This window comes from Cupressus sempervirens, chromosome 4 (assembly GCF_028749045.1).
Source record: "Cupressus sempervirens isolate cs-2001-9-10 chromosome 4, ASM2874904v1, whole genome shotgun sequence".
Taxonomy (NCBI): domain Eukaryota; kingdom Viridiplantae; phylum Streptophyta; class Pinopsida; order Cupressales; family Cupressaceae; genus Cupressus; species Cupressus sempervirens.
In genome coordinates, this window is record NC_143121.1 from 386,958,533 (window position 1) to 387,102,711 (window position 144,179).

At 32.6% G+C, this 144,179-nt stretch overlaps 1 pseudogene; it reads right to left on the reverse strand.

The window, feature by feature from the left end:
- Positions 1-88,666: 88,666 nt before the first annotated feature.
- On the reverse strand, positions 88,667-90,273 carry LOC149561679 (protein trichome birefringence-like 36; annotated as a pseudogene).
- Positions 90,274-144,179: the final 53,906 nt, after the last annotated feature.

Genomic DNA, 144,179 nt, shown 5'->3' on the forward strand with positions numbered 1-144,179 from the left:
TCGTTTGCTCACATGATTATACATAGAATCAGGCAATAAATCAGTTGTTCAGGTTGATATTAAAAATTCATCTGAATTTAATTAATTAGTGAAATCTGGTCGAACAAAATTCCAGTAGTCTTTCCTCAATAGGCTCAATGTATTTGCTAGGTATCTAACTATGATTGTGAGCTAATTAATCTTCTTATGGGCATAAATAAAAATATAGTAGGTACTAATAAATATAAATCGACTTAAGCTTTTTTCAAAGCATCTGGCCTACGCTGGACAACGTTGACATGACAAATGCATAACAAAAATAATGCATGTGATCGACAAAAACAAAAAACAAAAGTCTTGTCAATCAGGAAAGAAAAATTTGGTAAGAACAAATGTTACGATTTACAAGAATAAACAGAAGCATGTGGGCACTGACTTGACTTTGAGCTAATTTTCTCATTTTCTTATAAGAAATACAAGAAAGGGCATTCATTGTTCATCCTTCGCATCATCCGCTTGTCCCTTCATTTCAAGCCCTCACTTCATTCGTGTTCCACACGCACATAACATTTTCAGCTCTCACTTCATTCGTGACTTGTGGGGAAAACTATACCTAGTTCAAACGAAAAACATTTCAAATTGCATCCCCACTTTATAGAAATTGCTACTCCTTTCAGATAGTTCACTTATCGTTTCTACCCTTCTTTGAATGGAAGCTCAATAATTATGCATCAAGATTCCGCTTCCACCACTTGTCAAACTTGTCCACTTGTCAAACTTGTCCTCCAAACAAAGTCATGTTGTGCAGGTCATCTTCAGTCTTCACATCATTCATCACCCCTTGATGAAAAATTAAAATGAATCTCTATCTTAGATCACACATATGTGTCATTTGGGGTTATTCTGCAAAGAAAGGTATGAATGAAGATGAATACGATGATGTTGTCTCCTCTTCTATTTGTTGTGTGGTTTTCACACCATCACCCTATTGTAAATGAGGACCTCTTATTTTTTCTTGGTCTTGTCCTTTGGCTATAGTTCTTGGTAGTCTTGGGATTGGTCTTCTAAGGTTCCCTCTTTTGGATGAGAACTTGTAAAATTGGCCAAGTCTCGAAAGTTAAATAATTGAGTGATCTGATCCGAGACATTCAAAGTTAAATAATCAAAGTTCAAATTCAAAAATATAAGAACATGGTGATGGAACTTCAATATGAAGAATTATAAAGAGACATAATCATCAACAAGGGATTCCAATCCATTTCATGGGGATAAATTTCCAAGCAAGTACATGGAAGACGAGAATGCTTGAGGAGAGCTTTTTAGAAAAGTAAGTCAAAGTTGTATCTTAGTTGTAAAATGACCTAGTTGGAAAAGACTCAACCTTACATGGCCTCCATCATTATTTCATGGAAGCCAATTATATTTGATGAAGAATTAAAGTCTCCAAGTCAAACTTCTATGCATTTAGAGAATGGAATCAAAAATGACTTATCCAAGGAAGACTGAGCATTTATCAAGTAATGGACATGCATAGTGGATATTTATTGTACTCCACTCTCTTCCTAAACAAACATGCATAGTGGGAATTGATTACCCAATATGGTAGTGGATTTCTTATTATATTAATATAGATTCATTTTCTTTTCCCTAACCCTAATAGGGTTGATGTGGCATGATCTAGGTGATTGGTTATTGTGATCATCTAGGCCATCTGTTGTAATCAACGACATATATAAAGGCCTCACTCCTCATTTGTAAAAAGATGATTTTCTAAGATTGTTGCTCTGACCTACTGAGATGATAAAGTTTTCATTGAAACTTGGTGAATATGTGATATGCCTTAATGCTTGCTTGTTCTCTCAAATTCCCTCAATTAGATTAATTTTAGATTCGTTAAAGTGTTGTGATTGTAATGGAGAATATGATGGTGTATTGATGAATTCCTTTAGTTCATACTTCTAACATTTAGTGATTCTAAATCATTGTGAAAAGTTAGCATGTACTCCTTTCATACATATTTTTCACTTCTATCTTTCATAGACATTTTTCTTTCTGATGGTGTATGTGGTGGTATGAAAATCTTTTGCATAACCCTTGAAGATTGCACTAGTTCATGTGTAGTTGTAGTATAACTTGGTAAAGTGGAGCTCAGTAAATTAAGGAATTTTTCCACTAGAGTACTATTTATTTTCATCACTACCCTTAGGATTAGATTAGAATATCTAAAGCCTATCCTATTTCATTTCTACATATTTTGTGAAAACCCAAAACAGTACTTCATTGCAAAACCTTCCAATATCTTCCACATCCAAATGACTTGAAATGAGTTTAAATAAAAAAATGTAAGGCCCCTTGTGATCATCAAAAAATCACATCAACCACTCAAGTTATCCACAATCATGACCTAAAATTGAAGGAACCTTGGAGTCATCATATGATCTTATAGAAATATTTGCATACATGCGACTTTGTTCAAGAGAGGATAAGATATTTTTGTATTTTGTTCTACTATTTGGTGGGTCATAAAATATTTCAAATTGCATCCCTGCATTATAAAAATTGCTACTCCTTTTAGATCATTCACTTATCTTGTCTACCCTTCTTTGAATGAGAGCTCAATAATTATGCATCAAGATTCCATTTCCATCATTTAGTCAAAGAAATTCATCATTCAATTATTTTGTGTATGTCTAAAATGTGAGCACACTTCTATGAGTCATTATATCTAAGATTGTTCAAGAATGATGTCTTGAATGGCAGCTCATAGCTCTCTATTCATGGAGTGCAAGTGTTTGTAATAGCGGCCCTCAATTTGACCTAGTTTGTGCCCATGCAAGTACACCATAAAATGAGAGATTCAAAGATCAAAATATGAATGCAAATGAAGATGCAAACTAATCTAAATGATAATAATGCAAAGAAATGCAATAAAGGAAATCTAATCTATGGAAGGAAATAACAATTCAATATTAATCTATAAAAGCAAATATGACTCTAAGATAATATGCAACTGCAAGGATAAAACCTCATGATGGAAGCCATCGATGCAAGAGAGAATAAGACAAGAAGAGAGAAGTTGCAATGAAGCTCCAATGTCCAAACCCTAAGGCTTAATCTCTTTCTCCAAAATCACTCTCTAAACCTGTAGCATAACAATACTATAGGAATGAGCTATTTTCTCTATATCTCTCTCTATATTTCTCTATGTATTTCTCTATAAATTTCTCTATATCTCTCTCTCTATATATCTCTCCATGTATATTTCTCTATATTCCATATATGACAATAAGAACGAGAGGGCTCCTTATAAAGAAAAATGTGGTGGTGAGAGGCTTCTCACAACCAATATGGGATAATAGAGTTTGATCCATGTGAGAAAAAATTTCACCAATGAGAAAAGAGGATTGTTTGAGAAGAAAGTAGAAAGAGGAAAAAAAGGAATCTCACTTAGAGATATGTGCATTTAAGTGTAGAGAAAAAATATTTATTTATTTATTTTTATTTAATTATTTTATTTTTTTAATCTTTTGTATTGCATATAAAGAAAATAAAAATCCAACTACATCAAGAGTATCAAAATACAACTATTACAACTAAACCAAAGCAGTCAAGAGTAACAAGATACCGAGAGAGTCCAACCAAAAATACAATTGATTACATATGATTCATAACTAATTGACTTAGCCAAAAAAGAGATTTATAAGACTATGATTAACTTTGTTCATCACTAGAATCTAAAGTGGTACATCTCATAGGTGAAGACATGGAGCTGAAAGACTTCCTTTCATGCTGTAGGACCCAACATCCTTCCACATAAACCCTTTTCTGCATCTAAGATAAAGGAAAACTAAAGATATACTCTTGTCGATCAAGTTCTTTGCCACTCATGATCATAAACCCATAATGAAGATCCTTCTTGGTGAAGGTACTGTGTCCATCTTTGAGGAATTTGTTGAATTGCTCTTCCTTAAGCTTGAATATGGTTGTAACCTACATGATAACATCCACAAGGGTGAGTCTCAATCGAGACCCAGTAAGAACGGTTCCAACTCCTTGAAATATACAATTATTCCTAAATTTCCAAATTTTCCAAAAAATACATGATGATAGGATAGAGCAAAACAGATTGAGAAATTTGCTACTACCACAAAGTTTACCATAAAAGACATTACCAATAGTGAAATTGACACCAAAAGGGAATGCAAACATATTCCAAATTCTAACAGCAAAGGGACAATAAAAGAAAACATGCATGCTAGACTTAGTTTGGCTACACATAGAGCACTTATTATGATCTCCACTAGGTTTTGAAAAAGAAAGCTTGTTCAACAAGAATCTTAAGAGGAAGCATGTAATTTTGGGTTCAATAGGTCTTCTCCACAAATTGGTAAGATTTTTTGTGCACTGTACATGGGGAAGGGTGAGATTCCAACAACAGTTAAGATGATCAAGGATAAAAGAGTTAGCGGTGAGCATGGAATAGATATATTTAGCTTTTACCAAATGGAAGGGAGAGGAGTTTGGCTAGTAGATATTGAAAGTACAAACATTAGAGAAGCACTTCTCACCTAATCCATCCCTATTCAATACTTTAGATATAAGAAAATAGGTTCTCTTCTGAGAGTCCTCCAATGAGAACCAATGTTTCAACATAGTCCAGTCAGCAAGCTTGACATTGACCAGAACATCATTGAGAGTTCTAACACCCAAACCTTCCCACCTTTTAGCTGAACACCCTCAAAGAAGAGCCAGGGTTTTAATATTACATCTAAGGTTCCACCAGATAGAATAGTTGCCACACCAAATATTACTCTTCTCCTCTCTCAAGACTTCCCCCAACCAAGGCCTAACATACTTCTAACATTTCCATAAGGCTTTCAAGACATTAGACTCAAGAACATTTGTTTTATAGTCTAGAGAAAGAAAATCCAAGATGTTCCAACTACTCCAAGATCTGGCACCACATGGATAGCCACTACACAAGTTATGCCTAATGAGCACTTTCCATGGTTTCTCCCCAATAGTGGCTTTAACAATCCATTAAGTTACCAAAGCAATGCCTTGAATCCTTAGATCCTTCAGCCCAAGCCCTCCCCTAGCCTTCTCCTTAATACGCCACTCCTAGTATACAACATCGATCTTATGAATGCCTTTCCCATCAAACCACAAGAAATCTCTTATAATTTTTTGAATATAAGAAAACTAATTAACATTAAATAGCTAGGCTAAAAAAAAAATGTGGTATATGAGAACAAGATCTTTTGACAGATTTGAACCCTCCTTGCCATGGATAAATACATATTGTTTGATTTATAAAGTTTCACCTTGATACTATCTTTTAGCCAACTCCACATGTCATTGATATTAGGATTAATAGAAAAAGGAATACTAAGGTACCTCACTACATGGTCAGGGCCTCCCCAGCTGATGCCAAACTTACCTCACCAAGTAGGAGGAGAGGGATCCTAGCCTAAAAGAATAGATTTAGGCAATAAAATTATTCTACCAAAAGCTTTGTAGAAGATTTCCAATTTGACCCTTAGACAACACATGTTATCCTCCTCCAAAATGAATAAAATAGCAGTATCATTTGCAAACTAGATGTTAGAAATTTCTTGCCCATTGGGAAGGAGAGGCCTATGGATTTTATGAGATAAGGAATTATCACGGAGAAGGTAGTAGAGGGCTTCAACTGTAATAACAAAGAGAGTAGGAGATAGGGGACAACCTTGCCTGATGGACCTGGAGAGCTCAAAGCCATGAGACCTATGCCCATTAACATCCACAACAGCATTAGCATCCTTCATGAAAACCTTGACCATAGAGAGGAAAGGACTTGGAAACCCCATAGCATCCAACATCATGTAAATAAATTCCCATTCAATCTTGTCATAAGCCTTCTCATCATCAAATAAAAACATTCCAACTTCTTGACTAGAAGATCTTGCCCACTCCATCATTTCCCAGTAGGTGATTAAATTTTCTAGAATATACCTACCTTTCACAAATCTGGCTTGAGTGGGGCTAATAATTTTTGGTAGGATAGAAGGGAACCTGAAAGATAGGATTTTTTCCAAAATTTTATAAGAGACATTTAGTAAGGTGAATGGTCTCCAATTTTTTACTAGGGTTTTATCACCTCCCTTGTACAACAACTTGATAACTCCAGAATTGATACTAGAGCCCAAGGTACCATTCATCAATGCATAGTGGTAGAGGTCAAGGAGTAGGGGACTAATCCATTCAGCATTGACTTTGAAGAATTCAACCATAATGCCATCGAGGCAAGGGGCCTTTGCTTTGCCCATTGTAGAAATAGCCCCTTTAATCTCACATAGAGAAATAGGAGCCTCCAGCCTTAAAGAGTCAGCACCCTCCACTTTGCTCAAAATAATAGCTTTGGTCCTTTCCCTAGCGACCTTTATGTCATCCCCATAGTCCTCAGAGGTAAATAGATTTTTGTAGAACTAGGAAAAGGCATCTAGTATACCTTTAGGATCAGCGACCCATGTCCCCTCATCACAAATATTGGTAATTTTTTCCTTAGCCTCCTTGAATTTTAAGGCTTTGAAAAAAAGCTTAGAACCTCTATCTCCTAGGTTCATCCACTTCAATCTAGACCTACTCCTAGCACCTTCAATCATCCTAGTTTGGAGCTTTCTCATTTCATGTTTAACAACAACAACATCTTCACAGAACTGCGGATTATATAGTTGACTTTGCAAAGTCACCTTAGTAGAATGGAGAGAGTTAACAAGAGAAATTTAATGGGCCCTAGCATATTTAGATTTCTTTTTTTCTACAGTCTTAAACAACTTTTTCCAAGTAACAATAGTTTGGTTCCACTGGTCAATAGAATTAACATGATTATAGATATAGGAATTGTACCAAAACACAATTTTAAATGCTGCAAGGAGGTCCTAATCACTGAGGATTGAAGAATTAAGAGAAAAAGTAGGCGAGGAAGAAGACTTGGGAAGAGAGGACCCAATCCTTTGAGTAATAGAAATAATGGGGTAACGATCCGAACGAGAGTAGGGAAAGACTTGAACATGATTATCATTATTGGGATTAACACAGCTAACAAAATCTTTGTCATAGTACAATCTATCTAGCCTTGAATGAATCCTCTTAGTACCTTTCTGTGAATTGGACCAGGTAAACTAGACACCAAGGAATTAGAGCTAGAGACTAGCTAAGGGGTCAATAAGGTTCAATTTGTGCACCATCCTTGACCAATGAAAATGCTCCTCTTTTTTCCACTCAAGCTTACTACCTCCAACTTTATCTTGAGCCCTTTCAATGATATTGAAGTCACTAGCTAAAATCCAAGGGATGTTTGGGATGTCAACCAACCACTGCCATAAACTCACTCTCTCTTGAACTTCATTAGGAGCATAAATAGAATAAACTCAAAATTCAAACTTTTCAAATTTAAAGGAAACCCAAGAGGCCCTCTTACAAGGGGAATTTCCCTTGCTACAGATCCTTTTCCTCCACTTAGGCCTAATGAGAATAGTAGCACTGCCTCTACCCTTAGGGTGACTGGTGGCCAAGGCCTCAACATCCTTCCAAATGCACTTAAGAGAAATATCCAATGAGAAGCCAATAGTCTTAACCTCTTGGAGTAACAAAATATCAATGCCTTTTACCATCCTTAAAAACCTCTTGACAACATATTGTCTATTCATAGATTCCAAACCCCTCACATTCTAGGAAGCAATCTTAATCAAATCCATAATCATCATTGATTGTTACTATCCATTGGGGACTGGAACCCCCTAAAACAATTAGACATCTTTTTCCTATATTTTCTAAAGACTTTAGGGTTTCCACTAGATAGGGGAGGCCTACATCTCTTTCTCTTGGTAAACTCGCTAGGACTAGTAGGGCTCAATCCTTTGGTACAATTCAAATTCTCAACTTTAGACATAAATGGCTCCCCCTCCCCAGAACACTCCTTATTGCTAACCTCTCCAGCTCCAGGCTCAAGACCACCACAAGGCTAATCCTCCTTATTATTATACGTCATATCCATCTAAAAAACACACTGGTCATTGCCATCATAGACTAGATTATTAGCCAAAGAAAAACTCCTAGCCTTGGAAGGTTTGTCAGCATGAGCCAAAATAACAATTAGAGAGAAATTATGAAGTCTATCATTTTCATCTAGATAGCCCTCCTCACAGGCCTTAGAGATGTCATTTGGCAAGGAATCTGACATCTTAATATAGCCAAGGTCAAAGGAACCACCAAAGCTACCCCCCTTGTCACAGCCTAAAGTCTAAAGTGGGGAGAGTTTAACAGTATGTGAGGGTTTGGAGGGAGGGGCCTTTTTGGCCTTCTCCTTCAAGGAATAGAGAGCGAGTTGCTGACCAATGAGAGGTTTATTGAATTTCTTTAGTGTACCAGAGTCAAGACCTAGACAAAGTTCCAAATTTATAGGTTGATGAAACATCTCCAAAGTAGAAGAACCAAGAGGGGGAGAAACATTATCAGGCAATGGTAGGGAGAGTTTATGCTTCAAACTATCCAAGGATTTGAGAATAGATTCCAAGTCTTGAAGCCAATGAGAAGCCTCAGGATCCAACAAGATTTGAGGCAAATAATTTGGTATAGGAGAAACAATGGACTTCAATTTAGGTAGAGGCGGAGGTGAAGGAGGAGTAGGCAAATCCTCATGCAATGGCTTATGCCCAACTCTACCTATAAGAAAAGTTTAATGTTTCCTTCTATGACCTTCCCTTTTACACAAAAAATAGGCATTCATACCCCCCATGTACAAAATAGGACAAACCACTAAAGAAATGCCAAGCTCCAAAGAAATCTTGTTAGGGGCTTCCACACCCAAAAGAAAGGAAAAAGGAAGAAAAATGTCCAAACTAGGAATTAGGGCATTGGATTTATCCATTTTTAGAACTTTACCAAAGTGTTCAAGGATTTCTAGGATGAAATTCTAGAGATATGGTGGAAAATTACTCATTGTAATCCACCTAGGGCTAGCCAAAGCCAAGATTTTGTCATTCACTGACTCCAACGACCAAGGAAGAGCTCTAAAATTTGCATTACCGACTCTCCAAAATTGCCTCCCAACAATGGCTTGCTATGAATTAGGGTTACTAAATATAATAATAAACAAGAAATGCAGACCCATTTTGATGCCCCAAATAGGACAAAACCATTCATTTGAGAAATTCTTAGAAGGAACATTGCTAGGGTCTAATGCAGTGAAAAAAATAGCAGTATTTCTCAACTTGTTAACCTCCCTATCTATCCCCTGGATCATAAGGGAATTAGGTTTAAGAGTATAACAAGGAGGAACATTCTTACCTCCATGCTCAATGGGGGGTTCTTTGGCATGTGATGGTTCTCTAACAAATCTGGCATCAGTGTGGATAGATGGTAGTCCTTGCAAGGCCTATTTGAAGGAAGCCCTTGGTCCTCCTTCTCCATTCCTGGCCTGTCTGTGCATTTTTGTTCCATTAGCTAAAGTTTTTCCCACTGAGATTTCCATAGCCAAGGGTATAGGAACCACACTAGCATCAGCCAAAAGCAAAGAATGGTTGATAACAACCATCACTGAAGGAAAATACTACTTGCCTCATCTATCGCCAGGCAAGGATGACACCATTACTAGCTAGGGTATGCACTATCAATGCAGGAAGGTAGCTAATCTTCCTTTTATATGTGACTTTCAAAAATTTTTTATTTAATTTATTTCCTTTTTTCAAGTGGGATTTTATTTAATTAAAAGGGAGAAATTTGTTTGAATTAAACAAGAAATATTTAATTAAATTAAAAAAGGGGGTTTTTCTTAATTAAATGTGAATTAATTATTTAATTAAAACAGAGGTTTTCTTTTAATTAAATAAGACTTAAGATAAAATGATCAACCCTTAGGAAATGTTGAAATAATTGAAAATTAATTACAATTTGATCAAAGAAATTGATTTGAATTGATTTAATAAAATATTGGAAACCAGTGATTCAGAAAATTTGATAAATTGAATAATGGGGGCCCATAGTCTAGGTGACCATTTTAGGGTGCATACATTTTCCTCTCTTTGACTAATATGTGATTGATTTGGCAACACATGTAGTCAAAGAAAGAAATTAAAGTGTGAGATCGATTTGGGATCACAAAGCAACCCAGATGTGTGGTTGATTTGCCCGAAGACATCAGGACAAAGAACACAAATAAATTTTGACTTAAAAAAGTTGAGGATAAAATTGATAAAACTGAATCAAGGATTGAAGTTGATAGGTACTACACCCACATGATCAAAATTTAAATGAGATTGAGGAGAAACAACAAATTGATAAATTTGATCAAATCAAATAAAAGATAAAGTTCTTGATGTAAGATAAAAGATATAAGAATCACAAAACCAAGGTAGATCATTGAGCATTAAATATTATTCACCAAAGGTGAATTAGAAGAAAAGAAGTGGGGTGAAAGTGAATGGAAGGTAGAAATTTGGAAGATATGGAAAGAAATAGAAAGAACAAAAGATTTTTTTTTGTAAGAAATAGAATGCCCCAAAATCAATCAACTATTTAAGATAGAAATTTCAATTGAGATCATGAAAGAGGATAAGGAAATGAAGATCAAAACATGACCACATTTTATTAAAAGTCCACAAGAAAGATGAAGGGAAAAAACCTCTAAAACTCATAATGCAGCCTAAAAAGAAAACTAACATGAAGTCTAATAATGCAAGCCACATGAAAATGAAAAGGTGTACTTGCAATAGAGCAACTGTAACATAGGATTTTTTGTTTACCATTCATTAGAGAATGTAAAAGAAGTTATTTTAATCATTGGGCCATTATTAATGGACATCAAAAAATCACATAATCATCACTAATTACAAGTGCAAGTATGAAGATATGAATGTGATATATATCAGATTTGAATGTGGAAAGCTTCTAACATAAGCATCAAAGGCATAAAGGTCAAGATGACTTCGATGTTATCTTACCCAATTTAACGTAGCAAAATCATGCTCACATCAAGGCATAGATGCCAAGATGACCATAAGAATGGTTGTGCAAAAGTAGTCAAGGATGATGCCTCAAATCTCCTAAGTATTTCAAGGGGTCAACAAGAGACACTCTATAGTTTCAAGAGCACAACCAAAATTAGAAAACAAATAAAAACATGCCCCATGCCCCAAGTCCACTAGCTATGCATCCTGGAGAGACTTATCAGACAAGGACACTCAATGGAAATCAATAATAATCAGCACACAAACAAAAGATCATGGCATAGGCCAAGCACTAAATGTCATATTTAAAAATTTAAGTGTGTGGTGGTACTCAATATGGACCCAGTATTTAAAGTTTTAGTTTTAGATCTTGGACCACTTTGAACCAAGTCCAAAGTAGTTTTAAGTGGTTCAACTTGTTCAAATAGGTTGAAATGGTCCTACAGAGTCAGAGGATTGTTATTAGAATGTGTTAGGTTATGGTTTAAATCTTAGAAATGAAGTGTAGTTCAAGGTCACTCTTGATGATTCAACACACCTTCAATGATGTGAATAGATCCAATAGTTCAGGTCCAATAGGAATTTTTTGAATACATGTTACAATGTTACGTGTTTGACATCATCCCTCATGAATGTAACATCAATCTCTATAGGTCACAAGATCTAACTCATGATGATGTTGATAAATTTGGTGATCACATTTGTCCTATAAATATATAGCGGTCTGTTTGTTTTCTTCATCTTTGTCTCATTAACATAGGAAGGTTGGTTGTACAAAGGCTCATTTTTCTCCATAATCTTTCCAAGGAACGCTCACCATTCATAAATTAGTGGATTTTACTAGTTCATAAGATGCCCCATGTATTTGAGTAGCATAGATCTGACATATGATCTAAAATCCAATAGTGACTAAAACATCAAAGGTAGAAGTCATGCACATGTAAGTGACAACATGATTATTATGAATTGCAAGATGCCCATGCTTGGATATAATAGGCTAATTAACAAAACAATCATACTATTGGAGGCGCATGTGTCAAGATTGTCTTTACATCTGCGTATTTCAAATTGGAGCCTATGCCAAATTAGGCAACATGACAAATCACTTTGTAAAATGTCAAAGAGGAAAAGTAACAAAGAGATTCCTGAGCCATAAGTTGTTTAGGTGCCACATAAGGTGTATCTAGAAACGTCAAACCACATTAATTTGGTTTTGAGCCAAAGCAATGAATCCAAACAGGATGGATAATCACCAAGAGTTGAGTGGTTCATCATTTTTCATTACCATGTTTGAATTCAAACATAAGCCATTCAAATTCCTATAAATTATCAATCAGAATGCCACCCAAATCAGAGAATTCATCTGAAAAATTAGTAATAAAGTCACACATCACAAGCTCCAACATTATCAAATTCTTGTTAAATATAAATATCAGTGAATGTTAAAGATTCAAATAGTTTCCTATAGGCTCCACATGAGGATTCTAGAGCATAATAGAAAAGGGATGAATTGGCTCATTCTCATTACCAAGGCTTACTCATAATGGAAGCGCATAGCTATGAATACTAATCATTAACAAGGAGAATCAACTCTTAGTGAACAAGTGAAGTTTTGAGATGTCAACCCTACATCATTTCAAATTTTTATGAACATTATGTATATGGGAATTGACATTTTTTGTGACCAGATGAAAAAGAAAAAGTATGCTAACATGACATCAATTTGGAACTAAATGTAGACATGATGGCAAGGGAGAGGTCACATTTGGTTGGCACCATAAACAACATCATCAGTACATACTAAGAGATGGAAATATACCTACATCATGCCTTGCATCAAATTGATGCTTCATAATTTTCCACGATTATACACAGAGTGTTTGGAAAATTGCCAATGTGGTGATCACCTCCATGATTCAAATTTAGAAGTGTCAAAATTGATATTTTAATGATACCCAATTTCCAAGTAGAGACTATTTTAAATACATTCACACTTGAGAATGCAGAGTCATTGGAACATGACGTGAAGTGATCTAGCATCATAAGTTCATGTTGTCAATGACATTAAAAGGGATGATTTAAACTTTTAGAAATGTAGAGGATTCAGTTATTTGATAGTTAGGAGGGAGACCGCCCATGTGTGAGTGAAGAATAATTATTGTGGAAAGATAATGGGCCTAAGGTATAAATTTGAAATCTCATGGGAAATTTAGTTTCTTTGAAATAGGGAAAGACTCGATTTGAGTTATACACAGTGACAGATGAAGTAAAAGAGATGTGGAAAGATCACTAATTGACATCTATCAATTAATTCAATATATTTGTCGAGATTAGATGCAACCACATAGAGATATTGAAACATTGGTTAATAAACCTTGGAGATTTTCTCACATATGAAGATATTATAAAGTTGAGGGTTCATCTAAATAATTTTTAAAAAATTATTGATAAACATAAACTTGTAATAAATTTTATCTCATAAAGATAAACTTATGGAGGAAGAAGGAGAAACTTCTTGGGAATGTGTAAAGAACCAACATTCAAGAAATAGTTTTAGAAATTAGTTGTATAACTTGTAACCATCATCGAGAGAGAAATAAAGAGGCTAGAAAAAGACAAAAAAGGGGGTTCCGATTTTTGGGCTTGGAGGTGCAAACTTTGTGTTGTAGGGAAGAGCTAGAGATAGTAGAAAGATAGGGAAGAGTTTTTTGAGTTTTTCCAGTCCTTTTGAGGGAAAGAGAGTAGACTTTGGGGTTGTAGAAGAGCAGAGTTTTATATTTGTTTCTAAACTTTGTGATAGTAAAAAGGGGGAATTTTGATTTTGGAATGTAATGCAAGTGAGGGAAACTTTGTTTTCTTCCAGATGGCGATTTTGATGCAAACATGTAATCAGGTCTATGTTATCTTTTACATTTTAGAGCAGGGAGACTTGAAAGATAATTGCACACCAAAACTTTGAGTTTGTGTAGTTTTCTTTCCACTGATTTTTGTCTTTGTGTAACTCTCAATTTTCTCTAAACACATTTAGTATTGTTGTTTTTTTAGTATGCTTTGATATCAAGATACCTTCCAAGCTTTGATTCTTCACTCTCTTAGGGGGATGGAAGATTCATTCCTTGTTTTCATTCCTTTGTAATGAAGCATTTGGGTAAATGAACTTTGGGTCATTTTTTGTTTATTTACTTTTAGTTAGTTAGATCCTTTACATCTATATCGTGTTTACAAATAGATGTTTGTAAACCTTTCTTGCATTTAGGTTAAAAGCATTATCAATAATAGTGTGGTTAATTCAGTACATATCTTATGTAGGGAGCTATACATGATAAAATTTAGAGGAAGGTTATCAATCCAATGATAAACTATCCAACAGTCAGTGCTAATTTAGCCTTCTTATTTGGGCATTTAGAGTTAATCTGTATGTATTTTCTTGGAAGTCAATTTGTTCACTAATAATGTGTAAATTGATACTAAGTTCTGAGGATAAGGATCGAATGCTTTCAAGTAGGTAAGATCATATGACAAAACTTGGTAAGACCAAACCTATAAGTGTTGAAAAACACTCGATGTTAGGGGTTGTATTGAAAAATATAGTTTCCATGGTGTTGAAAAACACCATTTGCAAAGTTTCCTAAAGACTAACATAGCCAAGATACCAAAGCTAACACAATTATGCCCCCTAGACAAAGAGAAATACCAATTCCATACTTAGGAAACAAGGACAAGGCATGATGGAGAAAGGTTAAGTGTCGAAGACATGTGCTAAGAGATAGGGGTGCAAAGGCCTCAAGTAGCACCCATTTCTAGGTTTTCACCACTTGGATTAGTTTTTTCTTTTCCTTTTTGTTTTTTTTTTCTTTTTTGTTGGAATATGTAAATTTTTTTGAGATACATCAAAGTGCTTATTACTAAGATGATCATTTTTTTAGGACATTTTCCAATTTATAGAATTTTGACGATCTATCATTTTTTTGTTATTTTGTAATATATCATTTTTTAATATTTTTTTAATATATCATTTTTTTGTACTTTTTTAGAATCAATAAATATGTACAATGATGCCTCTAGAAAAAATGGGCATCATGGATATAACTTCTTCAAGTGCAAGACTTTGATAGGATCAAGGAGCTACTCTCCCTTCGCTATAGACAGTAAATAGGAACTAAACCCAAAAGTTGTTGTAATAATGTAAGGTCCAAGCCAATTAGGTTCAAATTTACCCTTTTGATCTCTATTCTATTGATTCATAGGATTTTCACATAGGACAAGATCTCCCACCTGGAATTCTCTAGGGTGAACCTTTTTGTTGAATGCTTTCGACATGTGCTTTTGATAGACCCTTATATGGTCAAATGATGCTTTGTATTTCTTATCGATAAGTTATAATTCTTGAAGTCTCATGGCATGATAGTCTTCATCTATAACTAGACCTTTTAGGGAAACTCTAAGTGAAGGAATCTCAACCTCTAAAGGTAAGACTACTTCAACACCATATTAAAGGGAAAAAGGAGTAGCCCCAGTGGAAGTATGAATACTCATTCTATAGGCCCACAAAGATAGATTTATCTATAAGTGCCAAACCATACCATTCTTATGAATTGTTCTATGTAAGATTTTGAGAAAGCTTTTATTTGATGCTTCTACTTGACCATTTCCTTGTGGGAAGTAAATTGAGGACCAATGTTATTTTATCTTGAATTTCTTAAAAAATTGTTTAAGGTCCTTATTTTCAAACTAGCCTTTTTTGTTAGTGATAATATTGGAAGGAACTCCATATCTATAGATAATATGATTTGGAATAAATAGAGAAACTATCTTTCCTAAGGCAACAAAAAGTGGGATAGCTTCTACCCATTTAGTGAAGTAATTAGTAGCAGTGATAATAAACTTGTGTCCACATGATGAGTTGGGATAAATCTACCCAAAAAGATCAAAGGCCCAATGCTGAAATGACCAATGAGAGATAAAAGGAATGAGTTCCCTGCCTAGAGCATCTATCAGGTTACCATGTTTTTGACACTTTTCACATGACTTTACAAAAGCTACTGCATCAATCTACATCGTGGGCCAATAGTACCCTACCCTAAGAAACCTTCAAGCCATGGAAAGACCATTGAAATTTCCCCCATAGATGCCCTCATGGATGTCAACTAACAGTTGATCAGATTCTTCCTTTTCTTAGCTTCTAAATAATGATCCATCTAGACCCCTCCTATAAAAATCTCCAAAGATAAGGGAATGGCAAGAGGCATTTCAAATAAGGTTTCTAAATTTAGATTAGTTAAAGGTTTTAGGTATAATGCCATCATGAAGGTATGAATAAATGACACTGTAGTTGAATGAATCATGACCAAAAAGGGTACAAATAACATGACATTCTTGGGAATCATGGATAGGGTGATGTAGCTCTTCCACCAGGAATTCAAATCTGGATTCATATTGCTCTGATTGAACATGTGAAGAAAGTGTAGCCATAGCATCAACTACTTTGTTTTCTACTCTAGGGATTTGCTAAAATGAGACAAATTTAAGTAGCATCTCAAGGAATCAACCATTTTTTTGTAAGATACGAATTTCTCATTTTTTGTTAAATAATAGTCATTGACTTGGTTGATTATTAGTTGTGAATCCCCGTAGATGTGTAACTCTATAATTATCCATTCAATAGCCATCTTAAGTCCATTCATTAAAGCCTCATACTCAGCAATGTTATTTGTACATGGAAATAATAACTTGTAAGATTTTGGAATCGTGTACCCATGAGGAGAAACAAACAACACACTAGCTCTAGAGTCATTTTGCATAAAGGATCCATCAAAGAACATCTTCCATGTTATTTTAGTCATATGCATGAGGTTCTTGTCTAGGAAATCAACTTGAATAGGTGCATCATCTTGTAGTGGGAAATTAGCCAATTGATCTACTATGGCTTGCCCTTTGATTTCTTAACGCTCAATGTACTCTATGTCAAATTGTGAAAGGATCATCATCCATTTAGCAAGTCTACCCATGAGGGCAGCCTTACCTATTAAATACTTATGTGGATCAATTTTTTCTATGAGGTGTATAGTGTGTGCAAGCATATAATGTCACAAATGTTGTGAAGCAAACACAACTATGAGGCAATCTTTTTCAATACTGGTGTAATTAACCTCATATGAAACAAGAGTCTGACTAATGTAGTATATTGCTCTTTTTTTCCCATGTTCATCTAGTTGAGCTAATAATGCCCTCAAGGAAGACTTTATCACTAAAATGTATAGAATAAGTTGTTTCCTTAGGATAGGAGGCATTAAAATAGGAGGATTTTCCAAGTATTTCTTGATTTAATCTATGTTCTTTTGACACTCTTCATTCCATACACATTTGACTCCTTTATGTAAGTTCTTGTTGAAAGGTTGAGCTCTATCTACCAACTGTGAAATAAACCTCCTTATAGATTGAAGATTCCCCATTTGACTAATGTTTTTACGAGGTGGCAAATCCATGATTGCTTGAAATTTTTTAGGGTCCACCTCTATTCCTTTTTCTGAAATAATGAATCCTAGTAATTTTCTAGAGGTGACTACAAATGCACACTTTTTAGGATTTAACCTTAGTTGAAATTGTTCCACAACATCTAGAATGACTTCTAAATCATTTAAGTGTGTATCCCTTTTCTTAGAATTAGCCAAGGTATCATCTACATAATCTTCCATGTTTTTATGCATCATATCATGAAAAATGGTTGTCACAACTCATTGATAGGTGGCTCCTACATATTTTAATCCAAACGGCATAACATTCAAACAATAGGTATTCCATACCCAAGTGAATGTAGTCTTTTCTTGATCTTCAAGAGCTATCTTAATCTGATTATATCTGGAAGGCCCATCCAATAAGGAATAAATCTCATAACCCACAGTCATATCCATGATCATGTCAATATTAGGAAGTGGAAAATCATCCTTTGGGTATGCTCTATTGACATATCTAAAATCTATGCAAATTTCAATGGTTTTTTCATGTTTTGAAACTGGTATAATGTTTGATATTCATTCAACATAGTCAATAGCTCTTATGAATTTTTCACCAAGGATTTTCTCTAATTCTGCCTTGACTAGGAGAGCTATGTGAGGATGCATCTTTGTCAATTTTTGCTTAACTGGTTTAACACTTGGACCTGTGGATAAGTGATGCATAATAATATTAGTGTCCAACCCTCACATATCTAAATAATTCCATGCAAAATTGATCTTCTTTTCTCATAAGAACTTGATATAGGCTATTTTTTCTTGTGATGACAAAGACTCAACCAAATGTACCATTTGTGGAGCTTCATCTGTACCCAAAATGGTTGTTTGTGTTGGTTAAAAAAGCACTAAAGATCTATCTTAAAAATAACTAGGGAGATGATAAGGTACCTCATCCTTAGGCACCTCAGAGAGGTTTTCACCCTTGGATATGTCCTTTCTTTTTATTGTTTTTGGTTTTGACACTACCACATAGTGGTTTTTTCCATCAGAACTCCTATTCTTTTTATTTTATTTTCTTTTTATTTTGTGACAAAGGTACTTGATGTTTGGCTCTTTCATTTTGGTAGCTAGTTCACTGGTGGAAGAGACTATGGGTTCAATGGCATTCAAATAGTAGGCTATCTCATAATCATTTTGAAACATTAAAAGCTCAGGTTCATGATTGCATTGGAATCAGTCAATCAAATCAGGATGAACAAGGGGTAGATCAATGACTAGTTCAAGGTTATTAATATGAATGATATCTCTAGTGACCAAAGAGTTAGAGTATGTCAAGTAACTTCCTAAACTACACAAATCGAGATTCATCCTAACAAGAAAAGAATTGTCCACTAAGGTAACATGTGAGTTCAAATCACTTAATCCTATACATGAATCATCGACTAACTTGGGTTGAGAACTATATGTATGAATAACATCAATATCCATATCAACTATAGAAGGCTGCAAAAGGGATTCCATTCATAATCATTGGAATATATTTTTGAATCTTGACTAGGATGCTTGCACCATGAAGGCTTGGGGTGCTTGGATGTGGAAGCCTCAATATCATCAAGGGTCACACTTTCTTGTTCTACATTTACAATTGTCTCATGAGATATTGTAATATATGAATCTCCCCAAAGGAGATTAGTAGAATGGACCCAATCTTCACACATATCTTATTATTTTCCAAATTAGGTATGTACTCTTGTTCTTCTTCACTATCTTACTTATCAAGGATAGAAGCAACATTCTTATTGTGATTAACATATCCTAGGCCAACCAACTTCTTAGACTTGCATCTAAAAAGACCATGATCAAGGGGTTTGACTCTAGCATCCAATCTATTACTAAGAGGTCCATGTCTAGGATAGCCTATCTTCTTGACAAAAGTATACCCTCTTCCATAAGATTTAGGAGAGAGAGTGAAATTATCATTGTGCATATACTTCTCTTCTCTATAAATCCAATCTCTAACAGCCACATCTTCTTTCTCATCTTGAATAGGTATTGACAACTGTACAAATGTCTCAAATAATGTCATAGCTAAAGATAAAGGTTTCATCTCTTGTGAATGTTTCCCATAAGACCTAGGAAAAATTGGTAATGCTGTGAGGGAGTTGATTTGGTATCCCCCCATGCAAAGGTCTATTGATTTGAACTTTTCTTTACATTCAACTAAAGTTGCATTAATATCATTTACTTCTCTATTGAGGGGAACATGAGTACATGCTAAAATTGAGTTAATAGACAAAATATTATCCCTAGGTATACAAATCTATGTTCCATTGTAAGGGAACTTAACACACTGATGATAGATAGATGACACTACTTTCCTATCATGAATCCATGGTCTACCAAGTAAAATATTGTATGCAAGGGGTCCAACATCAACTATTTGGAATAAAATATCCTTTTCAACAGGATCAATCCTAATGGGAAGGATGGTCAACCCCTTGGAACTTCTCTCTACCTCATCACAAGCCTTGATAATAATCTTCCTTCTAGTATGAACAAATTGTTCAAAATAACATAATGTCTTTAAAAGACTCAAAGAACAAATATTAAGCCCAACACCCCCATCTATCAAAATGCACCTAACATGGGTCTATTGATCATGACTTCAATATGAAGGGAAAAATTGTGCAGATGGCTCAAAGATTTATCATCTTCCTCTAAAAAGGAAAGGTAATGAGGGCTAGTAATATGATTAACCATGTCCTAGAGTTGATCGTCATGTACAAAGCATCCTCAAGAACTTGTTTGTGTCTTAGAGACAACTCTAAAAGCTTAAATATTGAAATTAGAGTGGGGGTTCTTTCCAATTTATCAACAAGATTATAATTTGACATAGGATTAACCATTGGTTTTGAAATAACATACTCGTATTGTACTTGTTTTGGCTTACTTGATTGGTTTGAACTAGGTCCTTTGACACTTGCTTAGGTTTACTCGAGTGGTTTGAATCGGGTCCTATAATGACAAGGGGACCTTGAGATGATTCTCTAGAGTGAGAACCCCTTAGCACCAAAATAGGTTTTTCACCAAGGATAGGAGAACTCAAATTTAAATCATAATCACTAGGTTCTTATCTTCAATCATGTTAACACTTCCTTCTACAACCTCAAGCATATTAACAACATTTTCTACATTTGCATAACCATAATTGATTATAGCCTTGCCATTCTAAGGATGGGAAGCTTCCCCTTTCTCATACTTGGGAAAAGGTTCTTTGAATGCTATGTGATCAACATTGGTATTTAATTCATATATTTCAAGTTTTCCATTTGCAATAAGATCTTGAACAATATGCTTAAATCTCCTATAGTTTTCAATATTATGCCCAATGCCATTGTGAAGTTGGCAATAGGCCTTCTTATCCCCCCACCATGGCAAAGCTTTAGGTATGTGGAACTTTATGGTATCATCAGGGTGTACAAGATTATGAACAAGGAGGTTCATGAATATCTCTTCATATGACTCACCCAATTGTGTAAAGTTATGTTTTTCTCCTTTAGGCATTTTCTTGATATCTTGGCTTATTACTTTGTTGATTGGCAATAGCCAAATGGAAAATAACTTGGTCTTTTGGCTTAGAGGAATCCACAACTGCATCATTAACCACTCGTTTGTTCTTATTGCAATATCTGTTCTTTCCATTATCCTTGTTATTATTGCTATTATTCTAACCATTGTTGTTGTTGTTTCCATTTTTTTGTCAAAATATCTTATTCTCTCAAAACATCCTCAATTTTAAATGTGTCTTCAACCATGGTATCAAAGGACTAAAAAACAATCTTCTTAACTTCGTACTTCATCTCAAGAACCATGTTACTCATGAGAATTTCAATCTTTTCTTTCTCAGGAATAGTCCTAGAATGGTGAGAGCACTGTCATCTCCATCTTTTCAAGAAGGTAACAAATGATTTTCCTTGACTTTTCTTTGTGTGAAATAAGTCCAATAGTGAGATAGATCATGAAATATTGTATGCAAAGTGTTGAACAAATCTATGAATTAACTTAGGGAATGTCTTAATAGGAGGACTTATATTGGTAAACCATTCCATTGCTTGACCCTTAATACTCCTTGGAAATAATTTCATAAGGTATGAGTCCACATGATGAAACTCAAAACTTATAGTATAGAATTGATGCATATGATCATTTGGATCCCCATTTCCATCATATTTGTCATATTGGGGGATCTCAATTTTTCTAGGAAAATCTTTCATGTCAACACTCTTATCAAAAGGATTAAGACAAACTAAATTAAATGAAAAATAACTCTTGGGTGTTGATATTTTCTTCAATTGTTTCTATAATTGGTCAATTTCTTCTTTCATAGAGGGATCATGCTTTTGTATTTTTTTGTCTATGTCAAAGTTATAAGTGACCTTAGCACCCTTGTTGATTAAATGTTGAAAGCATGCATCTTTTTTTTTGTTCTATATATGCTTCCATATGTTGCTGAAAATTTGGGTTTTATTACATATCCATGAAATCATAAGAATCGTAGTCAAAGTTTGAGCTACTACCTCCATATTGTGAACCATGATGAGCTTTTTGTAAAGGTTATCTTGAAACTCTAGGAAGTGTTGGTCTCCTATAATCATCATGTCTTGACACTCTCCTTCCTCTAGGGCTAGGAGATCGTGAAGGTGTTCTTGAGTGTTCTCCAATTCATGGAGTCTTTAGGAGGGGTGGATGGAGGAGAGTTGTTTCCACCACCAATGTGCACATTGTTGAAGTTATTGTCAAGTTGTAGAGCCACAAGAAGGTCTTATGGTTCTTGATTGGCTTTCCTTTCTATCTCAATCATAACTTTCCTTTCTTTCCTTGGGCATCTCAATTGTTTTTCCTTCTTAGCTTGTTCTTGTAGAAGGGCATTTCTCTCATGCTCAAGTACTTTGAGTCTATCACTCACATAACCTAATGATGTCATGAGTGGTTTACATGGTCTTGACTATCTAAATTGGTTACTAGTAAATGTTACATTAACATAAGCACTAGAAGGCTCACTAATTTGATCATCATATTGTGATTTCTCTTCTTGATATGTGTAATACTTACCTTTCTTAGCCCTTTGGTGTGTGTCCTAATATCTATCCTCAATATGGGGTGAGGTTGGTCCATTTTCATGAGCAGGATCACCACTCAAAAGGTCAACATAGTATTCGCCACTATGATTCTTCTTTGGTGGAGCCATTATAAAATTCATATCCATATTTGAGTGAGGTGATGCTAAGGGTGTACTCAAATCAATAAGGTCACTACTAGGGTCAACCAAAGCTTCTAGATTCTCAGGCGATTAAACAAACATAGGTTCTTTTCCCCTATGTCTTTGATGACTTTGAACTAAAGGTAATTGTTTAAAGACAACTTGAGGTCTCTTCCCTTGATCTAATTTATATCTTGTTGTAACCAACATGAAAGAAGAGGTACTAGGTGATAGGATAACCGTAAGAAATGTTGGTACCAAACTAGGATAGTAAAAGAACTCACTTGTTCAAAAGACATGTGATAAGATAGAATTTTGCAATAGGCATAAACCAAAATTGCCACATAGGTGTTCAAAACTTTGGGTGAATACCCTAGCACATATGGACTAGGACGATGATTTTCCTAAATTATAAATAATTAAGATTAAATTTTTATGAAAGTGGACGGACATAAGATTAAATTTCCAAGCATAACATCAAAGAATCTAGAGGTATATCATTTTCAACAAGGATGGTCTCTAACTCACCAACTCCAAACAAGGTCACTTGTGATATCAAAGATCACTAATTAAAGGGGTCAAAGCACAATAACCCAAAGTGAAAATAAGCTTCTAACAATGGGGTAAGTAGCCTAATCTGAACCAAATCAACCTAGGGATAACAAGATAGCAAAGTAGTTTGATGATAAAGTCTTGACTTAGGAACTTGGATTTTATTTGTTTTAAATATCCAACTAGGTATGATAAATTTTGAATCATGAACTAGGCATGCAAGACAATAGTAAAGGATTTCAAGAAAAAATAATCAAACAATGAGCAAGGGACAAAGCGTCCATGCACATCAACAAGAATAATGTTGTAGTATCAGTCTAATCCCTAGAACCACCACTATGTATGTTCTCAAAATGTTTTCCAATCATGCACATAGTCCTAGAAAAGAAAATCTGGTAGCACTATAGTTCTTAATAATATTCAACTCTACAGCTTTTGCAATCTAGAGTGGGAGAAATATAATCACAACACACCACAGTTTTGACATATTCTAAGAATTTAATAAATCAGAGATATAAAGAAAATCTGAAAACCCAACAAAAGACTACACCCATGAGAATTTCCCCCATAGAAACATTTATATAGCGGTTTCTACTACCACATCAAAAAAGTTTATTATCACTTGAGGTTCCATCCATATGGTTGACCCAATAAAGGTAATGTCCAATATGTTTAACCCTCTATAATCAAGGAAGACTCACAAAGTTGTACCACATGGGGGCTTAGTTTGGATTCAACGGTTCCAAGTTTTTGATGTGCCCAAAAGTAAACAAAGCATAGGGTGATACCACAATAACGGGTTCAACTTTTGGACTAATTTTGACACTGAAATCAATATTTTTGAAACAAACCTCATGTTCAAGTGACTATATCTCTAAAACTATGAATAATTTCAAGATGACATAAACTAGTGATTTCTAGTACTCTGTTCTTACTTTATAACCATATTTTTTATTTTTTTGAAAAAATTATTAATGTCAATTTTTTCTTCTCCTCTGAAAAGTGTTACATATTAAAATTCAATATTTTTAAAGAGTGACAGTTTTCTTGACACACGTTACCTTTTTTCTAGAAAAGATAATGAGGTAATTCTTTCGGCATTGGATTTGTAACATCAATATCTAGAGGATGCATTTGGTTTGATTCAATTTGGCCAAATATTGTATTGTTTACGTTGTTTTGAAGTGACACCAATCATAATTCAGACATATGTTTGTTTTGACATAGATAACTTGAACTCAATTTATCATAAATCTAAATTATTATTTTTGAATAGAAAGCTATCTCAATAACCTATTTCCTAAATATTTTTGAAAAAAAAATTGACCTAATTTACTAATTTTTTGAAAGTGTCAAAGTCAGTTGATGTTCAATTGGTAATGAACCTATAATGAGTTAAACTCATATTTGAAAGTCTTAATGAATATAATATGTATTACAATTATAGTCATTGGAAAGCTTGCTCTAAGCAACACAAATTTGCTTTTTTAATTTTATAGTAGGAGATCATTCATTTTCAATTTTGTATGTCAAAAGAACCAATTTTATTTTTTTTAGAAAAGAGGGTCAAAAATTTGTAATTTCCCATGTTCTCATGAACATAGTGTTTGCATGAACATACAAAAGGTGTTCAAGCAAACATATGTTTGCCTGAACATACAGTCCTAAGTTTTTGGGCTCCCAAAAATTTAATTTGACATTTTTGCCTGAACATGTCAAATTATTTATGTTCATGCAAACATCCAAAAAATAAAAAGCATGCTGATGTCACTTGCAAATGGGTCAATTTTAATACTACGAAGCCATACTATGACATTTTTATATAGTTACTGCATGAAATTTATCTTGAGGCAAGGGGTAATTTTTTTTTTTTTTATGATTTTATAATGGGAAACAAGAAAGGAAGGCAAAAAAAATATGCAAGGAAGAGATTTGATGAAGCACAACAAAGAAATCTTTAGAAGACTAAGGTATGTTATCATCAAATTAAACAAGGTATATATATATATATATATATTTATTTATGGTCTTGAATTTAATTACGTTTCAATCTTCTTCTTTTTTTTATCTAATTTGATTTATTTATAAATTTGTTGTAGACAATCAACAAGGTGAAGGAAATGTTGAAGAAGGCTCAATAGAAGTAGAAGTGCATATGGGAGAAAGGTCAGGAACACTCCCTATGGAATTTCAAACAATGAATGTTGAAGAAGGTTCAAGATAATTCCCTAGAAAGGTTCAAATATTAGAAGTTGGAGAAGGGTCAGAATCTTTCCCTATAGAATCTCAAACAATGAATGTTGGAGAAGGCTCAAGATTGCTACCTATAGAAATTCCAGTAACAGAAGTCAGAGAAGGGTTGAGAACAAGTGTAGGAACTGGTATGGACAAACTCCTAAATATTTCCCAATCTATAAAGAATGGTATTTCTCATAAAAACTTAGAACATTTACTTAAAATGGATGTGAATAAATTGAGAAGACTTGCAGATACTATTCAACCCTTAAGTTTGTCTAAGAAAAGGTCAATGAATAAGAAGATAAGAGAAATTATGACTAAATTTGATAACACTAAAACACTTGAACAAGCTCAGTTTCTTCCAGTTTTTCTTACACGAAAGAAGTTGCAAGAGGCATTGAAATTGTTATGTGTAAACACAACATCAAAGAAGAGGAGATTTTCTAACATGCAAAGTGATGTGATTGAAAATGTTAAACAAGGTTTGAGAAACATAGGAAAACACTCTCAAACTAAAGATAAGTCTGTGGTGAGAAAAGTGATGTTGATGGTTGTTGTAAATAAGAATATGACCCAAAATAGACAAATATCATCAATTTTTTCTGAAATGGGTTTTAGTAGGAAAACAATGAGAGAATATGTTAAAACAAGATTAATTGTGGATGATAGTACTATGGAGGGCGATTGGGCACTCATGTGTAGATCACCTTGTTCTAATAGAATTGAAGAGGTATTAAAAAATTTAGTCATATCATTTTGGATTGATAAAACTCATCCTTCATCAAATAGTAGATATTTTATCAAGTATAGGTTTGCATCTGGTCAATATGAACATCATAAAAAACATTGGTTGGACACAACACAACATGAGTTATATGTGTCATTTTTTAGTGAACATCCTAATGTAAAAGTTGGGCAAACATTGTTTGAAGAATTGAAGCCATACTTTGTGAGGTCAAACAAAGTGTTTGAAACATGTTGTTGTCGTCATCATATTGAGTTTGATCTCCATTATCAGTTATTTCAAAAGTTTGTAGAAGATGCATATGGTTTTCATGTTGCTCCTTCTAGTAGGAGAAGTGAGTTTATATCATCCATTCTATGTGACAAAATAGATGATCCAACTGGTCAAATAAATTGCATCAAAGGATTATGTGAAATATGTGGTGAATTGACTCTATTTCTTTTGAAAATTGAAAATATTGATGTAAGAGAAAAATTGAATTGTAAAAGTTACAATTATGTGAAGAATGAAACAAAGTTGGGGAAAGAGACAAAAAGATTGGAATATGTTGAAGAGTAGTTACCTATTGTAAGATTTATGGACATATTTAAGAATTCGATTCAACCTTATATTTGTCACACATTTTTTGCAAAGTGGAAAGTACAACAATTTCAAACTTTGAGAGATAATTTCCCACTTGGAACAATTGTATCAGTTGTTGATTTTGTAGAGAACTATTCCTTAGTTCATCAAAAAGAAATTTAATTAGATTATTTCTTTTCTAAGTAGGTCACTATTATGGTACATGTTTTTCATACACATGCACAGTTAGATTTGGATGGTGTTCAAAGTATAGTTTAAGCATGAGTAATTAAAAAGGATATCATTTTTATATAAGTGATGATAAAGAACATGACATTCACTATGTAGAATATTTCTTCAATATGTTCTTTTCTTATTTGAAAGAAAGAGACATAAATGTTGATAAACATTATGTTTGGTCTAATAGATGTGCCACATAGTTCAAATCATCTAGATCATTTTATGCACTATGTAGGTATCATTGCAGTGAGAATATAAAACACATGAAATTTCTTCAAGAGTAGCCATGGAAAAGGTGAACATGATGGTGCTGGAGCTTGCATCAAATGTGCTTTGCAAAAGTATCAAATGAACTATCAGGGAGTTCGTGTAAATGATGCACATGATGTTGTTAAATGGGGTAAGACAAATTTTTCATTAGACGAGGTCAGGACATCATCAACAATGAGTCAATAGGTACCATATAGAGTCTTTTGGGAGATAATAGGTATGGATGTGTACATCTATTTAAATTTTATGCAATTAAGTTATAAAATTTTAGCGTTAAGTTTTATATTTAAATTTGTTGAAGTTTGAATTTAATTTTTCCATATTTTAAATTTAATGAACTTTCAAGTGTTAATATAAAAAACATGCATGGTTGCAAGAGGATAGAAAAGACACGTTCCTTACATTTAGTCACGAGCAAAGATAATTGCAATTGGACATTGAAGACAAGAGAATACTCATGTTTTTGTGACAGTTGCATTGATGAAGACTATAAAAAATGCATCGATCAAACATGTGGATATACAAGTACATGGATTTCAGTACCACTTGATGTTACTAGTACATTTGATAAAGATGATGAAAATTTTGATGATATTCCATTGATTTTTGATAATTATAATCATATCTTTGGATTGGTAAAAGTGGGTAACCATCATAAAAATTAATCTCAACTTGTTATTTAATTATCAAATTGAACTATCTTATATATACTATACACATGGATGTATACTTGTTATGTAGGAGATGTCTTTGCAGTGATTATTGAGCCTAGAAATCATGAAGGTGTCAATTATTATTTATTGTGATGTATTGCAGAGAGGAAAAAGTTATATGATCCTGAAGAAAGTGATGGAATGTTGTTCCCCATAGGTATTATACATACATGTGTGCACATATATATATATATATGAATAAATATATATATCTAGGTAACTTTATATCTATCAAATTTTAAAATATTTAAATTTGTGGTGCAGGTTTTGTTGCGATAAAAGGAACATATTTGAAGCAAGACAAAATAGTTCAACATGGAATACACTTTCTTGACTATCAACCCGACAACAAGGTTTTACAATACAACCACCTAGTCATTGCTACCAGGCTTTGTCTACATCCAGTCAAACTTAAGCATGTACATCACAAGTGGAGACTAGACAATGAAGATCATGAGAAGATATTAAATATTATAAGTGTACATCATGGTTGAACTAACCTTTGAGATTTATTTTATTTGAACTGACCTTTGACATGTTATAATATGTTAGAATTCTTAAATATCAACTTCTTTTCAAACAATTGAATTTCATCTTGAATTAAATGTGTTTTTAATTGTATGCTCATACTCTTAGTTATCATTAGTTTATTAAAAAACTATATAAATTAATAATATTAATTACCATGGATGAATTTAGTAATAACAACTTGATATAAATAGGCAATAAAAGTTAGTTGGAACATACACAATCATTAGCTAGATATGGATCATAGATAATTTAATACATATTAGAATTCTTAAATATCAACTTCTTTTCAAACTATTGAATTTCATCTTGAATTAAATGTGTTTTTAATTGTGCAATCATATTACTCTTAGTTAGCATTAGTTTATTAAAAAACTATATAAATTAATAATATTAATTACCATGGATGAATTTAATAATAACAACTTGATATAAATAGGCATTGATACTATAAGTTAGTTGGAATTTACACAATCATTAGATAGATATGTATCAAAGATAATTTAATACATGTTAGAATTCTTAAATATCAACTTCTTTTCAAACTATTGAATTTCATCTTGAATTAAATGTGTTTTTAATTGTATGATCATACTCTTACTTATCATTAGTTTATTAAAAAACTATATAAATTAATAATATTAATTACCATCAAGATGAATTTAATAATAACTTGATCTAAATAGACTGGATCTCTGTAAGTTAGTTGGAAATCACACAATTATTAGATAGATATGTATCAAAGATAATTTAATATGTTTTTAAAATTATTTTACCAACTTCTTTTCAAACTATTGAATTTCATCTTGAATTAAATGTGTTTTTAAAATTGTATGATCATAAGTTATTAGTTATCATTAGTTTATTAAAAAACTATATATTAATGTTAGTTTATTGTAGAGTCATACACTTAGTTTAAATTAGTTCCTTAATGTGTATCTAAATATTATATTTTGTAAAAGTTTATTAAAATAATGTATTGGCTTACCTAGTTAGCTTATTTTTATCCACATAAAACTAATATTTATCTTTGGCCCTACTAATTAATAATTTAACAAATTTGTATCTTTATTCCTACTAATTGATTTACCAAATATGTATTTGTAGTCCTACTAATTGTTTATTTCATAATGATTACAAATAAATATAATGTTTTAAATTTGTAATCTAAATCATTTGGGTTAATTTAGTAGTTTTAAGCACCTATATTAATTTAATTCAATCACCCTATAAATTTTTATTATTTTTCAAAAATATAAATTAGGTTCATAGATCAATTTGGAACTCCTTTGAATATTTAACTATTGAAGTAGGTAAAGAGAAGTTAATTTGATTATTTTATAATGATCACAATAAAATCTAAAGTATAAAATCTATAATCTAATTCATGAAGAATGTTCTACTATAATACGAAAAAAATACACATATACATGTACATGTCTGAAGAATGTTCTACTAGAATACAAAAAAATACACATACATGTACACATCTCAAGAATAAACATCTACATCTAATATATCTCTACTGAAATGCATACATATGAAAACTATAAGTCTCAAATAAACATGTATGTAGAAAAATATAAAAAGTCATATATACATGTGACGATCTAAGTACTCAAGTATTAAATAGTCAAATAAATAGTGAAACATACATGTCATCAAGGTACTAAAATATATGTATGTGTATGTAAGTCTCCAGAATATATACAAAGTCTCTAATATATAAATGCATCAAAAAATATATAAATCTACTACTACTAGAGGGACCCCTCAAGATGCATGCGAACAAAATGACCCTCTGATCAAGTCTCCTGTACAACCTGTGGCCAAGGCGCATGAACCTAGCCCTATAAACACACACACACACACACACACACACACACACACACACACACACACACACACACACACATTAGAACTATTTAAGCATATATATTCATGTCTATACATTCAAATTAAATACAAGTGCATATATCTAGTTTGAAACATAAATAACTTTAAAAACTATTTAAAACTTGTACATGAGCACTACTGGGTGCCTCAATAGAATCATCTCTTTGATGTATAGGCCCTAACCCAATACTAGATGTAATCATGTGCTCTGTGACCTATGCCTACATGATTTATTATAGTTCTTAAATTAAATATCTATCTGAACTAAATTTTTTAATTTCATATATTTAAATTTAAAAATAAATTTTATATGCATATATCTGTATGTATGTACCTAGGTCTTCAGAGTTGGAGGATGATCAACAGACTCCATCATATCATCTATCAATGCACCTCTACTATCTGAAACATCAGTGTGTCCTAATACTCTAGCATCATCTCCTAAAACTCTAACACCTACTAAACCACCCCTAGCACCACAATTTCTAGCTACTAGTAATCATGAGTGAAGTGGACTATGTAATTGGCTCATTAATGGTGTAGAATCAATGCTGCATCAGAATAACATGTCCATGTATGGTAAAATTCCCATGCTTAGAATAGTAGCAATCTCAGATTGCCCTCGTAATTGCTCACCAAAATCATCAAGGTCCTCAACTATGATCCTAACATCTCCAACTTGTATTCTCGAGTCATCTATAGAGTGTGTTGAGCCTGGTGTAGAACGCTATGAGCTATGCACAGGTGTATCGACTATCACTGGTGTGGTTTGTGCCTGTGGAACTATGGGGCTCTGAGGGTGTCTAATGGTGTCCATCACTAAGTGAATTGGCATCCCCTATGTATCAGAAATATAATTGATACTTTGCAACAAATCCTCCAAAAAATATAGTGCTAAATCCATATGTTTGTGTTGTCCTGAAAGAGCACGGACATTGCCTAGTACCGGTAGTCCAACAACTCTATATTCCACATCATAGGAGGTGCCTAAAGTGCTACTAGATGCCTCAGAAAATGGTCAACCTGGATGACTCTATTAGACTGTGAATATAATGACCAAGAGAATAAGATGTGATACTAGCAGCTATAGATGCAAAATGTCTAATACTATCAATTGCTCTCCTTTTGGAAGAAATGACAACTCTATCTAGAATTGGCGCTAGTGTTGGAGTCACTGGAGGTAGTCTCTATCCAAAAAACTATCTCACATCTGGAGGTGTTAGAAACTATGCACTGTGATACTAGTCACGATCTTCGATCCGACCATGCCCTTGTCCACAATAATCTAGAATGTCTTTAAGTAGTTGACATTGAGCCCTATGTGGAACTCAGTGTACAACTGTTGTGCAAAATAAATAGGTATCTGGTCATTATTAGGATAATGACCATGTGAATCTGAAAAATGAGGATAGATCATGCTAGCAATAATAGGATCTCTTCATCATGTGACTCGGTAGCCTCTCACCCTACCCTATGTACCCTCATATAATGGAAAGAGACCTTGTTTGATGATGTCTTTGGGGGCCACCCTCTTGATGTCATCAAAAGATGTATCTCCTGAAATCTTAGCCCTAAGCTCCTTAGATATGGAAACTAACATGTTAGGGTAAATGAATGGTGAGCTCTAAATCTAGTAGTCAAATCTTGTAAACTCCTAAATATAGTAGCACATATGTCTCTATATAGACCATTATTGGAGGAAAATATAGACTTCTCTAATCTAGCAACCTCATTCTCTAAAAATGAAAATAATGCACTGATATTGATGCATGGAGGTGGTGCAATAGGACCTCCAACAAGAGCTACAGGTGTAGGACCTCCAACAAGAGCTGCCTTAGGAGCTAGGCTAGGACCTACACCACCTGGAGTTGCACCAAGAGCCACACTATGAGCTACAACATGAGCCCCATGATGAGCCCTATGGCAAGGCACAACATGAGCCCCACCATGACAAACATGACAAGCTACACAAGGAGCCGCAATAGGAACTACATTAGGTGCCGCAATAGGAACCACATTAGGTTTCACAACAAGAGCTATAGCAGGAACTGTAACAAGAACTACATCAGTGCCCTCAAGATGATGAGAAATTTGATCATGTGAAATCATATCTTTTACAACATTTGATGGAGCTAATCTATATAAAATTTATAAATTGTATATAATACATACAAACACACACACACACACACACACACACACACACACACACACACACACACACACACACATATATGTAACATGTACACATGTCTCTCTAAGTCTAGTACACACAATTTTTTATTTAAATTAAAAGATATATGTAATCAAATACATCATATGTCTAGATAATCTATAATGTACATATCAATAAAATTTATATTTAGAGTTAGAGTTAAAGGGAACTTGAGTTTTCAAAACTTTAGGAATTAAATATTAGTACCTAGGCTTGACTTAAAGGGTTCAATGAGTCAGATTAGGGTTTGATTAGGATTCCATTTAGATTAAAAAGGGTTTGAGTTTTCAATTACCTGAAATCTTACATTAGAGTTTGAGTTAGATTAAAGGGTGTCATTCTAGATCTAAGGGTTTGAGTTTTTAGTTAGGATTTTAGCATTAGATCTAGTTTGAGAACTTAGATTATGTTTTGAGTTTGAAGTTAGGATATAATAAATTAGGGTTTGAAAATAATTTACACTAGGGTTTGAGTTCTAGATCATTAAAGGGTTTGGTTAGGGTTACAGTTGTATAAATTACTTAAGGTATGAGTTAGGGTTTGATTTAGATTAGGGTTTGGGTTAGATTACCTAGTTTGGTTAGGGTTTGATTTAGATCTAGGGAACTATGATTCTATAAATTAGGGTTTGATTTAAAGATTGCCTAGGTTTTTCTTGAACTTTATAAAAATTAGGATTTGAGTTTTCAATTAGGAGGTCTCTAAAATTATTTTTTAATAAAATATTTTTTATTTTTAGCTATTTTAGTTTTTTTCTTAGGTTTTCTTTTTATTGATCTTTAATATCCATTTGAAATACAAAATATGAACTTTGTAAGGCTATCCTCGCTTATTTATATAAAATACATGCCAGTAAGCATAGACTAGCCTACCTAAATGAAAAATAATTAGTGATTGATAATTTAGACAAATTTACTTACTACTTTGCAAATGAAAATTAAAGATGCTCAAATACTTATATAAATTTGTAATGGTACAAAATTCAAAATATATCAAAATAAAATAGACACATGTGATGCCAAAATGTCATTTTCCTTAGATTTTATACAACTCTATCAAAGGATGCAATCAAAGGTCTAGGAAACCATTTTGATAATAAACTAATTTTTTAAGCTTAGATTTAACCCCACACAAATTAAAATAATACTCTCTTATTCACATATTGTGCCTTTATATTTTTATTTTACTATTTCCTTTGAATAAGGTAAAATAGGCTTTGAAGGGGGCCCAACACCCTATACAAATAGATTTTGATTATGCTCACTACAACACACGATGAGGTAGTCTTGGTAGGCTTCACTTCCAAGGTGGTTACTCCTTAGTAATACAATAAGGCTCACAACTAAAAAAGTGTAGAACTGACATAAAGTAAAGTTATCAAAAGTATACAATTATAGTTTGTTGTTGTCTATACCTCCTCGAATATACTATTTGAATAGGTTGACACTTGCATCACATATACATGTCTTAAAAAAACATGGTACCATAATCATAAGAATAATAAGCATCTATGAAATCATTCACCACTACCATACTTTGGGTACAAACCATTTGTTTCTTTTCTTGTGGATTCTCCTTTTGATTTCTATATTCTCTTTCCTTATGACTGGCATTATGATGATTAAAGGACTGAGCATTGAAAATAAAATCATCTTGTATTTAGTTGTCTTGTGGCCAAAATTACTACATATTTAACAAAAACATCTCAAAGTGAAATAGTTTTGAGATATATCTAGGTTGTCTTGCTAGCATCTTGTAAAAAATGGTGTATCAGACTTTTAAACCTTATTTTATCAATGTAGCTAATTATTATGTTAGAGCGATAATATTTATGAAAACTTAGATACATTTATAGATGTACTACAAGAAGACATGTAACAATTTATCTTATATTTACCCTAAAAAATCTATATAAAGTCCAAATATAGAAAAAGTCCTCCTAATATGGTATATGAAAATTCATTACTATATTTAGATCACTAAATCTACATGTGTCGCTATTTATTACTAACATTTTCTATATGGGAGGAATTTGAATTATGCTAGGCTATTGAGAGTGCATATATTGAATGACATTAAATTGTAGCACGTAGCATCAAATTATAACTAATTTTTTTTGGTCAATTTAAGATATGAAGATAAGATGGACTAACTGGTTTAAATTAAAATTTAACTTTAATAATAGAGGGTATAAGTTAAAGATGATGGAGTCACTTGATAATATCACCTTTCTCCCAAGCTTATTTAAGTATTAGCAATGAATTACATATTATAATTAGGATAAATCACATGATGAAATGCTATTAAATATAGATGAATAATAAATGTAAAATAAATCATGTAATAATTTAGTGAGATTTAAAATTTATCAATAATTAATATATTTGATTAATTAACATAAATTAAACTAACATTCATCCTCATTATTTTCTAGTACATTGATGGTTTTCAATACTTATTTGAACTACAAAAATTGGAAAGGCCACTTTCACAATAGGAAGAATTTAGTGGCATTTTCCTTTAATATGGCCCACTTGGAGAGTCTATAAAAAAATATAGTTGATGTGTACCAGACACAAATTATAATAAGATAATAAATAATTATCATAAAATTCAAAAATTATTGAATATAAAGTTGACTCAAGAAGTTGTTCACCTCCAATGGTTGTTGGATTTATATGTTGGTGCCTCTTGTGCTAATGTACTATAATTTCATTAGCTCAACCTATAGTAGAGGTCTAATCTTCACTTGTTAACATAATAAAGGATTTAGCAAGTATACTCATGGTAATTACTTAGGTAAAAGGTTTGATTATATTTCAAATGGTCTAGATTAAAGGGTTTTCTAAAAGTTAAAGATTACCTCATGTGATTCTAGGGTTTGATAAATAGAGATCTATCTAAGGGTTAGGGTTTGAGTTAGGGTAACTTGAGTTAGATTAGGGTTTCAATTTGAGTTAGGGTTTGATTTAAAGGGAACTTTTGATTTAGATTATTAAAGGGTTTGAGTTAAAGATTATGGTTTGGTTAGTATTTGACTTTAAAAGGAAATTAGGATTTGAGTAAATATTAGGGTTTGAGTTTTTAGTTAGGAAATTAGATCTAAGGGTTTGATTACATGGTTTGATTTCTCTAGATTAGGGTTTGAGTTAAAGATTAGGGTATGTATACGTGTGATTAGGATTTGATTTAGATTAGGGTTTGGTTCTAAGGTTTGATTTATAGGATTACGATTAGATTCTAGGGTTTGTGTTAGATTAGGGTTTGATTCTAGGATTTCATTTAGATTGGGGTTTGAATTAGATTAGGGTTTGAGTTTTCATTTAGGATTAGATTGAAGGGTTTCAGTTTTCAGTTATGATTAGATTAGGACCTTTGAGTTAAGGTTTGGTTAGGGTTTGACTTCTAGGGTTACATTCTATATTAGGGTTTGAGTTAGATTCTAGTGTTTGATTTAGATATATAGGAAACCTTCATTTAAAGATTAAAGGGTTTGAGTTAGATTAGGTTTTGGTTATGGTTTGATTTCTAGACTTACAATCTTAGATTAGGGTTTTTAGTTAGATTAGGGTTCATTATTAGGGTTTGATTTAGATTAGGGTTTGAGTTAGAGATATAAGGGTTTTGGTTAAATTTAGTTTGGATTAGATAAGGGTTACAGTTCTACCTAGGGTTACATTAGGTCATTTTACTTACAGAACTCTAGGGTTAGATAAGGGTTAAAGTATTTTCAAGTTAGGGTTAGAGTTAGAGTTAGGGTTAGAAATTAGGGTTAGAGTTTGAGTTATGGTTTGGGTTATGATTAATGTTATTTTTTAGGGTTATAATTAGTTTTCGGGTTATGGAGATCTAGCTCATTCTAATATTTTTAAATTTTCTACAATAATTTTTTTTTTGGTTTTTTCTAATGTTTTTCTAATAATTCAAGTTTACTTTTTTTTCTAATATTTTGTAATTTTTTTTTGAAATATTTTATAATGTTTTTCTAATATAAACTATTTTTTTTCTAATATTTTCTAATGTTATATATACTAATTGATTTTCTTTAATGTTAAATACTAATATTTCCTAATGTTATAATACTAATTTATTTTTCTAATATTGTAGAAATTAACATTTTTTTAATATTTCACTTTGTAATGTTTTCCTAATAATTATACACTATTTTTTAAAAATATTTTTATAATGTTTTTCTATTTTTTCTAATTTTCAAGACTAATATTTTTAAAAGTAGTTTCTAATATTTTCTAATGTGTTTTCTAATATTTTCTAATGTTTTTCCTAATATTTTCTCATAGTTTTCTAATATTTTTCAAACTAATATTTTTAAATATATTTTCTAATGTTTTTCCTAATTTTTTTCTAATAAAACTAATATTTTTCTAAATTTGGTTTTTCTAGTGTTTTTATAATAAAACTAGTATTTTTCTAAAAAAATTGTTTCTAATTAAACTAATTTTTTTCCAACAAAACTAATATTTTAATAAATTTTATTTTCTAATATTCTGCACTATTGTTTTTTTAATATTTTATAATGTTTTTCTAATATTTTCTAATTTTCAAGACTAATGTTTTTAAAAATATTTTCGAATGTTTTTTCTAATATTTTTCTTATATTTTCTAATGCTTTTCCTAATATTTTCTCATAGTTTTCTAATATTTCCAAACTAATTTTTAAAAAATATATTTTCTAATGTTTTTCTAATAATTAAATCTAATTATACAAAAAAATATATAAACGTTAAATTAATAGAATTAAGTAACATAAATAAATAATAGAAATATTAAATTAACATAAAAATATGCTTTGAAAACATAAAAAAATTCAAATAATAACATATAAACATACCTAAAATAGTGCAATAATGAGAATCTAGAGGAGAATGATGAAAAATGATGTGGCAGACTAACTAATCAAGTACGTTCGGTCCAATGTCTAAGTCGAAATCAATCGCCATAAAAATGAATACTAAAATGGAAAAAATGGCGCTTTAAAAAGTGAAGTCACCATAAAATATGTTTAAGCAAACATATTAATGAGGTATGTTTCCTCGAACATACCTCATATATATGAAATATGTTCACTCGAACATATAGTGTAATTATATTTGCGCAAACATAATTAGTATGTTTCGATGAACATATGTTACATGTGATATGCAAATTTTGCAATTGTTTTTTATTTTCTTTGTCTCACAAAAGTGGAACCCATTATTGTGGGTTCACCCCATACTCCTCTATCCTCTTCACCTTATGCAAACATAGCAAACAAAATTCTTTCCCATGGTAATTTAAATTCACCTAATCCAATTTTTGGAAAAGTCAACAACAAACACCACCAATCTCAAAAGAGAAAGTACTAATGGATGTTGAGGACAAACCCAAATGGAATAGTGAGATAATAACAAATAACCTTCCCTACCTAAAAGGGGATCTATCATTGAGAAGAGCTTCACATGTAAGGAAAGTCAACAAAGCACATTCCCTTAAGAACTTCACAAATAGTGTTCATAGGGTCTAATTACTATGTGAAAAACATATGTGTGAAAGAAAATCTAGACTGAATTTTAGAGCACCAAATGAAGTGTGAATCTATGAAAGCATGTAAAAGCACTCAAGAAAAATACATGAGAGGGTTCATTTCATTTCCACATCAAAATCTTATAGAGATCTAAATATATATCTAGTAATCCTTGCAATGCATCTTTTCTTAGTTGTACCTTTCGTTTATGCTTGAACGCTTACTCGCAACGAACAAAGCAACAAACAAAACAATAAAAAATAAGATATGCAATATACATCAAACTTATGAAAAACTAGGGTTAGATCAAAAAATATGAAATTTAAGAGTGATAATAACTAGCAAATAACCCAATTAAACCTCACATCATGCATTGATGCATGTGAAAATTAAATGCAAGCTATTCATTAAATGCCCTTCTTTTAATATTGATTTTTAACCTAGTCAACAAGACTAGACCTATATGATATGAATTCAGATCCAAAACTCTAAATGCAGAAAAGAGACCCCAATTAAAAATTAGAGAGCTTTCCAAAAATGTCAAAATTTTGAAAAGATATTTTCTTTGGTGCCCTAGAGAGCCATTTTGTTAAAATAGACTAGTTTTTGCAAATCAAATTATTAAATCTTAATATGATCTCTAAAATCAAAATACAAAGAACCAACCCTATTTAGAATTTAGAGACCCTTCCAAAAATGTTGAATTTCCTAAAAAAATTGTGCCCAAAAATAATTTTTTCATGAAACATCAAGAAAAAATTATAGAAAATCAAAAATACGTTGGAAAAATCTTAGAGTTTCACTGAAGCTTCTCTAACATGTCACCAACTTGAAAAAAAACAATTTAGATCAAAACACCAAGTTGTTTGAGATATATGATCAAATCTTTATGATCTAGGGTCTTTTGTCTCCAAACAAATCTATATAAGGGGGTTAGCTCCAAAAATATCTAAAACTAGCAAGTAAAGGTGGGTTGCCCCATGGTGGGTGCCAAAAATGTATGCCTAAAAAATGAGCAAACTTCTATGAGTCATTATATCAAATATTTCTCAAGAATGAGGTCTTGAATTGCATCTCATAGCTCTCTATTCATGGAGTGCAAGGGTTTGTAATGGAAGCCCTCAGTTTCACCTAGTTTGTGCCCATGCAAGTACACCATAAAATGAGAGATTCAAAGATCAAAATATGAATGTAAATGAAGGTGCAAACTAATCTAAATGATAAAAATGGAAAGAAATGCAAGAAAGGAAATCTAATCTATGAAAGAAAATAACAATGCAATATTAATCTATAAAAACAAATATGAGTCTATGATAATATGAAAATGCAGGGATGAAACCTCATGATGGAAGCCATGGATGCAAGAGAGAATAAGACAAGAAGAGATGGCTCAAAATATTTCTCCAAAATCACTCTCTAAACTTGTAGCATAACAATACTATAGCAATGAGCTATTTTCTCTATATCTCTCATTATATATTTCTCAATGTACTTCTCTATACGATGGGGACACAACCCAACACAGAATGGACACAACAAGAAAGGGAAAATTTTATTAACTACGAAAATATGCTATTACATGCAATACAAAGAAAATAGACTTCTACACATGCCCTATGGGCTTACAATAGCACAAATTTGGAGATAAATTCTTCTCGTAGTACCTTCTCTCAAACTGCACTCCGAACTGCCTTTTACAATGCAAGAAATGTCCTTAAATAGACCCCAAGGGGTTAAGGATTAGGAATACATTCTAGAAAGTGCCAGTTGGCATCCACCAACCAAATAGAAGGTTCTAGAAGCTGCGTTAGAAGTCAGCACAAAATTAGAAGAATCCAGAAATGGTAACTAAACTTTTGAGAGGCATAGCTTTTGAACTGTAGCTCCGATTGACAAACCATTTACATTTTCAAAAAGCTCTCGAAGCACTCTATAGCCCTATGGAAAAGTTTTTCTTGTCCTCCATTTTTTGGCCCTGTATGAGGTCATTTAATGCCCTGAATCTAATTTAGAAGCACTCTTAGGAGTTCTCCAGAAATCAAAAAACTGCAATAGCTTTCAAATCGTGGTGACTTTTGACCTGATTCTTCTTCTGAAATGCTCTAAATTACAATTACAATCATCTAGCCAATTTACACCTCCTAGTTCACCAAAATGATGGCTCAATTATATACTCCTATTTTTTAGGCATTTTCACGTATCCTACAGTGCTCAAATACTCTAACCTACAACATTGATAGTGGAACTGTGAGAGTTGGAACCTTTATTTGACCCAAATGAGTATCCAAAAATGAAAACACATGAAACAAAAACTAAGTCTAAGTACATTTTTTTTGGGTGACATAGGATTTCCCTTATACCTCTAGATGCTCTTGCATCACTATATATTTCATTAAATTTCTCTCTATATCTTTCTATGTATATTTCTCTATATCCTATATATGAAAATGAGAAGGAGAGGGCTCCTTATAAAGAAAAATGTGGAGGTGAGGGCCTTCTCACAACCATTATGGGATAATAGAGTTTGATCCATGTGAGACAAAATTCCACCAATGAGAAAAGAGGAGTGTTTGAGAAGAAAGTGGAAAGAGGAAAAAGAGGAATCCCACTTTGAGACATGTGCATTCAAGTGCAGAGAAAAAGGATTTATTTAATAATTTTTAGTTAATTTATTTTCTTTTTTCAAGTGAGATTTTATTTAATTAAAAGGGAGCAAGTTATTTTAATTAAATAGGAAATATTTAGTTATAGTAAAATAGGGATTTTTCTCTTAATTAATTAAATGTGAATAAATTATTTAATTAAAATAAAGGTTTTCTTTTAATTAAATAAGACTTAGGATAAAATGATCAAATCTTAGGAAATGTTGAAATAATTGAATTAATTATAATTTGATCAAAGAAATTGATTTGAATTGATTTAATAAAATATTACAACCATTGATTTAGGAAATTTGATGAATTGAATAATGTAGGCCCATGGTCTAGGCAACCATTTTAGGGTGCATACAGATTCCACTTCCACCACTTGTCAAACTTGTCCTCCAAACAAAGCCATGTCATGCAACTGATGTTTCATCTTCACATCATTCATTAGCCCTCAAGAAAAATTTAAAATGAATCTCTATCTTAGACCACAAATATGTGTCTATTGGGGTTATTCTACAAAGCAAGCTACAAATGAAGATGAAAAAAATGATGTTGTGTCCTCTCCTACTCATTTTCTTTCTCTTTGGGCTGCCTATTCAAATGGACAAGCTTTCTAATTATTCTGATCAATAATCTCTCCTTTCATTTAGATCTGCTCCCCTTTTAGACCCATTTTATTCCTTATTTGATTGGTCTCCTAATTACACCTTCTACAATTGGACTGGTGTCACCTACTATTCTCATAGAAAACATGTAGTCTCATTGAATCTCATTGCTATGGAATTATATGGCCCCATCTCTACCTCTATGGGAAACCTTTCCTTCCTTAGAGTACTTGCTCTCAGAAATAGTAGCTTTGAGGGCCTTATTTTATAACAACTTAAAAGGCTACATATATTGAGAGTGCTTTGGTTGTCTCATAATAATTTGGAAGGTCAAATTCTATCCTCTTTAGGAGAACATCATGCTTTATAGTCTCTCATATTGTCATTTAATAGTTTAAGTGGAAGCATTTCCTTTGAGTTTAGTCTTCTTTCACATTTAGAAACCATAGCATTAGGAAGAAAAAAATTGAAAATCATTATCCCACATTGCTTAGGAAATTTGTCCTTTTAATTAGCCTTGACTTGGATGAAAATGGATTCCAAGCTAGTATTCCCACCAAGTTGGGTATGCTTAGTCAACTAAACATGATTGGTCTCATTTCAAATTGGCTAATAGAACCAATTCCTATGAACCTTTCAAATTGCACCTATCTTCAAAATTTGAACTATATAAGAACTACTTAAATGACCCAATTCCATAGGAGTTTGGAAGGCTTCCAGAGTTGCAAGCATTGTATTTGTGGGGAATCAACTCACTGGAGAAATACCTATCTCATTGGGTAATTGCACATAGTTACAAGTAGTGGATTTGTGCCAAAATCAATTGATTGACATGCTACCCTCACTATTTGGGGAAATCCAATAGTTGAGAATGTTATTGTGTGGAAAAATCATGTTTTCTAAGTGCAAGGAATGGTTTATTTATTCTAGCATTCTTCACTAATCGCTCTAGCCTATAGTATCTTAGTTTGGGATCTAATTATCTCACTAGCGTCATTCCACTTTTTTCAGCCTCTTTTCAAAATTGTTCATTATTTTAGGATTGAACTCAAATGAAATTGGGGTAAACATACCAAATGAGATTGGTAACCTCATAAACTTGACAAAAGTATACCTAGACACAAACCGATTGAATGACAACTTGCCATCTGCACTCACTAAACTTCCAAATCTAGAAAGATTATTTCGAGAAATGAATAATTCACTGGGAAGAATTCTTGAAAATATTGGGCAATCAAAAGGACTTGGATTTTTGTCACTTAGTGAGAACAAACTTTCAAGGAGAACATCAGATAGCCTTGGTGAGCTTCCACAATTAAGAGAACTTTATCTTGATCACAATCAGTTGCCATGGAAGATACCTACTAGTTTAGGGAGATGCAAGACTTTGGAAATCGTGGACTTGGCACACAAAACATTAATAGAAAATTATATACCAACCAAAGTTGCAGGTGTTCAAAATTTCCAATTCTATTTCAATGTTTTTGGAAATTTATGATAGGATTCTATTTTGGAAATGACCAAGATGGTTATGGTTTTAGCTATAGATGTTTCTCATAACATTTTTTATGGAAGCATTCCTAGAGCACTGGCAAGCTACAAGGGGATGGTATATCTAAATCTCTTTAGGAATGCATTTGAATGAAAAATCACACCATCACTAAGATTTTCAAAATCTATAATACATGGATCTTTCTTGCAATCTTTTATCTAGCAAGATCCCGGTGACTTTCAAAAAGATGAAAATATTCAAGGATCTCAATCTCTCTTCAAACAAGTTAATTGGAGAGGTGCCAAAAGGAGGAGCTTTAGCAACACTTGATGCCTCATAAGTTATGGGAAATCTTGGCCTATGTGGTTGATGGTTAAATATGCTACCATGATCTCAATCCAATAAAAAAAGTCCAATGATCTCCAAAAAGGTAATAATTCCTCTTATAGTTGGTACTATAGTTTTGATACTGTATCTTTTTCTGGTAGTATTTTCCTATAGATCATAGAGTCATTCAAATACTCCTAGTCTCAAATTATGGCCTCAAAAAATTAGATATAAAGAGCTTGTGGATGAAACAAATATGTTTAGTGATGAAAATATTTTAGGAAATGGTATTTTTGGGTCAGTTTATAAAGGGACTCAAAATATCGGTAAAAATATTGCTATTAAATTTCTCAAGCTACAAGATGAACATGCTCACCAAATATTTAGTAAAGAATGCAATGCATTAAAGAGAACTCAACATTGAAATGTAATTAAAATCATTTTAGCATGCTTTAACCTTGATTTTAAAGTCTTGCTTCTTCCATTCATGTTAGATGAAAGTTTAGAGAAATGCCTATACCCTCTTGAAAGGGATAGATATAGATTAAATTTGAGTGATCAAATAAGGATAACAATGGGGATAGAACAATGAATGTCATACCTTCACTATCATTTCTCTATTTAATTGATTTATTGTGAGATCAAACCTAGTAATGTTCTATTAGGAGATGACATGACTTCATATATAGCAGATTTTGGAATTTCCAATATTATTTTTTGAAATTCCATAGAATCTTTGACTTGTAGGAATGCACTTAAAGGATCTATCGGCTACATTGCACCAAGTACTTTTTATTTTTTTCTCAATTCATTGATTTTCTTTATTCATTAAATATAAATTGTTGCAAGCTTTAAATAAATTAGTATTAATTTATTCTTCATTGACTTTCATTATAGAGTAAAGAATAGGTGTAAACTTTTCTACAAAAGGAGATGTATATAGTTATGAAATTTTAGTTTTATAGCTATGACAAGAAGGAAGCCAATAGAAGATCTGTTTATAATTGGAGGAATAAATCTACAAAAATGGATAGAAATGCATTTTCCAAATATAATAAAAAATTTCGTTGATAATTTCTTCCTTATAGATTCTCAAGATTCAACGACACAAATGTTAATAGAATGACTTACTCAATTTATACAAATTGGATTGTTGTGCAGAAGAGTCACCTCAAGAGCGACCAAATATTGCTAATATAGCTAATAGATTAATTATGCATAGAATTGCATTTCTTGGTATCCCTAAATCTCCTCAATTACCAATAGATATCACACATTTTAGTAATAATGAAAGAAATACTACCAGGTCAACGAATATGAGAAGATCATCTACCTCTACATAATAGGCTCAAAAAACTATTATTTGTTTGTTTCATGTCAAATCCAATATGCATGATTCCCTAATGTATTATTTTAGATAGCGTAGTCTATTATGAGAAAATTAAAAAAAATATTACAACATTTCTCGCTTGTGCTACTTGTATAATATAATAGTGTAACATTATTTAATTCCTCATAAATTGAATTGTGAGTGGAAAGGAGAAGTGGAAGTGATGTATTTTAAATATATCATTCATCTAGACACATGGCTAAGTATATAACTTAATGGCAAAGAAAATCTTATAAAAGAGAGGTCACACATACTTTTTTATTAAATATGAATTATTTTGTACTGTTACTTCTATAGCATTATAATGATGAATATGTTTAAAAATATATTATATTTTATATTTTACCTTTTATTTTTTCCTTGTGCAAAGAGTTATTCAATGGGGCATTACATTTGGTATTGGAGCCCATGCTACAACAATGAGATATCTAGATAATATTCTTACCATATTGTTATTGTGAATTATGAATTATTTGGTACTTGCTAAATTAACTTGATCTATTTTCTTCTTTGTTGTTATATATAGTTCTTATGTGATATTATATTAAAAAGATATATGATTAACCATGTTTAAGAGTTTATATTTCATGTGTTATCCAAATGAATTAAATGAAGGCTTGTTTGATAAGGATTGTCATAAACCAAAAATAAATATCCCTTCTCTCTCTACTCTATGTTTGAAGTATGACTATATCAAAAGATGTTTGTTAAGGAAATACAAGTGTATGAATTAAATTATTAATTCTGAATTTATAAAATGTGGGATTGGAGAAATCCTTAGGTAAGGGCCCTAAGTCCCTAAAAATGATTTGTCATTTGGAGACATAAGGGTGATAAATGGGTAGTTCTACATAGGAGATGTTTCTTCAATGATTAAGTGAGTAGATTTTGTTTTTTGTAATTATTATTAATGCATTCTCTACAATCTCTCCATTTTTCTTCTTGTTGTGTGAAATCATTTCCTCTTAACTTGGTGAGAGTTAAAATATGTATTTTGAAAAAATGTAAATGTTATCGTAAATGTATCTAGCTGATTTATTATACTTGAAAGGATGATGCTTTATGTATCCTCCGCATCCTTCATTGTGAAAATCATTTGGATTTCCTTATTGTGATTAGATATGAATATTTTGTGTGACTAATGAATATGTGAAGTACAAATTTATTGTTTTTTCTCTTAATTAATACAAAATGTGTTGATTTAATGATAAAAGAGTTTTATAATGTATCATTATGTCTTATTTTAATCCACTTGAAGTCATCTTCTTGGAAGATTTTATTATCTCATGAGAAAAGATGAGATTGAAATGTGGATATTACATGTTTACATATGTTCATGAGAAAGTTAACTTGGAAATAAGGATGTCATTAGTATTTTGTGTTATGTGAAAATTATGAATTGATGAATGAGAAAATATGGATAATGTATCATGTACTCCCTTGTCCATGTGATCAAATTTGATGTAGGTGCATCCTTAAGTCATTACCAAACTTGCATTGTCCAAAAATATTTGCCTTTTAGTTTCTCTATTACAATTCATTTGGATAGTTTCCCATTGTTTTAGGTAGTGATCAATCCCATTGGCACATTTCCTTATGGGATCATTATGATGTATTCTAGGAATCATATTTATCCTTTCTCTAGGTTGCAGATGTTTGTGATGATTCTAGATGATGTTATCTCAATATTGGTCTGGTCCTATTTTGGCATATTCTCTTCTAATGGTTTGTTTGTTAAATCACCTACGATGGAAGATTCATTACATGTGAAGCTAACATCACATCATTCTATGTTTCTCTCTCATGTATCAACCCTCCTGAGCATCCACATTACTTATTATACTCATATGAAAGTGTTCTTATATTTTCTTATGATTTAGGCCATGACCTATATCTATTATAATATGTTTCCTTTATCTTGGAATTTAATAACCGAACAAGACAACTTGTAGCTGACAATCTTGTATAAAAGTAGATTGGTAATCTGTATTTAGCAAGAGTGTGGGCTAAAGAAAGGAAAGTGAAAAAGTGAAAGGCACAAGAAAGAGCAATGCTAATGGAATTCGAGAAAAATATGGTAGCATTTAGGGATCATTAGTGGAGAATCTAGAGAGTGAATTATGGAACTACAATTGATAACTGGCTCATATTGTGTTTGTTAGTAATTTAGAGTTCTAATTAGCTACAAGCATGTAAGCTTGATGATTTTTAGCATGTAAGCCTAAATCAACAAGGTCAGTTGATTTCTAAGATTGTTGTTGACTATCCTATCAATTTCCTCTTTGAAACAAAAGCCCAAGATATCAAATCTAATATTGGAAGATGCAAACCAAAGTTGAATAAGGAGTTCTTCCCATATTTGAACATTGAAATGCGTACTCTCAGATCTGCTATTCAACAAATAAAAGAAATGGATGACAAATTTGGTGAGCCATAGGGCTTCTTTAGCTTCCTAACAAAAGAATTTGATGCTTTATTTCCTCTTTTTCTTAAAAGTTTCTATTCAAAATTTTCTTCAAAAGAATTAAAGGCCTGCAATGGCATAAATGTACTAGAAATTCTAGGGAAGGAGCAATTCCAAATCCTATTGGGTGTGAATGTTGGCCGAGGAGATTAGGTAATACATTGAAATGATCACTATTGACCCTTGAAAATTCATTAAAATTAGATGTACTATTTATAATGGGACAGGCTAATCTCCATACAAAATGGACTAAAGATAAAACAATGTCAAACCATTTTTTTTTCAAGATTCACAAAAACATAATGTTTTTTTCCATTTTTTTTGTTGTTTTTGACTATAAACTATATAGATCATGAAGATCAAATGCTGAAATTTCAAATAAAATCCTTGCTATTTTCAATTTTGAAAGTTTTGTGAACTATATAGTTTGCAGGGAGGATAGCTGCATCCATTTATAATTAGTGAACAAACCTTTACAAAAATTATAACTACTTTAGACATGCTTCCCTTAAGTGGCACCTTCAAATCAAAATGAACAAAAAAGATGTTAAATAATTAATAGTATTAAAATACTTCACAATGGAATTGGCTAATCTCCAGACAAACTGTAATAAAAATTAAAAAAAGGCAAACCTTTTTTTTGAAATTTTCTCAAATTTTTTGTTATTTTCAATTACAAAATATGTAGATCATGAAGATCAAATGATCAAAATTTTTAAAAAAATCACAGTGTTTTCAATTTTTTAAAATTTGGTCAATAGTACATTTTGTAGGGAGGAAAGCTGCATCCCTTGACAATTTAGTGATATAATAGTTCACCATAAAACCTAGTGTAGCTTAGATAAACACCTTTATTTCAAAGTCTTTTCTTGACTCTATATTTTCAAGCCTCTACCAAAAAGGAAAGCCAAACTTCCTTTAAGATTCTTATAGGAAAAGAATATAAAATATTTTTCAAAATACTATCATTTAATTTTATTTAATTAGACAAATCATTAAAGGTGTACAAGTAGAATGAGCATAAATGAAATATTTTTGCAAAAAACATTAAAAAAATGTATTAAGTAATATTAACGTTGTAATTTTTAAAATGTAAAAAAAAAAACATTTTACTTAGAAAAGGCTTTGGTAGCTAAATTTACAACTACTAAAATATGATAATCAGATAAAATGTAATGGTGCTACCCATAGCTAAATCCAATTGATTTTCCAACCCACTCGCCAACCCCCATACATCCATCTATTTCATACATACAAAAATATGTAGTGTTTATGTTGAGATTTTGTCAGATAATTTGTAGAAAATTTAATGTTGTTAGTTGAATGATTTTAGTATATAGATACATTTTTTTGGTATAATGAAGTATTTTGGGCTGAAAAATGAGATTTGGTGGGAAAATTTTATACTTCACTATTTCTATTGGAAATCTCACATTAACTATCAATAAGTGTTTTTAATGGGTTTGTATAATATTCAATAAGCTAAGATGTAAGATGTAGTAGTTTTTCTTATATTTAAAAATATTCTATATTTGTTTTTGTTATTAATTTATCTCATTTATTTACACATTATTAAGTTGATAGGCTTATTCCTAGGAGGGTTGTGGTCAAAGTATTGTGACATGCTAGAATTGTCAAATACCAGAGAGAAGAAAGTCTGCCGCAAAATGTAAAAATCAGTTGGTGACATGTCCACTATTTGCATTAATGTTTCTCCCATAAATGATTAAAGGCCATTCAAAAATATAATTTAGCACCAAATGAATGTAATTTTCCCATGTAATTTTCGCACCATTAACAACATTTAAATGCTTCCATTCACTTGAAATTATTAAGATAAGAAGATGAATTTAGAGAAAAATAAATTTGAGGAAGCTAAGAGAAATAGAGACAAGGTCAGCATAGTAGAAGGTCATGTAAAAGCCATCTTCATCAGCACCCTGTGAGTAGAGGTGTTCCTCATCCTTGCTGCCATATTCTCTATCATCACCATCTCCATTTGAAGAGATGTACCAGTAATGACATGAACTAAATTTAAGCTACTCTGATACTTTATGTAAATATTTGGAATTGTGATTGTTTTATGTTATTGAAACCCTATAGCTACCAAAATAATCAATGAAAATGTTTAACATTATTGATGTAAACAATTAGAAATCCTCTAGACTTAGCTAAAACAAACAAATGAGCTAAAGAGAGTTAAGGAGGAAGAGAAAATGTTGTGCAAATTTATTCCATGGACAATATAAGCTTTGAAGCCAATTATTAAGGAAAAAATACCTATCCAAGCTTAACCTAAATTTTTTGAAGGATAAAATCCATCAAGATGTATGTTGTATAATTAATTTCAAAGAATTATAATTGATTTTTTAAAAGTTTAGTGTAATTAATTTTTTGACTTTCTATGGAAATTATCTCCTACTTATCAATTGATGAGCTTAAGGGGCTTTCTAATGAATGGTTCATAAGGCACAACACTTGTTGAAGGTTTTGCAAATGAGGTTGCAAGCTTTGCATTAAACCATGAAGGAAACTCCATAGTTAAGTGTGCTTAGGCTAGAGTAGTAGTAGGATGGGTGAACACCCAAGAAGTCTTAGTGCTTCACCCCTGTGAGCATCACCTAGATCCAATGAGTGTTAAGTGTTCCATTTATTCTCATGAGAGATGGATTCATGTTGAATCACTACTCATGAACAATGGGTCAATGAGCTTGACCCAAAAACACACAATTAAATCCTGGTAGCAGTATCACAATAAAAAATAAATCAAAATCTTATGAAAAATATAATAAATATGTATTTTAATGTATACATATATTTTATATCTTGAAAAATAATTAATTATGATTGATTTTGTATATATTATTTGGCTACACTTGTGATACTTTTTATAATCTATTTCATGGAAAATAAATATCTATTTAACCTATGATACTCTTTAATTTCTTATTTTAATCAATTGATTTTAAGGAATACTAATATAAAAATAAATATAAGTGAAGTATTAAAAACAATATTATTTAACTTGTTTGATAAATGTAGGAATAAATTCATGTGTCATTGATAAATATTTTCATTATTGTTAGATTTATTCTCTTACAAGGATCTGCTAAACAAGTTATTGTTATTTATGGAATCATTGAGGATAAGAAAGCCAAGTGCAAAGTGTTGTCAGTAATAATAAATAGTTCATGCTGATAAGAAAGAAGGGCGATATCAAAAGAGAAAAGGGTGAGACATATGTCAATCATGGAATTATATGACAAATGAATGTAGTTAGAAATAATTTTTAGGAGAGATTCCGAAGCATTATATTTTGAGAGTACTTTTGTGGTTGTGAAACAAAAAGAAGTATTGGTTTTGTCTATTTCCTTAAAACATCCATAAATATAGTTGATGCAATTTTCGTCAACACATCAAGTTGTTCATGGTAGTAAGAAGATACATTGCCTCATCAAGAAGTCGTATATCTTATCCTCTTCTTTACCATATTTCCATTAAGATTATCTCTTATTTCTCTCTATATTCAAATGGTTAAGCAAAGCATCAGTTGATATTGGAAGCTTGCATTAGCACCATCATTAGTTGGTCATTTTCTAAATGCATAATTTTTATGTCACCTGATTGTAACTAAAGCTAGCTTTGGATGTTATCATTGTAAAAGTTAGATAAACGTTAACTTGTATGTAAATGATTAGTTATTCTAAATAGTTTTTATTTTATTAATAATTAGTTACATTTAATTATAATTTATTATAATATGATGTAATTGAATCAAAATTGAATAGAATGGGATGCAATTCAAATAAGAATAATGCATTATCAATTTATATATCAACTATAATATAATTTGATATTTTTCAATTATAATATGTAATAGATACATGGGTATAATATTATGAATAATTGAATTATATTTTTAATAAATATTAATACTTTAAATTATTATCTTATTTTGGATTTCAATTTGTTGATAAATTCACAACTTCAAATATAATAAAATAATTTCTATCTTTGGTATTGGAACAATGCATTGTATACAATAGAATTGGCATGACATTGTTTGAAAGAAAAAAGATCTCTGAAAGGGCCATTCTCCTATTATAGAGATGTGAGATGATAAGGATGGTATTTTCACTTTTAAGCATTTGATATCTATCAAAATTTGAATTTATTAAATTTCTACATTAGCACACCTATCCTATAGCACATATAAATATCCTACTATACATTTTCATTTAATGAATTAAAGAACATTTGTTAGAAAGCTTGAATCATAGTTATGACATTAGAATAGAAGTGAAGAAATAAATGATACTAAGGTAGATTTATTTAAAATAATAGAATCTTCAAATCCAACTTATCAATTTGCTATGTGATCACAACTGTACACAAATCCCACAAGTTCATCGTACATCAAGAAATGGTAGATATTGGCGTATGTGAGAAACATGACTTAATTTTTAAAAGTATATCTAGAATAAATTCAATAGATGGGCTTTGTCTTTCACTTTCTCTCACTGGTGATAGATAGTTGAAACTAAAAAGTATTATATGTATAGCTATACAAAAAATATAGGAAAGTCACCTAATTCATTTTACACTTCAAAAAAAATATAATTATTCTAACCGTGTAAAGAAGTAAAAGTTGAAATACTCTATGAATTTTTTAACATGATTTTTTTTTAAAAATTATAACCGGAAACAATGTAATATATATTCAAGAAGATCATGAAAAATATACAAGACTATCTACTTACCCCTTGCACCCTTCAAAGGTGCAAGCACTAGTTATATCTAATTTTTAAAAAAATCAATAATTTTCCTTACAACATATTTGTCATACTAGTACAGGGGATTACCATTTTTTCAATAAATTTATTATATTCCATTCTTCTATTTTCTAAATAAAATCATTTTGATGTAGTCATATTTCTAATAAACTAATAATATAGATATTGCTCTCTAAATTTTATTTATAACACATTTTCTACAATTTTTTTCTTTAATTTTTTTACTATTTTTAAATCAAATTATATTTCAAAAAATTTCTCATACACATTTAATGCTACATGCAATATTTTTCCACATTATATATGTGTTATAAAAATTTGATAATCTTTTAAATATATTTTAAAATAAACTATAAGCTTATTTCACTAATCTTTTGAATTTATAAAAAAAAAAATTAAAATAATAATTCTTTTAATATATTATTTATTTAAAATATAAATTTCATATAGTTCAAATGTCTAAGATATCAATATAAATTAATATATCTAACTTTCAAAACTCCATTAATAAATTTTAATTATTTTAAATTATTTTCATTTGTAAATAAAAATAAATTATTATATATCTAAAATTGAAGTATATTTTATTAATAATTTATTTAACCTAAAATAAATCAGGTAGAAAATTTTCTTTTAATCTCTTTCTTATAACTTATTACTCAAAAAGTATTAAATTATTAAATATTGAAGATAAATATATCATAAGAATGAATACACAATTACTTTTAAATTTTTATTTTTCAAAATAAAAATATATTTATTTAAACATTATTGTGACTCTTGAAATTATTTTACATAATTCTATAATTTTATTTAGTTTCTTTTAAGTTAAATAAAAATAAAAATTCATATGTTGTTTTATTAAAAAACTACATATAACATTAAAAAATTAATATAATAACAATTCTATATAATTATTTTATAATATATATTTTTAATATATTATTATCCATTAATGATTTGATAAATGTTTACTAAAATCTAAAGTAAATTCATTTTAATTTTTTTCATTACAATTATAATTTTTTTAATTTGTCTTCTTAAACTTAGATGTGATCCATAACTTATTGAAAAGATTATTGGCAAGAAATATAAAAAATGTAATATTAAAATTGTTAGCAAGCCTCTATATCATTATATACATAGGAACAACTATATTTATTAATTATTTTATATCATTTTTCTAAATAAATAGAATCCCAGATATCAATAGAGAAAGGTTTGTTCACTATTTTGTTGCATGTAGATCTAAGAAATTTAGTTATGTCTATTCTTGCAGTCTATTAATGAATGATATAGTAGTGTGAACCTAAGATCTTAAGTAATAATAATTTTTTTATAAGCTAATATTTATAACTAATCACTATTAGAATTGGACTTTTCTTTTACAAAAATACGTCAAATATTTTACTCATGTTGGTCGAATGATCTACAAATTATTTTGTGATATCACTATCACAATTTAATTGTTTTTTTTTGAGTCAAACTCATTGACCCATGTTTCATGAGTAGTGATTCAACATTAATCTATCTCTCATGAGAATAAATGGAACACTTAGCACTCATTGGATCTAGGTGATGCTCATAGAGGTGAAGCACTGGGACTTCCCAATCACCCATCCTAGTACTACTCCATCCTGAGCGTACTTCACTATGAAGTTTCCTCCATGGTTAAACCCAAAGCTTGCAACCCCATTTGAAAAATCTTGACCAAGTTTTGTGCCATATGAACCATTCATTAGAAAGTCCCTTAATATCATCAATTGATAACTAGAAGATAATTTCCATAGCAAGTCAAATTTTGATATCGCTATCAGGATTTAATTGTGTGATTTTGAGTCAAACTCATTGACCCATGTCTTATGAGTAGTGATTCAACATGAATCCATCTCTCATGAGAATAAATGGAACACTTAGCACTCATTAGATCTAGGTGATGCTCATAGGGGTGAAGCATCGAGATTTCCTGGGAGGTCACCCTTAGTACTACTCCAGCCTAAGCACACTTAACTACAAATTTTCCTCCATGGTTAAACCCAAAGATTGAAACCCCATTTTCAAAACCTTCACCAAGTGTTGTGCCTTATGAACCCTTCATTAGAAAGCCCCTTAAACCCATCAATTGATAATTAGGAGATAAATTCCACAACAAGTCAAATTGTGATATCACTATCAGGATTTAACTATGTGATTTTTGAGTCAAACTCATTGACCCATATTTAATGACTAGTGCTTCAGCCCATCTCTCATGAGAATAAATGGAACACTTAGCACTCATTAGATTTAGGTGATGCTCACAGGGGTGAAGCATCAGGACTTCCTAGAAGGTCACCCATCCCAATACTACTATAGCTTGAGCGAGCTTAACTACGAAGTTTCCTCCATGGTTAAAACTAAAGGTTGTAACCCCATATGCAAAACCTTTACCAATTTTTGTGTGTTATGAACCATTTATGATTTTGCAAATGGGGTTGCAAGCATTTTGTTTATCCATGGAGGAAATGTTGTAGTTAAGCATGCTCAAGCTGGAGTAGTACTAAGATGGGTGACCTCTTAGGAAGTTCCAATGCTTCACCACTATGATCATCACCTAAATCAAGTGAGTGATAAGTGTTCCATTTATTTTCATGATAGTTGGACTCATGTTGAATCACTACTCATGAAACATAGGTCAATGAGTTTGACTCAAAAATCACACAGTTAATTCCTGATAGCGATATCAGAATTTGACTTGCTATAGAGATTATCCCCTACTTATAAACTAATGAGGTTAAGGGGAATTCTAATGAAGGGTTCATAAGGCACAACACTTGGTGAAGTTTTTGCAAATGGTGTTGAAAGCTTTGGGTTTAACCATGGAGGAAACTCTGTAGTTAACTGCGGTTAGGCTAGAGTAGTACTAGGATGGCTGACCTCTTGGGAAGTCTTGATGCTTCAACCTTGCTAGCATCACCTAGATCTAATAAGTGCTAAGAGTTCCATTTATTCTCATGAAAGATGGATTCATGTTGAATCACTACCATGAAACATTGGTCAATGAGTTTAACTCCAAAATCACATAGTTAAATCCTGAGAGCAATATCACAATTTGACTTACTATGGAAATCATCTCCGACTTGTCAATTGATGAGCTTAAGGGGATTTCTAATGAATGGTTCATAAGGAAAAAAACTTGGTGAAGGTTTTTCAAATGGGGTTTCAAGTTTTGGGTTTAACTATGGAGGAAACTTTGTAGTTAAGTGCACTCAAGATGGAGTAATACTAGGATGGGTAACCTTTCGAGAAGTCCCAATGCTTCACCCCTATGAGCATCACCTAGATCCAATGAGTGCTAAGTGTTCCATTTATTCTAATGAGAGATGGATTCATGTTGGATCACTACTCATGAAACATGGGTCAATGAGTTTTACACAAAAAATCACATAGTTAAATCCTGATAGTGATATCACAATTTGACTTGTGGAAATTATCTTCTACTTGTCTACAAATTGTTTTGTCACTATTTTCTCATAAAAACTTTGACTAAATCTTGGGAGCATCAAAATTGTGATCCTCAATCTGGTCAAAATTGGCCTCCCTTGTTAATAAGAATAGTGGTCAAAATTTTGACCAAACTTGGTCAAACTTTCAACCAAAGCTTTGACTAGGATGTCGAACCCATAATGAAATCCTAGTTGATGTGTTGATTGAAATTTTGTCCAAGTTTGGTCAAAATTTTGACCAATGCTGACCCTTGATCAACCAGGATGTCAAACCCATGATGAAATCCTTGCCAATCCATTAGTCAAAAGTTTGGGAAAACTTGGTCAAAAGTTTAACCAATGTTGGTAAGCATTGGGCCAAATTTTGACCAACTTGTTTAATTTAAAAAAAAATTACCCAAAGATAAATATCTAAAGTAATCATTGATGGCAGCCTAGTCAGTGATTAGCTTGAATATTTATCTTCAGGTCTTTGGTGGGATTAACACCACCTTGAGATGAGATTTGACAAATCTATATTGATGGAAATTATAGATAGATGAGATTCTAGTATACATTGTTTTATCTCCTAATTGGGAGATGTTTGGAGTTGGCTATAAAATTAGTAAACATCTATCATATCCTATACATTCTCATATGTGGAGAACAAGTTATGATAGATCAACCCTTGATTGCTGACATCTATGAGTCATGCATCTATAAGGTTATGGTAGGTTAGTGGATGATAAAGGACATCTCTACTTGTGATTTCTTGAGTAAGGATGGTGCTAGATTTTATTGACCTGGTAAATTTTGATGACCATGTTGGCACTAAAAGTGGCTACATATGGATGAGGTTCCCATCGATCAAGGTGTCTCATTCCCTACATCTAGACCATGAAGAGGGAGAAAATATATGTTGGGGTCATAGCATATTGGCCTACCTATACCATGAGTAGGCATGTGAGTTGATCTTATCTAATTTATGCTTAGCTCCCTCACAGCCACATATGTTCATAATAATAAAGACAAAAGGAACAACGGACTAGTTTTCCTTTAGGTCCTTATTCCAAGAACTTAGTAGTTTGTGCCATGTGTATATTAAAATTTCACATCACACTGTGATTCATCATCAAGAAGATAAGATAGTTTGAATTGAAACATTAATGCAAAAATGCATACACTATTTTATCTATACTTTCTTTGAATACCGTTGATGTATATTTACATATTTAGAATTAAGATTGGACATTGAATGAGTAGAATATGTCAAAGGTAAACAAGAAAAAACATGATTGAATCGACACACAAAATAAAGGGTACTTGCCACACTTGATATCTTATTCATAAAATGATTGAATCTCCTATGACACAAGGCCTCTACTAAATGATTAAATCATTAAGAACAAGCTAGGCCAATGGGTATGTGCAAGATCATGGTGTGCCAAAAAAGTGGTGATCTAAGAAATATGTAGTTCTAAAATTCCTTAAAGCATTTCAAAATCTATTCCAACTTTTTACCCACCAATCCTAATACTAAATGAAAAAAATAATTCCTTTCTAAGGCCTAGTAGATCTATCGATACCATCCCTATATGGTCAACTTAAAAAATGTCCCAAAATTGTGTTTTTGGCATGTTCTTGTGTGTTTTTTTACTTCAAACATATAGCTAACAAATTTTTTTCACCAAACTTTGATGAAATGAAAACAATTTCTTAAGAATGTTTTTAGCTTTCCATAAATGTAAGGTTTTTCAAATTATGAGTTCAATAAGTAATTGTTACTTATTTTCTAGTAAAGTTATGTTTAAAGTGTTGATTGATACACTACTTGAAAAATAACAATAACTTTCAAATGGTACAATATTTTTGAAATCTAAAAGATGCATCACATTCTATGCTTCTTCTACTATAAGGTTAAAAAAAATTAAAAAAAAAAAAATTTGTAGAGTTTTGAATTAGATTTTTTTTCTTTTTGGTGAAACATCATAACTAGTTCAAAATAGCTCTTGGAGAAAAGAACCAGAGAAGAAAAACTCCAGTCATTGCCTGATATAAAAAAGATGTAGAAGAAGAAATATTGCATTAAGAGAGAGTATATATCAACACTAATGAGTCTTGTCCTAGAGATTCACAAATGAAGAATATAGTGATTACAAAGAGCCCAAAACTCATATGAATACAATTCATTATTTGGTGCTAGAGACAAAACGAAGAGCCTGGCCAAAAATTGTCATAAAAATTACCATCATTGAGCTTCATCCAAAACACTAATTGAGACCATGATATTAGAAATCCATCTAATGCAAGTGCAATCCAAGACCCTGACCTACATAGGATATCTCAAAAGAACAAGTGAGATCCATAAAAAAAAAAAAAAATGTGAAAACATAGAGAAGTTCTCATTTACTATCAAATAAAATATGAGAAGGACTCGACCTTATTCTAAACATATTCTGTTGTCATAATATTAGCCAAGTTGGGGAGATCAAGGAGGTTAAGTGGGGAAATTAAAGAGTAAATATAAACCCCATCAGTACCCAAATTAGCCAACCAATTAGCTAAAATATTACCTTCTCTATAAGTATGGATGATGTAACATTCAAAGATCGAATCAAGAAGAGAACATACTTGATCTAATATTTACTGAATGGACCAATTATATACATGATGTTTAATACACACATTAATAATAATGGATGAATCCCCTTCAACATGTAACTTAGATATAGAAAGTTCTTTTGCAAGTTCCATACCAAAATCTAAGGCCAAGGCCTCAACTTTGTTATTAGTACATTGAGGGAGAGAAGATGATTTTATTGAAATCACATGACCATTAAATCTCTAATGACTATGCCATAGCTAGAGTTTCTTAGATTTCCTCTAGAGGCCCCATCAAAATAGAGTTTGAAATAACCCTTACTTGGAGGAATCCACTTGGTTTGTGCTCAGATAAGAGGAATATTTGATGGACACAATGGAGTAGGAAGATGAGGAAAAAGTAAACTCTTCCACTAATGAATAACATAGCCATCCCAAGGAGAAAAAATATGATTACCCTTATATTTACTTATTGAAGCATTAACGAGCTCAACAATTGATCTCTCTGAGTCTTCAAAAATTTGAGGGATTGGAGATGACATTTATCTAAAAATTCTCTTGTTTCTTTCCCACCAAATTTCCCATACCATAGATGTAGGGATGCACTTCCAAAGACATGAAAACATTGATTTAGTGTATAAGATTGGTCATGCTTGTCCAAAAAAAAATCCCATAGAGAATTAGGTAATGGCATATGGAAATTAAGCTTATTCATGACAAAATGCCGACAATCTTGGGCAAAAGGGTAGTTTAAGAGGAGGTGATCTATTGTTTCTATAACTTGTAGAAAGAGCACATAGTTAAAGGGATAAGAAATGTTCAATCTATGAACATAATCACTAGTTTAAATTTGAACTTTTAATGCAATCCATGCAAAGAATCTTTCTTTTTGCAGAATTGAGTTATTCCAATAGAATTTAAAATCACAATATGTGGTCTGGTTAAACTAGTTGTGTTAGAGAGCTAAGTATCCTACTTTAATATAGTATTTAGCATCTTTAGCTAGAATCCAAAAGAGGCAATCAGGTTGATTAGACATAAAAACATTCATTTCAGCTAGTACTTATTTGAATGAAGCATCCTAATTATGGGATATAGGAAGAATTGAAGGGTCTTGCCAAATGACTAGCCTTGTAAATCTATGAATAGCTGGGACATAATTAGAAAAAATGATCACGAGGAAAGCCAAGAAGATGGATTATTCTTTTAGTAACCAATTGGGATATATTAAAAGCATAAATTTTAGATTTAGTTGTATTGATACATTGACCTAAAACTTGTGTATATAGGTCAATGGCTTTCTTCATACTTTGTGCTTCTTGATATGTAGATGATCCAAAGATTAAAGTATTGTTAGCAAAAAGAGAATGGGTTATGGATAAAGATGTACCCACAATAATGATACCTTTCACAACCCTTTTGGATTTAAAGATTTAATAAGTCTGCTAAAGGCCTTTGCTATAATGATAAATGAGAATAGAGAAAGAGGGTCACCTTGATGAACTCCTTGGCAAGAGGCAAAGAAACCTGCTAGTGCACCATTAATGAGAATAGAAAAATGTGCACCTAAAATGCAAACTTTAAATAATTAAGGTTGTCAAGGTTTTAATTAGTTAAGGTTGTCATAAATGAGAATTTTTTATTCCAAGAATACTATAGTAAAAGAATTCATAATTAATTAATTATTTATAATAAAAATACCCAACTTATTTTTGTACTATTGCATTAAAATTCAAAACTTTGACCAATCAATTTTTCTTTTTTTCATATAAGGCCTTCTAGTTTAGAAACTAGGTTCAATTTATTAGAGATTATTTTTTCTCAACATTTTTATATAAATTATATAACAAGTAGAAAATTGCATGTCAAGTTGACATAACCCCGATTTGTTGATTTTTTATTGCCACATAAGAGCATAGTTTGGTTGACCATGATCCTGCAAATACCCTAGTGCATTCAAATAATTACAGATAGCTTCTAGGAAAAGTTGTTTTTAGTGTTAGCAAAAGTTCTAATTGATTCATTTTTTACATCATATGTTTTAGACGACAAGCAACCATTTTGTCCAGGACAATTTTCCAATGCCCTCACACTGAATAAAACCCAATAAGGATTTCATAGTGCAAAGACTACAAATAGAGTTTCATTAAACAATATTCCTCACTACTCTAAAAAAATAACACCCCTAATGACAAAAATGATTGAATCTGATGAAACCAGAATATGGTTTATTTTAACATTTTATTTTCAGTTAAATTTGCAAACTTTATAAAGACTTTGATGTCTAAGAACATGATTCTTATGACAATTTTAGATAGATGCGTGCACAATTACTTTTCAAGACTAAAATGAATATGCTATGAAATGATATGTCATTTGATTACAAATAGTGAGAATGATGCTTTTACTTCCTTAGTTAGGTTGGGTAGTTCTCCTGCAACAATGCGACATAGGGTAAACTAATTTAGATGAAATATTTTAAATTATTCTTGATGTATGTTATTACTTTGGAGGCACTAATATGTTATAGACTTAAAGGTCAAGTTAACTCAGCCAAGCAGGAGTCAAAGTAGTTGGTCACATTAATTGACAGGTTTGAGTGGAGGAAATCAAGGGGTTGTGAGCTCCTCAATTCCTATTCCACTTAGCACTAGAGTTAATTCATTTGTTGTAATAGTCAAAAACCATCATTTTTTTTGGTAGTTGATGGAGTCTTGAATCTAGGAATTATGTTCCTAGTTTGTGCTTAAATAACTAGAAGCCTGTGTTCTAGGAGAGCTTTTAGTTAGTTACTTTTAGTAGAATTAGTGGATTGTTCTTACAGCATAGGCAGTTGAAGTATTTCTTAGCTATATTTTCATGCTTTGTTAAAATAGATTTGATTCTTAGAATTAGCATAGATTTCATGTAGCATAAGCATTTGAATTTCTATAGAGTAGTTTATAAGTTGAGAGAAGTTTGAAGCATATACTTCACAAACACCATTTAAAGTTTACATCCCTATTTATAGATTAAATGAGTCCAAATGAGTTGGGTTAGAACCAATTAGGATGTCTAATCCTAAGTTAAGTAGTCCATTTCTATAGGATTTTAATCCCTTTCTCTGGCAAAGCATTTTTGGCATCGTTTTCAAGGATGGTGTTAATTTAAACCAGTCTTTGTAGTTGTATTTCTATTCCTTGTAGAATAAAGTTTACTGTTAAAGAATCATGTTATACATAGAAGAAGAGACCAACTTGGGAGATTCCTCCCTCATGATAATCAGGAAGAACCATTCAATGATTTTCAACCTAAACTAGATGAACCCCAAAGATAGAATGATGAAGATGAACCATTTGAAAATATATTTGCTGAAATTCAAGCTGAAATGTTTCCTTCATCTTTAGAAGAATAACTCCACTTGAATGAACTTTTTGCTAAGCTTGACTATCAAGATAATCAATTAGCCATTGTTATCTATCGGGAACCACCACTCTCTCCAAGAATGGGTATGCCTACCTTTCCTTTCCTTATTTCACCTCAGCAAGGGAATCAAAATTTGAAGAACATACCTATTGTTGCATTTCCAAAATTCTATGGCCTTATTAGAAAAGACCCTGAAACCTTTCTCTTTGAGTGTGATAGAGGTGTCCAAGAAGAAAACATGGAATCCCTAGACCTAATGGCTAGAGAAGATGTTACTCAATGAACTAGAAATGAAATCAAGGAGATATGTCATAACTATTTAAGAGCTACTATGAAGAAAGGTAGATGACTAAGGATCCTACTACATAAAACCAATGGTGGGTTACGAGTATCTAAGATGGAGTTGTCTATCCTACTATCTAAATTCAAGAAAGATATTATTAATGATGTCACTACTCAATTGGATACCATGCAAGCTTAAAGGAAAAAGGATGAAGCTAATGCTATGCTAACTAAATTCTACTCTTGTTGCAAAGAAAGGAAGAGGAACTGCACATGCAAGACCATTGCAATAGTGACTGCACAACCAATGCCCATTAAGTTGAAAGAAATTGATGAGGATATAGGAGAAGTGATTTATGTTGCTCAGAGATGACCATGGGCTTAGAGACAAGGTATGCCTTAGGACCCTCTGAATAATTGTGGTTATAATAATAGTTAGTGGCAAGGAAATATTCCCCCAAATTCTGCTCCTCAAGGATAGAATTAGAACAATAATTGCCCCAACTAGTAGCCATAGTATAACAAAGCCTATCAATAACTACCTCAATATCCCCAGCAAAATAATCAATGGCCTTAGCAAAATAACCAGTATCCTCAGTGGGGCCCTGACCATCAACCTTTGTATCAAGGGAATTGGTAGCAACCACCTCAATGGGGGGCTAGCCAATCATCTCAATAGCAAGCCCTCATGACTCTGCTGTCATGCCCAAACTACGAGGGCAAAAACACACTCCAAAATTTTTTGAATAATAATTAATAATTAAACATGCTCTAAGCTTGAAATGATTGATAAAAGTTTTAGTACAGGTTCTCTACATTACGTCTTAAGATTACAAACATGAGGATGATTACATTATTTAAGATTTGAAACTTTTGTAATAAGATTGATATCGATAAACTCATGTCCTTACATTAACTTTCAACAATAAGAAACAGTTATTTAAATGACAATGTAATGTATTTGAGTTTAGATTCATTGAAAGTATATAATCAAAAATCAACTATAAAACTCTTAGACAATTATTGATTTACAAATTTACCGATAATAAAAAAAATCACTTTAAGGAAAAACAGCTTAACTAGAATTAAAACTGAACTTATGTATATCAAATTTATTAACTTTAAACTTTACAACTATTTTAACATATTAATAAACCATCAAAATCTTACTAAATTTAAATTTAATGAAATAAAAACTAACTAAATATAAATCAATAATACATTTAAACTAGTTAAAATCATATCAATGTAGCACTAACGTTACACTTATTTAAATGATGGTAGAACCTATGATTAATATTAATTTAACATGTTACTTAATTCATAACCAAACTACACTTACCATTTTAATTTTAATACAATCGCAAATCCAATACCAAATTCAATTGACACAAAATTAAAATTATAATAACAACTAAACTATACTAAAAATATATATATTCGAAGACTAATTTTAATATTAATCTTAAAATTAACTAATCTTTTAACTAATCGAATTACAAACTTAACCAATTAACATTTAACTATATACCCGTTTAATTATTTAAACATTAATTAAAACTAAATAATAAAGAAAACCCTATTAAAAACCTACTTACAAAACTAGATTAAAATAATAACTAGCTTTAATAATTAATTTTAAAAAGAATATTACTAACATGAATATATATCAAAACTTGAACAATGACTATACATAAGTTATGACTTCACTTAAAACGATTAAAAAGAAACTCATTAACTTATATTAAACTAACTTAAAATTTTAATACTTTAAACTAACATCAACTATATTTACAAAACTTACAAAAAGAAAAGCTAAAAAGAAACTCATTAACTTATATTAAACTAACTTAAAATTTTAATACTTTAAACTAACATCAACTATATTTACAAAACTTACAAAAAGAAAAGCTAAAACAACTTTAATAAACTAAACTAGAATATACATATATCTACGAATACCAACTAATTAAAATCTAAACTATATTACATTAAAACAATATAACAGTAAGCTAACTTAATTTTCTACTAACTTTAAAATAGCACAACATCTAACCTAAACTAACACAACTTATTACTTAACAAGTTAAGATTACATTTTAAACTAACTATTAGAAAATATTTATAAGGAAACTAAAATTAAATAAATAAATAACTAACTAAATCTAAAACTAATCTTAAAATTTAAAACTAACTAACTTTTAACTTAAAAGCTAAACTAAACACTATAACTTAATCTAACTAAAACTTAACTAAAATTAATTAAATTAAACAATATAATACATAAAAACTAAACTAACCTAGCTACTAACTACTCTAACCACTAACCCTCAACCCTACTAACCTTACCAAACCCCCTACCCCCTCTACCCAAGGCCTGCGCTCTTTCCAACAATTGGGAGCGCTACCCAAGCTCACTAACTCTACGTTAGTGGTACCCCATCCCATCCACGGAAGGATGAGCCTACAAGGTAGGTGATAAACATGGGGGTTAAAAAGAATAAGTTTAAAACTAATGCATTCCCAAGCAAAAGGGACGTGAAATTAGCGTTTTCCCAGGACGCTTGGCCCAAGGTGAGATGAGGGGACGGGGGGGTGACGTCATCATTTATGATGACTTAGACTTGCATAAAAACTTAAACATTAATTTATTCCTCCCTCCATACTGACGTCCAAGAAGGAGATAAGGCATTAATGTAATAAAGTTTTATGGGTACAAAATTAGATATTTAGGATATAAAAGACCATTATAAGTTACTTTAGTTATTCATAATTAATTTATTGATTATTAATTTTGAAATTTAAATACCAAAAATAAAGAATCACAGAGAATATTCTTTGTTCCATAAAATTTTAAATTTCAAGCCCATACAAAAGGCAGAGAGTTTTCTTACTCTCTTGGGCCACTTTTTTTTTTTTTTTGAAAATTTTCTAAGTGTAGAGTTAAAGTCATGTATTTTTTTTAAAGTATATAATTGGAATAGAATTAAAACATAGATTTAGCCATTAACACAATAATGCAAGTTTGATTAATATCCAATAATCATAAAAACTAAATCTACATGAATGAACATAAATTTCCATTTTCAACATATATGAACAACTTGTTATATTGTCAAACTAAACATCATCAATTCCATCCAAATTTTTAAAATTCATCCATCTAAAATTAAAGTTTACAACTAAATCACATGACAAGCAATTATACCCAACACCAATTTTATTGGTCAACCTGATTCCAAAGCTTAGCCGGGAAAGAATCAGGAAGAAAACCAGGCTTCGTTGTCAATTACAACAAGGTTTAAAATACAATTTACAATAGGATCTCAATCTCAAATTTCAACAATTTATTCAAATTTTCTTCATGACCCTAATCAAGGGATTTATAATGTTTCCTGCAACTCATTTCTAGAACCATGGAGGAAACAAATATCTGATCAGGTGACAACCAAGCATAACCAAGAGACAATCAAACATGCATAATCATACATGGTTTACACAATAGGATTCACAATGAATAAAAACTAGGGAAAGGTGGATTCTTCCAACCAGGAGAAGTCAAGCACAACACCAAACAGATGTCCAATCGGGGCTATATACCAAGAACTTTCGTTCTTCCATTTCAACATACCAAAATCATACAAGATTTGTGCTGACGGGTAGGGGCCCATAACACCCTACCCTTTCTCCCTCTTCTCATCCTAAGAAGAGAGTCTACACTGGATGGAGTCTGACTAAATAGACCTTTTCCAAAATTGGTCACTTCTTCCCTCTCCAAGGGTGAGTAATACCAAAACACCCATGCAAGAAAAAAAATATCAAAAAAAAAATGCAACATAAACATGAAAGAAAATCAACCAAAAATAACTAGGTTTCCAAAGCTTCCCAACATACCCACAAACATACAAACATTGAAACAACAGCAAGGTAGCATAAGCATGAAACAAGAATGAAATTAGAACAAGGGAGATGAGGATTCCAACCTTCACAAGGAGGTAATGGAAATGAACAAGTTTGAGTAGAGTTTCCTTCTCCTTCCTTCAATCTTCAAGAACTCCTCTCTAAATGTAGAGATTGGGTAACCACCTCAACTAGTCCAATGAAGGCCTCTAAATAAGCCTCCAACTCAACCACCCAAAAGGAGCAATAACTACTCCCACCCACATGCAATTCTAGAAACTCCTAACTCAACCCACACCATGGTTAAACCCTGAGTGGAGATGAGGTGAGGTAACTCAAGATAACCATGGTCAATTTTCGCACAAAGGCAAAAAGAGACCTTTTGAGTGACCTCAAAAGTCAATAAAAGGGGCTTAGGGGTTGGAAAAGACCCCTAACCCATACCCATACCCCTTGGGTATAATTATTTCATGTTTTGAAGCCTTAGGAAAAGGTTTAGAGCTAAACAAAAGTTAGGAAATAATAAGGACCAACTAACAACTCCAAAAAGCAAATTAAGCTCTAAATCGGATTAAGGATGACTAAACTCGATTAAAAACCTAAATTAGCAACTGATACTAACTTAAACCAACTAAGGTCTAAAGGGTACACAACTAACCCTAATCAGCATGCTGAAGAGCACAAACAATTCACGAGTGTCAAGCGACATTGAAAGAACATAGTTACGAACATTAACATTTACTGAACGCAAAGAGATACATACATAAATCTCACAAAATAATACTTCAATTACAAACAACAAGGTTTCCAAAATTAACACATAGAGATCAGTTCTGTTCCTCTGTCGGTTTTCTTGGCTAAAATATCTGCACACTCATTGCACACATCAGTAGTCCCGAAAATCACATGTACATATATACGTGTTAGAAATTCACATAAATTGAAACATACATCTACAAATTAGTCAGGTTTTCTCTCAAATCTTAACCATTAAAATATCTTAATCCAAGTGTTACTTCTACATTCTACTTAATTCATCAACATACATAAACATAAAACATTAAATGATGGAAATCAAATATCTAAAAATATCATCACACAGCATGAAATAATATAATATGTTCAAGTATCTGATAATATCTCAACATCTCGAGTCATGAGTATCAAAATGATAAAATAACAACTAGGGCTACAGAGGGTCAGGGCGAGGCCTCACATCTGGCCCCTATAGGAAATGCTAGCCCACAGAAGCAACCACAACTTCCTACTAAACCAACACCAAATCCTAACAATAAGTAGCATGCTTATTCTTTGTAGATAAATGATATTCATCTAAGGTTTTGAACTAAGTTGCTAGCACCTAAAGGACCTATAATAACTAAGATCGCTAATACTAAAAATGTTCTAGCAAGTCAACTAGTTGATATTCTAATTCCCCCATCTGTACAAGTACCTACTCCTCTGTATCTACAAAGGTTAGTTCTTGTAGCTTCATCTAAACCAAATCCTATAGCAATTGATCTCCTAGACTAGCTTAAGAAAATGACTATCTAGATTCCCTTATTGGATGTGCTTAAGGAGATTCCCCTTTACAATAAAGCTTTAAAGGAAGCATGTGTCAAGTAGTCTAGTAGAAAGAAGAAGGATCCTCCTATTGTCCATGTGTTGGGACAAATTTCTGATTTAATGTTGAGCAAAGCCTTGACACCTAAGTATTCTAATCCAAGAAGTCATGTGGTTACCATACATATAAATGGCATCCAAATTCAAAATGTTTTGATTGATTTGGGAGCATCAATTAATGTCATGCTAGAGAAGTCTTGTTAAGACATAGCATTATTGGATTAAGGGACACTCCTACAATACTTTATATTGCAGAAAACTCAACTATTAAATTTTATGTTATGATAGAAGATATCATTGTAACCTTGCATTCCCTAGATTTTCCTTCGAACTTTTTTGTGTTGTCATCTAGAGGCACCCTTGGAGGGTATGCATTAATCTTAGGAAGACCTTGGTTTTCCACTATAGATTCTTGCATTGCATGTCAATCAGGAAAAATGACAATATCAAATGGTGCCAACACTAAAAAGTTAACTGTGTACTCTCCTACACAACCCAACTAAATCTTGACCTAATTTCTTTGCCAAACCTTGGCGATGATTCTTTAGAAGTTAATCATGTTCAATAGCTCATGATGCTTGAGAGAAAACCATTTGTTGTATCCTAGGAAGAAGATGACATACTGAAAGCAATCCTTACTAATCAGTATGATTTTGGGGAGTCTACTTTAGAAAATCTTACCAGATCCTTGCAAACTATATTGCCTAAATGTGATGCACCTCAATCTCCTAATGCACCTGATTACCTCCATAAATTTTTACCCCATGAAATTAAATCTCCATCAATATCAAAGGTGTTAAAGATGGACAAAGAAAAGAGAGCTAAGACTACTATAGGAAAAGAGTTGAATATCAATAATGACCTTACTGTATCTTAGATGAGAAGTATCATTAAACTATTGCAAGATAATCAGCAAGCCTTTGCATGGGACTATACTGAAATGAATGATTTAGATCCTATTCATTGTACACATAGGATATTTATTAACTCAGAATGTAGACTAGTGAGACAACTCCAAAGGAGAGTAAACTCAACATTAAAAGATATAGTCAAAATAGAGTTACAAAAACTTCTTAGTGATGGATTTATCTATCCTATTTTTGATAGCCAGTCAGTGTCAGCTCTAGTTATTGTTCCAAAGAAGGGTAGAAAATAAAGAGTATGTGTAGACTATAGGGAGCTTGATAAAGCCACTAAAAAGGATCACTTTTCTCTACCATTTATTGATCAAGTACTGGATAACTTAGTAGGAAAAGGATATTTTTCATTTCTAGATGTTTTTAGTCGATATAATCAAATCTAGATCTCTCCAAAAGATCAAGTAAAGACAATGTTCACCTATCCATGGGAAATTTTTTCTTACTCTTTCTTACCATTTGGATTATGTAATGCACTTGCAACTTTTCAATGAGTGATACTTAGCATATTTTCTGACATGGCTACTGATTATGTTGAGACCTATATGGATGATTTCACTACTTATGGTGATACATTTGAATAAACTCATGCCAAGTTGGAGAAGGTACTAAAAGGCTATCAAGAATACAACCTTTCTCTTAATAGTGAGAAGTATTATTTTATGATGGAAGAAGGAGTTCTTCTTGGCCACTACCTCTCCTCCTTCGAAATTCAAGTAGACCCTACAAAGATTAATTACTAATCTACCAATGCCAACTGAGAAAACATATGTCAGAAGCTATCTTGGACATGTTGATTACTACAAGAGGTTCATCAAAGACCTTTAGTAAACTTGCTACTCCCTTGTACAACTTACTTAAGAAAAAAAGTTGAATTAGAGTGGACAAAAGATTGTGAAGCAACATTCTAGCAATTGAAGGATGTTTTGACTACAACACCTATTCTTAGAGGACCTAACTGAAAGCTACCTTTCCACATTCATACTAATGCATCTGATCCTACTTTAGGATCAGTTCTGCAACAAAAAGAAGGTACTATTAAGCATGCCATTTACTACATTAGTAAGAATTTGCAAGGTGTTGAGCTGAATTATACTATGACTAAAAAAAATATTTGTTGTTGTGTATGCACCTAATAAATTTTGGCATTATATCATAAGCTATGATATTTTTGTCCACACTTATCATGTTTCTATAAAATACTTGATGAACAAACCTGCTATTTCTAGTAGACTAGCACATTGGCTACTCCTCATGCAGGAGTTTAATGTAAAGATAATAGATGAACCAGGCCAAGCTAATGTAGTAGTAAATTTTCTATCATGAATTCAAGTACTTGATGATCTTGTAGCTATAGAGGACAACTTTCCTAATGAGCATCTATTTTTAATAGAAAGTTATAACCCATGGTTCATAGATATAGAAAATTACCTTGCTAAAGGAGGAACACCACCACACTTTTCACACAACCAACATCATCCCCTGGTGGAAAGGAGTTTTAATTTTTTATGGATAGCTAGATTGATGTTCTACACTAGACTAGATCAAGTAACTTACTAGTGTGTGAGGAAGGATGAAACCTATGACATCCTATGACAATGTCTTGATGAACTATTTGGGGGTGATTTTGTAGTAAAGAGAATAGCCTACAAGATTTTGACAATCAGATACTACTAGCCTACTTTTCACAAAGATGCCACAAAGTATACAAGGTGATGTGATCGATGCCAATGCATGTGAATGCCAACTAAATCTAATGAAATTCCCTTGTAGCCACAAGTGGTAGTCACACCTTTTGACATGTGGGGTATTGACTTTGTTGGTCCAACAAAACCCTCTTCTCATGAAAAATATAGCATCTTAGTATGTACTAATTATGCAACTAAATGGGTTGAAGCACAAGCTATGACACATGCTAGAGATCACAAAGTAGTAGATTTTCTATACAAATGCATATTTACCAAATTTGGAGTCCCCAGAGAAATTGTCAGAGATCAAGGAGTTCAATTGACATACAACCTGATTACAGAACTCATGAAGAAGTACATGATCCATCATGGCACATCTTCCCCATACCATCCTCAAGCTAATGGTCAGGTAGAAATCATAAAAAAAAGAGATAGAAGTAATCCTCACAAAAATAGTTACTATTCACAAGCAGGACTAGGCTACCTGGCTCCTTGAATAAATTTAGGCTTATAGGACTACATGGAAGAGCACCACTGGATTTACCCCATTTGAATTACTTTATGGAAAATTTTCTTCCATGCCTATAGAATTTGAGCACAAGACTCTAAAAATTTCTTTGAGGTTGGATGTTGATCTTTCAAAGGCTCAAGAAGATAGGTTACTCAAGCTGAATGTCCTTGATGAATACCACAAATTTTCCCTATAATATATTGATATATTATAATCCAATAGTTGTGAAAGAAATGGCATGATAAGTTCATCCACGACAAGAAGTTTTCTATCGGCGACTGGGCCCTGCTATATGATTCATGTTATCAACAAACTCTAGGAAAATTCCAAACACATTGGCTTGGACCCTAGAAATCATTTCTATTCTTAACAATGGTGCAGTGTAACTCTCTATCATTGATCTTATTTGCTTCAAACTACTTGTTAATGGGCACCACTTAAAACTCTACCATAAGTCATCTAATCATGAAGAGTTCCTATAGCAATTCTAGCCAACTCCTAATAGTAGAGTTCCTACAATAATTCCAAATGGGTCTTCCACTCATCTATCATCCTCTCTCTAAGCATAGGTCACTCATCATAATAAACTACTTTCCTAGTGAAAGTATTTTATCCATAATAATTCTAGCTCACTCTAGTCTTGTCTTCCATGTCACCTCATCCTTCATTAACTTCTACACGATGGTATCAAATGACAAACACAAATTACAAGGTTCATACACTTACTCAAGTTAAATCCTTTTCCTAATGTGTTGTTCTATTTTTAGTTTCCTTTGTCACTAGAAATTGTAGAAGCTATTGCCTAATTTAGTTGGGGGGACATTTTTTTTTGTTAACATTAAATGTTCATGTTATTCTTTATATGCTACCACATATTTTTTCCTTTTCCATAAATCATGATAAAAGAATAATGTGATGTGACAGTTAGCTTTATGTCACACACTATTTTCAAGTTGCTAAGTATGAATTGTAGCTGAGGTACTTAATGCAAATCAAGTGATCTTAAATACTAAAATGTTAGTTACTTAAAAAGTACTATCATTTATCTGCTCATCTTGTTCCAAACTTTTCCATTTTTTAAATTTCTTTCGAAGCTCCATGCGACTTTTTCTTGAGAATTCCTAGCCTATCACCAAAGAATTTTTGAAAATACTCCTGTAATCACACCGAAAGAACAATGGGGTGTGATTTGAAAAGAAGAGAACTAGTTGACCATACAACATTTTTGGGAGACCTAGTTTGCCTACCTATATTTCAAGCCAAGGTGTGGACAAATAACATGTTCAAGCTATCCGCATGGGATGAGGAGCTTGCCATAGGATTCTTGCAGATGTTGAGAGATGGTTTTCCCACAGTCAGAGGAGTAAGGGTTCCATTTTCACCCAAAATTACAGTTGAGATAATGGAATTGCCTTTGGTAGGAGAAATTTTTTTAGACATATTGGACCCAGCTTTAGCCAAAGCCCAATTTATAGTACACACAGACCTAGGGCTTTAGATAGAATGGAAAAAAGGTATAATCTGCACATCTTTACTGGAACTATTTAGCCAATGTGTTGTCTATATTGTGAGATATTTTACTTCTAAGGAGAGACATTTGTATTTGCATGCCACACATTTCAAATTTTTGAGCTGCTTAAGACATGATTACTGCCCTTTAAATGTTCTTCATTTTATGTATCACATTGTGTCAAAAAGAGCTACTTAGTGCAAAAAGGAACCCTGAAAGATGTTTTACACCATTGTTTTATAAAGCTTATCATAGGAAAACACCTCAGAGAACAACTTGGGATATCTTGGGATGATTTTATTTCAAACAATCTACAAAACCCTATTAGGTAGCTTTTAAAGCGAATTGAGGAGGCAAAAGAACCTCAATAAAATCCTATAACCCAACACTAGGTTCTTTCTTGTTCACACCCAAGAGTTCACAAAGAACCCCAATTTCCACTCTTGTAGCCTCTACCTCTCGGTAGTGTCTAGTATCTGATAAAGGTAAAAGGAAAATTATTTTTTTCCCAACTACTAGCTCTCCTATAGTTCCTAGGTTTTATGGGAAGAAGAAGGGGAATATATAGGAAATATCTCCTGAACTTCATAGAGCTTCAAAGGTAGTAGAAGTACCCCTTATCCATAGAACTTGAAGGAGCCAAACATCTATAAAACCTGATGAGGGTGTGTCTTTTCAATCCCCTATGTCTAAAAATGTAACTATTGAAAAAGAGAAATCCTCTTCTAACAAGGATAAGATTATCATTGAAGATGATTCAAATGAAGAAAGTGTAGAATGTATACCTACAGTAGTAGGAACATCCTCTGTCCAACCACCCATCATTTCCATAGATTTAGACAATAACAACAGTGTATCTATCAGAGTTTTAGAGTCTCTTCATATTCTTCAGAGGGGAAAATCTCATGAAAAATGTGTTGCAATAAATTTGGATGTAGTTAATATTGTTACTGAATAGATACTTTCACAAGGACTTCATGCTTTAGCATCTGCAACCCAGCAAGCTATTCCTCTTAGTCCTTCACCTAGGTCACATGTTACTTACCATCTTGGTTCCACTACTTCATTGTCAAGCATTATTTCATAGTTATCTAATCAATTAATTTAGGAGAGGGAAGAATGGAAAATAGAGAGAGAGAGAGAGAAAGAGAGAGAGAGAGAGAGAGAGAGAGAGAGAGAGAGAGAGAGAGAGAGAGAGAGAGAGAGAGAGAGAGAGAGAGAGAGAGCCTCAACAAAACCATCTTCAATCAAACTCAATATTTGATTGAAAAGGATGTGGAGATTGAAAAATTAAGTGGTAAATGTACAAAAGTCACTACCATAATTCCTAAATTGATGTCTCATCACTCTTGTTCTCCTATTTATGCTCTCTTTTTGAAAAAAACAATTTGTCAATTATCATATGACCTGTGTAATCCAAGGTAAAAGTTTAACATTGAATACTCCTAATGAATTCTTCCAAGCTTTTCATACTACCCCTGTAGCCATCAAAAAATTTCTCAATGAACTCTTTTTATATAATTTAGTAGTCCCTAACAATAGATATTGGAACCCTCTCCCTTATGTGGGTGATATTCAACTCAGGATATTGATGTCTTGGATCCAAAATAAAGTTAGAAGAGAAAACCAAGCCCACTAGTATAGAGAATTAGAGTATGAGATTCCACTTTTTCTCACACTTAAATCCAAGGATGTTAGAACAATATACTATGATTGGTTGAGAGTTTCTCACTCAAAACCTAGAAGCTAGATTATTCCTCCTTCAAGGGAGGTATTATATCAAGAATATACAGCTATGGCAGAAATAAATCTTCCTATAGAAAAGTAGGGGAATCAATGGTGTTGGATAGGATTGAGTGAAGACCTATAGAAGAAGGAACCTCATTCTCTACTGAATTTTATCATGGCTACTCAGTGAGCACCCTAGTACATTAAGCTAGGGGAAGAAAGAAAAAGCAATTGAATCCCTTTAACTTTTCAAACTCCACTGCTATTGTCTGCATTGCTTGCTAATAAGAAAGATTTAGAGAAATTTGATATGACACAAGAGCTCCATAGATGGAATAGGTACATGGAGAGTAAAGATTTTTATTGAAACATCACTATTGGAGGTAAAGGATAGAGTGTTCCCTTAGATTTTAGGATGGCTGCAAGTATGAAATTTTTCATGTTTTCTTGAGGACAAGTCAAAGTTTCAGTTGGGAGGAATGATGAGACAAGAATATGGCCTATCTTATCATTTCATTTTTACTTAAATTTGAAAACTTTCTAAAGACATTGATGTTTAAGAACATGATGCTTATGATGATTTTAGACATATGTGTGCATAATTACTTTGCAAGACTAAAATTAATATGCTATGAAATGATATCTCATTTGATTACAAAATAGTGACAATGATGCTCTTTCTTCCTTAGCTAGGTTAGGTAGTTCTCCTACAACAATATGACATAGGGTAAACTAATTTAGATCACATATTTTGAATTAGTCTTGATGTATGTTATTACTTTGGAAGTGTTAATATTTTTTAGACTTAAACTCAAAGTTAACTCAGCCAAGTGAGAGTTAAAGTGGTTGCTTGTGTTAATTGATAGCTTTGAGCAGAGGAAATCTAGGGGTCGTGAGCTCCTAAATTCCTCTTCAATTTAGCACCAGAGTTAATTCATCTATTGTAATATTCAATACCATGATTTGTTTCAATAGTTGATGGAGTCTTGGATCTAGGAATTATGTTCCTAGTTTGTGCTTAAATAACAAGAAGTCTATGTTCTAGGAAAGCTTTTAGTTAGTCAGTTGTTTTTAGCAGAAAGAAGAAGTTGCTCAATTTTTGGAGTACTAAATATAATCTTGTTGTTCATTAGTATGTAGGTTTACTAATGTTATGAATAAAAATATAATTTAAGGTTTCCATCTCTAAGTCATTTTACTTAACTTCTTTCTGCGAGCCCACACAGAGAGTGAACTAATTAGTTAGTATAGGATTTACCTTAAGTTCATAGAACTAGAGTAGACTCTTCTATTCCAGCAACCATCGATAGTGGAATTAGTGGACTATTCCTATAGCATAGGTAGTTGAAGTAGTTCTCAGTTGTATTTTCATGGTTTGTTAAAATAGATTTGATTCTAAGCTTTAGCATAGATTTTTTGTAGCATAAACATTTGAATTTTTGTAGAGTAGTTTTTAAGTTGATAGAAGTTTGAAGCATATACTTTGCAGACACCATTTCAAGTTTATCTCCATGGTTGATAAATTAAATGAGTCCAAATCAATTGGGTTAGAACCACTCAAGATGTCCAATTCTAAGTGAATTAGTCCATTGCTATAGGATTTTGATCACTTTCTTTGGCCAAGCAGAATCCATAGACAAAATAGTTCGTACTTAGATCTTCCCCTCTACCCTTTGCCCTCTGCCCTCTACAACTTTCCTTGCACTTGAACCCCTACCCACTTTCATGCCCTCTCAGTCTTAGGAGGGATGGAAACCTCCTCCACCCTTACCCCTCCATTGGATATCATCCTCGGTTGCCTAAATTTAGATCTAGTTGTGAAATCCTTGAATGACCCCTCTCTTCAGTAGGAGAACACTATTGTTCTATCTAGGCCCCAAACCCTTGGGTGGCCCCATATCTCTAGCCCCCTAATTAGTGCCCCCAAAGTGAAACTAGTTGGGGGTTGTTGTTGGATCCAAGACTTCTATGGATTCTGGTGCCAAACCAACATTTTTCTCAAGACCCACGGGACCTCAAATTGTTCAACCTAGTTTTATGGGGGATTTGATCTCCTTAGGGTTTTCCCTATGCCTTATGGGAATGTTTTTCACTTTCTAACCTATGGTGGACATGGTTAGAACAAGGTGTTCAATAAAGTGGAAATTGATGAGTTTTGTCTCCATCTCAGCGATGGCTAGAGCCCTCTTCTTGTTCATTTTCACAACTGAGAAGGAGTGGGATTCAATTATGGATTGATCATGGAATTTGGAAAACATCACTTGATGATGGAAAAAATGAAACTTGGATTTAACCTAGAGAGTGACCTTTATAGATCCACCCTAGTCAAGATAAGTATGCCTGGACTCCCCCTAGAGTTTTGGGATGAATGTGTTTTTAGATGAATTGGTAGCTCCTTTGGGGAGTTCATAAAATGGACTCAATGACTTGTTAAAAGGAAAAACTATATTTTTCTAGGTTCTATGTGAATGTGGGAATGAATAGACCTTTACCTAACATGGTGGACCTAATGTCCAAATAGGGCACCTAGATGCAACCTCTTATCTATGAGAATGCTACTCCTTTCTACCAAAACTATAATAGCATTGGCCATCTCTTTGTGGAGTGTTTGAAGCATGAGAAACTAAAGATAAAGGTCTCTTCTCCAAGTTTTGAGGTGGTTGAAAGCTCAAATGTTGCTGAAATGGTCATTAATGTTAACATAGAACTAGCTAGTTGTTAGGGAATTCCACAGTCCAGTGGAAACCCTTGCATTGATGAGAGTACTAAAACCCCTCATGAAGTAAAGGACATGGTGCAAGGTGTGGGGACCATAACTAAGCTCATAATAGATGCTACTTCATTTGAAAATGGGGAGTTGAAGGCCTTGAAAATACCACACCCAGGTAATGATGTACTGGTCAATGAAATGGCCATACATGAAATGCTCCGATGTAGTCCACCCCCAAACTTGGGGGTTGGCTTAGCATTGTCAAATGGGACCCTTGTGGTTTCCCTTCTAGGTATATATGAAATTTTTTTATGCATCCTAGAGGACCCTAGCCTTGATTTCATACCAATTATTTTGAATAGATAGTCCCAAAGAGGAAGAATAGTTGTGGGATTAAGGTAGATTTTGCTTCATCTATGAATGATGGGAGACCCCTGATTATGTAGAAAGAAAAACAAAAGGATATTGCATAGGGGAAACAAAAATCCTTGAAGGATACATAGAACCATACAAGATGAAGATCATATCCTAAAATGTAAGGGGGCTAAATAGCCCCATGAAGCAATAAAAAGTCATATAAAAGATCATTAAACTCAAAAATTATATGATTCTTTTGCAAGAAGTAAAAATGACTGAGAAAGTGTTCTTGATAGTGGCCGAGTATGTTTGGCTAGGCACTAGATATACCTATAGTAAAGCTAATGGGTCTTTTGATGACATTTCTACTATGTGTAATCCTAACAAGGTGATGGGAGTAGATATATCTGTCAGTACCCATTTTGCAACCACAAATCTCCTGAACCAATATGGCAATTGGACTTTTTTAAATTTTTATGCCCATTACACTCATAATGGTAGGCTTTTTTTTTGAAATGAGGCAACTACTATGGCCGAATCCATGCAACAAGGAAATATTTTGTGTACAAGAGACTTTAACACCATGTTGTACCCTTCAAAAAAATGGGGATGGTTGGAGAATTTTTTAGAAATCATGCAAGACCTAGAGGATTTCTTGAGAAGAAATGACTTAATTCATATTAATGTCCAAGGTTTTTCTTTCAGTTGGTCTAACAATAGAGTGGGTAAAAACTTGATTCAAGGTAGGCTTGATAGGGCCCTTGTATCTATTGGATGGGACATCCTCCAACATACCTCCTTAAAGGCATGGCTGAGGACCATTTTGGATCACTCTATGCTACATCTCTCCTAGGTACCTACTAGAAGAAGGCCTTTTAGATACAAGATCATGTGCCATTCACATAATGAGTTTAGGGACTATATTGCACAATGGTGGAGGGAGCTGATGGAAGGTACAACCATGTTCTAGATTGCTAAAATACTTGATAGAATCTACAAAGAGGTGAAAAAATGGAGTAAATCCTCTTTCAAAAGTCTATCCAAAGAAAAAAAGGCCATTGAAAAAAGTTGGAAGCTCTCCAAAATCAACTTGCACAAAGTGATACATTTGAGCATCACTAGGAGGAAAGGGAGTGTAGAGACAAATGGAAAGCCCCCATGAGTAGAGAGGAAGTCTTTTGGAAATAGAGATCCAAGGTACAATGGTTGGAGGAGGGGGACAAGAAAATGACATTCTTCCATAGATCGACCTCAAGAAGGAAAAAGAGAAAAACTATCAACATGTTGCTAGATGATAATGACCAGGAAATCACCAAAGTGGAATAGATAGAAGATGAAGTTAATTCCTACTTCCAGGAGATGTACAACCCTCTAGTTACCTAGGCTAGTAGTATTTTACAAATGAAATGCAAAGATCATTTCAGCCAGTGATTAATAACCAAATGAATGAGGAGATAATGGGAAAGGTCAAGGAGGAGGAAGTTAGAATGACTATTTTTAGTATGAAACAGTATAAAGCCCCCAAGCTTAATGGCTTCTCTCCTACCTTTCTTCAAGAATCCTAGGAAATTATTAAATATGACATCATCCACACTACTAGATACTTTGTAAGAATGGGAAAGCTACTGAAGGGACTAAATAAGACCTTCATTATTCTCATCTCCAAGACTGAGGACCCTCAGAGATTGGGAGACTTTAGACCCATCAGCCTCTGTAACACTATTTATTAGGTTCTAGCTAAGGTTATGGTGAGTCACATTAAGCCCCTCCTAGAAAAATTCATTGGCCCATAAAGGAATGGATTTTTCCTTGGGAGGAAAATTGTCGACGTGGTTATAACCACCCATGAGGTGATTCATTCTATGGAAAAATATAAGATCCTAGGTATGGCCCTTAAAGTGGACATTTCCAAAGCCTATGATATAGTCAGGTAGGATTTCCTCTTTGATATACTTTCTAAAATTGGCTTTAGTGAGAAGGTTAGTAGAATTATTAAAAATGTTGTTACCTCTGTCACTTTCTCGGTGATTGTTAATGGAACCCCTGGCAACTTCTTTTCCTCCTCCCATGGATTGTGTCAAGGTGATCCCATCTACCTTTTTATTATTTTTCTAGAAGTTTTAAGTAGAAATTTAATTTCTTTAACTAAATTTGGCAGAATTAAGAGCATTAAACCTACCTCCTAGTGCCCTTGCAAGTTATAAAAAAAATTGTGGATGACACTTTCTTATTCTGTATCTCATCCATACTTGAAGCCAAAGAATGAAAGGACACTCTAAACCACTAAGCATTGATCTCTAGTCGATGCATTAATTATCAAAATGGAAAAGTTTATTTCTTCAACACCATTGCTAGTTTGATAGAAAAGGTGACTAATATTCTTGGTTGCTAGGAAGCATTCCTCCCTAGCACTTATCTTGGTCTAGAACTTAACATAAAGGAAGCCCCCAATTAATATTAAAATGGTCTAGTTGAACACTTTCAATGGAAGCTGGTGGGCTAGAAGGGGAAAATTTTGAGTAATGCTAGGAAATTCTAGCTTCTCTTTGTCTCTCTAGAGGGTATCTCAATGTATTTCCTCTCCATCTTCAAAATCCCTAGTAGATTTAGAGATATTATTGAGAAAATCCAATAGAATTTCTTATAGTTCAATATTGAAGAGAAGACAAAAATGAGTTTGGTGAGCTGGGAGAAAGTTTGCCACCCAAAAATTCTTGGAGGTTTGAACTTAAGAAGAATTGGCCACTTGAATAGGGCTATCTTAACAAAAATTGCTTGGACTTTAGTAAAATACAAGGGAAGATGTTGAAACACGATATCAACTAAATATCTCAAATTTTTGTCTCCTCACTAATTCCCTTAGGCTTAGACTCTCCCTTAATGGTCCAAGATCTGGAACAATGTTGTTAATACCCAAAAGATCCTAAGAAAGGGTGTCACTGGATTTTAGAGAATGGTAATCTATTGACTTTTGGGAGGATCAATAGACTCATTAGAACCCCCTCATGCAAATTATGTTTTTACCTCTATGAGAAAGTTTTACTAGATTGCATGGCCCATGGACCCAAAAATTTATCACCCCTAACAGATAATGGGTTACCTTCTAGAACCTTGAGCCTAGTGAGTTAGGGCTTTCTTGTGAGTTGTAGGACCTCCTACACAATAGAAAGATTCATTTTGCCCATATGGAGGACTCCTTAGTATGGAAACTCACACCTTTGGGGGATTTCACAGTTATGACTACTTATTGGCACCCTTGGATCCTTTCGAAGATAGACTTCTCTTGCTGGATGACCTTGCATGGGTTAATACTCATTTTTGACAACTTCTAGTGTAGAGATTGCTAGCTCACTAACTGCTTCATTTTATGTCTTGAAGAAGTTGAATATCCTACTCACTTGCTTATTCATTGCCCCTTTCCCATGGAGGTTTGGAGGGAGGTTCAGTAGTGCATGGATAGAGATTTGAAACAATTCATTCATTGGGACAACCTAGATGACCACTCATACCTAAAAAATGTATGGACAATTCTCCCCTCATACATTTAATGGAATATTTGGAAAGAGAGGAACAATAGGATTTTTAGGGACCAAGCTACTACCAGTCCAAGGGTGGCCTAAATCACTAATAGGGTTCTAAAATAATGTAGTGGGGTTTGGCAGTGGAAGCCTCCCTGAACCCCCCAGGCAAGCTTGATATGAAATGGGCTTTGGCTTGGAATGTTGGCCCAATAGTGGCTCAATTTGATAATTAATTTTTTTTTTTGTAGAAAGAGGATAGTGTGGCATCAACCTGACTCCCAGTTCAAGATAAGCTTTGATTTTTTTGTTGTGCTAGGTAGCACTATTGCGAGAGGTATCCTTTACAATAATATGGGCAATATGGTTTTTGCCTACATGGGTAAATATGGAGGGGGATCTAACAATGAAGCTGAAGGACTAATGCTTCTTTGGGGGTTGAGAATTGTGAGAGCTTGGGGTGTCAATAAAAATTAGTGGTTGATTTGGATTATAGTATGGGAAATAGTGATTGAATTGAACTAGTGGATGTGGAAGATAGTATTCATAGTAGCGAGGAGTCAATAGTGTACTTGTAGGAAGGTATCCTTTTATAGTATATGAAGGGTATGGTGAAGCATGATTAGGTTATATTGATGTAGTTCTTCTAAAATTGGAAGGATAGGAAGGTGACTTTCAATGGCATGAGCTTTGATATTTTAATAGAAACCATAGTGAGGGCTAGTGAATTTTTGATGGAAGGAAAGAACTGGTGGAGGCAAGCTAAAGTCAATGAGAAAGCTAGCCTAGAAAAATTCTTCAAAGGGAAGGAGGAACTAGAGAGAATCTGTGGTGAGTTTTCTTAGGCTTCCCTTCCTAAGCCCTAAGACATCATTTTCTATGCTATCATGTAGTACATCACCTTGGAGGACCATTTTGAGGTACTATACTACTACCATTTCCCCATCCTAAATCATTTTAGGAATCTAGACCACACTTCCTTCCTATTTTTGTTATTGCATTCACTAGAGGATGGTATTCTTAAGGCTAGGAGGAAACATGAGGGGAACACCTTCTACTTCATCCATGAGGGGTTGATGAAGAAAATTTATAACTAGCATGTTGCCCTAAATCTATCACTTTTTATAAAACCTCTTTCCTCTATCACCCCCAAGCCTCCCTTGGCCTTGGACTTGGCCCTAGCCATAGGAAGTTCATCAAAACCTCTTTGCCTAATGTTAAAAATATCTTGAAGGTTAAAATAAGCCTAATTGGGTCAGATTTAGACATTAGGTAGGGTAAAAAAAGTGCTAGAAGGTCTAGAAAATTCCTCACGGTGGAGAAATTTAAGTTACTCCTCATGCATGATTCCAACTCTGTCTCCTTCGAAAGTGATGCCAAAACTATGAAGAAGAAGAGAATACCTCAGGACAAAAAACCTACCCCAAGCCCTATAAGTCCCTCCCATATCTCTAACACCCTAGAGGCTACCTTGATTAGGACTAGGGGGGATGATATTACCTCCCCAAGAAAAGAAACCCCCAAGGGTATTGGGAAGAAGGGCAAGCATAGCCATAGCAAGGTGAGATTGGAAAGGCTAGGGGTAAAAGTAAAAAGTTGTATCACCTTTTAGGTTGACTTATAAGAATGATTTAATTTGAGTATTTCTATCTAAAATTCAATTTTTTTCAAACATATGGTCTTGATAAATTTATTCTAGCTAAATTATATATGGTATCACACTTTTCCAATTCGAAATGTCTATTAGATGCATGTTTTAAACTAGTTGGTATCCAATTACTAAAGAAATACAATTCTTTCATAAAACTAATGTTTCAATAACTCTTACTATTTTCAATGATGTTTTTTTTAATAACATATAAACACCATATTATAGAACTCAAAGTCAATATTATTCACATATAGAGTTCATAGTGTTTTAATTAGATATAATATTTTGTAATTAAAAACTTCTACAAATATGTATTTTAACACTCAATAAGATGTCAAATTTGAGAAAAATAAATATTAAATCAACTCAATAAAAATTAAAAATTATATGACATTCTAGAGGAGAGAGTCCTCTTTTAGAATCTATAAGTTTTCTTTTGGTTGGAATAGAATTATTTTGAAAATGTGGTGGGAGATGAAAACTATCGATTTGAATAAATTGAAGTTTGAATCGTTATAAAAGAGAAAATATAGGTCTAAAGACAATTTTTATTTTTGATTTTTCTAGCTACATATGTTATATATAAAATAATATGAGATCAAAGGGAAATAAATTTATTTCCATGTAGTTTTTGGTGGGAACTAGACCCTTGATTTCCAATGTTTTTTAGCAACTAAGAAGTTACCATTAAAAACTAGAAAAATATATCATTTCTTATTCCAAATAATTATAGAAAATTATAATCCTAAACTTCATCCATTTCTACACATTTCATTAGCTCACTTCATTTTCAAATTCTAAATTATCATACTAGTTTTATTTCATTCAAGGTGAACAATTATACTTTTGTTAGTCTTTTCCTTTGTAAAAGAGTGACATGGGTTTGTGCTTTTACCCCTAGAGAATTCCATGAGGGACCTCGTCAATAACCAAACTACTATCTACCATAGGTTCAAAACCTTGGTGGAGTTTTCCACCATGATCATGCACTCTGTGGCCATCATCCTTTATTTTGTGTAGGCAAACAAAGAGGAGAAGGACCTGGGAGAAGTCACTAAGACCACTCGATCCATCTATGGGTTCCTAGTTGAGGATTTGTTGAAGACCATTGTGGAAAAATATCTTAAACTAGAAGGTGGGGATAGGGACAAGGATGTACCTTAGAAGGAGGAGAACCATTGGCTTCAAAAGGGTAGTTAGCCCTATGTCTTTTACATTTTTTGTTTTGTTTATGTTTATGTTGATGAACTTGGTACCCCATGGGGTCTTTATGTTTATGTCAATTAAGAGGACTTATAGTAGCAATTTTTTAAAGATTTGTTTCATTTTACAATCTATTATGCATATTATTTTAAAGAGTGCTAGTACTATTAAGATGAAATTGAATATATATTATTTTTTTAAGTTTAAACTTGGTATTGGTTAGTTGACTGGGAGGTTACCTCTGAATGTTTATTCAACCTTTTCTGTACTTCGGGTTCAACACCCTATCTTTTTGGTTGCTATCAATTACTAAAAAAATAGATGGTATCCACCACACTTAATATCACATTTATAAAATTATTGAAGCTCCTAGATGTACAAGGCCTCTACTAAATGATTAATGATTAAGGCACCAAGATTAAGTTGGCCCATGCATTCATCTAGTTATCGATGGCTTCAAGGAAAAGTTAATTTGAGTGTAATCGATTCATTTTCCACATTATAAGCTTTAGATCACACATCACCATTGTAATCTAGACAACTTATCACCAAGATCACACTGAATAAAACCCAATATGGCTTTCATTGTGCAAAGAACCCAAATAGAATTCATTAAAAATATTCCTCACTACTATAAGAATTCAATCTATTATTTATACTCACATGCAGACAAAATGCAATCCATAAGTTGAAACTTTGAAGTTAATGCTTCTCCTAAGATCACAATTTCCATTTGAAAAAACAAGTCAATTGAAAATAATTTGAAACATTCATAATCAGAAAAATTTAAACTAGTTTAGGAAGACAAAATAGGGACCATAGGTTAGACATTGGACATCTACTATTAGATTCATACAAGCCATTGCACTTTCCTCAATCTCATATATGGCATACAATGAATTTGGAATAGTGAAGACACCAATATTACCAAGATTGCAAATTTCAAAAGAAACTACCCATTTTATCACCACTTTCAAAGGGGTTAACCAATTCTTTTACAGGAACATGAAATGGAGAAAGAGGCAAATATAAAAATTAAATAAAAAACAAAGATGACATGGTATAGACTTTGAACCACTAATGAAGTTAAATGTTAAGAACATGTAACATTGAAAAATCTTCAATATCATGAATGTCCCAATAATATTTTAATTTGTAATGGCACCTACAAAAGTAGAGGAATCATACCATACAAGAGTACATCCTATCAATGGATACAATATATGAATCCTAAAGATATTGCAAAATTTCAAGAATTTTAATAGTCTTGTTGCATTGACATCAGCTTGGGTAATGTGTAAATTAGTCTAAATAAGCACCCAATCCATTTCAACTACATTTAACATATAGAACCTTGTTAATTTTCTAGATTCCTACAAATAGAAACATAAATAGTCAATGTACTTTCTTCTCCATCTAATATCAATAGCTATTGTACTGCGAACCATAACCCATAATGGAACTTCTACAACATAGACCATATCCTCTAGTTGGAGATGAGTAACCAGCACTTGGACCATAACCTCTAGTAGCACTATAATGACTAGTACATGGACTATAACCTCCAATTTAGCTAGAATGTGTAGCACTTGGACCATAACCTCTAGTGGAATAGCCACCATGCCTAGTATTTTTCCATGGCGAAGTGTACATAGAGTATGTTTCAATGTCTTCCATCTCATCATCAACATCTTTGGCCTCCTCCCCTACATCGTCATTCTCATGGTCCTATCAATACACAACTTGACTAAGAACATTTGAAACTTCATATCAAAAACCACTATTATTTCAAGCTTACATGGAAAAAATGAAAATCAATCATTACCTCATGTTGATGTCTAGAAAACAGGCTAGCATTTAGTATTTACTAGTTTATCTATTAAAAAAACTTATAAAAGTTTAACTAGACTTACATTAAGTGGCATATCATTGTCAGAAAAGTCATCAAGGTCATCCAAAAATGAATCTATAAGACTGGTCTACAAGATAGACAATCTGAACTTAGATAACATTCTAGTCAATATAATATAGTTTACATGAAAGGAAAAATAAAATACATAACAAGTTGTATGAGGAGAAGTAACATAATTCTAATATTAGCATCAACATCTTTGGGGCACTGAAGAATAAAATACATCTTGTCAAATGTAATAAGGAAACATAACGAACATTTTTTAGTTGAAAGCAATTGACATAGTTCATATATTTTCAAAAAAATATACCTTCTATATGAAATAAGTCAACTTGAAACTTTAAACTTTAAAAATTTTCATGTGTCACTATAAAAACATGTATTAGAAAGGCCAACATTAAGAACAAGAATATTTTTTTAAATGGGACTAATGTACTAGGCATATATGACATCTTCAAATTTATCAATAGGTTTCTTACTTTTTTAAGCTAGTGCACAAAACTAGCTTCATCAACACTTGATCTAATTGTATCCTAGGATTTTGCACCCTTAAATAGGAAATGTCAAAACTCAAAAATGACAAAATCAATCTTCTAAATAAAGAGTTTTTATCCTAAAACTAAAAAACAAACTACACAAAAGAAATTGTGTTGAATCTGGATAGACATGAATAGAAACTTCCAAGAATAGAACTCATGTTCTTGTTTACTATAGGCACTGGTAAAGTGTACCTAGGTTGCACATATGTGCCTTGTTGGAGGTGTTGTAATCTAACACTATGAGCATGATAAATAACCATGAGCTCTATAATCAACTTGGAAAGCCAGATGGCTTTACAACTACCAGCATTGCTTCCATGTACCATGCCTCTACCAAACTCCATGCCACTAAATATTACTTCTCTTTTATCTAAGATATGACTACAAAAACCCAACTAAAGAAAGATCCTTATGTCCTCTTCCTATCACCTGCATTTCCTACCTAGTCAAAACCCACAATTCCCTACAACATCAATTTATCATTCCTCAAATATCTCATACTAAAATGTATTATTCCCTTCAATTACAATAATGCATTTTATCTACCTAAATATCTCATCACAAAATGTATATCTAGTTGAGTATTGATTGGATTCATTGAGGACCTAATAAAATTCCACTATAATCAATCAATCTTCCAAATCTGAATCCAACTCAACATACAACTTCATATTCAGTTTTGTTAGATTGTTGCCTATAGATTTCATCTAAAGTTTTATTAAATATATGGATACAATAGATACCACTCCTTTATCAAAGATGGCGATGCTAATAATGGAGGAACTAGAGGCAATCACTAACCTCAAGATTTAGTTCTCTATAGTGTGGTAAATAAGGTCCCTAACTCTTGGTTGTTTCTATTGTTGAAACTTTCTCATTCTCATTGTTATTGTGTGGTAATAAAAGCCTCCACCTCTCATAAAACCATATTTTCCTTTTGAAATTTTGTAATGGGTGAGGAGACCAAATTAACTTATTGACTTAATGTCCATTTTTTTGACAATGTTACACCAATACTTGTGATTCTAAAGTTTATAGTACAAAGATGATTACCCAAAATTAAATTAAATGTACCCTTAATTTTAAAAGTAACCAATCATGTGATGCCACATTAGTTGTGCAAGTATGTGTACCCTTTATGCATAATCATTGGTCTCACTTTTTATTTAAGTTGTTTTGTACAACATGGAAAAAAGCACATTGATCTGGCATCATAATTTATGATGTGGGATTGAAACCTTAGTTATAAGTAAATGACTTGCCAAGTAAGTTTATATAGAAAATGAGGAGTGATTTGAAATTTCCATGTAGGATTTTGATAAGTGCAATGTTAGAGTGTTCAAGTACTAGATCCTCTCTCGTGTGCACCTAATATACACATTATACTTATAGACCCATTATACAATATTCTTTATATACATATGTAAACATATCATTCTAAGACTCAAAATGTGATGAACCTAAATGACATTAGATACAAGTTTATAGACTACATTGAATGTTGTTAGATCAAGAGTTGCCTTTCCACACGAATCTAAATAACAACTAATAGGATGATTGAACCCAAAGATGTCATTATCCACTAGAAATAAAAACTATTTTCCTCAATAGAATGAATAAACAATATCATCTTTATTTTAATTATTTAAAGATGTAGTTTACTTCATATCCATCACATTTATCGATAAAAATATTTCAAAAACTCAAAGTCCACCATATTAAACACCAATCTTGACAAAAAGCAATGACATTATCATTTTCTAATCCTACAAACTATTGTTAGTAAAAGCTGAATTCCACTAGGAAGGAAACCATGTGAACATGGAGACAAATTTCTTGGTGGAAAGATAATGACAGTAACTAAAGGAAAAATAAGATGAGTTTAAAACACTGCAAAGCATAATTTATCTTTTATAATGAATATGATCCATGTGGAGTCAATGTCCACACTATTGATCACTTTTGTAGGCCATAACCTTATTTTCCCATAAAAGTCTATCTTTGGTGTTGTCACTAAATTTTTTTGCTAATTTTTCAAACATTTTTTTAAATGTATAAATGAATATATGACTTCTCTTAGATAGATGTATATGTTTGTTTATTATTGACATTTGATACCTTTCAACTTAGTTTTTATTAAAATAATCTAAATATGGTAAATATGATGCATCTACACTAATGATCAACACTCTAATGCATACACCTTATCTTTCACATGAAATTAAGTTTATCATTGATACCTTCCCTAATTTGTAAAGTAATACACAATTTCATTCCACATATCAGCCACACCTAGGTTTCACCAATGGATGTAGTCTCCATTACCACTATTACCACCATATTTAGGGTAATGTGCATCATTGCATAGATGGGACATTCCTATTATATCCAACAAGACAAGAGGAAAACTTGTGTTGTTCACAACATGTTTTAGTATTGACACCTGAAATGGTAATGGAGGATTTTATGTAGATGTCCTCAGCAAAGGTTTTATATCTTTTAGACACATATATTAAAATCATGCCAATTATGTTAACTAAAGTTCAAGTGGACACGTTCAGATTGAAATTAATCATGAAAATATTTGAGGGCTTGGTTGTGTGAATTATTTCTACCAATGTTATGAATCATACCTTATAATATTCTCTTTTTCTACTGGTATACTTTCTTTATTCTAATGATAGATCATGGTGTATGAGGGACAACATTCATGGAAAGACATTTCATGCAATCAAATTATGATATAAATTTTGTCATGAATAAATAATAACTCTAAAAAATGTAGTGTGATTTATTATATTGCATGATAATGAAAATTTAAAACTTGTTGAGTAAAATTAGAAATTAATATCATACAAGATGACCAACCTAAAATATAATTGATTTCTTGAAATGTACTTGTGAATTTTCCCAATTTACCCAAGTATTTAGGGATCTCTGTAAGAAACCATTTGGTCTATACTTTTGTACATTATACCGCCTTCCATGGCTATGTACTATCTATTTATACATAATTAAAACTTGTATCATATATCTATTTGTCATGAAATATTCATTCAAAATTTTCCATATAGCTTGAAAATATTTTAGTTAGATCAATCATTTTCTTCTCTCTTTTGTTCATTTTGATAGTGGATTATAGAATGTGAATATGAAAATATTGATAGAAATATTCATATAATCTAATCAAGAAATATTCAAACTAATATTATGATGATAGATCATATAATATAAACCAAAGTATTAATAAAATTTAAAATATATCATATAATCTTACATTGAACCACTATTACCGGCACTATGATCCAACCAATGTGATGACTCAAAAACCAGGAAATTTGCCTCCTTCAGATACTCTTCATTAGTTTTGTATAGAATCCAAGTGAAGAATCTTTGTCCCCTATTCATTGATCTCTAGCTCAACCAAGAATGGAGCCTAGAATAGTTCAACTAATTCATTATAATCCTGCAAACAACCAATCAAATGTTTATAACTTAGATACATCCTTGGAAAAAAGAAGAAGAGAAGATTGAAGTGAATACATTGTATAACTTACAAGAGCTTTGAATGTTGTAAGAGGACTCTTATTAACCATAGATTTCATATTGATTGTAATTCTTGCCTAAAGTAAATAGACAATGGACTAAAACTAACCTCTCCTTATTGAGTCTCCAAAAACATCAATCTCTTTCCTCACAACTTCTCTAACATATCCTTACTATTGAACATAATACAAGATTTTAAATATAATATCCATAATTAATAGTTGTATATGTTCTTAAATTGACATATTTTAATCAATATTTCTTGGTATACTTCCAATTTTTCAGATCTATAGTGTAGATCTTTCTTAAGGCTACTTTGACTAATTTTAGGTAAATGGACTATTCATCATTATCTAAATGGATTGTTTTCAGAGTTCCATATATTTATGATAGAGTTCATTATTTTGGAAAATTTTTTGTAAACAATTTGAATTAAATTTTGCATACCTATTTTATTTATTAGCATTGGTGTTACAATAAAATTATCAACATGAAAATTTATCTATCAGAAAAACCATTTACTTGTCATTTATTAAAAGAGAAGACTTCAATGAATTGGCCTAAACTATTGAAATTATATTGGATTTATGATAACCACATTCAAATAGATATACTACTTCAAGTTAATCATCATTATCAAGAAACTAAATAAAAATTATCCATTAAGAATAGCTCAAATAAAAAGAGTTCATTATTTTCAAAGAAATTTATTGAAAAGATTCTAAATTAGATTTTGTAAACAAATTTTATCCATCAAAATTTCATATTATACTCCATGATCTCTTGTCGAAAAAAGTGTCAAAAAGAAAATATATCTATCATACATCAAATTAAGAGAGAACCCATTTACTTATCATTGATCAAAAGTTCATCTTTATTAAATTGGCCTAAAATATTGAAAATAAAATGGACTAATGAGAACTACATTCAAAATAGATATACAACAAGAAACTAAGAAGAAGTTTCCCATTAAAAGGAGTCCAAATTGAAAAAAGAATGAAAGCCAATTATGTAAATTTTACTTGGGACAGGTACAACCATTTAGTTGCCATCTCCATTTTTGATAATCTGAATCTAGTCTCCCATTTAGTATGAAATTTATTTGGGTAGTAATGTATGGACAATCTATCACATTATAAAGTAGATATGAAGAATTTTGATTTCAATTCCCTAAAAATAAATTGCATTTAAATTCTATGAAAGTTATTGCAAAAACATTTCTTTGTAAATATTGCCATTGTTCCCCTAATACAATTCAAAGTAACAATGCCTTGAATTCTAGCATCTCTAGTTATGCAAAGAATTGTTAAGATATATAAAAATAACAAAAACATCCCAATTATAAAAATGGTACATTTCAGCCCTGGTATGTAGTAGTCACAAACCACCCAAGTGAGACCAAGGTTACTAGTATGAACCCTACAAGGCCCACTTATCCTTGGGTTGACAAGAAAATATAATGAATACAAGAAATAAATTATTGAGAAAATGAACAATGAAAATATTAGGACAATATCACTTAAACTATGAATACAATATTATACTCATGATAACACAAACCAAAATGCCACCTTGGTGCTTCATGTGGTTTTGACATTATGGTAACTTGTATCTTGCAAAGGCTTATGATAAATGGGTATGCTATTGCAAAGTTACAAAAGATACAAATATGAGACAAGAAGAATATTGTGCAAACCTATGAAATGTAAAAGGATACAAATATGAGACAAGAGGAATATTGTGCAAACCTTATGTTCCATAATTAAATAGGCTAGAAAATCTAGTAATGTCATGCTTGAATACAACTTCAATGTAAAGTTTGGGGACTTTAGTTTAGACTAGATGTTGGAGTACAATAATTTTTCTTTGATTACTATTGCAACTAGAACCCTCGAGCTCCTGAGTGTGTGATGATAGGAGGAATAATCTCTGAGTCAGATGTTTATAGTTTTGGGGCTCTGGCCTTGAAAATTGCTTTAGGAAAAAGAGCAGTAGATGTGAGCTAGCAAGGGAATCATACAAGGAATGTGGAGTGGGTATGGGATCTCTATGATCAAGTAAAATTTTTGGATTCTATAGATATAAATTTAAATGGGGAGTTTGAGAAGGCTGAAATGGAAAAATTGGTAGGGATAGGGTTGTGGTGCTCCCATCCAAATCTAACTACAAGACCCAAAATGAGGCAAGTGGTAAAGCTATTGAAGATGGAACATTGAGTACCTAAAATACCTCTAGAGATTCATACCTATACCATAGAATATCATTTCATCATTCAAGACCTAAAATGAATGAAATTAATTTATTAATGAAGGTATGTTAGTTTGAGCTTCACTTAATTTCAAGAATACTTTAATATTCTCTACTTAACAAGGTGAGCCACATGAATGTGTAAGCTCATCTAGCCTCACCCCCCCTCGCCATAATGTTAATCTAAATTCCCCATTAACATATAATTAAATAGACATAATTCATTCATTCATCCATTTATGAACTATAATATTCAATCAATACAATCACATAACATTCATTAATATGATATAAAATTTATTAATACACAATACTAATCAATACTTCATTAACACATAAAAATATATATTAACATGGCATTATAATCAATATTAATATGAAATATTCATAGATAATTACTTAAAATAACATCCTTTCATTATCCAACAAAGTTTATCAAACAAGGTTTATCAAAGAACATTTTTTAGAAATCTTTTTTTTTTTTTTTTTGTCTTTTCTTTCTTAAGGAAAAGGCTGATATGAGCGTCAATATATTCCTCATTCTCCTCGTATTTTGGCACATGTAATGTCAAATTATGATGTCTCCTCCTATTTTGAGGAGCATGAGGCTGCTGCACTATAGGGGGCTCTGTTGCAATAACAAATAAATGGGTTAAATTGGCATACTCTTTTTCTTTCTTTTTTATTGTTACAAGTATTTCATTAACCAGTAGAACATAACATGCATTTTATTACTTGAAATTTTCTCATAATGTATGATAACATTTTGATCTACTACCACTTCTTGCATGATGAACACTTTGAGCATGCTCCACCCGTTCAATATGATGTTCAACTTGCTCTAAAATATTAAAAAAGAGGTTACACATCAAATTACAATTGAAGATGTTAAATTATATTCATAATCACATAATTAATTTATAATATAAAGTTAATACCTCCACTACTATGATGCACATCATGGCCTTCATCATGGGGAGGTTTTGTGATAGGATTTGAAGGCTACAGTGAAATGTTATGCACATTGTTATCATTGTTTGATATATAAAACATAAATAGTCAATTTATGTTGAAAACTAATACCAAAAATAAATTTCTCAATTATTCAATTTGATATACTTTGCATTAGACCAATTTACCTATGTCTCATCTAGTGCACCAGATTCTTGGCTTTGGCTATCAAATTTTTGACGTAGACGTGTAGTCACAAAATTCTAGCCTTCCTTCAAGGCAATTTTTTTATCTTCATCCATGGGCTCTACATTGAATTTTGTGCACTATAATGTTTTCTTAATATTGTCAATTTTTTATGTATGATTTGATTAAAAAAATTTGTTTACAACATTATATTAAAACAAATTATATGAAATTCCATTGATTCTAACTACAAGTCAAGAGTGAATATTCATATAGCCACCAGAGCCAAGTTTGTGTTGGCCAAGCTTTTCTACTCTCATTTCTATAGCTTTTGATGTGTCATGTAGTCTATGAAACATGTTAGATTATATAAATAGAATGATCACTAATTAGTGCATGATTACATTTTACTTAATACTATCATGACATACTTTATTTTTTGATCTGCTAGTTGAATTCCTCTATCTTGTAGCCTTCTCTCTTTTGCATCTTCCATTATTGTATTTCACTATATCAGTGGAATCATAGGAGGAGGGTTAACCTTTAGAGCCCTTCTATATTGGTCCCTCATAGTCTTTATATGTTTGAATGCTCTTTTAAGAAGTACGGTGCTGTCAAAACTATTTTTTCCAAAGAGCTGCTCACAAGATGTAATATGAAATTTTTTTAATTTAGGACCCTATTAGTTCCACCTTTTTTGAAAAAAAAAAATTGTTAGATCAATAACTTTAATATAGTACAATAAATGGAACAAAAGAAAAATATTGTAGTAATGATATGAAACTGTATACCTTTTACGTATGGTGGGTCCAAATAGCTTCAATGTTATTTCAAAAATAGTACCATAGAAAACATCATTTCCTTCGAAAAAATCATGGGATTATTAGTCCAAAATGAATTATGTATAAGTAAACTACAATTACAATGTAAATAATAATAATTTTAAATCACCTAGAAGCTTTTGTAATTTTATTGGAAACATAGTTTTCATGTTCAACAACAATGTCCCTACAAATGAACCAGTACTAGACACACAGGTTACTCTAGGAAATGGTTGAGCTTAACTAGTAATGGTTTGTTTTTATTTTATCAACTGTAGGTTTATCTATTAGTACACAAAATAGGTCCATGAGTATAAAATCCACCCAAGAAAAAAACAATGCATGATCAATACATAACAAAATATAAGAAAATAATGTTGTACCAATTGTACTTGGTATAGTCATAGATGTATGCAAGCTCCTTGTTACCAACAATGTAATTAGCAATTTCAAAGTTGTGACTAAAGGAGGTATCCACACTTCATCATGAGTTGAAGAAACCATTATTAGCAAAGACATTTTCAATGGATAAAGATCAAATCAGATAATAGATAGAAGCATTTGAAAGGTTAAATTAATGGTTAAAGGTTTAAGGATTATTTACATGAAGGTTTTGCACTACAACCATCACCATATTGACCATGTGGTCTCACAGGTGTCATAAAATTGACTCTAAGTATCAATTCATCTTTTAGTATCTCTATCTCCTCAATTTTGTTTCAGTCAAGGATAAGGTTAAGAAATTCATCACTATATTTTTTTATAAGCTTGCGGGCCATGAAGATGGTGTCAGTGCTACGCACGATGTGATCTAAAAATGATGCCTAAATTTTAGATCACATTTGATTTTGTCTCATTTGTACTTTTCCCTATCAATAAGTATCAAGTTGTGACATCAATATCACTAAATTCCATCAAAATAACACCAAAGAAATAAAGAAAAATAATAATAATATGACATTTATTTCTATATAATTTGTATAATTACACTAATTAAGGTTTACCTTTGCTGAAGAAGGTGTGTGAGGTACATCCCTATCTATGCCTTGTAGTGTATCCATGTCACCCTATGAAAAAAATTAGTAATTCATAGAAATCAATAGCAAAATCAAAGTAATAGACTTACATAAAAAAATTATTAATAAAATAGTAGATTGTATATTGGAGTCAATTGGTCTAAATGTTATACTTACCAGTCCCATTATAGAGAATTTTTTTGTATCTATACGATCCAATTGTAATCTATCAAAAGCTCTTCCCCTACACTTATTGATTTTATCACACATACAAAAACACAATTTCCCTCGCATGCCTCAAATATACAATTCAACCACTTATTAGTTAACATAGGTTGAGAACTATTTATAAATCCTACAATATTCCCTATTGCTTTTTGCCTTCCATCAATATACATACTAATCCATTCACTTTGATAATTTTTCTTGCATTGTATATAATTTGGTGACAATGCATACCTACGCATACTTTTCTTATATTGCATAGTCCTCATCCAATTGTTGTAATTGCAACAAGGTCCTACATACTCCATCAATTTAACAATTTAATTATAAGTGACCTTTATTTCATCCATGGAAAATAGGCCCAAACCATGTAATGAAGATGGAGCTATGTGATATATCCTTTCGTTAATAGAAAAATCAAGTTAATTGGAGCTAGTTCCTTATGTACCCATTCTTTCTGAAGATGTGTGTACATTAAGAGAACTATCATATTTCCTTCGCTCTCATTATCATAAGAACATGAACCCCCTTTATCAAGATAAAATTCCATTCATTTGTTTAATTTTCTTCTAATTTTTTGACCTCTAGTTGATCTCCCTATTTTAGACCTACTAGATCTGTCACTTTTGTCTTCTATTCCTATATTTTCCCCACTCAAGGAAGATAGATAATACAAATACTTATTTGGTGATACCTATAATCCATCAAATGAGAGACATATTAGGACTAAAGTTGATGTGGACGGTAAAGCATGGACATGCAAATAATAAATTATATTTATAGGGTCTATTGACTTATACCTATTGATCCATGTCACTATGGATGATCCTATTCAAAGAAATTAAATAGCCTACATATGTAAATAATTTATATTAGGTTAGCAAAAAATTACATGATATATATGCTACAATTATGTACAAGGAAAAAATTACGTGATTTATTCATCGAAATCATTGTATATTTTTAAATTCTTTACCTCTACATTATGTGTAGTAACTATGCAATATCATCGTATATACTCCAAGATAGTAGAGTTCAACAAATTATAACTTAATTATAAAAACATACAAGTAAAAAAAAAATCTATAAATAAATCACCCAATCATACTTGATATTGATCATACATTGACATACATTTCATTGATCATCATCTTCATCCATGTCATCATCATCTGTGTACTTGTCACTTTGATCATCATCATCTTCATCACCATGATCATGATCATCATCATCACCACCACCACCACCATCATCAACATCACCAAAATCATCATTATCTTCTTCTTCTTTATCATTGTGTAACATTCATTCATGATCATCATTTACTTCATCTCTTGATTCTTTAGTATCTTCTTCTTTCATCATATTATACTTTATCTGCCTTCCTCTTGGATTATGTCTAACAACAAATGACCAACCCAATTTATGTGGAATGCCAAAGTAAAATAGTTTCTCACATTGGCTTGGAAGGACACAGGACTCATCTCCAATTGGCTCAAATGACCTTGTATTAATCATTATAAATCCACTATCATGTTCAATAATAGTCCTATCAAGATCATTTTGATTCATCCATAGCATCTACCATTTTATGAAAAATAGAACTAATTTGAATAAATTAAAGTCACACTTAAGTAAATCATCCAAAATTCTAAAGTATCAATTTTCATATTGTTGAGGATGTATGTCATTTCTAGATGAAATATTGCTGACCTTGAAGACTACACTTATCCTAGAATCACAAGATTTCTTTGTTTCATCTAACATTTTTATGTGAAATTTAGAGCAATGGTAGTTCATAGCTTTGTAATATATGATCTAGAATTATTCAAACATGATTATTTGAATCAATCCATGAGTTGATATTACACTTATGGATCATGATTAGTAATGTTATAAACACCTTTATATCTATTAAGTCATATGCTAGATCAAGTACCATTTGCATTACATTGAGATCTCCACTACGATGAGGTTCTTTAACCAATGATGCAACATTGTCCCATGTTAATGAAAGACCATTTTCTTGAGAATGTTTTATCTATACCATCATCCAATCAAGATTATTTATAATATATAAATCTAATACATCCCACTCATGACCATCTATAAAAAAAGTAACTAGACCAATTAGAAAAAAATTATGTTGATGATGGATAAAAATTAATTAACTACAATAACATCTTATAATTACCTCTCACTTTTCTCAATTTACCTTTCCCCATCAAGTACTCCCCTTTGAATTTATTAATGAATTTGGGATCCCAAATGTGATTTACATAGATCTTTGATGCAAATTTGGAAATATATTCACTAATATACACCATGGTCTGGTATACCATATATCCATGTATCATAGAACCCTCATGATGAACTCTTTGTCAAAACAAGCAATTCATAAATTTTAGTACCTCTCCACCATCAACATTGACCTAGTTTGTATAGGTTCACATAATTTAATCTCCTCAAATTGATGTATGAGGTAAGATTCTTGAGCATTGAAAAAATTTGAAGGTGGACACTTTTGCATCTCACACATATGCTGTGGAATTTTTCTCTTCCAATATTTTGTAACCTTTTCATCAATTTCTTTATATGATAACCACCTAAAAGAGATTCAACATGTAAGAACATATAAATAAGATTTAATATAAAAATATAAAATAAATTACATAAAAAGTTTAAAAAGTCATTAATATAATATATGTACAAAAAGTCTAAGAAATAACACCTCTAACCTCATGTATTTTCTAAGATCATATATAACTTGTTTAGTACTGTCATCAAACTAGTGTGGGAGGGATAGAGGTAGGACATAGTGTAATCACTAAAAAATAATCTTTTCAATATATTATGAAATAATACAATTAGTACATGCAATTATAGAAATATATAGTAAATAGAGAACATGACTTACCTTGAAAATGGTATGCCAATTACGTATTTTCAACCTTCGCCCAAAATCATCTTTTTTGATACAAGAGTGCTTATATTTGCAGCAAATCCTATGAGATGCTTTTTTTATGACTTCTTTTAATGCATCACTTTGCTGCTCTATTAATAACCAAGGAAGGGTGGGTAAAAGCACAGATCTATGTCACCGTTTATGATACCAAAACCTATTTTGGTCAAATCTCATTTCTCTATCAAAACTCAATTTTTTTCAAAAGCTAAAAATACCCTGTTATAGATCTCAAATTCAATATTATCATTATATAAATTTTTGAGTCTTTTGATTAGTTATAATATTTTATAATCTCAAAATATTATAAGTCAATATTTCAACATTTCAGAAGATGCTTCCTCAAAAAAGGAAAAAAAATAGTAAATCATATCAAAAAAATTTAAAAATTATATTTATCTCTAAAGGAGAGAATCCTCTTCATGAATGTGTAATTTTTTTCAAGAAGGTATAGATTTGATAGGGAAGTTTTGTTAGAATTAATAATATTTCTTTGGTTGTATTTATTTATTTATTGGGATAAACCAAGGTATCCCTTATGTATTATTTATTTTTCCTCTAGTCCACATGTAAAGGATATGTCATTCTTGTCCTATTGTCCACTTGTGAGGATAACTCATTTTTGTATTTCTTTTAATAAGGAAAATAGATATTCTTCCTTAAGAGGAACTTGACACTTTGCACACACCTTTTATGAATGTGGCATTCATAGAAATGGGAGTTACACATGCAAAGACATGCAACTCCTTTCTCATCTCTTTAAAAGAGGTGCTTCTCTCTCTCATTTTCATCTAGTCTCCATTATTCACATGAAATTTTTGATGCTATTGTAAATAAGATATTTTTCTCCATTTCTTCTCTCTCTCTCTCTCTCTCTCTCTCTCTGGCATTTGCCTCATTCATAATACTCGCAAGGGGTTTTCTTTGCTTTCCCCTTATCAAATCCTTGTCTCTTGTGTGGCTTCCTCATTGGTATTGCTCCATTGATCTTGTATCATTTGTATGATAAAACTCTTCTTGCTCTCTTAGATTAAATTTATTATTTCATGCTATTTCATTTTATTATATTTTATCATTTCAATCATTTTTTCTTACAAGTTTTGACGGGAGGAAAAAACTATTTGATTATGATAAGGTCAAACTTGAGTACTTATAACAAAGAAAATATACATCAAAACTAATTATTTCTTTTTTTTACACTAGCTATACATGTCATCTATACGATGTTTTCAAATTAGTACAAAAAAAGATGATTTGCATATACATGTTTGATGGGAAGTACACCTTATATTTTTTGTAGTTAAAAAAGGGATTTTAAAATAAAATAAAATGAATAAATTCTTACTTTAAAAAATTATAAAAATTATAGGTATAAAATTCATTCAATTCTACACGTTTTATCAATTTACATCATCTTCATATTTTAAACACAAATACCATTTTTTTATCATTAATGTTGAATTGACACATTCTGATATCATGTTTCTTTATAAAAGGTGACATAGGTTTGTGCTTTTACCTAGGCACTTGTATTTATGTCGTCTCCATTTGTATTTGATTCAATGATTTTTTTCAATTCATGAGTGCATTAATGAATGTTATTACAAATTTTGGCAATTTTTTCACTTACACACCTTCCATCCAATATTTTTCATAGTTTCTATTTACATTTTTTTCAATATACATAGCATCAAAAAAATACATGATTGAGATATCCTAGTAGTATGGTAACCTACTAAATTGAGTGGGATAACTTTTTATTCCTCTAGGATTTGGTCATTTATGCCTTGATGATGTTTATGAGCATCAATTATATCATTACTAAATAAAAGATAATATTAAAATATAAATTTCAAACTTTGGACCACAAACTGGACATTACCTCAACAATTTAGTGGATCATATTCCAACTTCCATAGATGAGATGCCATTCTTCATGGCCTTGATGTTATCCCTTCTTTCGTATTAAAAAGATATTTTTTGATAATTTGATAATTATGATTATTGTGGAGAAAGTACCTAAAATCATTGAACACCTACTTTCCCAAACTTCTTAACTGACAAGATTTCATCTTCAGACCACAAAAAAGACATGAAATTTTTTCCTTTTTCTAGAGACCTAAAAGATCATGTACAATTATTATGTGCAACATAAACATAAAATAATAATGTGTAAGCCCAAGGGCATTATGTATTGTCGATACAAGGATTTAATGGAATTGAAATTGGCTTTGTCCTATTTGTCTAGAGATGTCATACATAGTGACCCCATTCCATAACTTCAATAACTCATCAATAAGGGGCTCAATATACGCATTCATATATTTAACTTGGTGTATGGTCTAAAGTGAAATCTTGAAGAATCTAAGGAGGAGGATTTTGATATTGAGCCTGGGGATCTAGTAATTGAAGAATGGAGTAAGGATATATTTATGCCTCCTACTAGTGTGGAGATTGAAATGAATATATTGGAGGTCTCTATAGAGGCTAAGAATGATGAAGATTTATTTGAGGTTAAGGAGGAAGTTAGAATTAAGGAGTATTTCTCAAATAAATAGATAAAGGCCAAATCATTCAAAGTGAACCTTGGGATCTAGTGATCTCAATGTAGGAAATCAATCTAGAAACTTCTAGAGGATGCCATAAACATGAAGGGGAAGACAAAGATCAGATTTCTAAGATATTCAGTCTCTCCTAGACAAAAATGAAGTTCCCTACTTGGATTGTCACGGGTTGCAATTGTTAAGCATTAATTCTTAATATTATTATATTGATGATTTTTTTTAGTATGTTAGAGAGATTATTGAGTACTTATGTGTTTCATTCATGAAAATATTTTCAATTAAAGTCAACATATCCATTTTCTAGATAGTTCAACTAGAGTTGTAGAGGAAGATTCATTGGATGAGGTTTGTGGTTAGTAAGTTACACTATGTGAACTTGAAGGTATATTCAGGAATGTTTTTGGATGCTATACCTATGTTCATGAAAATAATTATGCAAATTTGTGTGAAAAGTAGAAATTATTGTTGAGAGTGTTTTCAAAGAGTTTCTTGTTGACAAGTTCTAGTAATTGCATTGTATCTTTTTGGTGAGGTTATAGATCGTTCAATAGGCTTGGATTATGGTGGAAGATATGTTCAGGATGCTATGGCTAATGTGAAAGATTTAGATGTTCATTTTCTGAGGACTTTTGAAGATTATTGGACACATTTCTCCTTAGAAACTAACTATTATTAAAATCATTAATGGATGTCTTATTTGTAATGTAACAACTTAATGTGGTCCTATACTATTCATTATAAATTGAAAAATCATCTAGGCTAAGTTGAGACTTATTTTACGACCTATTATAAAGGAAAGATTGTTTCCCTAGTTTTAATTATTACTAAAATCATTATGTCATTATATAAGCTTGAATACAAATTCTATTTTACCAGAAAAGAGATTGATGTTTAGGATTTATTCTAAGCTTCAAAACAATTGTATTAGCAAAAAAGTTTTTGTTTAGTCAACTCAAAAACTTGGATATGTTATTTTGAAGATTTTTTAGTGAAGATAGTCTAATTCTACTTGAACTTTGGGCCCAGTTGTCCTCCTTTCAACTCCTAACATGGTTTGCACAACTACTAATAGGGCTGGAATTTCCTTACAAGTGTTGAAAATATAAGAGAGGTGACTGAGAGGGGAGGAGTGAATCAGTTACCACGAAAGAAAATCCAAGATCCCTTAGATGTCAATACAAATCAAAACCAAAACTCTTTTGAAACTAAAAATACTATTGTAACTTGGTTAGGACATAATCACTCAGTCAACATTGTGAATCTTAGTTTACATTGAGAATAGTTGTTACTTAGTAAACACTTGGTCAATACTGAATATGTGCACTATTACTTGGTTAATAGTGATATGGACTATTACTTGATTAATAATGAACATATAGATCTTAAGATATTAAGTGTGATTAACCTTAATTAACTTAGTTGCAAAAACATAAAGAAAATAACATGAACACAAGAGACACCAAGATTTAACATGGAAACACAATTTGGGAAAACTACAAATTGCAACTAGTTACTATTTTTCACTCTTCTAAAGTGAGCCATATTAGGAGCCAACCCTATTAAAACATAAAAAATATACTCTTAAGTGTGACCATGCTAAAATATTTATATCAATTTGTTAGGAGTAACCTTGTTATAGGTCTTTAGACACTTCAATCTAGAAATTCCACCTCATTAGAGGATTTACAATATAGCTGTTAAGCTAACTCTATTAAGAGATTTGAATCACTTCTACAATTATTAGAGAGTAACAATGATATGCCTTGATTGCTAATGTAAATTGACTTTGCTGATTTCATATCTCAGTTCTAGCTGTCATGCCCAAAATATAAGGGCAAAAAAACACACAATTTTTTTTTCAGTAAGAACTATGATCAAATAAGATAATATGGTCATAAAAGATTTTAGATGAATAACTATAGGGGAAAAAATTTTCTCATGTGGTTTTGAATTCTAATAACCATAGGTACTCTGAAGATATGTGCAAGTTCACCATTGATAAATAAAAGGGTTACATCTAAATTTGGTCATTTCGTAAAAGGGGTTATTCTTTTCTTTTCTCCTATAATTCATGTTTTATCAATCATCATATAACAAGGCGTATGTTCCCTTTTTATTCAAAATTCAAGGTGATGCATAATTATTAATCAAATTTGATTGTGTCAATTGTGAGATTTCACAAGGAGAGAGTTAAATTTTTTGTCCACAATGTAAGATTTTCATTTCCTCTTAATACTTAAAACATCAAATTGAGAACTTCATCATATCAAGTTACTTTCCATTAACATAATTGAAAATTTGAGAATTCATAATTCAAAGACATTATCTATTGAGCTATTTTCTCACATAAATATGTAAAATTGAAATCACATAAGGGCAATACAAGGAGGTTTTCATAATATATATTTTTGTTTCTCTATTATTCATCCTAGTTCAACGCTCCATCGAGAAAGAATCAGTAAGAAAACTCGACGTCTTTGCCAATACATCAAAGTTTAAAATACAATTTTACAAATATTACAATTCAATTGAATTCTCTTCAAGGGACTTCAAAAACGATCTTTACCAAAGTCCTCAATACATCAAGGAAACCATGGGAGAGACAAGAACCAACATGACGGTAAAACAACACCATAAGATGAACAATTCAACCATACATTCCAAACCCAGTTTTGCACAATCGGTTCAACAATGAACTAAAATAGGGGGGAGGTGGATTTTCTCAATAGGAGATGTCAATAACCATACAATAACATAGCCCTTTTGGGGCCAACATTCAAGAACTTCCACTCTTGTATAAATGCCTTTCAAGGCCAATATAACAAGGGTATTCATTTCTTCCCTTCTTCAAGAATTCACAAAACTTTCATACAAGGTATGGTATGACAAGTAGGGGCCCATACACCCTACCCTCTTGCCCTCCTCTCACCATGAGAGGAGACTCTACACTATTGAGGTCCAACTAAGGCCCTTCCCCCATACATGGCCACTTCTTCCCTATCCAAGGGTGAGTGATGCCAAAAGAATGCCCATGAAATCCCCTCAAAACACAAAACATCAAAGCAAGCATGAGAATAACATCCAAAGAAAGACAAGTTAAGATCCCTCCCAACCAACCCAAACACACAAGCAAGCAATACAAAAAAAAACACAATGCCTTATGCATGATTCAAGCAAGATTCAAGCATGAACACATGAAGAAACAATTCAAAGGAGTGAAGAACTCCTACCTTCACCAAAAGAGTTATGGCAAAAATGGTGGTTTGAAAAGAGCTTTTCCTTTTCTTCCTTCAAACTTCAAACTTTCTCCAAAACTAAAGATTGGGTAACAACCCCAAAACTCCTCCAAAATGCCTCTAAGTATGATCCTTAACTTAACTAGACTTCAAGTAACCTCAAGATAGAGTTTTGGGTCACCAACTCAAGTAAAGAGATAATCTATTTTTGCAATCAACCAAAAGTAAGGTTTTTGAGTGACGTTAAAAGTCATCCAAGGAGGCTAAAGGGGTGGAAAGTACTCCCCACCCATACCCTTACCCCTAGGTTACTTAAATTTAATGTTTTTAGGCCTTAAAGACTTAATAAGAACAATTAAAAGCTAGGAGAATAGTAAGACCAATTAACAACCTTTAAAGAATTACAATACAAAGATAGCACAAAATTAACAAGTGGTTTAGTTTCATCTTTCCATTGAGTTTTCTCATCTAATTTTCCTGCACACTCATTGCACACATTGGTAGATCACGAAATCACATGCATTATGTAAATTATGTATTAAAAAAATCATATAAATTAAAGCATCCATTTTCTAATAATCAATTATTTATCTAATTCTACTCATATTTCCTACCATTAGACTTGCATAATCAAAGTGTTAGTTTTGCATTCATTTACTTCATCATTACACATATTCATAAAGCATTAAATGACAAAATCAAATAACTGAAGTAAAGCATCACACAACGTTAAATAGCATAATAATGTTTAGTGCATCAAATAATATTCTGACATATCAAGTCATGAGTGTCAAAATAATAATGTATCATCAATGTTAGGATGGGTCGAGGTGAGGCCTCACATCCTCCCCCACTAGGCATGAGCTTCCTCCTAGAGTTCATAAAAAAGATATGGGTACTGAGATCGCATCTGTTCTACATCTTCCCATGAAGCCATAACCTCATCATAGCAATCCCACTAGACTCTAACCTTGTCTAGCTCTCGACCTCAAAGTGCTAGGGTCCATCGAGCAATAATACAGATAGGCTCCAAAACTAACTGGCCATCTAACTCCACCTACAAGGCATCCCAATCTATAATATGAGACTCATCATAAATGTATCCTCAAAGTACTAAAATGTGAAACACATTGTGGATGCATGAAAGTCTAGGTGGTAAGGCTAAACTGTAGGCAACTAGTCTTATCCTCTCTAGGACCTCGAACGGTCCAATGAGCTAGGGTGCCAACTTAGAGCCCTTTTTGAATTTAATTATACTCTTGTGTAGCCACACCCTCAAGAAAATCCTATCACCAACCTGATACTCTTGATCTATGCTCTTTGCATTAGCATACTTCTTATGTTGATCTTGTGCCTCCCTCAGGCACTATCTAATCAGAGTCACTTGTTGCTCCATCTCCTTGACTAATTGAGGGCCAATAGATACTTGATCTTTGATCCTATCCCAACTCAAAGGCATCCTACAAGGTCTTCCACACAAGGCCTCATAAGGTGGCATACCTATGGAGGAATGATATTCATTGTTATAGGCAAACTCAACAAGGTGTAGGTATTCCTCCCACTTGACTTGATGGTCCATCACATACATACACAACATATCCTCCAAAACTTGATTCACTCACTCAGTTTTTCCATCAGTCTGAGGATGGTACATTGTACTAAAATTGAGCCTAGTGCCCAATGCTATCTGCAACTCTCTTCAAAATGATGAGGTGAACAATGAGTCTCTATTGGAGATGATCTTACAAGGAATGCCATGAAGTCTAACAATATCCTATAGAAACACCTGAGCTATGTTTGATGCTATGTATGTAGTACACACAGGAGAGAATTGGGCAACCTTGGTCAATGTGTCAACTGTCACCAAAATAGCATCATGGTGATGAGATGACAAAGGGAGACCAACAATGAAGTCCATAGATATAACATCCCACTTCCACTCTACAATCTCATGAGGCTGAAGGAGCCCACCAGGATGATGATGCTCTGCCTTCACCCTCTGAGACTCGAGGCATCTTGCAACTATGTTAGAAATCTACACTCTCATGCCTGGCCAATGATATAACTACCTCAAATGTGCATGTAACTTCTTAACACCGGGGTGCCCTGCATAAGGTGCTTTGTGAGCCTCAAGTATAATGAGCTCAGGCAATCCCCCAAATGGAAGGTACATATATACGTCCTCTATGATGCATGAGTCCATTGGACTCCTAGGAATACTCTAAATACTTCCATTCCAAGGGTCTTTGAGAATGCACCACTTGACTAACCTCTGAGTAAAGCTCATCCACTAGCAAGTGCTGAAAAATCCTATCTCTCAAATCGGTACTTGTAGTCATAGATGATAACTCATGGTACCTTTTACTTAAGGCATCTGCAACTACATTCTCCTTTCCCTTGATGTAATGAACATCAAAATAATACTCAAAAAGGAACTCCATCCACCTTCTCTGCCTAGCATTAAGGTTCGGTTGCATGAATATGTACTGCAAGCTCTGGTGATCAGAATGAAGCTCAAATCTATGACCTAGTAAGAAGTGTCACCACCTCACTAAGGCATGAACCACTGCTGCAAGCTCTAGGTTGTGAGTAGCATAATTGAGTTCATGAGTCTTCAACTTCCTAGACTTAAAGGAAATAGGTTGGCCATCATGCATAAGGACTACCCCAATACCATCCAAAGATGCATCGATGCACACCACAAAATCTGTAGATGGATTTGGTACTACAAGAATTAGTGCACTCATGAGGGCTCTCTTGAGCTCTTGAAAAGCTCTATCACACTTCTCTATCCACTCATACTTCTTTCCCTTCCTCTGAAGATAATTGATGGGGTGTACCAATCTAGAGAACCCCACAATGAAGTGTCGATAATAACCTGCTAAACCCATAACCCTCCTCACCTCAGTGATATTGGTGAGCATTGACTAATCCATGATGGCCCTAATCTTTGATGGGTCTACTGAGACACCAGCACCTGATATGACATGACCCAAATAACTTATCTCATGTCTAAAGAATGCACACTTCGATAAGCTACCAAACAACTGGTTCTCCCTCAACTTCTACAACACCTATCTCAAGTGCTCTTCATGCTCCTTCTCATCATGAGAATATATCAGGATGTCATCCAGGAAAAAAACCATAAACTTATCCAAAAAGGTATGAAATACTCCATTTATGAGGCTCATGAATACAATGGAAGCATTCATGAATCCAAATGGTACCACGGTGAACTCATAGTGACCATACTTAGTATAAAATGTAGTCTTAGAGATATCACAATCCACAATCCTCAACTGATGATAGCCTGACTTAACATCAATCTTTGAAAATACTCAGGCACCCTGCAATTGATTGAAGAGGTCATCAATCCTAGGAGGAGGGTATCAGTTCTTGATGGTTACTTTGTTCAATTGTCGATAATCAATACACAACCTAAGTGATCTATCCTTCTTCTTTATAAAGATCACTAGTGCACCCCAAGGTGACACACTAGGTTGAATATGCCCCTTCTCTAAGAGTTCCTCCAACTGAATCTTTAGTTAACTAAGCTCAGGAGTAGTCATCCTGTAAGGTGCTCTCGATGTTGGCTTTGATCCTAGCACAAGATCAATATGAAAATCCACTTCTCTAGGTGGAGGCCTACCAAGGAGCTATGAAGGGAAAACATCTACAAACTCCTGCAATATAGGTATATCATCGAGGGATGGCTCCCCCTCTAAATCTTCCTCCCTATCACTGATGGTGATAGCAAATAACTGACATCCCTTTTGCATGCACCATCTAAGCTGCATAGCAAAAATCATACAAAGGGATATGGGTCTCTTAACCCCAAGGATCACTCTAGAGATACCATCCACATCCACACATTCCACCCTCTTCTATCGACAATCCATCTTCGCACTATGGGCATAAAGCCAATCCATGATAAGAATAACATCATAAGAACCTAGAGGGGTAATGTGTAGATCAGACATCATGGATATGTCTCCAATCTAAATCGGACAACTATGCACCATGGAACTAACTAACACCCTGGCTCCTGAGGCTAACTCTACCTCCCAACTGATATCCTGTCTAACTGCCACTAGCCCACAATCCTCCATGAAAAAGGGAGATGTAAATGAGTCAGTAGCTCCAAAATTAAATTAAATAGTAACCATGCTACCCCATATACTACCTGTAGCCTCAATAACTGTAGCTTGATTCTTAGCCTAGCAATTATCAACCACTGCAAAAACTCTATGGGATCTACCTACATCACCAACTATCAGCTCTAAAAATGCCCCTCTCTGACCATTGGAGGATTGGCCTTGAGAAAACTCTCTAGCTATGTGACTCATGCCACCACAAGTGTAACATGGTCCTCATGTGTATGATCATGTACCCTCTGATCTAGACTACTGTGTGCCTCCTAACCTGCTAGATCCACTCAAACCATCCCTAAAAGACTATTGAGTCTTTGTTGGCTGTGACTATGGGGTATGTACTTTCTGATCTTTCCTCGGACCCTATGAATGCCACTACTTGGGCTTGGAGCCTTGATAATCCTATGAGAGTTTCTGCTACTGCTGCTGAGGTTTTTGCTTCTAAGACTGTTTGCCCTTAGAGGACCCTACTATATAGTTCTGATTCCCTTTCCAAGGGGGTTTATGCTGGGTAGATTTTCAATTCTAAGACTAATCTTGTGACTCTTGTCTACCCTGAGTATCCTCTACAACTAGTACAACCTCAACTACCTATTTGAAGGTAGTAGCAAAGGCTATATGAGCTGGACCCTAAAGTGAAAAATTTAGGACCATGATAAATCGATGCACTCGTAGTTTCTTGTCCTTCATGTAATCGACATATAGAAGGAGCTCGAGAAACTTGCTCTCATACTGAGCTATGGTGAGATCCATCTGATGTAGTGAAAGAAACTCCTCTATCTACTTTTTCCTGAATTGCTCAGACAGGTACCTCTCCCTGAATATCTCTAAGAATGACTCCCATGTGAGGGTATCCATGCTCAATCCTATTGTCTTCTCCTGATGCCACCAACTGGAGGCATCTCCCCTTAATTGATGAACTACAAGACATGCCTTCAGATTACTCCCATAAGGATGTAATCCAAAGCATCAGTAAAGACTTTATAACCAGGCCTCTACTACTATCCCCTCTATGGAACTAGTAAAGAGTGGTGGTCTAAGTTATATCAACTCCCTGATATCATCTCCTATATGTCTAGGAGGTTTGTCAAGTGGTAGTCCTCTCTAATGTATTGACTCACCTCATGCTCACCCTGACCCTCAACCTACCTCAATGGAGGACTCCTACTCCTCTCTCTTTCTCTGGCCCTACCTCCTCCGATAACCTTTGCTTCCCCTCTAGGAATCTGCTAACCTGGCTATACTATAGGTCCTATCCTTTGCTGAACTATGCCAATCAATTCCTGGAGGGCATCAAAAATATTCTGATTTGGATTCAGTGACGGAGGTGGTGGAGGTGGTGGAAGTTTTGGTGGAGGTGGTGGTCCATCCTCTTATCCTGCTCTACCACCTCTCACCCTACGATCGCTACCTCATCTATTTCTCTGTGTAATAGGAGGCATCCTACACAATTAAAGTTTTAGTTAAATTCAGAAGCATAATGGTTTTAGGTTCCTAGTGTTGAAACACAGGCGTTGATACCAAAATTTCATGCCAAAAATATAAGGGCAAAATCACAAACAATATTTTAGATGATTAACTATAGTGGAACAAATTTTCTCATGTGGTTTTGAATTCTAATAACCATAGGTACTCTAAAGATATGTGCAAGTTCACCATTGATAAATAAAAGGGTTACATCTCAGTTTGGTCATTTCGTAAAAGGGGTTATTCTTCTCTTTTCTCCTATAATTCATGTTTTATCAATCATCATATAACAAGGTGTATGTTTCCTTTTTATTCAGAATTGAAGGTGATGCATAATTCTTAATCAAATTTGATTGTGTCAATTGTGAGGTTTCAAAAGGAGAGAGTTAACTTCATTTTCCACAATGTAAGATTTTCATTTCTTTTTAATACTTAAAACATCAAATTGGGAACTTCATCATGTCAAGTTACTTTTTATTAACATAATTCAAAATTTGAGAATTCATAATTCGAAGACATTATCTATTGAGCTATTTTCTCACATACATATGCAAAATTAAAATCACATAAGGGCAATACAAGGATGTTTTCATAATATTTATTTTTCTTTCTCTATTATTCATCCTAGTTCAAGGCTCCCTCAGGAAAGAACCAGTAAGAAAACTTGATGTCTTTGCCAATACATCAAACTTTAAAATACAATTTTATAAATATTAGAATACAATTGAATTCTCTTCCAGGGCCTTCCCAAAATATCTTTACCAAATTCTTCAATGCATCAAGGAAACCATGGGAGAGACAAGAACCAACATGAAGGTAAAACAACACCATAAGATGAATAATTCAGGCATGCATTCCCAACCCAATTTTGTACAATCAGTTCAACAATGAACCAAAATAGGAGGGAGGTGGATTTTCTCAATAGGAGATGTCAATCACCATACCATAACATAGCCCTTTCGGGGCCAACATTCAAGAACTTCCATTCTTCTATAAAACCCCTTTCAGGGCCAATATAACAAGGGTATTCATTTATTTCCTTCTTCAAGAATTCACAAAACTTTTATACAAGGTATGGGATGACAAGTAGGGGCCCATATTCCCTACCCTCTTTCCCTCCTCTCACCATGAGAGGAGACTCTACACTATTGAGGTCCAATTAAGGCCCTTCTCCCATACATGGCCATTTCTTCCCTATCCAAGGGTGAGTGATGCTAAAACAATCCCCATGAAATCCCCTCAAAACACAAAACATCAAAGCAAGCATGAGAATAACATCCAAAGAAAGACAAGTTAAGATCCCTCCCAACCAACCCAAACACACAAGCAAGCAATACAAAAAAAAAAAAAACAATGCGTTATGCATGATTCAAGCAATATTCAAGCATGAACACATGAAGAAGCAATTCAAAGGAATGAAGAACTCCTACCTTCACCAAAAGCGTTATGGCAAAAATGGTGGTTTGAGAAGAGCTTTTCATTTTCTTTCTTCAATCTTCAAACTTTCTCCAAAACTAGAGATTGGATAACAACCCCAAAACTCCTCCAAAATTCCTCTAAGTATGATCGTTAACTCAACTAGACTTCAAGTAACCTCAAGATGGAGTTTTGGGTCAACAACTCAAGTAAAGAGACAATCCATTTTCATAATCAACCAAAAGTAGAGTTTTTGAGTGACCCTAAAAGTCAACCAAGGAGGCTAAAGGGGTGGAGAGTACTCTCCACCCATACCCTTACCCCTAGGGTACTTAAATTTTAGCTTTTAGGCCTTAAGGACTTAATAGGAACAATTAAAAGCTAGGAGAATAGTAAGACCAAATAACAACCTTTAAAGAACTACAATACAAAGATAGCACAAAATTAACAAGTGGTTTACTTCCGTCTTTCCATTGAGTTTTTTCAGCTAATTTTCCTGCACACTCATTGCGCACATTAGTATATCATGAAATCACATGCATTATGTAAATTATGTATCAGAAAAATCATATAAATTAAAGCATCCATTTTCTAATAATCAATTGTTTATCTAATTCTACTCATATTTTCGACCATTAGACTTGCATAATCAAAGTGTTAGTTTTACATTCGATTACTTCATCATTACACATGTTCATAAAGCATTAAATGATGAAATCAAATAACTGAAGTAAAGCATCACACAACATAAAATAGCATAATAATGTTCATTGCATGAAATAATGTTTTCACATATCAAGTCATGAGTATCAAAATAATAATGTATCATTGATGCTAGGATGGGTCAGGGTGAAGCCTCACACTAGCTTAAATACTTGATCCTCCTTGATCAGATTAATCTTTGTAGCTTAGTCAACTCAAGATACTTTATTATCCTTCAAATTCTCTTCCTTTATTCATCATCTTCTCTTGCACATTTTCACACATTCAATCCACAACTTGACCTTATACTTACATCATTTACTTTGTTAAGTCAACTTGAATACAACTTTAAACAATCATAATTCATCCCATAAGTTAGCTAGATTTAACAAATAAATTCATCAAACTCAATATTATGTAACACGAAAATCTTTTTTATCCAACCCAACTTGGTCAACACTAACTCAGAAAAGTCTTTCTTACAAAAAAATTTTTGTAACTGAGTGAGCTCAGTTAACATTGGTTTCATGCCAAATTTTCTTTGGTAATCGAGTGAACTTGATAAACACTATCTTCTTGCAAAATCCCTTTGGTAACTGACTATGCTCAGTTAACATTGGTTCATTTCAAACTTTACTTTGGCAACCGAGTGAGATCAGTAAACACTAGCTCTAAACATTTTTATATCTAGAATGCTTGTCATACACTTAAACTTCCTTCAATGCCCAAGTGAGCTTGTTAGACATTGACAACATGGAAAATACTTGAGATTTTGTGTAACATCAAAGAAAACATACAATTGAATAATTATTTTCAACAATCTTCGTCTTTCTCATTGATGGCAATAGAACATGTCATGATAGAATTATTTTTTTAGAGAAAAATTGAAGTAGGGGTAATATCCTTAGTTTCATTCTTATTCTCATCCATGAGAACTCCATTTATCAATGTAAACTCCCTCTAACATAAAAATCTTCCTCTAGAATGATTCTCTGATATATTCTAATTAAAATGACAACACATTCTTCCTCTTTGACATGTTATTCCAACCTACTTTGACATCTCATGCCAAAAATGTTCACAAAATTTCTCCAATATATGACAAAAAACTCTCCCTCTTTGACATCTTATGCCAAAGACAACAAATAATGGATCTCATTATACCTGATGTACCAATTCATATGCAAACTATTCTTATATTACTGCATCAACTTGACTGATCTTCAAAATTCTTGGTTGATGCATCACTGAATTTTATTTAATGAGCTTTAGATAGGACAATGACCTCTAGCTTACCTGTTAGATACAAAAATACATCCTTAGGTAATGGCTTGTTGTGTATGTCTTCAATTTTTTCTTTTGTATTCACATATTCCAATCTTACCTCCTTGTCTTACAACAATTCTCTCAGGAAATTATATTTTATTGCAATGTGGTTTTTCTTGATATGCATCACTATATTATCAAATATTTTGATTACACTAGTGTTATCACAGAAGATTACAACTAGATCCTTGATCTCCTCCTTCATGCCTACCAACAATTCTTTGAACCAAAAAAATTGGAACAAGTGACTGTTGCTACAACATATTATTCTTATGTTGTAGACTGAGAGATACAATTATGCTCATTGTTTGTCCAAGATAGTAGCCTCTTTCCAAGAAAGAATGCTCCTCTACTAGTTCTCTTTTTATCAACACTTCCTATCTAATCAACATCCATGAATGCTTTCAATTCAAAGTTTCCTCCTTTCTTATACCACAAACCATTGTCTTTAGTACCTTTCAGATAACTCATGATTCTTTTAATTGTCATCATATGGTTTTCTTTATGATTATTAGAGAACCTTGCCACCATAGTTGTTGGTAAAGCAATATCAGGTCTTGTGTGCACTACATGCTAAATTTTTCCAATCATTGATCTATATGTAGTCTCATCTACCTCTTTGGAATCATCATTTTGGGAAAGCTTTTGTCCAGTAAACATAGGTGTTCCAACTAGTCTAGAATCTTCTATTCCAAATTTCTTCAATATTTTCTTGATGTATTTGGATTGAGTAATGTAGATACCATCCTTCATCTATTGAATTTGCAATCCAACAAAGAATTTAATCCTTCCAAACATTGGCATTTCAAATCTTTTAGTCATTTTGATGTAGGTATGCTCTGATACCACTAATGAAGAGCCAACCACCATCAGTACCAACTCACAACCAAAAATGCAACAAGATGGAGATAGAGAGATGACAAAAATGCTTCATAAAGCATCCATTAATACTTGAAATTCATTACAATATTCTCCACATGGAAGAACTTCAAATTCTTACAATATAAGAGAGATTCCTCACTAAGGACTTCCAACTAGAAGAGCTTACAACAAAAGAGCTTCTTCTTAATACTTCTACTTCCCAAGCTTCTACTTCTCAAGCTTTCTCACAAGAGATTACATTCATAGAGCTTTACTACAAGAGCTTACACTTGAAGAGCTTGCACTTGAAGAGCTTCTATTTCTCCAACTTGATAACAAATGATAATAAGCCTTGCTTAAATAGGTACTTCTAACCCAAGACATTACAAACACAACCAATGTGGGATGAAAGGTAAATACAACTACCTTTAAATAAATATTAAATTCCCACCCAAATACAACTAAGCACCCAACAAATATTAAATACATGATTTAAGGATCTTTCCACAAACTTCTAAAATGCAACCTACACACCTCGATTAATGGAATGACAACTATTTTTATTATTTTCTATTTATGCCACCCATGCACCTTGAAAATAGAAATTCCTCTTTTCTCCATTTTTCCTATTTTTCTATTTTTTATTATTTTCCTTCCATTTTCATCACTTTCTCTCTCCTCCACAATTTTTTTTTTCTTTTTTTCTTTTTTTTTTCTCTTTCTTTTTTTTTCTAATAATTTAATTTTTCCATGCAAGATGCTCCTGCATTAGACTCCCTTGGTAGATAGAAAACTGTGTCCCACACTTTGATGTCAAAAGAAAGATATAGAACCATCTTCATCTTCATCACAAGCTTCCACCTCAATAGGGACAAGAAAACGAACATACAAATCTTCCACATTTTTTTTTGTGCACTTGAAGAGCTTCTATTTCTCCAACTTGATTACAAATGATAATAAGCCATGCTTAAATAGGCACTTCTAACCCAAGACATTACAAACACAACCAATGTGGGATAAAAGGTAAATACAACTAACTTTAAATAAATATTAAATTCCCACCCAAATACAACTAAGCACCCAACAAATATTAAATACATGATTTAAGGATCTTTCCACAAACTTCTAAAATGCCACCTACACACCTCGATTAATGGAATGACAACTATTTTTATTATTTTCTATTTATGCCACCCATGCACCTTGAAAATAGAAATTCCTCTTTTCTCCATTTTTCCTATTTTTTTGTTTTTTATTATTTTTCTTCCATTTTCATCACTTTCTCTCTCCTCCACAATTTATTTTTTTCTTTTTTCTTTTTTTTTCTCTTTCTTTATTTTTTCTAATAATTTAATTTTCCCATACAAGATGCTCTTGCATCACATGTCCTCAAGAAAAGATTTACACAAGCCATCATTTCTAGTAAACGATGTGTCATCCACAAATATTTCTACCAATACTATCTCCTTTTCTGGTCCTTCTTTAATGCATAGGTTGTTGTTATCATTAGTCCTTTGAAAACCAATCTTTATCAAATAATTATGTAATCTTTCATACCATGCTCTAGGGGCTTATTTGAGACCATATAAGGCTTTTTGTAATTTGCAAACCATATCCTTTTTGCTAGGATCTATGAAACCTTTTGGTTTCTTAGTATAGACTTCTTCTTCTAGGATTCCATTCAAGAATTATTATTTAGCATCTATTTGATACACTTTGAATCCTTTATGTGTAGTATAGGAAAGTAGTCTTCTAACACCTTCTAATCTTGCAACAGGAGTAAATGATTCACCATAATCAATACCTTCTTCTTGAGAATATCCTTTGCATACTAAATTTATTTCTTGAAAATTCTCCATTTTCATTCAAATTATTTTTGAATACCCATTTTGTGCCAATTACATATTTTTTCCTTGGGTCTAGGAACAAGAGTCTAAGTTTTGTTCCTTTCAATTTTCTTCATTTGTTTCCTCAATCAAACCTTCATTATCTAATGCATCTTTAACAAATCGAGGTTCAAATTTAGTAAGAAAATATGTACCTTTTAATTTGTTCCTTGTCATTGTACCTTATGACTGATTTCCAATCATTTGTTTAGGTGCATCATGCCTTCTTAAATATATAGCAAGTTTAGCCTCCTTCCACCATGTTCAAAATAATTTTTAGATTCATGCTTGAGTCACATTGTCTATAACTTGGGTCCTTTAGATGACTTAACTTGTACTGGTTGCAACTTGGGTCCTTATGACTATGACTCAAGTCCTTAAAACTGCAACTCAAGTTTTTACTAGCTACAAATCAGGTTGCACTAGCTACAACTCAAGATGAACTAGAGATTTTGTGCACTTGGATGGTCAAGTCTACTGACTTCCAATTGTGTTTATTCGAACATTGGGAAATGCATTAGGTTCATAGTAGATAAAGCTTCTATATTTTTAAGGTTCTTTTCTTCTTTGCTCTTCACTCTTTTTAGAAAACTCATCAATATTTACATGAACACTTTCTATAACTTTATGATAAGATAGATTCAAACATTTATATGCTTTTCTTTTACTCAAGTATCCTAGAAATATGCCTTCATCACTTTTCACATCAAATTTTCTTTTCCTTGATTCCTTCAAGATATAACATTTTCTTCCAAATACTTTGAAATAGATTACAATAGGTTTATAGCCATACCATAGTTCATAAGGTGTTTTATTTGTACCCTTCTTTAGATGAACTCAATTCAAGGTATGAAGTGTTGTACTGATTTCTCCTTTTGAGTATTTGATTGCAACATTTTTCTCTATCATTAAGATTCTTGCACAATCCATGACTGATCTATTTCTTCTTTCTACTATGCCATTCTTCTAAGGTGTACTAGGTTTTGGTACATGTATTTTGATTCCTCTTTCATTGTAGAATTCATTTAATTCATTTGAGATGAATTCTCCTCCTCTATTTGATCTTAAGCACTTTAGTTTCTTTCTTATTTCTTTCTCAACTTTAGTAAAATACCATTTGGACTTTTGAAAAGCTTTAGATTCATCCTTTAAGTACATACAATTCATCATCCTAGAATAATAATCAACAAAAAAAATGAAATACTTATCTCCATAGTAGCTTTCTATGCCAATAGGTCCATAAAGTTTTGTATGAACTAGCTCAAAGAATTCTTTAGAATGATAATTCTTTCTTTTTAAACATGTATTTCCCATCTTTCCAATTTGACATTTTTTGCACATACCCATATCAAGTTTTTTTAGCCTTGGAATGCCTCTCACTCTTTTCTTTTTTTTTCTTATATTGACCAGATTATCAAAATTTACATGACACAATCTTTTGTACCATAACCATCTTTCCTCTACTTGAGCTATGAAACATGAATTTTTTGTTAGATCTAGGTAGAATAGGTTACCTCTTGTTTGATTGCTAGTTCCAACCAAAGTTCCTTTTCCATCTAGCATCTTGGCCTTCCCATTCCTAATTTCTACGTTCAATCCATTGTTGTTCAAATGTGCACACTAAGTAGATTATGTTTTAGTCCTTCAACCTAATAAACATTGTCACATATGAGTTTATTAGTTAGTATAATACACCCTTTTCCTTTCACATAACAAGGTTCGTCATTTCCATATTTGAAACTCCCAGCATCATTGTGTTCCAAGTGATCAAATTTGTATTTATCACCAGTCATGTGGTTTGAAAAACCACTATCTATGATCCATGTGTCATTCTTTCTAACATGTGAAATGAGCACCATCTTATGATTTTCATCATCTGATTCATCCTTAATAGCAATGTAAACCATTTCATCTTCATCACTAATATCAGAATCTTTAGACTTGTAACAAGATTTCTAACCTTTATCCTTGAAGTCTATGTTTCTTTTGAAATATTTCTTTTATTTTTATTTTTCATGCTTCTTTTCTTCTTTGCCTTCTTTTTTTGGACACCTTGTAGCAATTTGATGAACTTCTTCACAAGAAAAGAAGATCAAAGGTATTTTTCCTTTGTACTTTCCTTTGCCTTATGGAAATGTTCTTGCAAATAATGCTTCAATGACTTCAAGATCATCATCAAAACCATTTTCATCCTCACTATCAGACTTTTTTCTTTTAGACTTTGTAAATTTCTTCTTGAGTAATAGTTTAGCTTGAAATACAGACTCAATGTTGCTGAAGTTAGGAACATAATCATCACAATTATCTAACTCAAAGGTTATCAACCTTCCCACAAGTGCATAAAATGATAAATCATTCTTGGGATCACATCTCATTTCTTGAATAGGAGAAACTCTAATTTCATAAATAGGAAGAAGAGTTTTGTGTGCCTTTCTGACCACTGTCACATCATAAATATTCCCACTAGAGGCTCTGATTGTACTCACACTAGATTTGATTCTTTCACTATATTGTGCAATGTGAACTCATCTTCTCTCATATTCATTTCATCACACTGACCTCTAAGACTTTTTGCATTAGATCTCCTCACATTTATATCACCTCCATAGATATCTTTCAACTTGATTCACATTTCATGAGTAGTACCACAATCATTGTGTCATGCCCAAATTTTACCAAGGCAAAATAAAATAATTTTATTGTGTTTATTTATTTATTTATTTATTATTATCATTATTTAAAAAAAGAAACCATTATCATGAGACCTGATATTAATTCATTTTATAAAATAACCTACTCACATAACATTATTCAATTCCAAAATTGACTCAGTATCATATTGATATTTAATGAATTATCTATATATATAATCTAGCTTTCCATAATGTAAAAGATATTCCATAAGAAAATTAATTCTATTGGTTCCAACTTATTACTTCTAATTTCATAAACTTATTTTCTTCTTCTTATTTTATCCTGACCACTAATACCTGACAAAACAATAATCTAATTTTCAACAATTAACAAAGGCTCATTTAATATCCTAATTCAATATATTTCATGTTAATTACTCTCAAATACAATTTAAAATTTATTAAATTTAAAATCTATTCATTTACCTTAATTCCCATTACATATGCTATTATTTCCTTATCATTTAATTGCTTTACTTTATTTTCCTAACCCTCCTTTTTCCAAATTTTGAGCTACCAAGCATAGGCTTACGTGCACATACAAATTTTTGATGTTGTTGACTTGATTACATTTTCTGATTTTGGACAGGTCTGCCACATATTTTTGGAAGTTTAAATATCCCCCTAAGAACGCTTTCCAAGCTACCAACCCTCCTCTCCAAATGCATGCACTCCTACCAAGACAATTTTTATTGGGGAGAATGTAACTTACAAAATCTGCATACAATAGGCTTTGTTTGACACGAAGAAAGTTGATGGGAAAACTCATAGTTGTGTCAGGAAGCCATAATGTCTTGTCCCCCCCTTTTTACATGACTAGACACTCGCCTAGTGGGTTCTATGTTATTTTTATTGTTGAGTTGTTTTATTATTATGATTTGTTTTTGTTTATCACATGGCCGCCACGGTGCATGGCCATAATTAGTCCCTTAGCATATAGATAATGTATGTATATTTTTTTTTATAAAACAAGGTGAAGTAGAGTATAGGGGATATGCTAGGTTAGTGTTAAATATCTAGACTATTATTCTAATGATTTAACATGTCATTGATCTCTACTTGTAAGTGGATTTTGTGCAGACTTAGGGTCACGGGATTCAAGTTGTGTTTCCCTACATGAATTTTGATGATTGTCACTCTATATTACTTAGGTCTACTAGATGTACACATATGTTTTATAGATATATATATATATATATATATATATATATATATATATATATATATATATTCAACTAATCTTTCAAGTTCATGATTTTAGGAATCTTCTCTAGATTAAAATATTACTCTGTATTCTAGGAGAGGATTTTATTTCCCTCCCCATACATTTTTCAGAGAGAAAAATGTGGACTTTCAGCAAGGTTGAAATATGCACTCTCTTTACTCATGTAAAATCCTCCTTTCATTCCTTCATAATTCAATGAACACTTGTGCTAGTAGGATGGTTAAGCCTTCTTAGCAAACCTAATTGAACTTGGGGACCAAGTACATAATGTTTTATACATGTATAGTGAGCCTTCAAACATGAAGATTTTATTTCAAATTTTGAAATACACAACATACAATCTTTCAATGCAACTCATATATTTTGAATCTTACTAACTCTACTCATAACATTCAACTACATGTCTTTTTATGAAATCCATATCTATCAATACATCAAGGAGAAGAATCTCATTTAATCTTTCTTCATAACATATCAAATTTAACATAGAATATTTCATTACAAGAGAAATATAAGCATACAATTCTTCAACCTTCCACAATCTTCAAATGGAACAATGATGCCAAAGTATTCTACATCTCCTACTATCTCTTCCTTAACTCATGAAGCTTCAAATGATCATTTCTTAACAAGGAACATACATATACAAAATTTTCAATTTTAATTCCTCTACATATGCATTAGGTAACAATGGTACAATCTCCTTTCATCACAATGAGACAACACAAGAGACCTTCCAAAATCATAAGGAACATGAACATTGAAAGACATGAACAATGAGATGCATGAACATTGATCACCATGAACATTGAAAACATGAACAATGAGAACTTGAACATTGAGACTCCTATTACACATTTGGATTTTCTCCATTTTGACTAGGGTGAAACCCTAACACTCCATGGTATGCATCTTCACATAACCTACAAAACAACACAAAACTTGGAACCATGGAGGCTCACCTCCCATCCTAGGCTTCTATGAAGCCACCCACCGAGTAGGGGAAATAAGAACCAAATAGGTTACACACATACTTCACCAAACTTTGCATGAAACACAACACAAAATACAATCAACATCCTCCCATGGCTAGCATAATGATTCTCCATTAGAATCATAAAACGTTGGGTGAAGGTGGGCTCTTCAAGGAGGAGAAATTCTAACAATATATATATCATATTGCCAATGCATTTTTCCTCTAAAGGCCACCAAAACATAACAACATATTGCCACTGCATTGCCTCTCAAGGCCTTCAAAACAACCATCTTCTCCTCATCCACCAAACCTCCTTATTCCTCCCAAACAACAAGATTCATGTCCATGATGGAGCCCATGCTCCATGATAATAACAAACCTCACCATGAGGTAAAATAAAAAGATTTCTTTTCTCACTTGCAATGTCAAGCCCAACTTGTGCCCTTCACCCAAGGCTTCTCTGCCCTCCCAAGGGTGAGTGAAGCCTTCGCACCCATAATTCACAATCAACACTCACATTCAACAAGAAACAACAAAAAAACAAAAGGAGAACAACAAAACAAAACCAAGAAAGGATCTCCAAAATTACAAAACACATTCACTTCTTCCCAACACAATGACAAGCTCATAACACAAGATTGACAATGCAATGCATACTCCATTGATAACTTTTCACACTTGCAGATTTTCTTATCCATACTAAAGAAAATAATAAAAGAACATGTTCGAGCCACCAACCTTGGTCCAAGCTAGGGTAAGGATAGTTGTAGTAGAGCCCCCTTAATCTCCCTCCAAAACTTAGCTGTCTCTAAAATTAGAGAGTGGGTGAACAACCCACTAACTTGTCACTCCTGCCCTTAAAAGACTCTCCACTAACCCTTTTTTTAGTAAGAAACATCAAGCCTCCCTATCTTACATTGTTGCTCCTCCAAAATTAGAAGGTTGACCAAGTGGGTTTGAGAGGGTTTTATCATAGAAAAAATCAAATTTCGAATTGGTTCAAGTTGGCTTTGTTTATGGGGTTCCCAAAGCTAGGAAAATATTAAAATACTTAAATTTAGGCCCCTAACCTACTATACTACCATTAGGGTAGCTTTTTAGCAATAAAATAACACATTAGGATCCCATTTAGACCCCCTAAACTCCCTATCAAGTTTGAGTTCGAATTACAACATGATGTGACCCATCCAACACTCTCTCCCAAATGGGTGTACTCAAGCATTAATTTGAAAAGAAGGAAGAGGACCAAGATTGAGTAACCTTGAGACCAACACTATAGGTGACACATAGACTATAAAAGTGTCAAGTGACACACATAAAAATAGATTACATTTTTCTTTGGCATGCCTTTAATGCATCTAATATATGATTGAACATATCCACAAGCAAGAAACCTTACAATTATGAAGAAAAATAATAATAAATAAATAAATACTTTCACAACGAGGCTTTTGAATCTTCCAAAGATTTGCCTTGGTTAAACTATGTTCACAAGGTTTGAAACTTGTTTCCCCAAGAATTTCCATGGTTCCACTTTCCTGCACACTTAGCTCAATGTCAGTAGTCCAATGAAATAATATAAAAATACATGTAGATAAGTGTAGAATAATCCAATATCACTTAATCCACACTAACTTATTCAGTTAACGTCCATCTAATTATTTCCATAAACTATTCAAAACATTTCAATATCAAAATATGTGTATCAACATTTATCTTTATTATCATAATGAAATTACCATTTTATACACTATCACAATACTCTTCTATCATAACCATGAACACTAAGGTCATATCTATTAAATTATTTAAGAAAATAAATGGATCCTAGTATATGTATTTAAATGGAAATCACTAATATGTGGACTTGTTAACTAGTATCTTTTCAATCAGGTTAAGGATAATGACATTCCTAGCAATATCCCTTCATCACATAATGAGGGGTTTGTGTGTCAGTTTCTAGGGTTAATTCCTCAGGCTGTTAGAATGTTTCCATAATTATGTCATCACAATATAAAACCAATTTTCAAATGTAACCATATGTCTTGTTGTCCTCATTATCAAATTACATTTATCTACATATCACAATCCTTCATCTTATAAAGCATCATAATTGAATTAATGTTTAACTAAAAATCATAAATCATCATAATATAATTAACATTTCGCATCGCATCAAAATCTAATAGTATCAAGTCATAAAATTGTATCCATGTGTGTTCAATCATTTCATACAAAATAACAGGTTCTTATGTAACATGATCAAATTAACATTCTGAACAACCTCGTAACCTATTCTCTATCATGGTAATAAGATATTAAATTCATGACTATTAAGTTATAGGGTATGTGAGTTGGGTTCATTTGCATATATAAATCTATCCTTTGGTGCTAATTTTCATTTGAACATTACAATTTGACATTCAAGTATTTATGTAATTCAGTTTCCATTAAAGCAAATTGAAATAGCTTAGAACATGAAATAAAATAATTAAATATAACAATTAGGTTTTAATAAGTGTGAATCATCAAAATGTTGATATTCAAATGACATAACCCTATAGTCTCAAAACTATATCAAAACATCAAATTAAAAGTACCATGATGCAATTATGTCATCTATACTATGGTGGATTGGGTGAGGCCTCACACATTGACTTCATCAAATTCAACGTAATTGAGAGTAGAAGAAATGCCAATCATCATTATGTTATGATTCTTCTTTTTAGAAATGTGTTCCATAATTAAAGGTCTAGTAGGTGAAAGATACTTGGTGTTTAGATATTTCAGACCTAGGTAACTGATTGTTTCCAAATTTAGCTTCATGAGTTCCTTCCATGCCTGGATGTTATCTATGTTCAGTTTGGGAATGTCTCTTTTGTAAGACATCTTGATCTTTAGCTTAGGTCCTTGAAACCTTCTCTATAAGAACAAAAATTTATGATACCAATTTTTGGAAATATAAGAGGGATAATTGAGAGGGGAGTGGTGAATCAATTACCACAAAAACAAATCTAAGATCCCTTAAGATGTCATACAAATCAAAACCATAACTCTCTTCAAACTAAAAGTACTAATGTAACTTGATTGGCAAAGAATTAGTCAGCCAACACTGTGAATGTAAATTTACACTAAGAATAGTTATTACTCAGTTAATACTAAATACATGCACTATTACTTGGTTAACATTAAACATGAAGATCTTAAGATATTTAGTGTGATTAACCTTAATTAACTTAGTTGTATAAACATAAAGGAAATAACATGAACACAAGAGACACAAAGATTTAACATGGAAACCAAATTTAGGAAAATCATCAATTGCAACTCGTTACTATTTTTCGCTCTTTTGAAGTGGGCCCTATTAGGAGCCAACCCTATTAAACCTTAGAAAACACAATGTTAGGTGTGACCCTCTTAAAGGATTTAGATCATTCTATTAGGAGTGACCTTGTTAGAGGTCTTTAGACACTTCGAGCTAGAAATGCCACCTTGTTAGAGGATTTACAAAATAGCTATTAAGCTAACTTTGTTAAGATATTTGATACACTACTACAATTATTAGAGAGTAACAATAATATGACCTAATTGTTGATGTAAACTAACTTTGCTGACTTCAGATCCTAGTTCTAGCTTGAATACTTTATCCTACTTGATCAAATTAATCTTTGCAGCTTGGTCACCTCAAGATACTCTATCCTTCAAATAGTCTTCCTCTATTCATCATCTTCTCTTGCATATTTTCACACTTTCAATCCACAATTTGACTTTATACTTATATTATTTACTTTGTCAAGTTGGCTTGAATACAACTTTAAACATTCACAATTCATCCCTTAAGTTGGTTGGATTTAATAAATAAGTTCATTAAACTCAATCTACTATAATAATAAAATCCTTTGTCAGCTGACCAACTCAGTCAACAGTAACTCATAAAAGACCTTTCTTATAGACTTCATTTGGTAACTTAGTGGGCTCAGTTAACACTGGTTCCATGCCAACTTTACTTTGGTCACTGAGTGAACTCAATAGATACTATACTCCTACAAACTCCCTTTGGCCACCAAGTGAGCATGGTTAACATTGGTTCCATTTATACTTTCCTTTGGAAACTGAGTGAGCTTGGTAGACACTAGCTCTAAAATTGGTTATAACTAGAATTCTCATCATACACTGAAACTTCCATCAATGCTTGAGTGAGCTCAGCAAATATTGAAAGCTTGGAAATGACTTGACATTTTGTATAACATCAAAGACAACATAGAATTGAATAATTTTTTTCAACAACAAGGATTCAAAGTCTCCTAGTAGGGACTAATATGTACTAAATTAATTTCATTGGCTCCTATCTAAGTCCATAATTTCACAAGAAACTTTTATATTAGTACATCATCTTTTGGGCATCGTTCCCACTCTATTTTTCCCTATGATCAAGGGTTTCCATACAATCAAGGATTTCCTTAGCTAATAAATCTGGTATTATCGTGCATGGTTATCTTTCTATCATTTTTTCTATCATTGTTTCATCTATTATTTACATGTTTCAAATTTCATAGTCATTAAAAGTTATTTTGAGAGCATAATCGATTCACCCTCTACCTCTTTCTTATCTTGGTGGAGTTTACTTTGTGACAATTGCTATCAGAGCTTCAGGTCCTTGAAGTAAAATTTTAAAATGTTGAGGATGTCAGTTGCTTCTAAGTTGAGGAAATAAATACCAAAGTTTGATAGAAAAATTTATGATAGTTGGAAGGAAAAGATGAAGACTCACTTGATGTGCATGGGTTCAGAATTTTAGTTTGTTACACTAAAATAAAAGGATATAGTTGATGAAGACAAACTCAAGACTCTTATGAATAGGCTTAAAAAAACTATTCATGTAGAATATGCTTGCTAAAGAAGCATTTTTATTAGTTCTTTCATAATTTGAACATGTAGAGGTAAAATATTTAAAGCTTGCACATGAAAGTGGACTAGATTACAATATAGATTTGAAGGTGATGAATTTGCAATGATGTCTTGATTAAGGAGTTGGATATGTATGTTTCAAGGTGCTAAACTATAGGAATTTGAAACTATAAAGAGCCGCATTCATAGGAGATCTAATATTTTTTCATGGATTAGAAGTTGTGGTGGAACTAAGACAGAAGATGAGATTGTGTAGAAAATTTTGAAGACCTTGATACCTTCTTACAATTTGAAGACATAGATTGTGTAAAAAAGGACTCTTCTTAGAAAGTTACATGCATTTGAATTGTGGATGAAACAAATGATGGGCTACTTAGAGTTGAGATTTTTTTTTGTATATAGGGAGATACACCTACATTGACAAGGAGTGTGAGTACAAGTAGAGATTATGCTACATAACAAGAAGAAAAATGAGAAGAAGATTAATAAGAGACTTGCCTTCCTTATAAATAGAGAACCTAAAGGTAACAAAATTCTTATTTGTTGGATATGTAAATAACTTCATCATTAGTCATCTAAATTTCTTATAAGTCTAGAAGAACTTAACATTTCTTCTTTGTTAATGAAGATGGTGAATTTTTTTGTAAACTTATAAATTTCCAAGATGATATTGATGATCAAGATTATGAGCTAGGGTTTTTTTCTATTAAGCAAGAAATCCCTAAGAAAGAAAAAGTAAGAGATGAAAAAGCCTTAGCATCACATGTTGAGAAAAAAAATTATAATTGGATTATAGATAGTGGTTATTCCCATCATATGGCTAGAGGGTATGTGCAGGATCGGTGTGCCAAAAAGTGGCAGTGTGCCAAAAAGTGGCAATGTGAAAAAAAATAGATTTTGAAAATGTCTAAAAGCATTTCAAAATCTACTCTGACTTTTTTCCACCCATCCTAATACCAAAGCTAAAAAGTTAGGACCAAGCCTTATAGGGTATCTGATTTTATATCAGATACTTGATATTATCCAATATGAAATCAGATACCCAAAACCTATAACATTGATTTTAAAAAAACTTGAGGGCTCTTTTCACAATGCATTTTTTTGTTTAAGAGTTGACCTCTATACTGGTATCGAATCTCGAAATAGGTATACGATAACAACAAGTTTCTTTTAAAAAAAAATTAACGTTTTGAATGAATATTATTATAAATTAGTTATTTTTAATTGAATTTTTTAAAAAATAGGTTTTTTCATAATAGAAATTGTTGAAATTTAGGTTGTTTTTAATAAAAATTATGTTTTGCAAATTAATAGGTATGGCTAACCCAAATGATAATACTAAGGCAAGAAACAATGTTCCTCATAACCCTCCACCAAATAATCCAGTGCCCCCTCAAAACTATCCACCAAATGATCTGTTGCCTCCTCAAATTGAAGATTTGATATTTGAAAATCTCGCTGAATTGAGGGTTTTGTGAAACACATATAATACTATACCCGCATTGGCTCCAATGTTATCCATGTTAAACACCATAGTGGATAATATTGAAACACTTATCAATGAAAAAAATGTTTCTCTTCACTTGCGTGACCAAATGCATGTCATGTTTGATGATGGGTTGTACTATGATAAGGTTGTGGCCCTAAATATGACTAAAGATGATTGAGTTAGCCTTTTTTGTGGATCAAAAAACTAGTAAACAAGTTGAATGCACAAATCCCTAACTATCAATTAAATGGGGCACAAATGAGGCTATGCATGCAAACTTTTGGGATTGTTGGTGGATGGTTTTTGACATCCCTCCATGCAACAATTTAGAGGTGCCATTTTATTTCATTAAAAAATCATATGCAAAATTTGTATTGGGCCTCAATATTAACTACTACAGAATGAAAGCCAACATGGGTGTAGGAGGAGGACCTCCTTAGGATAGACCCTTTTCCTAGTAGAAGAAAGATGACACTTTTGTCCCCCCAACTAATGTCTCCCCCTCCTCGAGTGCAACATCCTGATATCATTGTAGAGGCTAGCTCTAAGACTATTAGAGCCATCCATAGATTAAGTAGCCTATTGATATTCTAGGCTAGGTTAGTGTTACCTCCCCATGTTGATGATGTTGATGGGAGTTCATCATCGACGAGCTCATCACATGTTTGTGTGCCCCATACTTGCATAACATGCAAGAATATTTTTCTGGTTCCCACAGATGATCTTTCTAAGTATCATTTTGTATTTGAGGAGGATACACTAGATGTGCATATAGAGGCTACACACACTGATGGAAGAGAGGAGGAGCATGCAGAGGCATGAAACCCTTCTATATTAGTATGTGTATACATTTTTTTGTTATGACATATGCAATTTAAAGTTAATCTTTATAATAGAGTAATTTTAATTTTTAACCCATACTGACTTATACATGTGTGTGATCTTCATTCATGTTTAGTTGATGACTAAGGAGGAGCTAAAACTGGTTGATAATGTCATGATCTTGGATATTTAAATTGGCCTTGAGACATCTACAGTACATTATGTTGTGTTCTCATTGTTTTTTCTATTTGATATTGTAGCATATATGCTTTCTAATCTTTCTTTTCTCTTTTAGGTAACACCTGTTAGTGGGAGGCAGAGTGCGGGGGATGAGGCACAACCAATTGACAAGAGGAAGGTAATTAGGTGCTTTCTATTTGATTAAATATCAATGCATTCTTGTAAAATTTTTGTGGTAATGAAATTTAATTACATCCTTTATTTCATGTCGCAGGCCCTCTGGCATTTCCATTCGTAGTGAGAGCCCCATTGCATGTATAAGTATCATTTCTTTTTTGTTTTTCATATTTTCATAAATAAATTCAAAACTAATTTATGTGATATTAACAACTAGTATTTTATATCTCATAGGAAACACCTAATATAGAGGAGGTTGGATGCCAAATTTTTGTATTTGTTCTAACACAACCATTATATCCAGAGGAGGAGTTGACATAGGTAAGTTGTAGTTTGAATTCTTGATTATATGTTATAAATTTAGCATGCTATGAATTATAATGTTATAGTTTAAGTTGTAGATTCATCTAACAAACATACTTGAACATACACAGGCCACAATCAATGAGGTTCAAGCATTTTCGAGGACATATAAGAGGATTCTGACTAGCATAGGAGGTTGACAAGAGAGGTATTTATGATGAAATTTTAATACTATAAATCTTCATTAAAAAAATATCATTGTGCATTTGAGTAATTCAATGTTAGATATATAGAATCATATAAATTTTGCAACATAACTTTAGGTTTTCCTTTCTTGTTTATATAGGATGCATCTGATCCACCTAGTGTAGTGAAGAGCCTACATTTTGATCATCCACCAATAGATTAGAATAGTATAGCTGTCCTAGGATGTGTCATGAGACATTTTGAGATGGCATATGCCACATTGTTTATAGAAATATTGATATTATACACATTTTGATCTGGCATGATCAACTACATTTTGTATATGGATCTATTTATTTTGATATATATTTGTATAATTTGTCTATGGATACATGAACTTTGATATATATATATATATATATATATATATTTGTGTAATTTGTCTATGGATATATATTTTTTGATATATATATTTTTTCATTTATGTGCACAATGATACAAATATTAATTTAGTATAGTATTGTTGAATTTATTGTGGATCATGTGTTTTGTTCATGTTTATGGAATATCATTCATTTTGATCATGTTTTTTATATTTGATCCAAATGAAATAATTTGTGAATAAGATTTTAAAAACCTTTATTATAAAATTTGGATGCAATGTTTAATTTGAAATGCTATCATATATGTTTAATTTGAAATAATCTCTGCAATCCCTTAAGATTTTACTATGGTTCACCCACACAAATGCAATTAGAGAACCTTGGAAATGGGATAGGTTATTTTAGGCCTTGACATGACCATCTTCTAGCATTTTAAATTTCATTGATAGCCCCCATGAGCTCTTAGTTATGACCCTTGGAAGATCGACCTCGAGATGCACTTAAATCACCTTGGAGACTCTTCAGTATGCATGGCTGTGAATGATGGAGGCTCTTTATAGATAGAGAAAGGGTGTCACTAGGGTTCTCCTACCCATCTAGAGCTAATGGATCTAACAATTCAATGCTAGGATCAGTGGTTTCAAACTTATGATGTGATGCACCTATGAACTAAGGCATATTGTGAGTTTTTGCATCGAGCGAGATCACTATGCTGAATCTAAATGGAATGTGATCACTCAAAAATGAGATAGGTTATTGTAGGTCTCAGCATGACTACCCTATAGCATTCAATATTTCATCGATATCTCCATAAGATTTGAGTTATGACCCTCAGAAGATTGACCTCGAGATGCACTTAGAGCATCTTGAAGACACTTTGGTACGGGGTGTGATGTACTACAAGTTTTTCTCACACTAACTCGTCCTTCCTAGAACTTCTAAAGGTAAAAGTCAAGACATTTCTATTTTCTTCTTTCTTCTTCCACTTTGGATCCAACTAAGATCCACATCCTTCACCTTGGTACGTCAACTTTACAAACAAAAATGAGAACAAGTGCTTTTATGATACTTTACTACACATTCGACTTACCAAGTCCACATGAAATTTTGGCAATGTAGGAAAGATTTAAGGCTTCCATCAATATCATGACATTGATATGTATGAGTTTGCAACAACGAAGAGCTCTACAATAACTAAAAATCAATATCTCAAACAAATTTCAACTAGATGTTGTTGTTAGCACATTAAAATCACAGTCATAGCAAGGTCATTTTATACATTATATAGGTGTTTCCAACCTTGAATGATCATGCTCAAAACCTAACTAACTCTTTGCACTCATTTTCAACTTTGCAAGAAAAAGCTGCAAAAGGTTTGCAATTTTGAGCAATTTTTGCTATAACTTAAAATTCTTAATTAGATGAGTTCACAAACTTTGAAAGGGGTCCTATTAGCTTGATCTAGAAATTCCAAGATGGTTTTTGACCCTTGGTCAACTTTTTTACTAGTTTGGTCAACCTAACCCCTATTGAGCAACTTAAAGGCATAATAGCAACTTAGGAGAAAAAACACACTTAGCAACTAAGTTAATCTTACTTAAGTGATGTGGCTAGCATCACTACAAGCCAAAATGACAAGAAAGAAGCACTAGGTACAAACTAGACTACGTAGGTGCTCCTACACTAGGGTGGTCATAGACAATGGAGGTTCTCTGCAGTAAAAATAAGGGTGTTAGTAGGGTTCACCTGCTGATCTAGAGCTAATGGTGATGACAATTTGATGCCAAGATTGGCGGTTTCAAAATTACACTATAATGCACCTATGAACTAAGGTGCACTAAAAGTTTTGGTATCAAGTGAGATAGTTATGCCAAATCCAAATAGAATGCGATATCTCAAAAATAAGGTAGTTTATTTTAGGCCTCGACATGATCATCATGATAGCATTCAATGTTTCATCGATAGCCCCCACGAGCTCTGAGTTATGACCCTCAAAAGATCAACCTCAACACCCACTTAGAGCACCTTGGAGACTCTTCAGTATGGGGTAGCCACAGATGATGGAGGATCTCTATGACTAGAAGAAGGGTGTCACTAGGATTCACCTACCCATTTAGAGCTAATGGTGCTAATAATTTGATGCCAAGATCAGTGGTTTCAAAGTTACACTATGATGCACCTATGAACTGAGCCACACTGTGAGTTTTCACATCAAGCAAGATCATTGTGCCAAATCCAAATAGAATATGGTCTCTTGAAAATGAGATATTTAATTTTAGGCCTCAACATGATTGTCATTTAGCATTTGACGTTGCATCAATAGCCCCCATGAGCTCTAAGTTATGACCCTTGAAAAATTGACCTTGACACGCACTCAGAGAACCTTGGAGACTCTTCAGTATAGGGTGACCATGGACAATGGAGGCTCTCCATGGCTAGAAAAAGGGTTTTACTAGGGTTTACTTGCTTATCTAGAGCTAATAGCACTGATCATTCGATGTCATGATTAGTAGTTTCAAAGTTATGATGTGATGCACCTATGAACTAAGGCAAACTGAGAGTTTTGGCATTGAGTGAGATCATTGTGCTAAATCTAAACTAAATGTGATCTCTTGAAAATGAGACAGTTTATTTTAGGCCTTAGTATGACTGTCATGTAGCATTTATCATTTCATTTATAGCTTCCACGAGCTTCGAGTTATAACCCTTGGAAGATTGACCTCGACATGTACTTAGAGCACCTTGGACTCTCTTCAGTACAGGGTGGCCATAGATGATGGAGGCTCTCTAGGGCTAGAAAAAGAGTGTCACTAGGGTTCACTTGCCCATCCAGAGCTAATGGAATTGACGATTTGATGCCAAGATCAACGGTTTCAAAGTTACATTGTGATGCACCTATGAATCGAGGCCCACTACAAGTTTTGGTATTGAGCTAAATTGTTGTGCCAAATTAAAATGGAATATAATCTCTCAAAAATGAGATAGGTTATTTTAGGCCTCAACATGATCGTCATGTAGCATTTGACATTTTTTTGATAGCTCTTACAAGTACTAAGTTAGAACCCTTTGAAGATCAACCTTGACATGCACTTAGAGCACCTTGAACACTCTTTGGTATAGGGTGGCCATGGATAATGGAGGCTCTCCATGGCTAGAAAAAGGGTGTCAGTAGGGTTCATGCACCCATTTAGAGCTAATGGAACTGATGATTCAATGCCAAGATCAATGGTTTCAAAGTTATGATGTGATGCACCTATGAACTAAGGCACACTATGAGTTTTGACATCGAGCAAGATCGTTGTGCTGAATCCAAATAGAATGCAATATCTCAAAAATGAGAAAGGTTATTTAGGCCTCAAAATGACTATCATGTAGCATTCAACATTTCATTGATAGCTGCAATGAACTCTGAGTTACGACCCTTGCAAGATCAACCTCAACATGCACTTAGAGCACCTTAGAGACTCTTCGGTATGTGGTGGCCTTAAATGATGAAGGCTCTTTGTGACAAAAAAAAGGGTGTCACTAGGGTTTACCCTCCCATCCAAATCTATTGGTGTTGATGATTCAATGCCAACATTAGCAGTTTCAAAGTTACACTATGATGCACCTATGAACTGAGGCACACTACGAGTTTTGGCATCGAGCGAGATTACTGTGCTAAATTCAAAAAAATGTGATCTCTCAAAAATAAGATAGTTTATTTTAGGCCTCAGAATGACCATCATGTATCATTCTTCATTTCATTTGATATCCCTAATGAGCTCTAAGTTATGACCCTCAAAATATTGACCTCGACATGAACTTAGAGCACCTTGGAGACTCTGCAATATGAGGTGGTTGTGGATGATGGAGGCTCTTCACAGCTAAAACAAGAATTTCACCAAAGTTCACCCACCCATTTAGAGCTTATGGAACTGATGATTTGATGCCAAGTCCAGGGGTTTCAAAGTTACATTATGATGCACCTATGAACTAAGGCACACTATAAGTTTTTGCATCGAGTGAGATTGTTGTGCCAAATCCAAATGCAATGTGATCTCTCAAAAATGAGATAGGTTATTTTAAGTTGTGGAAAGACCATCATGTGGAATTTGATATTTAATCAAATATCCCCCATGATCTCTAAATTATGACTCTCAAAAGATTGACCTTGACACATACTTAGTGTAGTGCTTGCCCCTAGTTTACATTTCTATTATAATTGTCATACTCTTTTAGGCTAGTTTTATGCATGATGATTATTACTGTGATTTTAGTTATGTCATGATGATTAGTTAGATGGATTATCATGTGTTTTCTTATGGATACTTACCCCATACTGCATGTGTATGGTGTGTGTGTATGTTTTCTTTATGTATGGCATTTTTGATGTGGTTAATGAAGGGAGTCGTAGTCACCTGCTAGTTAGGATTTACATAATGCACCACTTCCTACCATTGTCTATTTAGTTTAGAATAGTGTGTTTGTACATGTGTGCATTTTATGCAGATTACAGATACTGGGTATCAACTTCCCTGAATTGCCAGGATGAGCGTACCCTATCGCATTATCTCACTGGTAAGAGAGGGGACATAAATTCTTAAGTCCAAATCATAAACCTTTAAGCCAATTGTCATAGAAATTTAGGACAAGTATCTGAGTTGCTTACCTTTTGAATGTGTCAAATGACATTAATTCATGATTTTAACCCTTTAGTTTGATCTTGTATGTGTTTTTCTATGTTAGATTTTCATATTTTGTTTTATAAGTTTTTGGTGATTTTTCTATTAATTAAGTCAAACTAAATTTTTAAACTAATAATTAAATTTAATGAAAAATTACTATGATATTTTTAATATTCAATTATATTTAATTAGTTGGGAGATTAATTAAATAAAAATAATTAAATTTAAAGATAAAAGTTATAAGAATAATTTTAGAACATGATAATATTTATTTAATTTAATAATAATATATTTAGAGTTTATTTTTAAATAAATGCTAAATACTATGATTATTTAAGTTAATAAATATTTTATCATTTAACATTCAAAAATAAATTAAGAAGTGAAAAGATATTAATTTATTAAAAGTTTCAAAATTGTATAATGTGTGCATGAGATTAAAATTTAATAAGTTAATTAAAAAGAGAAGTCAAGTGAAATTAAATAAAGTTATTTTATAATTCAATAAATGTGCATGGAAAAGGAAAAAAAAAGATAAAAGAAAGATAAAGAAAAGTTAATAAAGAGTTGAAGTCTGGTGAGCAAGGAGTCTTCTTGGGTGAACATACAATTAGTACCTCGATTTTAGGACAAAAATCCTTATCACCAATTGAAGGTTCATTTTTTAGGGGAACAAAAGTTTTGGGAAAGGATGGTGAATTTTAGAAGGGAAAGGAATTTTGGAAAGAAGAAGGCTTGGAGAGGAGCAATTTCTCTACAATCATCTTGAGCCTAGTGATAACCATCAGAGTCCAGGTAGATGCTTGTGATTATTCACTCAAATTAACATGCTCTTTTCCCTCTTGTCTTCTTCATGTCTATTAAATGGTTGTTTGGATAATTCTTGTGACGAGTGTATCATATTATGAGATTCTAGTACATTGCTAATTCTTATGTACATGGAAAGTTCTAAATGATCCATATAATCTTTCTTTCAATAGTTTTAAAATTGGAAAATTGAACGGGGAAGGGTTTTGTACTAAATTTGAAAGTTTAAATAGAGAATTTGACGAGTTGGTCATATTTTCTCTATCAGATTAAGGCTGAAACTTTTTATAATAAAAAAAATATTATAACGGAAAAAAAAAATTCACATAAATTTTGTATTTATAAAATTTAATAAAACAAATTAATTGAAAAGAGATTGTTTAAAAAAAAGTTACATATTAAAATTAGGGGAAATGGTTTTAGAGTTTCAATTTTATTAAAAAAAAATTATTTTTTTTTAATAAATTGAGGGGAGGGAATTGCCCCGTACCCCCCATTTTGGTACAGCATGCGATGAGTAGATGTTGTTGCAGGTACTATGACAATACTAGTACTCTATACGACTGTCGCCACAAGCCCTGTAACAACAAGGTACTGCGGTGGACCACAACCTTTGTATAAGCTAGAGGGCTCTAAACGTGATTCCAATGATATTTTTTTTTTAGGTTTTAATTTTATTAAAATTTAATTTAATTAAAGTTTTAAATATTATTTATTATAATTTGATTTTTAATATTATTTTTATAAATAAAATTGATTAAAAGTTTCAATTGATAATAATTAATTAAATGTTAGTTAAGTAGTTATTAATTTATTTAAAATAAACCTATAATAATTAATTAAATATTATTTAAATAGATATTAGTTTATTTAAAATAAATTTAATTTAATTTATAATGAGAATTAGTTAGTAAGATTGGAGATCTATTTAAATGTGTTGAAGGTTATTTAAAATTTTGACTTCAATGTAGTTATAATTATTTTATCGAAAATCAATGAGAACTTACCTTAGCAAATTTTAAAAAGTATATGATTTACCCTTAGTAAATTTTAGAAAATTGATTTCAAAATATTATGGGGGTAAATCCTTATTTTTATTCAAACAAATATATGGGTTAATTATAAGGTAAAAAGAGAATGTTCTTACTTAAAAACATACGTTAAACAAAATTGAAACCTTACTATAAACTGAAACTATGTGTGTTCCAAAATCAAACCAAACTATGAGACTATTCTATGTTCTATGTTTTGTCTATACTTTGGGGTTTTGGGGTTGACTTAGCTTTGTCCAGTCTTAGGATGTTACCAGAGACTTGGGGGTTATGTGATTATGATGTTATGATGTTTGATTTTGATCTTTTATACCCAACCATGGTAATGTGTTTGGTATGCTCTATGATGAGTTTGAATCTATTATTGATATTGCTTTCTAGTGTTCTTGTGAGAAGCTAAGGTGAATGTTATGACCTACTTGACTTAACCATTTTTGAGTCTCGCTCAGTTGTATTTGGATTGCTTTCCAGTCACTTTTATAGGACGCAGGTGTTTGATATGATTTATTCTTGATGATGTCATGTTATGACATAATTGACTTAACCATTTTGAGTCTTTGATTAGTATTTTTGAGATGCTTTCTAGTTGCTTATGGAGAACTGATGTGATTATTATGAATTATCTTTTGATGCTTTCCAGTCACTTGTATAGGACTGAGGTGAATTTTATATGATTATTTGATTTGTGCTTTTATGAGCCTAAGCTAGGTTATCTACATGTAATGTCAGGAAGTGGCTTGCAATGGGGGTCGAGACCCTAAGTGGGTGCTAGGGTAACCCATTGTAAGTTGTTTAATAAGTGAAAACACTACAATAAATGGGAATAAAATTAACCTAATAAGAGTCTTTTTATGTTCTCACCCATGCCTTGAGTTCTAGTATAGACTAGGATGGGAGTAGAGAGAATGCTTGGTTGTGACCTTGTATCCGTTGTATGCCTTATCAGTATGAGAGGATACTAGTGGCCACATAGGGATCACTAGGGGGCTAGGGTCCTAAGAGACTACCAAGGTAACTCTAGCATGATTCATGTGATGACACTTGTCCAATTATATAGTAGATTTCATATGTGTCTTTATGTGCCTCTATGTCTAGATGTTGATTGTATCTTGGAACCTTTGAACTTTTAATTATTCTTTCATGTGCATGTGGTAATTGTTAGACTTAGTATTAATTAAATTTAAATGTGACTCAATTTCTTGGGATCCTTAAGGAATGTAATCTATTATGTTTTATTATGTATGACTATATGTTATTGCTTCGACTACTTCATGTTTGGATATGTGTAGCATCATGGTGTGCCAAATAGTTGCGATGTGAACAAAATAGAGTTTTAAAATGTCTAAAAGCATTTCAAAATCCACTTTGACATTTTTTCACCTATCGAGGTATCAAACCTAGAAAGTAAGGCCCTAAGGCTTATTAGATATTTGATTTTATATCGGATACCCAATATTATATCAGATATTTGATACAATATCAGATACCCAATATCGGCCACTGTTATTTTAAAAAAAAGACAACCTATGGGTTGTTTCAATAATGACAACCCACGGCTAAAAACAACCTGCGAGTTGTGGTGGGGTTTTACTAGAAAACATCAGATACCCCATATTATATTAGATATCTGATATAATATCGGATACCCAATATCCGCCAGTGTTTATTAAAAAAAAAAAGACAACCCGCGAGTTGTTATCACAATCATTTTCATGCACATGGTTTTGGATATTGGGTTTATATTGTGTATCTAATATAAGGTAGGTTTTCTTTGTTTTTTAATTAGTTTTAATATAAATTTAATAAATTGTATCATGAATTTGTTATTTTTAGTTGAATTTGTTAGAATTTAAGGTTTTTTTGATAGAAATTGTTCAAATTAAGGTTTTTTTTAATATAAATTATGTTTTGCAAATTAATAGGAATGGCTTATCAAAATTATGACTCTAAGGCAAGGAATACTATTCCTTGTAACCCCCCACTAAATGATCTAGTGCCCCCTCAAAAAGATCCACCAAATGATCCTTTACCCCATCAAAACCTTCCTCAAATTAAGGATTTGATAAATGAAAATCTCACCAAATTGAGGGGTTTGCGAAGAACATATAATAATGTACTTGCATTAGCTCCTACGTTATCCATGTTAAACACCATAGTGGATAACATATAAACCCTTACTAATGAAAAATATGTTGATCTTCGTTGGCGTGAAAAAATGCATGAGATGTTTGATGATGGCTTGGACTATGATTAGGTCTCAACCCACAACATCACCAAAGATGATTTGGCTGGCCTTTCTACAAACTTAAAAACCAGTTTGCCAATTGACAAAAAAAAATCCAAACTATCGATTAAATGGTGCACAAATGATGCCATACGTTCAAACTTTTGGGATTGTTGGTGGATGGTTTTTTATATCCCTCCACATAGCAATTTAGAGGTGCTATTTTATTTCCTTAGAAAATTGTATGTAGAATTTTTGATGGGCATCAAGGTAAACTATTGGAGCATGAAGCCCAATATAGTTATAGGGTTAGGAGCTCCTCAAACTAGACCCTCTTCCTAGTAGAAGAAAGTTGGCACTTTTGTCCCCCCTACTGATGTTTCCCCCCATCCTCGAGTGCAGCATCTTGATATTATAGTAGAGGCTAGCTTGCAGACCATAAGATCCATTCATAGATTGAGTAGCCTATTGATATCATAGGCTAGGTTAGTCCTACCTCTGCATGTTGATGATGCTTGCACCAATTCATCATTGGCTAGCTCATCACATGTTTGTGTGCCTCACATTTGCATTATGTGCAAGAATATTTGCCTAGGTCCCATAGGTTATCTTCCTATGTATCATTTTGTATTAGACAAGGATACACCAAATGCATGTGCAGAGGCTATAGACCCTGATGCGAGAGAGGAGGGGAATGTAGAGGCATGGACTCCTTCTATGTTAGTATGTTTATAAAAAAAAAAATTTATGACATATACAATTTAGAGTTAATTTTTATAATAGAGTAATTTTAATTTTTGAGCCATAGTGACTTATACATGTATGCGATCTTCATTCATGTTTAGTTGATGACTGAGGAGGAGCTGAGATAGGTTGATGATGCCATGCTCTCAACCATTTCATTTGGCCTTGAGACATCTATGGTACATTATGTTGTGTTCTCATTATCTTTTCTATTTGATATTGTAGCATATATGGTTTCTAATCTTTCTTTTATCTTGCAAGTACCACCTGTCCCTGGGGGACAACGTGCAAGGGATGAGCCAGCACCCATTGACAAAGGAAAGGTAATTAGGTACTTTCTATTTGATTAAATATCAATTCATTCTTTTAAAAAATTTATGGTAATGAAATTTAATTACATTCTTTATTGTACATAGGGCATGGCTACTGGCAATGAGCCCATACAGATTCTGCATCGTAGACACTCAAGCATTTCCATTTGCACCGAGAACCCCATTGTATGTATAAGTATCATTTATTTTTTATTTTTTTATCTTCATAAATAAATTCAAAACTGAATTCTATGATATCAACAACTACTAGTTTGTATCTCATAGGAAACTCCCAGTGCACACGAGGCTTAACGAGAGAGTTTTGTAGATTTGATGATGGAGCCACTATATCCTGAGGAGTAGCCTACACTAGTAAGTTGTAGTTTTTATTCATGATTAAATATGTTATAAATTTAGCATGCTATGAATTATAATGTTATATTTTAAGTTGTAGATTCATCTAACAAACATATTTGAACATACACAGGCCATAATTAGCGAGGTACAAGCATTGCCTAGGGCATACTAGAGGACTCCTAACTAGCGCAAGAGGTTGATGAGAGAGGTATTTATTGTGAAATTTTAATAGTATAAATCTTTATTAAAAAAAATATCATTATGCATTTGATTAATTCAATGTTAGATACAAAGAATCATATAAATTTACTAGTCTAACTTTGGGTTTTCCTTTTTTGTTTATGTAGGAGGCATCTGATCCATCTAGTGCAATGGAGAGGCTACATTTTGATCATCCACTAGCACCCTAAGATAGTATAGTCATCATAAGATGCGTCATGATACATTTTGAGATGGCATATGCCACATTGTTTATAGAAACATTGATATTATACACATTTTGATGGCATGATCAACCACATTTTGTATATGGATCTATGTATTTTGATATATATTTGTGTACTTTGTATATGGATACATGATCTTTGATATATATTTGTGTAATTTTTCTATGGATACATGTATTTGATATATATTTTTGTCATTTATGTGCACAATGATATACATATTAATTTAGTATCTAGTATTGTTCATGTTTATGGAATATCATTAATTTTGATTATGTTTGTTATATTTGGTTCAAATGCAATAATTTGTGAATAAAATTTTAACAACCTTTATTATCAAATTTGGATACAATGTTTAACTTGAAGTGCTATCATGACATAAACACACTTGTTAACCTCCTACACGAGGTTCACATAACCCCAAATCTAATTTTAAACTCCACCTTCGACCTTGAAACTAACTCATGGCTTCAAACATAATATCACATGGATTCTATTTCCAACCAAAAACTCATTCCTAGACTCATAATATTTGATAACAAACACTTCACTTTGTTACTATACTATAACTTTTCAATTTCAATATAACCTCAAAATATCCCAACTTAAGAGACTTGATTGGATCAAACCTTTTTAACTTGGTTCCTCAATACCATATCCATATGAATAACATCTATACATTTCTCGCATTGATTAGATTACCCATACTGATCCACTTAACAAAATTAGCTTCATTAATGGATGTTATCATTTCACACCTTATATAAGTGTTTCCAACCTTGTATGGTCATGCTCAAACCCGTAATTAAATCTTTGCACTCATTTTCACTTTGGAAGAAAAAGGTTTGGCTCATTTTCTTGTAGCATTTGACAGTTCATCGATATCACTTATGAGCTCTAAGTTTGGCCCTGAGAAGATCGACCTCAAAATGCACTTAGAGTACCTTGGAGGCACTTGGTATGGGGTGGCCATAGATGATGGATGGTCTCCACAGCTGAAACAAGGATATCAATAGGGTTCACCCACCCATCTAGAACTAATGGCCCTGATGATTCAATGCCAAGATCAATGGTTTCAAAGTTATGCTATGGTGGACCTATGAACTAAGGCACACTATGAGTTTTTGCATCGAGTGAGATTGTTGTGCCGAATCCAAATAGAATGCGATCTCTCAAAAATGAGATAGTTTATTTTAGGCCTTGGCATCATTGTCCTATAGCATTCAATGGTTCATCGATAGCCCTCAAGAGCTCTGAGCTACGACCCTTGGAAGATCGACTTTAAAATGCAATTAGAGCACCTTGGAGACTCCTTGGTACAGGATGCCTGCAGATGATAGAGGGTCTCCACAATAGGAACAAGGGTGTCACTATGGTTTACTCAACCATCTAGAGCTAATGGTGCTAATGATTTGATGCCAAGCTCAGCGATTTCAAAGGTACACTGTGGTGCACCTATGTACTGATGCACACTGCAAGTTTTGGCATCAAACAAGATCATTGTGCCAAATCTAAACGGAATGTGATCTCTTGAAAAAGAGATAGGTTATTTTAGGCCTTAGCATCATCATCCTATAGCATTTGATGGTTAATTAATAGCCCTTACGAGCTCTGACTTACAACGCTCAATAGATCTACCTTGAAATGCACGTAGAGCACCTTAGAGACTCCTCAGTATGGGTTGGACGTAGATGATGGAAGGTCTTCATGTCTAGAACAAGGGTGTCACTAGGATTCACCCATCCATCCAAAGCTAATGTCACTAACCATTCGATGCCAAGATCAGTGGTTTCAAAGTTACACTCTGGTGCACCTATGAACTAAGGCACACTATGAGTTTTGGCACTAAGCAAGATTGTAGTGCCAAATCCAAATGGAATGTGATCTCTCAAAAAATAGATAGGTTATTTTAGGCCTCAACATTATCATCCTATAGCATTTGACATCTCATCAATAGCCCTCACAAGATCCAAGTTATGACCTTTAAAATATTGACATCGAAATGTACTTAGAGCACCTTGGAGACTCCTCGGTATGGGGTGGTTGTGGACAATGGAGGGTCTTTGCGATTGGAACAAGGGTGTCACTAAGGTTTACCCACCCATTTGGAGCTAATGGAATTGAAAATTTGATGCCAAGATTAGTGGTTTCAAAGTTATGTTGTGGTGCACCTATGAACTAAGGCACACTGCGAGTTTTGGCATTGAGCGAGATCAATATGAAAAATCCAAATAGAAGGTGATCTCTCAAAAATGAGATAGGTTATTCTAGGCCTTGACATCACCATCTTATAGAATTCAATAGTTCATCAATAGCCCACATGAGCTCTAAGTTATGGCCCTTGGAAAATCAACCTCAAAGTGCACTTAGAGCACCTTAGAGACTCCTTGGTATGGGGTGGGCACAGATGATGGAGGGTCTCTGTGGCTAGAAAAATGGTGTCACTAGGGTTTACCTACCCATATGAAGCTAATGGTGCTGATGATTTGATGCCAAGATCAGTGGTTTTAAAGTTACGCTATGGTGAACCTATGAACTGAGGCACATTGCGAGTTTTGGCATTGAGCGAGATCAATATGTCGAATCCAAATGATAGATGATCTCTCAATAATGAGATAGGTTATTTTAAGCATCAAGATCACCATCCTATAGAATTTTATTGCTCATAAATAGCCCTCATGAGCTCTAAGTTATGACCTTTAGAAGATTGACCTTGAAATGCACTTAGAGCACCTTGGAGACTCCTTAGTATAGAGTGGGCGCAGATGATGGATGTTCTCCATGATTGGAAAAAATGTGTCACTAGGGTTCACTCACTCATCTAGAGCTAATGGAACTTATGATTTGATGCGAAGATCAATGGTTTTAAAATTATGCTATGGTGATCCTATGAACTAAGACACACTACAAGTTTTGGCATCAAGCAAGATCATTGTGCCGAATCCAAATGGAACGTGATCTCTTCAAAATGGGATAAGTTATTTTAGGCCTTAGCATCACCATCTTGTATCATTTGATATTTCATCAATAGCCCTAATGAGCTCTAAATTATGACCCTTGCAAGATTGACCTCAAAATGCACTTAGATTGCCTTGGAGACTCCTTGGTACAAAGTGGCTGCAGATGATGGATGGTCTCTATGGCTAGAACAAGATTGTCACTAGGTTTAACCTACCCACTTGGAGCTAATGGCATAAATGATTCGATGCCAAGATCAAAAATTTTAGAGTTACACTAAATGGTGATCCTTTAATGTCATAGAATGTTATTTTTATGTACTTTTATGGATGTGTATTTGGAAATATATGTTGCATTTCTTGTGTTGTTCTTGGCATGCAATTGATCAAAAAATAAACACATGAGGAACCAATTCTTAAATGAACTCACATGCCAACTTGAGACCACTACATGCATCATACATCAGATGATGCAACTAGTTCACAACCATAACATAGGAAGCGAGGGCTTCAATTATTACCACTTGGTAAATGATAGGCCAAAATAAAAAATATGTCAATTATTTCCCAAACCATCAATGATAATTATGGATAAGGAAATTAGTTGGTCATTTGACTAACTCCACATTTAACCACCATCTTAGTTATTATGTATCTTTATGGGTATGCTAGTTCATCCCTACCAATTAAAGGGAATCCATTAATGTAGTTAGGTGTTATTTCATTTATAATTATAAAATGGCTATACATTAACACTAGTACATTGGTCTAACAGTTATGATCATCTCTTTCTACATCCATGCTAGAGTCCATGGCTACATTAGCTTGACAAGAAGTGAGGTTTGGGTGGGACTACAATATTTGTGAATAAGTATGTTCACCAATGGTTTCATTACAAATCTCATGTATACTTGCTTGGTGTTTGATGTAGAGATAGAACAATGGAAGTCAACAAACAAGCCCCTCTTTCACACAACTTTCAAAAATACTCCAATGGTTAAGCCAAGGGTATGTTCTATTCTCAAAAGTGCATATTCCTCCTAGTAACCATTAAGGAAAGTTTCAAGTCTCACCACCCTAAGCAAGACACAAGCAACAGTGAACCAACTTATGCAAATAGGACCAAATAAGGTAATCTAGTATTTTCCTCCACTAGAAATGGCTTGGAACAACTAATTTTTGACACAAATAAGGTAATCTAGTCATTGGTTGTACTCCCAAAAACCACAACTCAATTTGCTCAATTAGACCTACTAGCCTTTTAAGTCTCTTAAAACAGATTTTGACCAATAACTCTACACCTTACCAAAGGACCTAGGAAATCAAATGTTAATTCAAGTACCCTTTTCCAAGTACTAATAAACTTCAAATTTTTAGAGACCAACTCCACTCCAGAATATCCCAACCAATACCAAGTACACAAGCCTAATTAGCTACTTTAGGCTTGGTTTTCAAGGAAAATGGTCAAGAATGGGTGCATGAAATCAAATATCCTCTATGAAGATGTTCTTCAGACTCAAATAAGGGCACTTTTTTTTGACACCAAGTCCTCAAACTCTTTCCTTCATTCTATCCATTCAAATTCCTCCAAAACAGGGTCAAATACATAGAAATATTTGACCTAGGGCTCGCTCTCAAAAATCACCAACACAACCTCCTGCTCCAAAACTTCCAAAATTTGATAAAGTACATCCCTAACTTGATCCATGCCAAAATTGAAGGAAATCTACCAGTGGAGAATCAAGCTAGGGTGATTTTTGTCACCAAACCCTTATTTTAAGGGTTTCTTAGACCAATAACCAAGAAAATTGAATAACTTTTGCAAAATGATTGATAGGAGCTTCAAACCAAAACTAAAATCTTATAAATAAATAGTGCCAACTTATTAATGAAAAAATTTCACCCTTCAACCATTTGGTTCCATATTGCATGTGGAAAATTAGAAAAATGCACTAGAAACAAGAAGTTCTTTATTGATTTGAGAGCAAGTACAATGTGTTTCTTCAATCTATCTCATTCTTCAAATTCTTAGAGCCTATATAGGCTATTGACAACTGATTCAACTAACCTATTGATATTTCTAGCTATTAGGAGTTACATTTTGAAAAGTTGTCAAGAAAATTGTAAAAGTTGCTAAGCAAGATTTTGCAATTTTTTAAATTTTTGTGCTAAGACAAATTTTATTGCAAATTTTCTTGCAAATGGACTCTACAAACTCCTAGGGACCTTACTAATGTTTTGAACACCTAGACTTTCCTAGAAAACATGTAATCTACCAAAAATCCACTTTATTCGACCAATTGGTGCCTAAGACTT